At 42.1% G+C, this 121,896-nt stretch overlaps 4 protein-coding genes, 2 non-coding genes and 1 pseudogene across 12 annotated transcripts; 1 reads left to right on the forward strand and 6 right to left on the reverse strand.

Annotated features, from left to right (window-relative positions):
• Positions 1 to 3,374: 3,374 nt before the first annotated feature.
• On the forward strand, positions 3,375 to 10,328 carry LOC149278868 (xin actin-binding repeat-containing protein 1 pseudogene; annotated as a pseudogene).
• A 1,351-nt stretch (positions 10,329 to 11,679) lies between these two features.
• Positions 11,680 to 19,694, reverse strand: LOC149278869 (solute carrier family 22 member 13-like). Its single transcript, XM_089501674.1, has 10 exons — positions 19,320 to 19,694; positions 18,395 to 18,498; positions 17,795 to 17,949; positions 15,598 to 15,766; positions 15,273 to 15,403; positions 15,094 to 15,178; positions 14,546 to 14,760; positions 13,898 to 14,006; positions 12,250 to 12,459; positions 11,680 to 11,776 (listed from the first exon to the last, which is right to left on the reverse strand). Exons 1-10 carry the CDS (start codon positions 19,692 to 19,694, stop codon positions 11,680 to 11,682), a joined length of 1,650 nt encoding a protein of 549 aa, XP_089357800.1.
• Positions 19,695 to 20,720: 1,026 nt separating this feature from the next.
• Positions 20,721 to 20,791, reverse strand: TRNAG-GCC (transfer RNA glycine (anticodon GCC)). The gene has a single exon. It is a non-coding gene; the product is annotated as a tRNA-Gly (tRNA).
• Positions 20,792 to 21,375: 584 nt separating this feature from the next.
• On the reverse strand, positions 21,376 to 21,446 carry TRNAG-GCC (transfer RNA glycine (anticodon GCC)). Its single transcript has one exon. It is a non-coding gene; the product is annotated as a tRNA-Gly (tRNA).
• Positions 21,447 to 27,419: 5,973 nt separating this feature from the next.
• Positions 27,420 to 62,041, reverse strand: LOC149278872 (serine/threonine-protein kinase OSR1-like). Of its 4 annotated transcripts, none has more exons than XM_089501648.1 (18): positions 61,969 to 62,041; positions 48,782 to 48,894; positions 45,285 to 45,393; positions 41,887 to 42,028; positions 39,419 to 39,474; positions 37,541 to 37,650; positions 37,102 to 37,203; positions 36,374 to 36,507; positions 35,940 to 35,988; positions 35,370 to 35,435; positions 34,537 to 34,659; positions 33,732 to 33,767; positions 33,308 to 33,436; positions 32,840 to 32,904; positions 29,093 to 29,145; positions 28,593 to 28,661; positions 27,717 to 27,781; positions 27,420 to 27,494 (listed from the first exon to the last, which is right to left on the reverse strand). In XM_089501648.1, the coding sequence occupies exons 1-18, from the start codon at positions 62,039 to 62,041 to the stop codon at positions 27,420 to 27,422; spliced, it is 1,569 nt and encodes a 522-aa protein (XP_089357774.1). The 4 variants fall into 4 exon arrangements, with proteins under 4 accessions (XP_089357774.1, XP_089357773.1, XP_089357771.1 ...); XM_089501647.1 differs by having other exon boundaries at positions 33,302 to 33,436; XM_089501645.1 differs by having other exon boundaries at positions 33,272 to 33,436.
• A 13,709-nt stretch (positions 62,042 to 75,750) lies between these two features.
• On the reverse strand, positions 75,751 to 78,712 carry LOC149278873 (myeloid differentiation primary response protein MyD88-like). The gene is made up of 5 exons (XM_089501661.1): positions 78,397 to 78,712; positions 76,876 to 76,995; positions 76,526 to 76,706; positions 76,257 to 76,348; positions 75,751 to 75,902 (listed from the first exon to the last, which is right to left on the reverse strand). Exons 1-5 carry the CDS (start codon positions 78,710 to 78,712, stop codon positions 75,751 to 75,753), a joined length of 861 nt encoding a protein of 286 aa, XP_089357787.1.
• Positions 78,713 to 84,321: 5,609 nt separating this feature from the next.
• LOC149278874 (WD repeat-containing protein 48) lies at positions 84,322 to 104,879 on the reverse strand. Of its 4 annotated transcripts, none has more exons than XM_089501654.1 (19): positions 104,808 to 104,879; positions 101,226 to 101,366; positions 99,138 to 99,216; positions 98,443 to 98,525; positions 97,265 to 97,394; positions 97,038 to 97,126; positions 94,016 to 94,117; positions 93,225 to 93,449; positions 92,736 to 92,810; positions 92,295 to 92,397; positions 90,338 to 90,435; positions 89,830 to 89,937; positions 89,032 to 89,128; positions 88,072 to 88,167; positions 87,159 to 87,267; positions 86,440 to 86,527; positions 85,967 to 86,043; positions 85,418 to 85,610; positions 84,322 to 84,417 (listed from the first exon to the last, which is right to left on the reverse strand). In XM_089501654.1, the coding sequence occupies exons 1-19, from the start codon at positions 104,853 to 104,855 to the stop codon at positions 84,322 to 84,324; spliced, it is 2,037 nt and encodes a 678-aa protein (XP_089357780.1). In that variant the 5' UTR covers positions 104,856 to 104,879. The 4 variants fall into 4 exon arrangements, with proteins under 4 accessions (XP_089357780.1, XP_089357776.1, XP_089357778.1 ...); XM_089501650.1 differs by having other exon boundaries at positions 98,443 to 98,492; positions 99,126 to 99,216; positions 104,808 to 104,855; XM_089501652.1 differs by lacking the exon at positions 104,808 to 104,879 and having other exon boundaries at positions 99,138 to 99,212; positions 101,226 to 101,247.
• Between the last annotated feature and the right edge of the window lie 17,017 nt (positions 104,880 to 121,896).

Here is a 121,896-nt window from a genome sequence, read left to right on the forward strand (position 1 = left end):
CGGGTGAAATGCTCAAGAACGGAGTAGCTTAGGGAGTGTCACTTTGGGGCAATTCATGAGGGGCTTTTAGTGAGCCATCGGGAAAATTTTGGGGCAATTTAAATGCACTCTTTGTTATATAGTAACAATGACTGAAGGCAATGTTTCTCCTACGGAACTCGTGTTTGATGGTATAGATTATACTATAGGGGGTTACGTATATCAATGTCCGGCATGCCTTTAACATATGGACGTTGGATACAATGTATCACTGCCTTTAGCAACTCAATCCAGGCTCTAGCGTATAATAACTTCAAATAACATTTAAAACATTGTTACTATTTTAGGATATTTTATGATATTATTTTATGAATCATAATATTATGATAAAATCGACACTATTTTACTAAGAAACAACATCATCATCCCGGGGAGGAATCAATGGATTGGTTAGTTCTTATCTGCTGTCAAATTCTATGTTTCTTAAACAAATATCACAAAAAAAGCAAAATCACTTCTTTTTTTTTTTTTTTTTTTTTATTTTTTATGAATCACCTAGCAAATTCAGCACATCAGGAATATATTAACTGCAGATATCCAGCTATTGGCTGGCTGAGGGTGATGGTAGTGGTCCACCACAAACTCAAGAATCTTGACCTATTATCATTTTAATAACACAAAATTACATCTTGTACATCAAATATTAATGATTACCGGGGAATCATTCCAATTGGGAAGTTTAGTTAAGTTTAAATCCGTTTTTTAGTAAATTTGACATAGAATTTTTAAATGTTTTTAGTCGGGATTTAATATTCATTTTAATTCTGGGTAATACTAGTGATAATTTCCAGCAACAAATGAAAAATGTTTATAGCAAAATAATACATATATTTATTGAGCATTTTATTGTTAAACTGGATAAATGAATGCACGTGACGAGTATAATTATATTTACTAAATTAATTGCGTTTAAGGCAGATATTTATGGTGATTTTGGGTGAATTTTGGTCAACAAAACTGTAGATCATTTTGGGAGTAATGCTTGTTTAATATGAGGGTCTCGTCTTAGATTTCAGGAGCCGTATGCCTATCCCATGCATGTTTAAATTCCCTCACTGTATTACCCTCTACCACTTCTGCTCGGAGGCTCTTCCACTTATCTACTACCTTCTCAGTAAAACTTCCCTACAGTCCATCTCTGCCTCTGATTCTCTAGAGTTAGATTCCGGTCTCATGTTGTAACTTTTCTCCTCCTTTGAAACCAGTGTCCCTCCTGTCCTTCGTTAAATCCCTTTATGTATTTAAATGTCTCTCCCATCCTCATCTCTCTCTTCTCTCTCCTTCAAGCCGGACATATTGAGACCTTCCTTGTTATATTAATCCTGCAAATTCCTCATTTTAGTCTCATAAAAGTAAAATTCTTTATTTCCAGTTAAGACCCCCTCCAAAAAAAACAACTAAATAGATCTGTTCTACACCGCTGTGCATTATCTGAGTGGGGGGCTTTGTCCTGCCCCGATAAATACATACCTGGAATATTTGGGGGACGGGACTTGTTGCTTATTTTAGGAGAGCTTATCTAGAGACAAAGAATCCAAGTTCTAAATAGAACCCACCGGAATGTGGGCAGGAATCCCTGATTATATATATTGCTTTCGACAAGCAGTGAAGTATAACAGACTGGCGGTTAGATTAGCAACGTTACTTCCTTTTTGGTTAAATAATGCGATTTTACCTGGTATAAGGGCTGCTGCGCAAAGTTTGGGGTAAAACGTGCAAAGTTTACTTCTTTAGGTTTCTGGAATCACTCGAGGTCGTATACTTTGAACCTCATCCACAGACGCGTCATCGAAAGCCCAGACGAAGCAAAAAGAAAAGTGTCGCGGGGTATTATCTTGACTCTGTGGAATTGAAACATTACATAAAAGCGTTTAAGGGACATAATGAAGAAAGAGTGAAGCGCCATGATGTCGAAGCCCCCATTACAGAAAAAAAACATATAATGAAGCAAAACTACTGTATATAAACCCAACAAGTTTATCATTTCTGAATATTAAGCCAGTTCGCTTATATGTTGGGTGCCAAGGTGTTAAAAACAGGCAGTTTTACCCCAATAATTAGTAAACTGATTTCTGCTAAACGTATCATTCCATACAATAGTTTTCCAATACGTGATTTTCTGCTTATATATAATATATATATATATAAAATATATTTATATTTGATATAAAATATACATGTGTCTGGAAAAGGTGATGTGTAATTAGAGACAAGGTGGTCAGGTGGTAATGGAGGAGCCTCGATCGTTTCAGATGAGAGTACGTAATCGTTCGCATACCAGAGGACCACCATCAAAGGATATATTTGGAGAGGAGACCACTGGAGCTCTATCTATATTTTGTGAAGGAACGTTTGGCACTCAGACCCTTGAAGGCAGCTGCTACAGAAGACAACCCCAGACGGCCAAAACCAGTAAGTGCTTCATTCCCGGAATTCCTGGTAAAGTAATATCCGTTCAGGCCAACGACGTCCGTAGGCGATGATTGGAGAACTTGGTGACAATTGTGTAGAATGTTAGAAAATTATTATTCAGGATCTATTTTTTTTTTTTTTTTATACGACAGGGGAAAGAGTGACATAACATATAATATGGGGTCCATGTATAAATCCATACGTACGCCAAATAAACGCTTTGTCATAGTTACTCCCGAAAGTATGTTAATATGGCTTTATGCAATATAAAATATTATTTTATTATGTATTAGTGGAAATAATGGCTAATTGGTGTTTGCAGTGGGATATTATGCTAACAAAACTGGAAAAAGTGTCACAATAAAATATAATGTTATTTTATTCTTTAGATATTTAGGAGGAAGAGAAATTCTGTTGGTTATCCGTGATAGAAGGTAGGACATGCTCCTAATTTGATTCGCCGATCAGTCTGTTGCCAATTCAACATGTTTTTTAAATAAACAAAGCATAAAAGGGAACAGCAAAAATTAATTATATACCATGAAACAATGAAGAAATGGGGATTTTTTTTGGGGGGGGGTGCCCCTATAGCAGCATTCTATAATCCATACTGTGCAGTTTGTGCTACAAAGGAAAAAAATGGCCGCTGCTTTTAACTATTTGCACCCAGGACCAGTGGCCGCATTCATTTGAGCTTTGATAAACATAGAAACATAGAATTTTGCGGCAGATAAGAACTCATCATCCGGTCCACCTGGTCTTCCCATTTTTCCCGATGTAAGGGGTTCTGGAGATCATTTATCCAGATAACTCTAGAAAAGAGTGTGTGCTGTGAAGGGATAATATGTATGTACATGGTATTAACCATTTCCCGCTGTTAATCGAGCTTACCGTGGTGATAAAATGGATCTTTATTTCTTAAGATGGCCGACCACATGGAAAAGACGTCATCTGTCAACAAAGAAAGACCTGAAGCTGACCTTCCACCTCCACCGCCTCCAGACTCGACTGAAGCTTCCATAATAGTTTCTGGGAACCAAGACCACCCCGTACCTCCTCCAAAAGAATCTTTCTCCAAGTTTTACGAGCAGCGCCAAGTTAACGAGTTGAAAAGACTTTATCGTCACATGCATCCCGAGTTAAGGAAAAACTTAGAGAACACCGTGACCCATGACCTTTCTGAGTTGTTGAGCACAGATGAAGAAAACCAACAGGCGTTGGCGAATCTTGATGCCGGGCTGCCGGGTGAGGTGCAATCAATGCGTTGGATCTTCGAGAACTGGAAGCTAGACTCCATCGGGGATCATCAAGGTAGCAAGAGACTAACAGACGAGGAGGCCATACTTGGTGGAAATGTGAAGGACACGTCATTGAAGTTTCAAGGGGAAAGCTACCCCGATGGCAGGACGTCTGGTTGCGAAAAGACAGGGGGAGACCAAACCAAAGGGGACGTAAAGACAGCCTTGTGGTTATTTGAAACACAGCCTCTTGACTCGTTAAATAAGATCTATCCGGATGAGACCGACGTACAAGAAGCAGTTTTGAAAGACTCTTTTGTAAAGGGCGATGTGAAGGGAACGAAATTTCTCTTCGAAACCCATTCGTTAGATGAAGTAGGCCGTTGCAAATCAGTAGAAGAAAACAGTATCCTTCAACTGAAATCAGAAATAGAAGAGTTGAAAGGGGACGTGAAGAAGACGGTGAAGTTGTTCCAAACAGAACCTTTGTGTGCAATTAGAGACCAGATGGGGAATGTCCACGAAATTAAATCTATCTGCAGGGAAGAAACTCAAGGTAACAGTGTAAATACAGCCAGATGGCTCTTTGAGACTCAACCTTTGGACACCATCAATAAGGATACAGCCGGTGTCCGCATTATTCGAGGTATTTCTTTGGAAGAAATAGAGAAAGGAGGTGTTAACGCAACCAAATGGGTATTTGAAACTCAACCACTGGACACCATTAAAGAACATATTGAAGAAGGAGTCTTTCAGGCTTCAGTAGATGACGGTGAAGAAACCAACAAGGCCTTTCAGATAAAACCTCTTGATACGATAAAAGGTCATTCTACTGGTAAAACCGTGTGCACAGAAGATATACAGGCAGGCGATGTGAAGTCCACTTTGTGGCTATTTGAGACCCAACCAATGGAAACACTTAAGGGAAATTTTGAAGTTGGAGAGTTAAAAAGGGTCGACCTGATGAACGAGGAGAAAGGAGACGTTAAACAGCGAAAGCAGATGTTCGAAACGTGTTCATTGGACAAGATTTCCAACTTGAACGTTGAATGCACGAAAAATCAAGGTGAAGAAGAAATCAAAAAGGGAGATGTGAAAGTATTTAAGAATCTCTTTGAAACCATTCCCTTGGATAGCATTAAAAAGACCAGCGGTGTCCAAGTTTCCAATGAAGAAGACATCAAAGCAGGGAATGTGAAGGCAAACCAAGCTCTATTTGAAACAACACCCCTATATGCTATTGAGGATAGTCTGGGCAATTACCATGAACTCACATCCGTCAGCAGAGAAGAAGTTATGAGCGGGGATGTTAAAAACTACAAATGGATGTTTGAAACAAAGCAGTTAGATCAATTTCAAGAAAGCCCCCCAAAAGTCGATATCATTAAAGGCATCACAAAGCAGGAGATTGTTTCTGGCGATGTGAGGACGGCACGGTGGCTTTTCGAAACTCAACCAGTTGATGTGATTCATCAAGACAAAACCGCATCAGACAAACACCCATCGGTACAGACGGAAGTCGCAGAAAAGGGTGATGTTAAGAAATGTCGATGGTTGTTCGAAACCCAACCCATCGACAGATTGTATGATAAATCGGAGGAAAAAAAGGAAAACGAAGCAGTGCTCCAGGGGGACGTGAAATCCTGCACATGGATGTTTGAAACTCAACCATTAGATTCTTTGAAGGAAACGGGCGACCAGTACATAAAAGTCAGCACAGCTTTCCACGATGATAACTTCAAGGGAGTAAATGTGAAAACTACAAAACACTTGTTTGAGACAGAACCGCTAGGCAACGTCTCTTCCAAGAGTGAATTAAGAAATATCGTACGCTACTCAAGCAGAGTCGAGATACAGTCAGGGGAAGTTTCCAGGGTCAAGGAAATGTTTGAATCAAAGCCCAAGGAGATAACTAAAAAAGCGGACATCCCAAACGAAGAAAACATCCAGACTGGATCCGTCAATAAGTTCACTTGGCTTTTTGAAAACCGTCCGTTGGACTCCATGGAATCCGATAAATATGGCTTTAAAGAATTGCCACCTGAAAAAGATATCCAGGGTGGAGATGTTGGTGGGAAAAAGTTCATCTTTGAAACATGCTCATTAGACCAAATCCAAAAGGAATACGATGAAACGGAGATCCAGAAAGTACAAGAAGCAGTGAGCAAAGGAGATGTCCGGTCCTGCACTATGTTGTTTGAAAGCAAGCCTCTTTACGCTATTCAAGACAACGGCGGGGAGTTCCATGAAGTTACCTCTGTGAAGAAAGAGGAAATTTTGAAAGGCGACGTTAGAGGGGCAAAATGGTTGTTTGAAACCAAACCTCTTGACATGATCCACAAGGATGAAGAGGTCTTTGTGATCAGGGCGGTGACACAGGAAGATATTGAGAAGGGATGTGTCAAGTCTGCTCGATGGAGGTTTGAAACGGAACCTCTAGATTCCATCACAGAATACAAGAATCAGGCGAAAAGGACAGTGGACGATGTTCAAAGTGGGGATGTTGGACTCAACAAGCAGCTCTTTGAATCACAGCAGGTGGGCCAGAAGAAGTATGTTAGATTGGTCAGTGTCAGCGATGTCCAGAAAGGCAACGTGAGGACATCTACCTGGCTCTTTGAAAACCAACCTATTGATTCTTTGAAGGGTGAGTCTGATGAGCATCACGGAATCGTAACCGTACAAAGAGAAGATAATCAGAAAGGGGACGTGAAACGATGTACTTGGTTATTTGAAACACAACCATTAGACAGTCTTAAGGACACTGAAGTTCCTTTAGCTCCCCAGACTCAAGATGTGATTCCCCCGGCGAATGTGAAAAGCACAACGTGGTTGTTTGAAAGCACGCCGCTTGACAAATTTCAATTCAAGCCCTCAACTAGCGTGGAAGAAACAGAAAGAAACGTAAAGCATACATTAGATGCATTTCTTTCCAGCAAAATAATTCAGCAAAAAGGTATCGTTATTGAGTTTTTTGATCACGGGAATGTAAAAATGGCAAAGTATCAACTTAGTTCGCAAAGGGAAACAGAGATATTGAAGGAAGAAACACTTGGAGGGAACCTGCAAAGGATACTGTTACAGTTGCTTCATAGAACTGACTTAGAACCCCAGGGGTTGCTGGTGCAAGAGAGCAGTGATGGCGGACTGCAAACAACCAAGCTGAACCTACTAATTCCTGATGGGTCTCTAGAACAAGATGAAGGACGTGTCAAGGATGATGTTTCCAGAGCTCTTCAAGTCTTGGCAAATGAAGATCTTTCTATAAAAAATGGCATCATTATGGAGGAAAGTGAGAAGGGCTCGGTGAAAATCATTGTGTACTCTTTTTCATCACATTGTAACTTTAATGCTGCTGTGGAGGAAATAACCAAAGGAGATGTTAAGTCAACCATTGGAAACCTTATGGCCTGTGGTCAAGAGCAAAGATCGAAAGCCTCTGTCTTACGAGAAGAAAATGAAAAAGGAAATGTCGGTCTGTACAAAAGCTGCATCGAGAAGGGAGATTTGGCCTATTTAAAAAGCCTGCAGGAAGAATCTGAAATAGAAGCTCTTACACGTTCTCAGAGCGAGGCCACGCATCAGGATTTAAATGCCCCATTCGTGCAACCGGACGTAATAAAGGCTTCTAAATCTACTTGTCCCAAGGCAGAGCCAGAGGCAAGCAAGAGAGAAGGTGGAAGACAAGTCAGTGATACGTTGAAGGGTTTAACAGTGGCTGAAAGCATTACTGAAAAGGAAAGCCCTTCTGGGATTGAGAAGGAACGTTTGGTTGGTGGTCTCCAAAAAGATTCGACAAGTAATACTGATCTACAAGCTGCTCTTTTGGATCTCAGACAAGCCACAGCAGAAGCACAAAGCATTCAACAGCATGTCCAGAGCAAATCTCAGAAGAGTATCCAAAAGGTTCAGATGAGCAGCGAGCAGATAACAGGGAATACGACGAGTTCAGCTCAATCAAACCGAAAATGCGAGGAACGTGCCACCGCAAGGCACACGGCTAGCGCAACAGCCACAGTTCAAGAGTCACAGAAGTCCTTTGCAAGTCTTCAGAAGTCTACAGTGTCCACAAAAAAGGTCAGTGCTTCTGAAAAGGAAGAACAGGGACAGGAATTATTTGGAGCTGGCCAGGAATCTAGAATGGGCTCTAGCACAGAAAGTGTAATTGTTGATTCCCCCAAGCCAATGAAAAACTTTTTAAATCCTTTTATTGATTCTGACTATAAGATGCAACCAGAGGAAGAAGATCGTGAGCACGATGCTATCAGGGGAGATGTTAAGGCAGCTATCAGGGCTTTACAGAATGCTTCAACAGAACAGAAAGAAGTAGAAAAGGAGGAAGTGGTAAGAGGTAACTTAACATCTACCCTGCAGTCTCTGGAAAAGTCCAATATAAATGTGTCGAAAGGGGACTTTAAAGCAGCCATGATATACAGGAACGCAGGGCAGTCATATTCAGCTTGTAGAAGGAAAACCGATGCACAACAAATTAGTTGTGAGACTAAGGCTGAGGCTCCATTGAATTCAGGGCAACGGTCTGACCAACCCTTTCCTCCTCCTCCTTCAGCTGCTGTTACTGGACAAGAAAGCCACCAGTTACCAAAGGAATGTTACGCAGAAGAAATAAAAGAAGAGGTTTCAAAGATGAACGATTCTGTTCCAAAGACATCCGATTCTAATAAGGCAAGTGAAAAGACATTAGACGAGAACCAAAAAGCTTTAATTATACCCCAAAGAGAAAAGAGACAAAAGCCAGTTCCACCTCCTAAGCCAAAACATCTGCAAGCAAACTCGCACGGTGCTCCACATCAAAGATATAGACCTCAGAAGACGCAAAACACATCCTCTCCACATTCTGACCCTACAACCACGACAGATAAACCATTAGGTTCTCCAGCCTACCTGCAGAAGCAGGACCAGTGTCCAGAAGCCAAACAATGTAGTGCACATCCTTCAAAAGTCAACACAACAGCATCGATTCTTTCACACAATGAGGTTGAGGAAATTGATAGGATGGTTTCAAAAAAACAAGACGAAGCTGAAAGAAATGCTACAATCTCCATGGTGGAAACTTTACGCGATGACCAAGCCAGTGACGTACCTGCCCAATCAACAGATCTTCTCTTGAAACCTCTCTTGGACGAACGTCCATCGCACCTTAGTCAAGAAGTCAAGGGTGATGTCTGCCAAAACTGGGAAACACAAGGTATTGCAAGAAGGAAAAAGGGTGTTACGATAACCGAATCAAAAGATAATCTTAGTCAAGGGGAGAGTCATGGAGTGGTGATGAGGGTCAAACGTAAGCAGGAAACCGAAGATGAGAAACGCAAGAGGTTATCTGTGCACAAGGACGAAATAATGAAAGGGAATGTGAAGGCTGCTATGGATATTTTTGAAAATCTGAGAAAACAGGAAGAGTTACAGAGCATACTTAATAAGGTGAGAGAATTGGAGGAAGACACCTGCAAAGTGGACGTGCGGTCAATGAGAGGTTTATTTGAGAACGTTCAGGATTGGATCGAAAGCAGCGGTGATGAGAACAAGAGTCAACCGGAGCTACAGGAGACCGATAAACAAGGAAACATAGATCTAACGAAGGAAGACACAGAAAGTGTATCATCGGTGGAACTTGCTTTTGAGGATCTTGAAAAGGCAAGTACAGAAATCAAACTTCTGAAAGAGCAAACGTTGGCGAGACTTTTTGACATTGAAGAAACCATCCGAAAGGCCCTTTATACTGTTTCCAATTTAAAATCAGACTCCGATATCGCTGGGTTGTCAAGTCTTTTCCGCGAATCCCTTGGAACATCCACCAACGCAACTCCTGGCAATAACATCCGGAAAATAAGCATTGTTTCAAGCAAATCAAAACACGAGAAATCCGTCAACGTTTCCCAGCAGAAATCCGCTGAAGATGGATACGAAACGAAGAAAACAGAACTAGATGTCATCAACGTACCCAGCCGTACCATTTCTCCTACCTCCCCGTCATTCATTATAATCGAATCTGCTGCCCGGAAGCCGGTGCAAAACAGTGGGAGCCACGTACCGCCAGTGTCGGAACAAAATGGACAGTTGCCCGAACCATTACTTGGCACATTCAGGGCGGTCGATGGAAATGGGCAGTCTGAATTTTTCCAAGGGCAGAAAAGTTCACGCATTACACAAGAGTCTTCTGAATATAGTCAGTGGAGTGCTTTTTGTGATAGTGACAGATCTCCTCACAGTAATTTAATCAGCGTCCTCCCAGAAGGTTTGGGGCAAAATTCACATCCCAAACTCTGCTCAACGGCAAGTCCTCTAAACTCTCTCCGCCAAAAAAGTGTTCTAGAGTTAAAAACTGGGCCCGAGAGCCCCAAGCTGATCGGTACCACAGTCGTTACGGAAAAATATGAAGAATGTGATCAATTTGGCAACAAAATAATCAGATCCAAAACATCAACCACAGTCACAAAGCAATCAGACACTCAGAGTTCCTCAACGTATGAGGTGGTGTCGGCACCTCCTCGGTACGAAGTGACAGCATCTCCTGTTCTTAGAAGACACGCGATGAGCCCTTCAGAGACTTCCACCAGTAAAGCTGGTGAAACTGGCGTGGTGTTTGTTACGTTTGGCAATTCCAAATTAGGGAAAAAATGAGGATCTAACAACTAAACATCCAAACCATTTTATAGAGATATATATATATATTTAGACAATTTTAGATTCACTTTTTTTTATAGAAAAATTCTTCATTCTGAGTTTTTTTTATTGCCTAGTTTCCTGTAGGAACTTCCTAAAATATTGGAATAGTTTCCAAATCAATATCAAGTTAATAAAACAGCATAAACCAGTAAATCCAGCGGATAGCTTTAAATATTTCCCCCCAAAAATAAAAAAATCCAGGTTCACGGCTGGCTTGCTCTCCTAAAACAGAAGTAATTCCAAATAATATAGCAGTGAAGATTTTCAAGAACAGATAATATATTAAAGAGACGTTAGACCTAAAATAAGCAGCCCTTAATATTGTAGTATTTCCATATTTGGAGATAGACCGTTATAATTTTTATATAATTGGGAATAAAAAATAAGACGATGGAGGCAGTCATTTTAGTTTTATAAGAGAAAATGCTTAAATTCTGGCTCAAATAATGCAGAATCAGAAGACTGTATTGGTATGCATCAAAAATTGATATATTAGGATTATAAAGAAAATGACAAAGGTATAAATCCATTTAAAAAAAATAAAAAATATGAGGCAATCATAGAAGTAACGTTTTTAAGAACATCGCTGTATATGGAACTTTTTGTATTAATGGAGTGTGAATGATACTTTTTCATAAGACCAGAACAAAAATATTCTTATTATGTCAGAATCAAATTTACCCACTAAATGCTCTAAAGACAATTAGGATTTTTGATTTGATTTTGATTTGACTTGAATATAATACAAAAATAATTATTTAATTTTATTGTAGTTATTATGTTGTTTTTTTTCTAACAGAAATGCTTGTTAGAATATTTAACTATTTCCTACCATAATTTATTATTTTTCAGACCTAAAGAGAAAAAAAAAATTGGTTGTGTTTTATCTTTAAAATTTCTTTTTTAGACATTCGTATCTTTGTATACTTATTCTTTTGTGATACAATTGTTTTATATCTTTTCTGCGCAAACTTTGGAAATTCTTTTTATTCTTGCCTATTAAAGATGTCCATTTGCATTAAAAAGACGTCTCATGAGTCCGAATCGATAGCCAACAAAGGTGCGGACCTCCACAAGACCACCAGGAGAAGTCCCTCTTCTGCTACATAATAAAAAGTTAGCATATGGGGTGGGGGTTCTTATATGTTTACGTGTCATATATAATGCTAAATAGGGTCTATAGGCGCTGTGGCAGCCATACTGACCCTCACCGCAAGTTCCGTGTAAACGTGCCAAACCTTTTTGGCGAAAATCCATTAAAATGCCAGTTTAAACTTAATTTTATCTATAATAAAGGAGAAAGACGTTATAGTCGGGTGCTTTTCTGCTTCTTTGGTTCTGGTTCTTGTTCCAGTCCATGTTCCTTTTCATTAATCAGGTATTCCTTAGGGACGCCATTGGATCTGATGAAACAAAACAAAAAATAGAGAGGATTGGGGTTTTTATATAAAAATATAGCATTCTAGCATGGAGTGCGTTGGCATTTTGTATAACGTGTCAATGTTAAAGAATATACAAGTGCCGCTTATAAACGGAGCATGAAGAACGTAGAATAGAGGTCTTCTGTTTCCAGCGTCAGGCTCGTCTGCCATGTTTTCTGGTGGAGATCCAACTATAAACCAGTTTTATGGAAATGAAATCTGAGCAATCTGAACGTTCTGCAATATTCCAGTTCTATGCCTTCTAGCGGGGCATTTGCATGTGATCCCTCAAGGAAGATTACATCGGGATCCTACAATCAGCCAAATATGAAGGTTGAACCTGGTTCCCCGGACCCCCGGCATGAGCCTCTAGTGCTAGGGATGAGCCTGAAACGGAAAGGTTTTATTATGATGGACTGGGTTCCCTCCTTGGGTCTGGAGATAGACAGCTTTACCTCTCCATCGCTGCAGCTTCATTTGTGTGGTCTTGAAGATCCTTGTTGCGAGTTTCGGGGAGTAAGAAGCAGAGGAACCCGCTGATAACAGGGCCGCTGCCGTAAATAGCCATCGGTATCGCTGGATGATACTTCCCCAGCAAGCTAATAAGGGGCGCAATAATCCCAGCTACGCGGGCTGCCATTGAGCACAGCCCCACGCCGCTCTGTCTGTACGGGAACAAAATAAAATGGTGTTATTTATTGTAAATTAATCAGAAATAACTAGACTTGTGCATTCGTATTCAGGAGAACATGAAAACGAACACGAATGTTGCGTTTTCGTTGTTCAAACCAAATACCGAATTAACTAATATGGCGATGGGTAAACATACACGAAGATTCTATATGTTCATCTCCGTCTTCGTAAATATCTCCTATCCCATCTCCCTGCCCCCCCCCCCCATACAAGTCACTGCCTCTATCCTACCTTAAGTCTTTGTAGGTTCGGAGCTCCCCAGGCCGAAGGGGACGTCAGGAGCTAAATGTCCGTAAGTGTGACTTTATTGGTCACTGGCAGGGAGCCCCTCTGGCATCAACCAATGAAGGGCAGCCGGGTTATTATTACTGTATACAGTGCTGGGGGTTATATTACTGTATACAGCGCTGGGGGGTTATATTACTGTATACAGCGCTGGGGGTTATATTACTGTATACAGCACTGGGGGGTTATTTTACTGTATACAGCGCTGGGCGTTATATTACTGTATACAGTGCTGGGGGTTATATTACTGTATACAGCGCTGGGGGGTTATATTACTGTATACAGAGCTGGGGGGTTATATTACTGTATACAGCACTGGGGGTTATATTACTGTATACAGTGCTGGGGGGTTATATTACTGTATACAGCACTGGGGGTTATATTACTGTATACAGCGCTGGGGGTTTTATTACTGTATACAGCGCTGGGAGGTTATATTACTGTATACAGCGCTGAGGGTTATATTACTGTATACAGCGTGGGGGGGTTATATTACTGTATACAGCGCTGGAGGTTATATTACTGTATACAGCGCTGGGGGTTATATTACTGTATACAGCGCTGGAGGTTATATTACTGTATACAGCGTGGGGGGTTATATTACTGTATACAGCGCTGGAGGTTATATTACTGTATACAGCGCTGGGGGTTATATTACTGTATACAGCGCTGGGGGTTATATTACTGTATACAGCGCTGGGGGTTATATTACTGTATACAGCGCTGGGGGTTATATTACTGTATACAGCGCTGGGAGGTTATATTACTGTATACAGCGCTGAGGGTTATATTACTGTATACAGCGTGGGGGGGTTATATTACTGTATACAGCGCTGGAGGTTATATTACTGTATACAGCGCTGGGGGTTATATTACTGTATACAGCGTGGGGGGTTATATTACTGTATACAGCGCTGGAGGTTATATTACTGTATACAGCGCTGGGGGTTATATTACTGTATACAGCGCTGGGGGTTATTAGTGTATACAGCGCTGGGCTTTATGCTTCATTGGATTTCCCAAGTAAAAATATATTATATATTGTATATTTCATCATAAGATGGAATATCAGAATGACAGAAAATAGAATTTCTTATTTCTTATTTAAATCTGTTTACTGCTTACCGGATCACGGTGGGGAATAACTCTGCTGCGTAGATATAACAAACGGAAAAAGAAGAGGCAATCGAAAATTTTCCGACCACAGCGAGGACCGTGATAACAACCGGCAGGTCTACAGCACAGACATAGAATAATATTATTATGTGGCATTTCATTTAATATTATAAAATGTATTTTATTATTTTTTAAGGATATATTCTGCGCAGATACAACATATTATACGAACACTAAAAGCTTCAGGCGTAGAAAAAAATGAGGCGAGCGAATGAAACACCCCGTCCCGAGGAGTAGCTAATTCCCCTCATTCATTCCCTCATCTATGGCAACTTTTAATTTCATAATCTTTCTTTCATCTCTACAATTGTCCCCTTGCAAGGAAGTTTTACTTTACTGAGGGAGAAGTAAATAAATGGCACACCCCTCCAGTAGAGGGTAATACAGTGAGGGTATTAAACATGCATGGCATAGACATACGGCTCCTGAATCTAAGACGAGACCAATGACTGATTTCAGGGGCCGAACGGGGGCCGATCTTCCGGCAGATTCTACGTTTCTATTTTATATTGGCTCTTTTGCTTTGTATAAAAATGTAGGGTAAGAGAAACCTCCTTTATGTTCTATAAGTAATTATTTCCTGAATTGAAGGCTTACCCTTGGATATCGCTGTGATAACGAGACAAACCGTCCCACCCAGCAATAAATATAATGCTTGACTTGGTTTCCTTCCAAGTATCTGAACCATGAACATGGATCCAAGACGAGCAGGAATCTCCACAGCTCCAAAAACGAGCTGCGTCAGGTAAATGTCCAACCCGAAACTCCCCACGTTCAGACTCAAGCCGTAGTAGACCAGGCTGTTCACAAACCTGCAATACAAGATTTGTATAAACTGAGACAAAAAAAGGAGATTTTTTTTATTCCTAATATCAGATTAAAAATATTTTTTTTTTTAAAGTTGTCGCTCTGTTATCCGATCCCCGATCTACTAACCCCCCGACTCCTGTGGGGAACAATAGAATGGCTCGGTCTTAATCACCCGCAGACACTCTGACTAATGAAAGTCTATGGAGGAACAGACTTCATTACCATTGCCATAAAGCATCAGCTTAGTGTGGTGTTTGTGGAAAAATCACCCCGAAAAATCACATGGCGGCCATATTGATTTCTTGTTTTTCAGTTTCTTTAAAATGTCAATTTACCATATGGAGCACATGACAGCTGTTATTTTCCTGAGATTTGGGTCCTTCAGAAGGTCTACAATGTTGCCTGATTTTGACTTTTTTTCTTCACGTATCTTCAAGAAACAAACAAACAAAAAAAAAAGACCAATACATTGCGACTTTCCATTTCTGCTACTTTTGGCTAATTGTTAACCCACCCGGTGTCACCTGGTCAAAGAGCTCATCCGAGAAAGTCTGCTTGTTCATCGAAGCTGCTTTCTGGAGGAATTTTTTAGCTTTTTCATTCTTGCCTTTAGAAACGAGCCACCGGGCAGATTCTGGAAGGACCCTGTAATGAAAAAAAAACATAGCAATTCTATGAAACAGAGCAGGCAGCCAAACCTGGGACCCTAAATGGTCTCAATTGCGCCAGATTTTCATTACATAAATGTGTACGTTTGGCCTCCAAAGCTGAGTGCCCAAGCCCATGGAACTCCACTAGGAGTTATTGATAGGAAACAAGACAATCTAGGACTGACTCACCAAATGTAGAAGAACAATATGGCAGTCGGGGCAGACCCCACGATCTGCAGCAGCCGCCAGTTACGTATTCCATAGGATACGCCGGCCAAGGCCATTAAACCAATCGCAAAGCAGACATGGCCAGAGATGGTGGCAAAGGCTCGCTTGGACGATCCTACCCATTCAGCAACTAGAATGAGGAACAAAACAATGAAAAGAGTCATCATATGGATTGATAACACTGAGAGTAAAACGTTCCTCGATCATCTAGATCAGGGGCGTCCAACATGCGGCCCGCGGGCCAAATGCGGCCCACGTGACCTCGAGGTGCGTCCCGCGTGAGATCGGCAGCCAAGATCACAAGCCCTGCTGCTTACTTGTGGGAGGGGCTATTCTCTGCTCCAGTTCTGCTTCCTCTGTGAGGAGAAAGAGGGAGGCCGCGCCCCCTGCTGAAGGCTGTGAGCGGCATTGAGAGCTGTAGAGCAGGTAAGGGAGTGGGAGAGGTTGTTTGAATGAGTACGCCTGTGAGGGAATGAATCTGTGAATGAATGAGTTTGTGTGTATGTGATAGCATGGATGTGTAAGTGCTGGAACCTAGGCATGATGGGACTGTGATTGCTGTTAGCAATCACACTCCTATAATGCCAAGTCAGCCAGTACATGCTGAAACCTGGCTAGCTGCCCCCTTGTGTATTGATGCTGCCAGCAGTATGTGGTCTGCACTTACAGCCACCCTGTACCAGCATGTACTGGCTGACTTGGGATGATAGGAGTGTGATTGCTAACATCTAACAGCAATCTGCTAACAGCAATCACAGTCACATTATGCCTAGGTTCCAGCATTTACTGGTTGCCTGGGTATAAAAAGAGTTTGTTTGCTGTTAGCAATCACACTCCTATCATGCCAAGTCATATTGTTGTGTTACTTTTAATAAAAGTGTGGTTAACACTAAAATTGGACAAAAAATACTGGTACAGCCAACCAGTACATGCTGGAATCTGGGTATGCCTGAGATTGCTGTTAACAATCATAATATATATTTTTTTTGTACAATTTTGGTGTGTGACTTACTTTTATTAAAAGTGTGTGTGTGTGTGGGGGGTCACTTTCAGTTTCGGCTAAGTGAACCCTGAATTTTAGGTTTTGGTCCAGAATTTTCATTATAGTGCATCTCTAGAATAAATAGAAGTATTTCATTTTAACTTATCCAGAATCCTGAATTTGTAGTCACAAAACTTTCTAGGCCCAGAAATCAGTGAGAGGAAAAGTAAAGGTTTTGTGTCATTTACTTTCTTATCTTATTAAAGGCCATATTTTCTCACAGTGAGAAATGAGTGCGGCCCTCGCACGTATACAATTCTGATGAAGTGGCCCACTGCAGAAAAAACTTGGACGCCCCTGATCTAGATTGATGGATGACATGGATTAGTTTATCGCTTCGAACAGACCAAACATGAGTGATTGTCAATATACTCAACGTTTGTCCCAGGGTCCCACTGCTCGGTGCTCTGCTTCTTACTGTTCGAGGCATTATTAAATATAATAATAATTACTCCTTCCACGTCTCATTCTTAGAGATGGTTGAAACGTATCCGTATTCTAAAAAGGGTGGAAAATCCCACTGCCCTGCAGCCATTTTTCAGGTTACTTGTGTCCAAGGGAATCTGTACTCAGAGTTCACAATCCAGGAAACAAGTCATGGGTAATGTCTCCTCACCATGCATCTCGTATGCCATCTGTGACCATGTTTCTTACCATATGCCCCTATACCCGACCCCACAAATTTACCACCAGTATGTATCTGTGACTTTTGCCACTGACCTTTTGGAGCTGCCCAACTATTCGCTTGGACCCTGTGGGTCTTGGACCATAGCACTCTTCAAACATTACATCTTGGGCTCTAGGGCCTATAGCTAGAGCCTATGGAGCCGTTGCACGGATTGCGACTTCAGTGACTTTCACTGGCCTTGAGGTTCCCAAAAAGGAGTGAAATCTTATTTTCTCCCAGCTTTATGAATTATAAAGTATAATGGGTACCAATGGAGGTAGTTAGAGCTACTAGCAATAAAACCTAGAAGTAGTGTTACGCTTCAGGTAGCTCTCCAGAAACCCCCACGATCCCTAGGTCTCATCTTAAGTAAAAATGGAATAGCTGAGGATGATGGGAATTGTAGTTCCCGTTCTGCCTTACCTAAACGTACCTGTGTCGCATCTTACCTAACACAAGATTGTTTATTAGGAGTCCAGACACGGCCATCCCGACCACACATCGCAGGGCCGTGTAGATGTAAAAATGCGTAGAGAAAGCTGCTCCGACCCCAAAGGCCAACTGCAGTAACATGGATATTAATATCACTGAACGCCGGCCGATCCTTTAAAATATAAACTGTCTTAAGCTTCTGTTACATATACACAGAACCCCAAAAACCCATATATTAAACCATTCTGTGACCAAGACCAGCTTCATTAAGGAATCATCATGGGGCGTAATTCTAAAAAATGTAATGTTTTGCATTTTAACATCATACGCTACAGGGGTATATACATTTTAGCTGCAGTTTTGTTAATTTTTTAATTGAGTTTGATTGTCTGCTTGTACAGCGCCATCTTGTTTTTTAAGCTCCGCCCCTATCTGCCCGGTGTGTGTTCTCATCACGCCATGGCACTGCCAGGTGATATTCTTATATCAAAAGCCTTCAAAATAAGTGAGTTCATGCTTTATACTTTTAAATAAACATGTATCTATGGGGAAAAAATCCCCCAAAACAGCAAAATTGTATACATTTTTGTTTCAAGGTAAATAGCCTCATTTCGTACCTGTCTCCCAAAGGCCCAAAAATAATGGATCCTATAAGGAGACCCAACATGTATATGGACTGGGATATGTCATTCTCCTCTTTTCTGTGACAAACCAGATCGAACTAAAAGAAATGAAAGATCTGAATTATTTAGGAGTACATAGAGAGTGGAAATGTGGATTGGATTGTGCCATCAACTCTAAATAAATGATGGATGTGGCGTACGTCATTAATGATATAATTCTGCATCACGAAACAGATATGAAAACATATTCTCACCTTTCTGTATTTGGACATTTGGAATGCCAAAGGGGCAGCCATCTTTTTTTCCCATCACTCCCTTTTTTTTAATTACTGTATTATAATTGCTTGTCATTTAATTTACAACTTGAGAGATCATTGAGCCTTGTTTATGCAACACTTAACAACCTTATCTCATAAACAAGCATATCTACTCACAGGAACACAGAATCAGCCGTCAGGTCGGCCCTATTCGGCCCCCGTCTACTCTGCCCAGTTTCTCCTGCTGTAAAGACTGAAACCTTAATCAGTCGTTGGTCTCGTCTTAGATTCAGGATCCGTATGCCGATCCCATGCATGGGACTTAATGTCTAACACGAAATTATAGTAACACAGAGCACACAGCCTAAAATATGGGCGCACCTATATTTGGTGAGGACGTACATTAAAAAATAAAAAGAGAATATAACCTACCGAATTGGAAAAGTTGTAAAAAAGCTGTGACAAGACATGAAAATGCAACAAATATGAAGAAAAAAATAAATATTTGTAGGTCATAAAACGTTAAAAAAAAATGGAATTCTTTTAGTAACCCTGATCTGATCTAAAAAATGTTCAATGTTTATAATGCCCTTATGCTGCACTTGGCAGTTGATCAATGGAAGGTATTATTAGAGGAAATCCCCCGGCAAACGTTTACAAACCTCTGTAACCAGTGTTGATTTTTGCTCTGACGTGTCGTACACCCATCCACTCCGACACTTTTCCGTGTTGTTTAGTCCGTAACGCTCGATCCATTCGATATCCCAATCAACAGGGGTATACATGAGGCATTGCTCGTAAGATCCGTCGGCGGTTTTTGGAATAGTAAGGTTCAAATGCTGTTCTTCGGTCAAATTGGAGTTTTTCTCCAGGATCCAGGCGGTATCGCAGTGATGGGGCACCGAGATGCCCATAAAAACCTGCGCGAACATGTGGAAGGCATTGAAGAAGCTGAGGACGCACAGCATCAGCACCAAACTTATTTGGAACCGGCCAAATTCCCCCACATTTTTTAGGATCTCCCCGAAATCTGTCATTGCGACCCGGTTGAAAGTTGCCGTGGAAGAGCCGGCACAGACAGTGTGGAATTAATGTTTAAACTCAGTGCATGAACCAGTTCCGATGAGACAAAGTCTAATATTCCACTGTGTTCATTATGCTGGGAATGACTGTTCCTGCTTCACAACGTGAGACGTAGTCCCTGAATATATTAGGGCTGCTGCTTACTGGTTAACCTCATTGTACATTAACACCCCATATGGATCATGGCGGACGGTTGAGGGACCCCCATTACATTAGAGACGGGGCAGGTAGAATTGGGATGGACATTAAACCAAAAGCTCCAAAGGCACCAATGATGTCTTCGAGCCGTATCCCATCTTGGTGATAGTGGGGTCCACGCACAGACATTTTGGGGGTGAATCTAAGACGAGACCAAGGACTGATTGAGACAGGCAGACTAGATGGGGGCCGAATGGGGCCGATCTTCCTGCAAAATCTATGCTTCTAGTCTGAAGAGGGAGATGAGCTGCATCTTCAACTCACCCTAAACTATGAAGGGCCAACCATGGAAAGTTTCTTCTGAGCCGGACCTGTATAATGTATAATTCATAGACGGACGGGTTTTGGATGAATGAAACTATCATATGTTAGGACTCTTAAATGAATAGGCCTGACTTTAATGCAATACTATTTATGAGATGTTTAGAGCTTCCTTTCTAATTTATTGCTTCGTTGTCATGGATACTGACTTTTTCTCCTAAACGCGCCGGGAGGAGAGTATTTGTTCCAAATTTTTTGAGGTTCTCCTGTTTTTGATAATCAGGTCCCCAGTAATTTTAAATGAGAACTAAACTCTACCCCTGATGCCCAAGTAGCCCAGCTCACAGAAACCCTCCACGGGAGGTCAACCAAGGGACCTCAGTGACTTACCCCTACTTACCTACAATTTGGTTTTTAAAGCTCTGTTGATATGGTTTCTCTCTATTAGCGAATAAAAGTTTCCAGTTTGGCAAGAGATCCACTTCCAAAGTTAGTTTCAGAGACCAGCAGAAAAATAATCTTGCATTGGCCGGGAATCGAACCCGGGCCTCCCGCGTGGCAGGCGAGAATTCTACCACTGAACCACCAATGCGCAGATGTTGGAGGTTTTTGAACAGCTGACTGCGTTTCTGCCGGAGACCTCCGTTTCCACATCCGTGCACACGTGTTACAACTGCTGTCAGACATCTGTGAAGGGGGATAGTGTTACAGTCCCAAGAAGAGGCCATAATCTAAAACTAGAGAGTCAGTGGCTTAGAAGTAATGTGAGAAAGTGTTACTTTAATAAGACGGTGGTAGATACATGGAATAGCCCCCAGTAGAAGTGGTAGAGGTTAATATGGTGAGGGAATTTTAACATATATGGGATAGGCGTATGGCTCCTGAATCTAAGACGAGACCAACGACTGATTAAGGTTTGATTCTTTACAGCAGGAATTTGGTAGACTAGATGGGCTGAATTGGCCTTATCTGCTGGGAAACGGTTTCCACTTAAAAAGTTCATTTTAGGTTAATAGATGTAAAACAGGGGGTGTCAAACTGTGGCCCTCCAGCTGCTGCAGGACTACATCTCCCATACTCCTCAGCCAGCCCCTTAGCTGAAGGAGCATTATGGGAGATGTAGTCCTGCAGCAGCTGGAGGGCCGCAGTTTGAGAACCCCTGATGTAAAAGAATCCTGCATTGGCCGGGAATCGAACCCGGGCCTCCCGCGTGGCAGGCGAGAATTCTACCACTGAACCACCAATGCCCAGATGTTGAGTGCTTCTGAACAGCTGACCTTGTGTTTGCCAGAGGCATCGGCTGCCACACGTCACATCTGTGCACACGTGTTACAACTGCTGTCAGACATCTGTGAAGGGGGATAGTGTTACAGCCCCCATTCCGGCTCTTTACAAGCAAGATCACGACGAGAAGGGGTAGCTAGGAGATTCTCCCTCTTGCAGCTATGGGCTGCAACTCCTATCATACTAAGCCATGCCTGGCTGTGCATCATGTGAATTGTAGTCCTCAGCCCCTGAAATGCTGCAAGCGTTACCTGGTAGAAAACGAGGTGGGAAAAAGAACACGAAGCAGAGTGATGAGTGTTGCTGATGGACTCACAACTCCTACGATCCACAGCAGGTGACGTAGATACAGATAATGGATCAGGAGTTTCTCATTTTATGTCTGACTTTTGTATCAATAATTAGATTAATGAAAACACTTTTAATACCGAATACATCGCGCATGTAACCTGATACAGGAATCACGACAATGGGGGGGGTTGTCGAGAGAATATTTGGGGGATTTGAGGGACCGGTAAGAAAATTCATACAGACGCACACTCCCCCGTCACTACACCTCCATACCTAGGAGCTCTATGGCTCCGGCTACCCGGGACACTCCTTGCGGGATGCGGGCAGGAAGTCCCAATTACATCAGTGGGCAGTAACAATGACATCAGTGGGCGGTCCTACTGACATCAGTGGGACCTTCTACGTGCATCCCGCACTGGGGGGCTCCAAGTAGCACCAGAAGGTTCCCAGGTATGTAAAGCAGTGGAAAAAAAACCACACAAATTTGGCTACTCACATTACTATTAAATCAGATAAAAATATGGAGGAGTCGGCTCCAGACTGTGTGACCCTCAGAATCTACCCCCTGAGATTGGGGTTAAAAACCCCAAAACCCTTCAAGAAGACTCACCAGGTGTGAGAAGACCCCAGCAAGTTTCTCATCCATTTCCCACCCTTCCTTCTGCATAGTTAATAAACATTAACACCCGGCACTAACAGAACAGATGTCACTGAGTAATATTAGTTATTGATTGACTAACTGGCGGCTACCTGAACTCTGGAACGTAAAGGGCTGGCTGGGGCAGCGGGACGGGGTGTAGAGCCAGGTTTGCCGATGCCTAGCGCTGGGGTCAAACTCTAATTAATAGAAACGAACAAAAGCGACCTTTCTGTAACCCTCGGTAACACAACTGATCCCAACTATTCACAGAGCAGCAAATTCAGGGAAACGTAACACATTTTTGTGCTTTTTTTTTGGTGGGAAATCACTTCTTGTCACCAGCGGAGGGCCAGCAACCCCCAAGCCACCGGCCCTAAATAGACCATATTCTCACCAACATGTTTACCAAATTGGACAGCATTGAAAGTGCCGTTAAAGGCGCAGCGTCCAGCAGGGGTCTGCTTGTAATGTAAATTATTATTGTTTATTGTTTTATATAGCGCCATCATATTCCATAGCGCTGTAAATGTTGCCTAACCCGTACTCCCAACATTTAAAATGGGAAAAAGGCACTTTTAGGGGCCTAGGGGCAGGGCTCTGGGCCTGGGAAAAAAGGTCGGCCCTGACACTTTACGTCCGACAGCCACCTAATGACATAACCACAGCCGACGGCTGAATACGACCGGTTACCGTTACATTTCCATGAGCATGTAGGGTAACCGCATCGGCCATGTTTTCCAGGGCACGTATGTTTTTTTTACATATTGCTTACCAGCCCAGATAAAATGCTGCCCTGCAGTATGGGGGATGTATAGACTTATGCAATGAAACCAATTAATAAGTTATACATCCTCCATACTGCAGGGCAGCATTTTATCTTGGCCGTATCAGCAATATGTAAAAAGTACCATATTTGTTCTGGAAAACATGGCCGACGTGGTATTTGCCCGGCGTGCCAGATGGCCCGTCCGAGTCTGCTCTGGGAGCTAATTTCAACTATTTATTTAACTGATTAAGGCATTTTTAAATATAGTGTATTTTTATTACATTGTATTTTTCTGTTTCTATACTTATTTTTTATATATATTTCATTATAATTTATTGGTTTGATTATTTATATCACCATCACATTCCCCAGAGCTGCACAATTGTATTATGTATTACGTGTTATTTCACCCCATTCTCTTTTTTTTCTTATTGGACCCTCATTTCTGACAATTGCCCCCTGACTGGATTCTCACAAATTCCAAATGCCCCTTGAAGTTAAAATCCAAGTTTTCAGAGGAGGACTCGTACACCGTAAGCTTTGTGGCTTTTTTGGACAGGGTGGATTAACAATGGGGCATTTGTTCCAGGACCCCCGTCCCCCGATGGCAAGGGCCCCCACTTGTTGCAGTGCTACGTATTTGCCGGTGCTACACGGCAGAAAGACATTACCTGTTGCACTGGGTGATGTGGGAACACAGATTGGAGTCAAGATGGTGCTGTAAAGCCTCAAACCTTAATCAGTCGTTGGTCTCGTCTTCAAGAGCCATATGCCTATCCTATGCTAAAATTCCCTCACTGTATTCGCCTCTACCACTTCTGCTGGGAGCCCGCTCCACTTATCTACCACCCTCTCAGTAAAGATAAATCTCCTTACATGACATTTAAGCTTCTGATTCTCTAGTTTTAGGGCAAATGGCTACTCTGTTCCAGAGGCAATTAACAAAAGCTAACCTTTTTCTACAGTAACAAGGTCATTAGCCTACGACCCAAGTGCCCGTTTCGTTTGGTCAGTCCCTCCTTGGAACCCAAATACATCTGTAACTCTTTCCTCCCCGGATGTCGCTTCCCACTCAGCTTAACGTGTTTTTTTTTTTAATTGACAAAATTGTTTTTGTAAGAAGTAAATCCAAACAACTCGTTGTCTCCGGGCACAATGGACTCCGGTTTATTTCAGTGCACAGATAGCGCGAGCGCGTGGATGGTTATGCTTTCTGACAGGATGACAAGTAATATAATGCGGCGTCCGTCGCTCTAGGCCAACGTTAGTAAGTAAACCAGACAGCGAGCGGCGAAAGTCCAGAGCCAACAGAAATAATGGCTCATTCACTCAGGGAAAAGCGCTGACTCGGCAACGGCACAGACTCAGCCATTCAGTCCAAGGCCAACAATCCGTACCAACCCGATACATTCGGCTGAAAGTTACAATGTGTCGCTAACGGAACTCAGCTTGTGGGTTATTCAGGCGATCTCTGTAAGGGTGGTGGGGCAGGAGAAGACAGAAAACCTCAGATTGTGAATAGAGTGTAAGCTCTCAAGACCAGGACCCTCTTCTCCTGCTGTACCAGCAGTTCTTATGTGCCAAAGTTTATTGAATTTTGTAATTTTCAATGTTTTCATCCACGTTCACTGATTTTTTTTTTACCAGTCCTATGGGAAACCAATGGCACACATGCCGCAGCGGGCACACAGGGCCTATGTTGCGGCACGCGGGCAGGTCGCAGATTGACTTTTTTTTTTGTTTGTTTTTTTAAATCAGGCCAAAATAAATGGAATGCAAGGTCAGCACTGAAGCTGGAGAAGCTGTGATGAATCACTGAAACAGACCTCGCGCTCCCGCCACAGGAATTAAAAAAGGGGAGACATAGTAAGAAAATAGGGAGATAGAAAGATACGAGGCAGAGAGATAGATGGGGAGAGATAATTGGCGGCAGCAGACGGCTTCCACCCGAGCTACCAAACACCCAGCACCCATCCTGTTTAATTTAAACGTATGTAAATATATCTAAACAGGACAGGTGGAAGGTGTTTGGCGGCTTCCCAGATGGAGCCCATGTGCTGCTGCCACTGCTCTCTTCTTCCTGAAGATATGAGAAAAGGGCTAAACATAAGATTATTCATCAAATTGCTGCATTTATCCCCCAACAGTTTTATACGTCTGGCCTAAATAAACCGTGCTGTCAAGTTGTGTGATGTATGTGCGAGTGTAAGTATGAGTGCGAGTATATGCTTGTGTATGTGGGGTTTTTTTTTTTAAATGAAAGGTGAAAATAACGTTTTACACCAGGGGTCGGCGCCAACATGCAGTGTTGGTACTTTGAGGCCTGCAATAATATGAATATCTTGGCACTAGCTACAGTAAATCAATAAATCATAACCCCAGCACTGTATACAGAACTGACGGTCGGTGACAAAAACCTGGTTTTATCTCATTTTGCCCCAATAAACTCCCTTTATCTGCAGACCTGGAGGTCATGTGATGTTTTGGGTGACTTTCCTGCCTCAAACACCACACTGAGCTGATGCTTTATAGCAATGATAATGAAGTCAGTTTCTTCATAGACTTTCATTAGTCAGAGTGTCCAAATAGGTGATTAAGACTGAGCCCTTCTTGCATTTCCCACCGGGAGTGATATAATACATGCCAACAAATGTAAGGTCTTTACAATCAAAACTACTAAGTTCAGGAAAACATAGCAGAAGGTGGTTTGAAAGCTGAGTTTTTGGGTTTGAGTATAATCAAGGTCATGGTGGATTTTTGGGTCACTTGGGTCTTACCTGCTTAAGGTCTGCTTCAAGACGTCACACTGAACGAGTGCTTTTACCAGGTATCATGATACAGTTACAATTATACCGTCACATGCACTTGTGCATCCGGCTTCGTACAAATTTTAATGAAATGTCCAAAAATGAGCGCTCCGAACTTTAGTTTGAATTTTGTTTTTGTTTTTTCAATCTCATTCTCTCACCAAGCTTCCTTCTCCACCAGCCGATTCCCGAGAACGGGGGAACAGGCCGCCTCTGCCCTTTGCGGAAGTACTCCGTGAGAGAGAGCGAATGAATGAGAGTGTGAGAGCGACAACAAATTTCATTTCCAAATGAATTTCGTCTGAACGGAAAATGGCAGGAAACGAGTTTCGTTGCTCGAAAACAAAAAAAATTTGGTTTGATTCGTCTTTGGTCCAATTTCGCTAAATCTACTGTGACGTAGGAAGCTTTTCTTAAATGAACTTTCAGGGAAGAGACGGTTTTAGGAAATAGCCGTACAGCGAAACTTTGACACAGTCAACATCTGAGCTTTAATAGGTCATTAGCAATACTTATTCCATAAATACTATCAAATTTCAAGGTTTTTTTTTTTTTTTTGATCTTGCATAAAATAAAACTCTAAAAAGATAATCATAGGTTACAGTGTTCAAAAACCTTAAAAAAAAACAAAAAAAAACAAAAAACAGGTGGTGACCATGCACATTTAAAGACTGGACCGGAGCAAGATGGCTGCCAGTGACTTCATTTGACACCGCCAAACCAAATGCATATTTTGTTTTATTTTTTTTTTTTAAATTACACTGAATTTAAGGAGCTCATTCTCAGTTAATATTTAGTGTGAAAAAATTCTGCCAGAATACACTTTTCAAATCGTATCCCTTTTACAAATTCAGCCAGGATGACCGGATTAAATTAATGAGGTTTTTATTTAGAGAGACTTTTTTTTTGTTTTTTGTTAAATTAAAGCCAATAAAAATCTGAACTAATTTCACTTTGCCTTTTTTTTTTTTAGTGGTAGAAACCCATTTGTTTCCTACTCAGTAGTATTGTGACATAAGGCAAAAAAGCTTGTATGGTAAAAGGCGGCCCTTCGGTGACCGTTGGGAGCCCAACGCGTTTCGCCGCTGGCTCCAAAGCCATTGAAGCATTTACCCATGGGGGGGGGGATGGGGGGGGCGTTTCACATGAAAATAAAATCAAAATCCAAAAATTTGTCATGTGTAGAAATGCTTTTTGTTTACTGAATACAAAGCTCGGACCTCCCAGTGTTTCCCGTTACACTAAGTTAGCGACCTTTGTTAGACAAAAAAAAATAAAATAAAAATAAAATAATTATAATAATACGCGTTGTTACAGCTCCGAAAGAAGCCAGATTTTGATTCTTTGGCAGTAGTGGTTTCCTTAGGCCAAGAGAAGCATTAGAAAGATGCACATGGGGGTTTCTTAAGGAGCAGCTCGGGGTAACAGTAGCTTAGCTAATACTGAGCTGTGCGAATCCCACCAGTTTGCCGTCATCTGGGATATCAGAGGGGTCCACGCCGGAGGCCTAGAGAAGAAGGGGAGAGAAAGATTGAAATGAATCGCCCCGTGTAGGAACGGGTCTGAGTGATCTATGCACGGACCAGGGTCTTCTGACAGAAAAATGCCCCGTTAAAATCAAAGTTCAGGGATTTGAAACTCCAGCTCGTCTGCTGGCTCACGCTTTAGTGAATACCCCCCCCCCCCAAGCTGCATGTCTCTCAGGCATTAGGAGCAGAGTAACACATACCAGTTTGAAGGTCACCGATCTATTCGTCTGAGGCTCTTCTACAATCTTCTGCAAGTTGGCTGCAACTGAGAGAGAAAAGAAAAACCAGTTCGGTCACACGCTACCGACACGTCCGCGATTCAAACCGCATGTAACCCTGGAACATGGATTCTAAGAAGACACCGGGAGTAAGAATACCACGAACGACCTTTCCAGCATCACGGCGGTCTATACGACACCCCAAACAGGGAACTCTCACAAGCTTTACCCGTTATTTAGGACGGCAGATGCGACTAATCTGCACAAAATTAAAATAAATATAAAGCAACATTCTATAAGGGAAACATTTATTTTACATTACTGTTCATAAGTTTGGGGTCACTTAGCTGTTAGTTGCAAAAGGGTTTTCCAACGATCAATTGGCTTTTTAAACTTAAGCTTGGATCAGCAAACACAACGTGCCATTGGAACACAGGAGTGATGGGAGTGATAAAGGGCCAATGGAGCCCAGGAGTGATGGTAGTGATTAAGGGCCTCTGTACGCCTATGAAGAGATTCCATAAAAAATCCCGTCTGTCCTGGATTTCTGATCCATTTCATGTTATTTTAAAAGGATAGAATTTGGTTTTCTATCAAAAACAGGTGAATTATTAAGTAGCCCCAAACTTTTGAACGGTAGGGTATTTTATACAAGAAAAAGGCTGGGAAGCTCTACGAACTTCAGAGCAAGGAAGGGCTCCACAGCCAGAGCTCATCTCTGGCGCTAATCGTTCGGACGCGCCGCTTAGATAGAATTCCAGATCCTGACAAATAATTTTATGTAAAAAAACAAAAAAAATAAATTGATTTTTCCTCTAAAGAATTCATGCTGCAAGTAAAACATTTTCGTAAAGTTACCTATTACTACATCTCTTCCGTCCACGAGCCCGGCCGAGACAAGTTCTTGTGATACGCCGTCAGCTGTATCTGTGAAGGAGACGCAAAGAACGGCTTATCGGTAACGGTGGTCACAAGTCAGTCTTCCTAGACTTATTCTATAAGCCATTCCTCCCCAAACAAGTTTTTACCCCAGTCTCATGTAAACGGGCAGATTCTCAGCGTAACATGGTCTAGAGCCCGCTCCTTTATACTCTACCCTGATTTAATGATGTCTGAGCATCCCCCCCATTGGCGCTCTTATTACTGCTACAGCACAGCTGGAATCCCTGCTTGAATACAGGTGACTTAATTCATGGTTTCCATAAGGAACGATATTAGAACCCTATCAGCGGGTAGGATCTATAGGATCTTTGCAAGGGACTATTAAAGGGTATTAAAGGGTTAAGAGGTTCCGAGGGGGCAATAACGTAGGGTGCCACATGCTTAATTTTGTACCTACAAGTCTTAAGTTGACTCACCTCTTCCTGGAGTAAACTCGAATCGAATGTCATTCAATTCTTTTTTTGTATTCCTGGTGGGGAGAAAAAAGAAAAAAAATAATAGATTCTTTGCAAAAAAAAAAAAAACCAAACAAAAAAAAAAACACAAAAAGGCTGAGAGAACCCCGACAATATATTTATCCCGGCTCAGGGGCGAATGCCATTTAACGCACAGGCCACGTACACGAAGCGAGCGTCCTCCTGCCATCACGTCTCTACTCCGATTGCAGTAATAATGCATTTTAAGAGAGCGTTCCCTGGAATTAGAGCGCTCCTCGCTTCTCCCGCTCTACCGAACAACAACAGTATTATTAACCCCTTCATGACAATGGCTGATTTTACTTTTTGTACCCTTCGTGACAATGGCCGTTTTAACATTTCTGCGCTGCTCGTGTTTAGCTGTAATTTTCTTCTTTCCCGTTTACTGAACCCACACACATTAGATATTGTTTTTTTCAGGACAAGAAGGGCTTTCTTTAGATGACATTGTTTTGATTGTATCATATTATTTACTATTAAAAAAAGTATAAAATATGGTGAAAAATTTAGAAAAAAATGACTGTTTCTAACTTTTAGTTGAAAAATCTTTTACTCATCTATAAAAGGTAATAAAAAAAATGCTAAATGGATTCTACTATTTGTCCTGAGTTTAGAAATACCCAATGTTTTTATGTTTTTTTGCTTTTTTCTACATATTATGGGGCAAAAAGTACAGGTAGCGTTTTGCTATTTCAAAGCCTTTTTTTCCAAATCTGGTAATTCTTCCCCCCATGTGCCATTTCGGGTATCTTTGAAGCCGGCCAATGCAATTTACCCCATCAAGTCATATATTTTTGAAAACTAGACAGCCCAGGGTATTCCAAGTGCTAGTATTTTAACCCTTTCCAAGCACTAATTCTACCATCAGCCTTTGTCAAACTTTATGGTAGTCATTTTTTTGCATTTGTTTTTTCACACACTTTACTTTAGGTATAAATAAACAAGTTCTCGTATATGTCACTATCATAAAACACCCCAATATGTGTTTAGCAACATCTCCCGAGTACAGCGATACCTCACATGAATGATTTTGCCTGGCTGTTTGGGGGCAAAAGGGCATGCGCATTTTCAATGTTGAACTTTGGCATTTGGGGATCCACTGCCCATGCCCTATTTGGTACATCTTTGAGCCATTTCAGTGTGCCCAATAAAGCCATATATTTTTGAAAACTAGACACCCCAGGGTATTTCAAATGCTAGTATTTTAACTCTTTCCATGCACCATATCTACCACCAGTCTTTGTCAAACTTTGTGGTAGTCATTTTTTTGCATTTGTTTTGTCACACACATTTTACTTCAGGTATGAATTAAAAAGTTCTCGTATATGTCACTATCACAAAACACCCCAATATGTGTTCAGCAACATCTCCTGAGTACAGCGATACCCCACATGAATGATTTTGCCTGGCTGTTTGGGGGCAAAAGGGCCACATTTGGAGCGTGCACATTTTTCAATGTGGAACTTTGGCATTTGGGGATCCACTGCCCATGCCCTATTTGGTACATCTTTGAGCCGGGCCATTTCAGTGTGGCCAATAAAGCCATATATTTTTGAAAACTAGACACCCCAGGGTATTTTAAATGCTGGTATTTTAACTCTTTGCATGCACACATTTTACCACCAGCATTTTTTCAAAGTTTGCAGTAGTATTTTTGTGTGTGTATTTTTCCCACACACACCTACTTTATGTATGAATTTACAGCTCCTGGTACATGCCGCTGTCACACGACACCCCAATATGTGTTCAGCAACATCTCCTGAGTACAGTGATACCCCACACGCATGGGTTTGTCATTTTTGGGGGGAACTAAAAGGCCACATTTGGTACGTGTGCATTTTTCTAATTGGAAATTAGATGTGTGGCCATCCTCCCCCCCCCCGTGTTAATTGGGACCTTGTTGAATCCGGCCAATTCAATTTACCCCATCAAATCATAAATTTTTTAAAAGTAGACACCCCATGGGCATTTAATATGCCAGTATTTTAACTCTTTCCATGCGAGAATTGTTTTAAGCTAATGTGTTAATTTTAGGACTTGCTCACAAAAATATATTTTTTATATATATTTTAATTTTTTTTTGCCTTTTTTAAAACATTTTTAAGATTTTTTTTCAACTTGAAGGTTCCCCTGATAGTGACATCAGAGGGAAATTATTTTTACATTTTACTGGTTTTTTACTATTTTTTTTCTAATGATTATTAATTTTATTTTTAATTTATTTTTTTCTAATCACACTGTGATTAGAAAGCTGAGCTCCATTGACTTGCATGGTTGAATGCAGTACCTGTATTCAACCTGCAAGTGGAGCCAGAGTTCTCTAGAGGGTCAGGAGACCGTCTAGCGAACTTTTTCGTCTTTATTATTTTTTTTCCCGGGCCGCCGCCATCTTGCTGGTGGTGAAGATCACCGGAGCGGTCACAGTCCATCCCCAGGTAAGTGTTTGGTGTCGCTGGATGCCTCCTGATCGAGGCATTCCAGCGACACCATTTAAGTTTAGGAGGTGATCGTTGATCGCCTCCTAAACGCTTTTAAAAAGGGCGTCCGCCGCCATACATTGTATGGCGGATGTTGACGCCCCGGGGAGGGGCCAGACATGGCCCCTGATTCCGATCATGGCGTTGCTGAATGCCTCATTACCCTTTTGCCGCATTACAGCAACGCCGTTTGGGTAAAAAAAACAAACAAAAAAACCCAAAAACGATCACGGATCGATTTTTTTTACCCGTTTTAACAAATGACGGTCCTGACACGTCATTTGTCGTTAACGACATGATTTTCCGTGACGTGCCCGGACCGGCAATTGTCATCAAGGGGTTAAACACTTCAGCAGCAGGGGACACGGCCAATAACGTACGCTACGGACCGGACAAAAATCGCACAATTTAGATTTTCTTTCTATATTAAAAAATATTAACCCCTTCATGACAAAGCCCGTACATGTACAGGCTCACAATGCATCGTTTTTAATGGGTTTAATGACAACCCACTGTCCTTAAGGGGTTAATATATTAAAATCCAAACAGCTCCTCTGTATCTGTGAGAATATGTAATAAATACACAATAATATATATAATAAAGCTATAGATTTTCCAAAAGATACTCATTCCGGGCTATTTCTGCCCTTAATTCTTAAGCCCACATACAGGATATAAATCATGTCTTCCTTCTATGTATAAAATATATATATATTTTACTTTAAATTGCCCTAAAATACTAGTGATAATAGTTTTTGTCGAACCTCTAGCGCTGGGAGCTCATGTGCAGCCCGCTAACAAATTGCTGTGAGGTGACAGGAAGCTGCTTACAACTTCCTGCTAGGATTCCGATGCGATTTGCACTAAAGGATGATGGGAAACAAGGGGGAAATTTGCATATAACACTGCGGCTATGGTGCTTTAGACGTACGCAAGGGATGACAAATATACATATACAGCTAGTAACCGCGCAACGAGGGGTGGTGGTCACCGCGGGGTTAAGTTACGGTGTGACTGCAGCCGCGGCGGTCGGGACCTTTTTACCGTTAGCGTTGGCACCTTGGATCCTACGCTGGTGTGAATGACTCCTGACAAAATCCTTGTACCCCAAATCACAATACCTCCTGGCCCCACATTATAGAAATAACCCCCCCCCATACGACCCAATTGCCCCCACCCCGGACACAAAACCCGCCGCACAATAAATCACCTTAATCGTAAGACTAAACTGATGACTTGAGCTTCTTCTTGAGTTGGAGGCACGGCAGCCGGGGTCTACGGAACAAAAAGATATTTACTGCGATTACCAACAGTACAAGAAAAGGAGGACGCTCTGGGATAAGATTGCAGCCCCCCCCACACTTCTACTGGGAGGCTGCTCCACTTATCTACCACCCACTCAGTAAAGTGGAACTGCCTTACATTACACCTAATGATTCTCCAGTTTTAGGGCAATTGGCAGCTCTGTTTTAGAGATTAGAGGCCACTACAGTATCTACAGTAACAAAGCGTACATCCCAAGCACCCCAGTTTTGTTTGGCAAGTCCCTCTTTGGAACCCATTTGTTTAGCATACAGGTACTTTGTGAACACCTTAATACAAGTACAAGTTTTATATGAAATTGCCCCCCCCCCCCCCCCACATCCAGACACTGCCCCCTCTGCCTGTTGGCCCCTACCTGCCCGGACGCTGGGACAGGGACAGACACCTGGGAGGGAGCAGCTTGTCCCGCTGGTTGAGGTAGATTAGCTGAGGACTGTGCTGGAGCCTGGAGAAAGGTCCCTGTGGGCTCTCCGGCGGGAAACACCTAAAACAAAATAATATCAAAATGCTCAGATATTAAATATAATGGTAATAAAACGAAATTTTTAGATTTCTAGCCAAAAAAACTCTTATTAAAAGAAGGTTAAAAACATATACATTAGGGGACATAATTAGCTTTAAGCTCGTAATAAAGAAATAAAGAAGCTGAGCCGGGGATGAGCCCCTTGGGTTCTGCATACTCAATGTTACCGCACTGTGCATGCGCAGCCCCCGGTCACGACACTGAGGTCCCGCGGCAGACAGCCGACCCGTGAACGAGCAAAGCGCGGGCTGCTCACCTCTGAGTTTGGTAACGAATCTTTCACACGAGGAGACTGGGGGGGGAAAAAAAAAGTCATATCAGAAAACAGACGCCCCAATCAGCAACACCTCTGCAGCCTCCCGGAGCTTCACAGGACAGCTAAGGATGCAGCAGATCAAACATTAAAAAATAAATTACTTTTTTCAAGACTTAAAAATAAGAAAAAATAAAAACTATATTTTTTTCCTATTTTCTTAAAAGGTGCAGGAGGTCTGTCACATAAATAGCCGGAAGCGGTACCAGGACACACAGTCTAGTTTATCAACAGTACTGCTCAAAGGTTTGGGGTCACTTAGCTGTTACTTGCAAAAAGGAGTGATGGGAGTGATAAAGGGCCATTGGAACCCAGGAGTGATGGGAGTGATAAAGGGCCATTGGAACACAGGAGTGATGGGAGTGATAAAGGGCCATTGGAACACAGGAGTGATGGGAGTGATAAAGGGCCATTGGAACCCAGGAGTGATGGGAGTGATAAAGGGCCATTGGAACCCAGGAGTGATGGGAGTGATAAAGGGCCATTGGAACCCAGGAGTGATGGGAGTGATAAAGGGCCATTGGAACACAGGAGTGATGGGAGTGATAAATCATTCTGAGATAAATCTACATGGATTATAACTGCAACTTGGGTCTAGAAGCTGACTACAGGGGCTGATAGACCAGTCTGTGACTCTTCTGTACAGCGAATGATAAAGAAAAGGATTCCGTCTATTATCAGGAGACAACGGCCACCAGCTGTGGATGGAGACCGGCCCGCCGAACGTACAGAGACGATGCGGACTCACCCTAAGCTGCATCACGGCTGCTTTGCCCTCCTCGCTCTCTTCATCCAGTTCATCGTCGCTCCACTCCCAGCCGCCATCTTCCGTTTTATGAAGCCGACCGCTGGATCCTGGAACTCTCCTAACCTGCGACAAAACCGCACGGGGCTCGTGAAACACCAACAAGTAACACTAAAGGCTTCTAACACGCAATCCGTGAGCATTCTATACCTGAGAGAATTACATTTAACGAGCGCTGTTACAATTAAAGAAACCATTTGGGGGGGGGGGGATGTTCAATATTAAGATTATTATTTTTTTAGATGGCTTTGAGTTTGTTTTAAGGGTTAGCCTTCTTCCTTATCTGGAGTCATCCAGAAGTCCAGAGCCAACAGTAACTTCTGAAGACCCTTGATATATAATCTCAGAAAATTTATTTTGCCAGACAATGGAGAATTCATACGGAATGGTAGATATATATATATATATTACACACATACACATGGTATATAAGGTCATAGCCAACAATTAGAGGATCAGATTGTTGAGGCTTGATGATTAAACTAGGACTTTTCTTGTTATCTGGACCCACCAACTATCTGCCTTCTCTGCTTCACCTCGCTGATTAAACTATACATTATCCAGGGCCCGCGGCTGACAGATACCCCATAGGATCCGCTCCAGACAGGGATTCTCCGTCGCTCTGGGCCAATTCCGTCCATGGGTTCCAAATAGATTCTGAACCAGTAAATCAGCCTAAGCTATAAACAACCTATTAAATATTTAGCTGTGTAATTATTCTTCATTCCGCTGACGCGGCATCTAACCCGGAAAAGCGAATGAATAATCGCGGTTACCTTTCTGGCCCTCTCTTTGATGGTTGGAGCTTTTTGTAGTAATTTCTCTTGCAGGAATTCTTTGTTCTGAAAAAACATACAAATTTGGTTATTTCCGCAGTTGATGCTGTATTTCAAAAACACCAATTTTAGAATTTTTAACAGTGCAGTTTAACCCCTGAAATGCAATTTTTTTTTTTTTGCATCGTGATGTTAAGCTTAAACTTTCCTTGTAACGGGTCATACTTTTAGTGTTATATTTCGGCAAAACGTTTTTAATTAATAAAAACCCGAGGTCGATCACTGATCCAAAACTAAATGTTATCTGACGCTATTTTTAAAGCGATAATATATTTTTTTTTACCAATAATCGCTGCGTCGCGTATATACAGCGAACGCTACGGGCTTTACTCGTAAAGAATAAATCCTACGCGGTTTGAAAAAGATTGTGTTATCGCCACAGCAACCAACAGAGTGGCCGATTCGGCAGGAATGTTCCATTGGTTGCCTTGGTGATAAGACCACTTTTAAATAACACCCCTATAGGGTTTGATGCACAATCCCCCTTTGTTGTTAAAAATGACGACATACCTTAGCTTTCTGGAAAAACTTGTGTTTCAGAAGCTCCGCCGCTGTTGGCCTGCGGAGAACAAATAAGTAAGCGATCCATACATTAGCACATGGATTATATACGTCTGCGTACGGTTGCTAAAGTGCTCTGCGTCCCTAGATTTCATTTGGGAAATGGACATCAACCACCCTCCCCGTCTACTGCCAAAACTGGGGTAGAGGGTGGTGGAGGGGTCAAGGACAGCGTGGACTTGATGTTTATGGCTATTAGTTATATAAATGAAGCATTTAGGGGGAAAAAAAGGGTCCTTAACCCCCTAAGGACAATGGGCAGTCCCTAAACCCATTGAAAACAATGCATTTTGAGCCAGTACATGTACGGGCTCTGTCATTAAGGGGTTAATCTGGTAATGTAGACTTGACTGCATCTGATACCCGGCGGGCAGCAATCGTACCGCTTCTCCGGGTCTTTCTGAAGGCACGAAGAGATCATCTTCCTGAAGGACTTTCCATATTTTTTCAGCATCTCTTTATCTTGTACGCCCGTTTCCAGAGTTGGCGGGTCATTCTGGAGCGTTAACATTAAAACCTTAAATACATTAAAAAAAAAAAATGAATGAATGAATGAATGGAGCCAACACTCAAATCGGAAAATGACTTCAGAAGAGCCGAGGAACCAGGAAAAAATAATAAAAAAAATGATCGAATGTTCTCATCGCTAAAAAATAGAAAAGAAGCCAATTCTATATTTTCTGTGAAAAATAAAATGTTGGTTTTCATTTTTCTGTAGGTTACATTATTTCTACCCCAGTAGCCTTTGTAAGACAGGATAACTGAGAAAGGATAGAAACTTTCTGTTTATTCCTAGGATGAGCCGTGTCTTTGCCACGTTTTGCCACAGATTGAAGCTTTCCTTAAAGCAGAATAATAACCTTACTTTTAAGCTAAATCATCCCTTAAAAACGTATTTCTGATTAAAGTCTTTAAATACTAAATCCTGTAAAGTATCCTGCAATTTGTACTAAATGTAAACATAGTATCGCCATTGAAGAATCCATGAGATTAAAACCAATAATGAATAAGTAGTTCAGGGGCACTACGGCCCGGGGCAATTGTTTTTTGGCCATCACTATCTCGGTTTACAACCTGACCGTGATTCATTACCTTGCACTGTACAGCTTACCTTCATCGGAGGATATTTGTGGTAGGGGGCCGCGCCGGTGGCTAGTTCAATAGCCGTGATACCAAAACTCCAGATATCCGCCTTAAAATCATACCCTCTAACCTAAAATAGGAGCGTGAAAAATATTTGGTTTCAATGCATTTCCCCAATGGGCCGTACCCACAATAATTTATAATTATAAATTATATTTACTTTCTCATTATATCCTATATTATATTATTATTATTATACACACAAAAAAAAAACGTAACATTGTAGCTGAGCAAATTTACCAAATTTCAGAAATTTATTAAAGAAGAAGCAAAAAGGGTTAAAAAAAAAAAAAAAAAAAAAAGATAACCTTCAATAGTCAGTCAATAGCAGATGCAGATCACTACACAAGTTTATTTAAGAACAAGATATACGGATTGTTTGCTTTGTTATAAAAACGAAGCAATACCTGCTCCATGACCTCCGGCGCCATCCAGCATGGCGTGCCCACGAAGGTTTTACGCACTTTATTCCGGGTGATGTCGCCCCCTGTGGCCAGAAAAGCGCTGACTCCGAAATCTGCAGCAAAATAACAGAGGAAAAGGGAAACGTTTCACTTTGTCCGATGCATTACTCACATTTCATAAACGTGAAATAGGGAATTTAGACGGGAAGCTAAATTCCAAACTGTGGGGGTGTTTAGTTTTAGATTGTAAGCTCACGAGCGGGGCTCTCATAAGCCTACCGTTTCTGCCAGGAGGGTTGTATAAAAGGGTCATAAGGTTATTTGGCAGCTCTTGGGTCGGGTCCTCCTGTTGTATCTGTATGTTTAAATGTGTATTTAAGCTCATATTTACATTGTAAAGCATTGTGGAATAAGTTAACACCTATTATTATTAATAATAAAATTGGTTTAGGTGAATAGAGCGGTCTACCCTTGACTGTGCTTTTGAGTTGAAATTATATATATATTTGAAGCTCTGACTAGGCTTTTGGATCAGCTCCCCTCCCCACCACAGGTGCTCCATTTGTGAGGTCCGTGGAAACCTATACATTGCAGGAGTGTCTGTGTTTAGGAAGGCCTTTTGGCTCCTGGTAAGCAATGTACTTGCAAAGATTTAGCTCCATATAAGCAGCAGTATTTAGGTTAGGACCCACCTACATTGGAGTGCTTTGGCGTAGTGGTGGGCTTAGCATAATATGGCCATAGAATGTGACTAAAACTCCAATTTTGTCATCTTAGAAAGGTGTTTTTAAGTAGTTTTAACTACAGTCATGAGAGTTTATAATCTATTTGATGTGTGTGCGCTGATTTAGAGATTGTGTATATATACATATATATATATACACATATATATATACACACATATATATATATATATATATACACACACACACACACACACACTTCCTGAGAGGGTTCATTTTACATTTAATGTAAAAGACAAAAAATTAGAATTCTTTAAAGCCTAACGTTGCACTTAAAAGATCAGACCTGCAGTACCACTGTGAGTCTGTAGGTGGCAACGCTGATACCTTCTAGCAGAGCAGGGTGAAGACACAGGGACTTCATATAATAAATATATATATATATATATACACAGCTAATTTGAATAATAAAATTGTGACAATATAATGGGGAAGTACAACCTGCTAACCTTTCAAATATAGGTTTAACCTTTTCAAACATAAAAAATGCAGTATTGACTGTGCTGTCGTATTTACTGTTGTCAACATTTAAGGGACAGTGTATAATCCCAGCTGCCCCCTGGACACAGAATGCACACTAAAGTATTTTGTAAGAAAGGAGAAAAAAAAAAAATGATGCTTTTAGTAGAAGCTACAGGAGAAAACTTCTCCATCAATTTCAATGGAATCACTTTCTGCGAATGCACGTGTTGGGGTCTCGTGAGACTCCTGGAAGCATCATGTGAGCCAGGGGGAGAGTATCCGCTCATCCTCACAACTGTGCAGGAGAACTCAGTGAACACACAAGCCGTGGCGCTGGGGACAGGGCGGCCGTGCAAATGTACAGGTTAGGATCCTCACGAGTCCCTCCATGCATTTGCAAGGACGAGGGGTTAATGTAAAGGTGCATTTCTATGCATTAGAGTGCGCGTGATGGCTTGGGGCGTCCCTTTAACTTCCGTTGGACATCCTGGACACGCATATAAATCACGTCACACGAAAGCGTATAAAATACCCCATTGTGCCGGGCTAATCTGAATCATAATGGAATCGACCATCAGGTTTTTTTAGTATAATTGGAATGCGCTTTTCTGAAGATGCATGGAGGGGGGGTCATCATTTTAAAGGGTTAAGATCGGCCCTCCCGGAAACTTCTTACCTGCTATTTGTACCGAGCCGTCCTCGCCCAGCAAGATATTCCCGGCTTTAACATCCCTGAAAGAAAATAAAGATCCAAATGAAAAATGAATGAGATCATAGGCTGTATCGGTAGAAAGACAATTTGCAGCCGGGGAATTAGGGACGGCGCACAGAGAATACAATTTCCTACTGAAAGATCGGCAGCGGAAACGCGTTTTACAATCACAACTGAAGAAAGGAATTTTTACTTAAAGCATCAAGAAAAGGGTTCGTTGCAGCAAGCGCAGTAAAGATGTGGAATTCACTCCCCACAGACGCTGCGCTATCAGATCCAATAGAAGCCTTTAAATACGAGCTGGAGAGAACATAACATGAGGAATATACAGCGATTTAATGGGTTATAAGGACGGGATTAGCTATACTGGGGAGAGAGTATATAATATATAATACGAGGAATATACAGGGATATAACGGGTTATAAGGACGGGATTAGTTATATGGCCGGAGAGTATATAATATATAATATGAGGAATATACAGGGATATAACGGGTTATAAGGACGGGATTAGTTATACGGCCGGAGAGTATATAATATATAATATGAGGAATATACAGGATATAACGGGTTATAAGGACGGGATTAGTTATACGGGGAGGAGAGTATATAATATATAATATGAGGAATATACAGGATATAATGGGTTATAAGGACGGGATTAGTTATACGGCCGGAGAGTATATAATATATAATATGAGGAATATACAGGATATAACGGGTTATAAGGACGGGATTAGTTATACGGGGGAGAGTTTATAATATATAATATGAGGAATATACAGGGATATAACGTCTTATAAGGATGGGATTAGTTACACGGCCGGAGAGTATATAATATATATTACTGATTAGCTGCTTCAAGCAGTACCCTGCAGCTTGTAATGGATGTATATGAATATGCATTCTTTGCTCAGGAAGCTGCTTAGGACATTGGAGCATCTCTTTAAAAAAAAAAATAAAAAAAAAAATAGATCTCTATTTCGTTGGCATGTTTCTCGTTTCTCGTTTCTCCTTTAAGGTATAAAATAAACATGAGAGCGCAGGCTGGCTTCTCGGTAATGGAGTGTAAACGAGCGCACCGTCATGTTTCCATTTGGAGCCTTGCGTGCTCTCGGAACAGATTCCACCTGCCGGGCCGCGCACTTCGCCAGCAAATAGCTTCAGCTTTTATGGAACAGACCCGCTAACCGCCGCGCAACACCCTCTTTACACAAGCCAGACATCCGGCAAGCGGGTTCCTGGACCATTAACCTCATGAAGGTTCAGTACCAGCTCCACAAGCACAGTTACCCACCGGGGACCATGAAAACGGTGACGCTTCACCTTAAAGAGGAGCTCCTGCCAATTATTTATTACTAGTATCAAATAAAAAATATTTTCAAAAATATTTCTAGTTTTTTCCCCATAATATGTTTTCAGGCAGCTGCATATCAGCCGTTTTTATGATTCTCGCTCTGTTATCTGAGCCCCGATCTACTAAACACCCCGACTCCTTATCATACTGCCTGTGGGGAACAATAGAATGCCTCAGTCTTAATTGTCAAGCTGGACTCTCTCACTAATGAAAGTCTATGGAGGAACGGACTTCATTAGCATTGCCATAAAGCATCAGCTCAGTGTGGTGATTGAGCCAGGAAAGTCACCCAAAATATCACATGACTGACAGCAACGGCGGCTCCAGGTCTGCAGATAAAAGGGAGTTTATTGCAATAAATGAGATAAAACCAGGTTTTTAAATATCGCAACTCTCTCAAACTTGGGAGCGTCTCCTAAACGTCATCCTAATGATTTAAATATGCATCATACAGGGTCAGCTTGTATGTGCTTTTGGAAAATGAAAAAGTTCACCTCATCAAAGTCAAGTAAGACACCCACCTAACGTCTAAAAGAAAAAAGCAATAATTATAAAAATTAAAAGTAAAAAAAAAAAATGTAATTTATATATATAATTTACTTTAAATGAACACTGTCTGAAAATAAGACTTCTGTGTCATGTAGCTCCTCCCCCAGCTGCCTCACCTGAAACCACGAGGCATTCCCCTGTACACTTCCTGCACATGCTCAGTAGCGCTGCCACTGAAGCAACGGAAGCAGCAGCAAATAATATTCTGCTATCATAAATACTAACGTTCAGCAGCCGAAGCGATTGGCCGCCGTTACTCTCATTCACTTCAACGAGAACTCCGTGAATAACCGACTTAAAGAACTCTCATATGTTTTGTTTTTTTTAAAGTTCTTTTTATAATCAAACACGGACATTATCCGTCTGCCACTGCATCGGATATTTCTTTTATGATTTGCCCATAGTTCATATTTTTATAGGAAATTTTAGTATAATTTAGTAATTTTTTTTTTTATTTTTTTTTTTAAAGTTTGCCATATTGTCTGAAATCCAGGATTCTACAGCAGATATACACAGCGCTGACTACCTGTGGATTTGGCCGTTTTTATGCAGATACTCAAGCCCCTCCAGGACCTCCTTCAGCATGGTGGCGATACTCGGCTCGTCCAGGACGCCATTCCTGTGTTCTCCTTTCGCAATTATATGTTTGATGATATCCAAGACGGAGCCTGCGGAGTTCACAGAAACCAAGATTAACAAAAGTGCCTGAAAGTTACCCCAATTTAAGTCTTAAGCGCTGACAGATCTTCAGACTACCTAAAAACCATGGGAAAAATTAAATAAAAAACTGAAAAAACAGGGAAAATAATAATAATAATAATAATAAATAATAATAATAAGTGATTTTTGTGCAATATGGGAATTACTCTGGTAAGTAATCTTAATCTGGGTTATATCTAAAATAATAGGTTAAATATATATATATTTAAATCTAAAGAAAAAATTACAACTAAGAAGTGTTATATTAATCAAAAATGGTTTAATATAAAATTTAAATTTACAAATTAAATAAATATAAAATGAAATTACAGTGACCATCACCTATACAGATTTATTAAAACACCCTATAGCCAACGTTTGTTTTTGTGTGTAGTTGTTACAGGGATGGTTTTTCTTTACGTAATGTGTCGGCTCATCTTAGTCCATGAGTTCTATTTTGTCGGACCGTTTGAATGTATGGACCGTACAAAGCGCTGCGGGAATTGTTGGCCATATAAAAGATAATAATCACAATATTTGGTTTAAAAGCCATTTTGTGGGGCAAAACATACAACTCAATTTCCTCCCCAGCACTAAAACTTAGCTACCGAATCCTCGTGCGCACACATATACATTATATACGTATACGCACACATCCACACTACGGTGCCGAAATTTAGGTTCCTTTGTTTTTAAAACAAAAGCAGATTTTGTCCATTAAAACAACATGAAATGGATGAGAAATCCAGCGCAGACGGGGTTAATGTTGTAAATGACTATTGCGGCTGGAAACGGCCCTTTATCACTCCCATCACTCCTGTGTTCCAACGGCCCTTTATCACTCCCATCACTCCTGTGTTCCAAATTATAGCCCTTTATCACTCCCATCACTCCTGTGTTCCAACGGCCCTTCATCACTCCCATCACTCCTGTGTTCCAATGGCCCTTTATCACTCCCATCACTCCTGTGTTCCAATGGCACGTTGTGTTCGCTGATCCAAGTTTAAAAGGCTAATTGATGGTTAGAAAACCCTTTTGCAATTATTTTACAGCCAGAAATGTCCTCGTTTTCCATGAAAACAGCAAAAGTTTTATATAAAATAAAATAAAAATAATGTCAATATTATGATTATTATTGTTGATTATAATTATTGATTTATAGCATTATATTCTGCAGGATTATACAATGGAACTCGGAGACATACTGAGAAAAACGGCAATGGGGAGGATGACATGGGGGGGGCAGGTTTTGGTTTTTTTCAGTAGTGGAAATTTAGTGGCTCATTCAAAAACGTGTTTTTTTTTCTTTTTCTGCCTGATGCTCTATATTCCCCCTTTCTACCGCGCCATAAAAGTGATTCATTTACACTATTCCTGGACCCGCGGTAAGCGGGTAATTTACGGACGCGATCTGCCGGGGAACAGCAAATAATGCATCACAAAATAACCGGCAGCTTTCCGTCAATAGAGGCCTCATTAACTAAACGCCTGCGCTCGCCTACCGTGGGAAATCACGCTGATTTACGGATCCCTCCGTCAGTGCGTACTACTACTGCACGCGGCTCAATTATCTCCGCGTGCGCCTCATAAATCCTCGTTCACAGGAGTAGCTACGAAGAACACCCTTTTATACTTTATATGCTGAGTCTGCCCTTTTTCAAAACACTTTTTTTTTTAATTAATATTAACCGAATTATGTAAGATAACCGGTATGTTTTCAGGTTAAGACCGTCTTCTTCAAAGCAGTGACCTCCGCTTTAAACGTGATCTATAAAGCGGGATTAATACCGTATTTGCTCGATTATAAGACGACCCTGATTATAAGACGACCCCCCAAAATCTGAATATTAATTTAGGAAAAAAAGAAAAAGCCTGAATATAAGACGACCCTAAAGGGAAAAAGTTTTACCAGTAAATGCTAATTCATCTAAACTATTTTTTTTAAATAAAAGCTATGATTTTGTTTTTATTTCCTTGTATTTTCCAACCTGTCCCCCAGTTACGCACATCTGCCCCAGAAATGCCTTATACCCCCTATATGCCACTGTGCCCCATGATATGCCTTTTAACCCTCTATATGCCACTGTGCCCCATGATATGCCTTTTAACCCTCTATATGCCACTGTGCCCCATGGTATGCCTTTTAACCCTCTATATGCCACTGTGCCCCATGATATGCCTTTTGACCCCCTATGTGCCACTCTGCCTCCAGAAATGCCTTATACCCCTATATCCCATTCTGGCATTTAGGGGGTTAAAATGCATATTATTGGGCAGAGTGGCATATAGGGAGGTATAAGGCATTTCAGGAGGCAGAGTGCTCTATTAAATGCCCCTTTAACGCCACTCTGCCTCCTGAAATGCCTTATACCTCCCTATATGCCACTCTGCCCCATAATATGCCTTTTAACCCCCTAAGTGCCAGAGTGGCATATAGGGGTATAAGGCATTCCAGAAATGCCCTATGCCCCCATTTAACACACACACACACACACTTACCGGTGCTTCCAATTTCCTGCTGTATTGCCGGGGCAGCGGGTTGACGTCTCCTTCCGCTGCAGCCGGAAGGAGGTGGAGTTGGCAGCGGGGGTTTGTCTGCGCCCGTCGCGGATACCTTCCCCGGCTGTCAGAGATCAGAGGAACTCTGATCTCTGACAGCCGGGGAAGGTATCCGTGACGGACGCAGTCAACCCCCGCTGCTAGCCACACCTCCTTCCAGCTGCAGCGGACGTTGTCTACGCGGATCGCGTGGACGTCAACCCGCTGCCCCGGCAATACAGCAGGAAGCACCGGTAAGTGTGTGTGGGGGGGGGGGGTGTGGGGGGGAGACAGCAGGATCCAGGTCCCCTGCAGCGGTGCGGGGGATCTGGATCTTAGTCTCATAGTCAGACCTCTATTTGAGGTCTGATTATAAGACGACCCCGATTAGAAGATGAGGGGTATTTTTCAGAGTATTTGCTCTGAAAAAAACCTCGTCTTATAATCGAGCAAATACGGTATATCTTTTTTTCTTCCTTCCTGTAAAACCTTTTCTCCTGTTTTAAATAAGTGGAACAGCCTCCCAGTAGAAGTGGTAGAGGGTAATACAGCGAGGGTATTAAACATGCGCGGGATAGACATACGGCTCCTGAATCTAAGACGAGACTAACGACTGAATATGGTTTGAGTCTGCCCCCCGAACGAGCCAAACGCACCCCCCCCCGGCCCCCAAAAGCCCCCTCTTACCTCCGCTTAGCAGCTTCATTACCAGCCACAGCTCGTCTTTCACCACGAAGGAGGTGTAGTAGGAGACGATGTTGGGGTGATGACACTGACTCATTGCCTGGATCTCTTTCTGAGGAGACAGAGACAAGAAAATAAGCACCAGATGGACGCGCTTTCAAAATATTTCCCATATTCTGGGGATCTGCGTCTCGCGTGGCTGCGGGGGTTAAAGTTCTTATCTCATCCCCCCATAACTATGTATTTGTATAGCTCTTGGAAGGCGTGGTCTAGATGAGGCACGACTGACAGGAACCAATCAGCTCTCTGCTTACAAAGACTGCCTCGGCCAATCAGCAACAGCCTGCAACTTAACACCAAGAGAGAGATAACCGAGCGGCTTTTCACGCAGCGGCCTCTTTCTAGATTATTAATAAACGGGACCAGCTAAACGGGTAACTTACTTAGTAAAAAAAAAAACGTATTTAGCTCAGACAAAAGTATTAGGCAGGCAACATTTTTTTTCCACCTGGTGGTAGATAAATGGAACAGCCTCCCAGTAGAAGTGGTAGAGGGTAATACAGTGAGGGTATTAAACATGCATGGGATAGACATACGGCTCCTGAATCCAAGACGAGACCAACGACTGATTAAGGTTTGAGTCTTTACAGCAGGAGAAACGGGCGACTAGATGGGGGCCGAATGGGGCCGATCTGACGGCAGATTCTGTGTTTCTGATTCTGTAAAATCTCATGCGCGATGCAGTTTTTTGGGGGGATTTCTCCTGAAATTCTGAATTTATTACCTAGAAAGGACTCAATGTTTTTTTTAAAATCTTAGCAAATATGAATATATACATTTTTAGGACCCATAAGAAAAAAAAAAATATTTTCCGGTTTCCATGGCGGCGATTTCAGTATCACGCAGCGTTAAACACTCAGTTTATACGGCTAAAGCAGGATATTTGGTTGATCGGATGGCTGCGGGCTGCGCAGGTTCCCAGCACCGTGAGTGTTGATGGCGTCAGACCGGTCTCTGGTATTCTGCAGACGCTTGCCTTTATTAAATCAAAATCCGACTGTAGATCCGCAGACCATCTGCGCCCAAAGGCAGAAGTACTGGACGCTTCAACATCGAAAAACAGGTAAGAGGGGGGGGGGGGGGTTGTATCTTGCGTTGGTTTCCATCGTCGATAATAAAAGGAAAATATTTCTGGTATTTCACGCTCGTGGGCCAAAAATACCAACTCTCCAGAAACCAAAACTACCGGCTCCGAAGATTAAAATTATAACTTGGCTCTAAAAAAACACTATAGAAATATATTAAAAAAATTAATTCTTTTTTCCCCTCCTACAACCAAACATGCGGATTTTGAAACAAAAAGGAAGAATTTAGTTAAACATGAAAATGTATACGGGGTACTAATGGTGCCTGTATACTGTAATTACCCCCCCCCCCAGCACGGTCGGTCAGTGACAAAAACCTGGTTTTATCCCATTTTTTCCCCAATAAACCCCCTTTATCTGCAGACCTGGAGCCGCCGTTGCTGTCAGTCGTGTGATATTTTGGGTGACTTTCCCGGCTCAAACACCGCACTGAGCTGATGCTTTATGGCGATGCTAATGAAGTCTGCCTTACATAGACTTTCATTAATCAGAGAGTCCAGTTGGGTGATTAAGACTGAGCAATTCTATTGTTTCCCACAGGCAGTATGATAAGAAGTCGGGGTGTTTAGTAGATCGGGGGTCAGATAACAGAATGAGAATCATACAACCTACATATTATGGGGCAAAAACTACAACCGTTGGAATGTTTGTATGACGGGACGTTCTTTAAGGACATTTAATTTTAGTTTTTATGGAAAGATCTCTTCGCAGTCTTGGGTTTGGGGTGTCGATGAAGCCCTGGGTTTGGGGTGTCGATGAAGCCCTAGGTTTGGGGTGTCGATGAAGCCCTAGGTTTGGGGTGTCGATGAAGCCCTAGGTTTGGGGTGTCGATGAAGCCCTGGGTTTGGGGTGTCGATGAAGCCCTGGGTTTGGGGTGTCGATGAAGCCCTGGGTTTGGGGTGTCGATGAAGCCCTGGCAGTGATGGAGTTAATTGCCCAGCGCTCGTTGAAACACAAAGAAAATGAGGAATCAGCCGTTTGATGAATACTCGCACACGGTGGCTGCCAGCCAGGAATCGCCGGGCACCATGAATAATAAAACGTGATCCGGCTCCATTCTCTATAAGCCATCTGATGTACAGAGCGGGGAAAATAAAAGCGCAGAAGCCCCCGTCCTGCGCGGCCCCCGTGGAGAGCTCTACAGCCTCAGTACAAAGAAAGCCATTAATCTGGTTGGAGAGACTCACCAGAGCCCTCTACCAGCAGAGATCCGAGGTTCCCAGCACCAACCTAGCTGGGCGGCCGCTGCAGAACAATAAAGGTAGCCACATGAGGCCCCCATATCATGTACTGGGACCCCGTAAAAGGAACGATCCGCTTCATGGCTTTTATCGTAGCCACAATGCTTTTCGTCTGCCGGTGGAACCCTGTAAGAGGTATTTGGAAGCCGGAGGCGTTATCTGATCGAGTCCTTTCCATTTTTCTCGCTCCAAGATTTACAAAGATTGTCTGAACCAATGAACAATCAGCAGCTTAACAATAGCTTAATGGGGAGGAATAATCATGTAGAACCTCAGAACAAGAAGTAAAGATGGCTGACCACATCGCATACACACGTTTTTAAATCGGATGTCGGAGGTTTCCTTTTAACCCCCAGCATGCAGATACAAATCCCCCCTCCCCCCCCCCCGAAATGCATCTTTCCTACACTCACAGCCGACACGCACTCACGTGCGCAGACACGCTGTCCATTGACTTCAATGGGAGTCTTTTCCGGCCATTGATCAGAGGAGGCCTAGTGCTGCAGCTCTGGGGCTGCAGCTTCTCTTAAAAGCTAAGTACTTTTTTTTTTTGAAAGAAGAAAATAAAGAAAAAGGTTGAAGACACCGGAGTGTCTCTGTAACGCCGTCTGGTTTCTTGTCATCGCACAGATTTAACTATACATTACACAGGGCCAGCTCAGCCTTTGCTACGGCAGAAGCTCACTGGGGTTGGACTAAAAAAATAAAAATGCAGGGATTTGAAACGTTTGCCTGCCCTGCCGGTTAATGCCAACACCGTTAACGGTTTCCAAGCTAGATAAACCCTGAACGCGTCATAAAAGGTGAAGTCCCTTTATCCTTATCTGTTGTAGACATTTTTTTATGACTTTAGATGGTTTTTTTATTTCTAAATAAATTGCTTTTGTGTCACATGACAATTAAGTATTTCCCCCCCCCGCAGTGCCAAAAGTTTACACGGTTAAAGAATCACTTGTGGGAATTCAGCAGGACTAGGAACGATTTAGTTCCAAAAGTGTTGAATTTAGGAGAACAGGTGGGACAGCACCTTCAATAATGTACATTTTGTTATTTGAATGTGAATATTTGGGGGAAAGTGGTTCAAACCGGTCACACAGTCACATAGTGTTATTACCAGTAGTTCATCCATGCTGGTTTGGCATTTTTCTAGGTTAATCCTTTTGATGGCCACCTTCTCCTTCTTGGGGGAACAGTAAGCGGCTTGGACCACCGCCGTAGCTCCGCTTCCTAGGGAGCAAAAACAATATAAAATAAAAAAATAAAGATACACAGTTTCAACTAGATATAGTACCGCGACTTCCCATATGTTACACTTATTAACCAACACAGTGTAAAAAATAAATAAAATGCATTTTGTCATTAAGGGGTTAAATGTATTGTTTTCAATGGGTTTAGGGACCGCCCATTGTCCTTAAGGGGTTAAAAAAAAAACAAAAACCCCACAAATAACAAAAAAGTATTTTTCCCCCCATTTTTTTTTTTTTGTGGTTGAAGACCCGGGGGTTTCTCTGCGTTGCCGTCTCGTTTCTTGTTATCGCAAAAAAATGTAACTTAAAAATAATAATAATAATAAACACAAAATAGAAATGTGAGGGGAAATGAAAGAATAAAGTATAATAAAAACCCAAAGTACTTTTTCTAAGCGGAAACGTTTATTTTGAGAACGGGTTCTTCTTTCCCGGACGCCGTCCCTTTAATTGCGATCTGTTTTTAGAGCGCTAATCCCCTCGAGCGCTTTGATTTCGTCCCTCCCAGGAGACGCGGAGCCCGCGCTTTTATCAGGGGTCCCGCAAGCCGCTGCTTCTGGGAAGGGTGGGCAACGCAAACGCAAGGTGCGCTCCTTTGATAGGCATCATGTGACCCTGCGGTCGCAAACACACAACCGATCGCATCCTAAAACTCACCAAAAGTGCGGCTTTTCACGTCAGTTCAGCTGGTTGAAGGTAGCAAGAGTAATAATAATAATAATAATAATAATAATAATAATAATAATAACAACGACAGATAGCCAGAACGGGACAAACTTGTGATTCGGAATAATAATGCTTCGGATACCACACACACAAAAACATTGCATTTCTGTTTTCTTGTGACCCGGCGCATGGGCACCTCGACTGCAGTCCCACTGAGAAACCGTAAAAGAGGAAGCGTTTAAGGGACCACCAATAGAGTAAATATTAATAATTAAAAAAATTTATATTTGTTATTAAAAATAATAATAAATGAGGATCTGATCACACGGAGAAGCTGCAGAAGAAGAACACCTCCTCAGTGGTTTGGATCTTGCAGAAAAGCGCTGCGTAAATTGTAGGCGCTATATAAATAAAAGATAATAATAATAATAATAATAAATGATAATAATTCCCCTATCCATTAGCAAAGAGGGAAAAACGTAAAGGGAGCACACAGCGATCACACGCAATGAAGTGCATTTCTATATACGTTTTAATGCTGAAATAATATTGTGTTACAGTTACATTGAGACGCGGCTCAGGAGTAACCACCGGCAGCTCTCGGGATAATTAGCTAAAAAGTTCATATTTCCGTCCGAGCGAGAAGTCCTACAAACACGCAGCGGCCTGAAAACGGAATATTACGGGGCAAAAACTACCGTAAACCGGACAAGATTTTGGAAAATGTATTCTAAATCTGATATCAGTAATAAAATGATTGATGGGAGATCCCCTTTTAAAGAGCTCTCTGCAGCCGGCTGACAATACACAGAATCTGCCGGCAGATCGGCCCTATCCGGCCCCCGTCGAGTCGCCCGATTCTCCTGCTGTAAAGACTCAGACCTTAATCAGTCGTTGGTCTCGTCTTAGATTCAGGAGCCGTATGCCTATCCCATGCATGTTTAATACCCTCACTGTATTACCCTCTACCACCTCTGCCAAGAGGCTGTTCCATTCATCTACCACCCTTCAGTCCTTTGATCCGAATATCCCCAATTCAGTAATTATTCTACCTAAGCCGGCCGCAGACTGCCCCACGCCAAGCACAGCTTTCCGTTTATTGTTTTTTTTTTTTAAGAGATACATACTCATGTGTTAAACACAAAAACATACGTGAAGATATAAGCCCTATGTGTGTAACACGTGTAACCGGCACCGGCGAGACCATTTGGCCCCATCTGGTTAATGATCGACTTCCTACCAGGAACAGACTTTAACTCAAACCTGTAACAAATCTCTAAACTGGTGCTGCTGGTTCACGGAAACCACAGCGATCCCATCTTCAATGAAACGTTCATCCTTCAGGCCACCGATGGATGTGTTTAAGGTGCAGTTCCATCTACGTTACTGAATTTAACTTCCAGCATCATTAGAAATCTTTTTCCTAGCACTGCGGAACCCCAGATCTGCCCAGAAATGAATTATTAAATGGCGGAGACTCTGGCCTCATTCTTGATTGACCCGCAAAAAATTATAGAAGGACACAAAAGCAGGCACTGATAGGTTGTTGCCATAGGAGCAGAAAAAGTTGTTTTGTTTTATTTCTCTCCTTGGCCTGCAGGCGATGTGTCTAAGAAGACCCCCACAAGTGCAGAACGCACTCCCATTGAGTTCAATGAGCACACTTTCCTGCTAAGGGAGAGGCTGTGTGCTGCAGCTTCCGCTCATTTTTTCTTTTCTTTCAGCAAAAAATGCTTGTTTCCCCACTTACAAAATATTTAACATGCACTCTTAATTGGCGAGGGCGCATAAGGGCCACTGGAGCGCCCCTTTAATAATGTCACGGCCGCACCACGCACATTATAACTCCAAACAATGAGCATCATGGGAGCTGTAGTTCTTAACAAAGAGCTTCCAGCAGCCAAATTCACCATCGATGTAAAGAGACCCACGTTCCGTATATTTGTGGCGAGTCTCTGACACGTCGTCCGCTCTTTGCCCTTCAGCTAGAAACATTTTTATGAATTATTAATAAAAAATCTTGTTTATTGAGATTAGGATCCGATTTACGGGGGAAGGGGGATCTCCAGCTAAGACATGCTCATCGCCGAAAAACAAGCAGAGCCGTCACGCCTAAAAGGAACACGCTACTGATATATTAGAAGGAAAAAGCATACCAGAGTCTCTTTTGCAGCCGTGTGATTGGCTGGCGGTACTCCGATTGATGGGGGGGGGGGGGGGAGTACTTGGCTAATAAATCCGTCTCTTTAAGACACAAGCCTTTTTGTATCAATACTGTGTTTCATTGATGTTCCTCTGCACTAACATCCCAGGAAAAGTTACACGCAGATAAAAGCAAGACTACTGGTCGGAGAAGGTAAGATCCCCATGAATAGGGCTGCGGTTACTGATTATAGAAATTAACCCTTTGAAAGTCACAGGAGTCTAGAAAAGGTATAGCTCAATGGCTAGAGAGCCACAGAAACAGCTTTACAGATTCTTTAATCCTCATCACTAGATTGTCAGCCTGCGAGCAAGGTCGGCTTCACCCAAATGTATCAGATTGTCTTACCTGGTTCTAGTTTTGTCGGACCCTTTGAATGCAGGGACTGTAAGAAGCGCTGCTGGAATTGTTGGCGCTGTACAAATACAATTTAATATTAATAATCATGTGCGACGAAAAAAAAAAAAAGATTTTACATATATTTTTTTTCCCTTATAGGTCCCTGCTGACTGAATGCTGCAAAAATAAATAAATTATTATTAAAAAAAATAAAAAATCTACTGCATGGCTCTCAAGGGGTTAATGCAGCAGAGGCTCCAACCTCTCGGCATTAACTCAAAATTATCTCGAAATTCCTTGGATTCTATAGGGGTCTGACCTCTGAGGCTTATTCAGATTCCGCACTCAGTCGTGGCTTTCATGCGAACGGGATTCCCAATCCCCCTGAAGGAGGAGTACACCAGGAACTACCCGCAAACCCACACAAGGGGTTAAACAACCCTTCCAGGGCTTCCACACAAAAGTGTTAAAGCACAAAACACCAGAATGGTGCCTTACAATCCTCTGGCATGCAGAGAGTTAAATTCTGTAGAACCAGCCGCCGCTCCGTAAATCGAATTTAATTAACCGGCGAGAGCCAATCACAGCAAGGCGTCGTTATTCCACGAATCCGCAGGTTCCACGGGATTGAAAACGGCGCTTTGTCCTCCGTGTTTCATACATGAGCGCCAGCACCATGCGCAGCCCCGTATCAACGCGCAATATACGTTAACCCCTGCCGCTCCAAGTAATTTAATCACTACCAAGCCCCTGACTTTATTTAATTTTCATCATTGGATTTTTTTTATTTTTTTTTACTTTGGGCTCTCATTCATGAATAAAAAGACAAGATTAGCTTTAGGTTAAAACTTTTATATATAGTGGAGCACACTGTGACGCATGCAAACAACCATTCCCACAGCACTTCTTACAGTCCCTCTATTCAAAGGCTATAGCACTGACTAAGACAAACCTATACACTGGGTAACAAGGACCCGCTCGCAAACTTTTAGTATTCTGCCCCAAACACATATTAAAAGTATTTAATTAGAATAAGCATTTTTTACTATGGGGTAAAGTCATATATAAAAAACAAAAAAATCCAATAATTCTTAATCAAAAGGAGACATTGTTTTTAATAATAATAATAATAAAATTAAAAAAAATAAAAAAAAAAAACACATAAAAATCAACAATGTCTCCATCCATGTTTAAGGGATTTTGGTTGGAAATACAGCGAGCTACAAGCCATTCCGCGAAAGAAGAAATTCCAGCCAAATGATAAAATAGGATTTCCTCCCTTTGTATTTTGTTTATTGAATTCCCCGGTCAACTAATCAAAGCAATAAAAAAAAGGGATTTTTTTTTTACAGTTGAATATCATCATTTCAACAGAAAATAACGTCATCATGAAGCTAAAAATGTTTAAGATTTGGCAGCAAAATTTAACAATTCTATGCCAGAATGCATTAGAAAAATGAGAATAAAATAAATAAATGACAACATATACAAAAATGTTTCTTAATTTCATTTTTATATTTTATACAAATGACATTTTTAATATGTGTTTGTATGTAATCTTGTGACCTTAGCAATATAAAATATTAAACACTGCAGCCAGTTTTGCACGTCAATAATTAGTGAATTTTTTTTTATTTTTTATTATTAAATATTTACACGGATGTAGCCAAAAGTAGATACGTTGACTGCACGCTGCTTGGATAAATTCACTAATATTTTTCAACAGATAAATTAAATGTTCCGGGAAAATAGTAAAAGGACTTATTCTCTTGTAGCATTTGATTTGTATAGCGCTGTCATATATCGCAGCGCTGTACACTGACATTAAACAAAGATTTGCTGGATGATGATTTAACAGGTTGTAGAATATTCAGCAGTTTAAGATGTTTTAACAATACATGGCAGGGGCACAACAAAAAAAAATAAATATAATATATATATATATATATAAATAAAAAAAATCTCAGTGGCAAAATTCCCAGTGCCAGCTTTGCCCCCCAAACAGCTTGTCAGTGCTACCTTTGCCCCCCCAAACAGCTTGTCAGTGCCACCTTTGCTTCCAAACAACTGGTTAGTGCCCCCAAACAGCCTGGCTGCACTTGATCTCCTTTTTTTTGATTGGCTGTTCATTTCTTATTTAACTCTTTGTAACATGTTTCCTAGCAGGGAAGTTAGGAGGGTAACCTGAATGCTTCTAATGTAGTGAGCGCTGCGACAGCTTATATAAAGTTAGTAACTACAGGCAAACAATCTATCGTTTCCTTAAACCCCTTCTATCCATAGGTAGTTTTAATAAGTTAATTTAGTTAAAAGCAGTGAAGGCGGCCGGGCGGGTTTCAGGCTGTACGGTCCGCGTAGGGTCCGCGTTACATGTAATATACACCAGATATTTGTTCACTTAAGAGCGTTACGGGAAGACACAGAGTCAGCGTGAACTAATTATATATATTTATGCACAGAGTGCCGGCAACGCGCGTAACTACAACAAAGAGCGCTTATTGTGTGTAAAATAATGAAAGGAAGAGACGAGCCTCTTAGACCCTTCCCAGGAACCTCAGGGTGGATTCTTTGCACAAGGAGCTCAGGGCAGACGTTTTTTACCGTACTACTGAAATAATAGAAGCTTCTCTGCCTGTCTCATCCATTACAGACTCAAAATGTGCTTCCCCCACTGGAAACGGTTCAAACATTCCTTAAAGAGGCTTCTTTCTCTTATACATTATTCCTCAGTACATCTATACCCTAAATAAACAAGGGGTTTAAATACAAGCTCTGTATACAATGATAACCCCCCCAGCGCTGTATACAGTAATATAACCCCCAGCTCTGTATACAATGATAACCCCCCCAGCGCTGTATACAGTAATATAACCCCCCAGCGCTGTATACAGTAATATAACCCCCAGCGCTGTATACAGTAATATAACCCCCATTACTGTATACAGTAATATAACCCCCAGCGCTGTATACAGTAATATAACCCCCCAGCGCTGTATACAGTAATATAGCCCCCATTACTGTATACAGTAATATAGCCCCCCAGCGCTGTATGCAGTAATATAACCCCCCAGCGCTGTATACAGTAATATAACCCCCCAGCGCTGTATGCAGTAATATAACCCCCAGCGCTGTATACAGTAATATAACCCCCCAGCGCTGTATACAGTAATATAACCCCCCAGCACTGTATACAGTAATATAACCTCCCAGCGCTGTATACAGTAATATAAACCCCCCAGCGCTGTATACAGTAATATAACCTCCCAGCGCTGTATACATTTTGTCCCAATAAACTCCCTTTATCTGCAAACCTGGAGGCCGCCGTTGCTGTCAGTCATGTGATATTTTGGGTGACTTTCCCGGCTCAAACACCACACTGAGCTGATGCTTTTTGGCAATGATAATGAAGTCCGTCCCTCCATAAACTTCTATTGTATTCCATTCTATTGCTCCCCACGGGCAGTATGATAAGGAGTCGCAGTGTTTAGTAGATCGGGGATGAGATAACAGAGCGAGAAACTCATACAAATGGTTAATACGCAGCTGACAGAAAATGGGGCAAAACTTTTATTTTTTAATCTGATATTTTTTGGAAACTTTTTATACCAACTAAAAAGAAGAAGCGCAACTCATAGATGTATATAGATATATATAGTCATTTTTTTTTATGCGGAAAGCCACAAAAGCAGCAGTTCCCCTCCAAACACGTTACTATGCAATATTATGGTTATTTCTTTAAAAAAAAAAAAAAGCTATTTTTTTTTTTTTTTTTTTTTAAGTGTTTACGCCAGAGTGGTCATATAGTCAGACGAACTCAATGAAATCCCCGTGCCAGATCCGAGATGTGAATGAGGTCACCAGTGCCCCCCCAACTAGGAGAAGAGGCTTTGAATAAACTTTGGCCAAATACCAGACCGAGATGTGTGAGAAGCCAACAGAGAGGTGAATAAGGCCGCATTCATGGCCTGGGGGAGGAAGGGTGAGGTAGAGAGGGAGAGGAAAGATATGGGAGGGAGGGGAGACCAACAATAAGAAGGTTGGGTGTTTCTCCATTCCTGGATTATTTCTCCACCTCGCACAATTTAGCCAGACCACAAGCCCTGCTTCGGGGACCGTACGAGTCCCGTCCCACCGCGGGGTTTAAACGAGGAAACCTCAGACTCAATACACATAGGGGGCTTCAGATTCCTGGCAAGAAGAGATCGTGGTGAGCAATGTTCCCTCTAATTTTTCTTGGGTGGTGTGCGCAGAAAATTTCTGTTGTGCAAAATTTTCCCCAGAGCCAAAATGTTGTGCGCACAATATGCTTCTACAGTCCATATAAAGCCAAGTTGGTGGAGCTGAAAAAAAAACCCCTTTTGACTCCATGGTCTATTTTAAAGGTGAAATTCTCACCGCAAAAGTTAATTATGAGCAGGGGCTCCGGGCTGTATAAAGGATCAATATATATATAATTTTTTTATTGGGAAAAACCGCATAGCTTCTGTCGTTAGGCAACCATTGACAGGGGTACAGCATAACACCTATCACTATATACCGAGGCAGACATTGACGGTGTTGCAGCATAACTGTTATTATATACTGAGGCAAACATTGACGGTGGGGCAGCATAACACCTATCACTATATACTGAGGCACAGCACAACACCTATCACTATATACTGAGGCACAGCACAACACCTATCACTATACATTGAGCCAGACATTGCCAATAATGTAGCATAACCCCTATCACTTTATATTAAGCCAAACATTGATGCGGTGTAGGCCTACTGCTTCAGTGTCTGGCTTAGTATATAGGGATGCACCGAAATTAAAATTCTGCATTCACCGGACCGAAACTGAAAATGACCCCCCCCCCCTTTAAAAAACAAAAACAAAAAACCCCACTTTATTAAAAATAACACACCAAAATTGGACAAAAAACCCAACAACAATATTATATATATATACATATATAATTGCTAACAGCAATCACACTCCTATCATGCCCAGGCAGCCAGTACATGCTGGAACCTGGGCATCATATTAATGTGATTACAGCCTCCCTATGCCATGCTATCCCCCCCCCCACTTACACATCCATGCTATCACACACACACTTCACAAACATTCAGCATAAACTACAGCATAACACCCATCACTCTCACACACTTACTAATCCACTCTCACTTAATGTTTTCTTACCTTTCCTCTGTTAGTTACTTTTCCTCCTCCTCTTCATTCTTCCTCTTGCCTCTTCTTCTTCTGTGTCCTGTCCTTCCGGTGCAGTAAAGACGGTGGGCGTGGCTTCAGTGCTGTGCGCCGGGATCTGACATCAAATCCCGACGCACAGCATCAGTTGCCGCGCGCATCGCAAGGGAGCAGGATATTAACAGACCTCCCGCTCCCTTGATTGATTTTAAGCCGGTTGGGGTGAGATTTTTGATCTCCCTAACCGAGCTTTCTCCTCCAGCGGCGGACATTACTGTCCGTATCTGGAGGAGTGCCAGCGTCACCCTGGACGCAGAGGCGACTCTAGAAACAATATATAGGGGGGGCACACAAGATACCACAGTCAAACTGGGGGGGCATTCATAATTTCCAAAAGTAATGTGCTATGGAATTATACTTTTGCTATTGGGCTAAAATAATACTTGATCATTCAACATGGGAAGCCCGAAGCCACAATTGAGTGCGACTAATCCTTGAAATAAATATTATAACAAAATAAATAACTTTTCCACTAAATGATTCCAGGGCCTTGAATGTTTTGTCCACCGAAGTCACTACAACTTCAGGAGGGCATTTTATCTCAGGATAAATATAAATTAAATAATTCCTACTGTAAGTTAAGTCCCAGGAAACAGATGACCAAACACACACACACCAACACAGGCTCTGCCACACCAACACCCAGACACACACACCAGGACAAGCTCTGCCACACCAACACCCAAACACATACCAGGACAGGCTCTGCCACACCAACACCCAAACACACACCAGGACAGGCTCTGCCACACCAACACCTATACACACACACCCGGGGACAGGCTCTGCTACACGGATAACCAAAAATACACAAACAGCAGGACACAATCTACGTCACAGACGTCTACATCAGGATGGATTTTTCACACTGCATTGTCGTTTATACCCCCCTTAGTGTTTTTGCCCCTTGTGTATGGATGCCCCTGCTGCCCATATATAATATTAGCCCCAGTTGCCGATAGCAGGTATAGATCAACACATTAACACACAAACCAAGCTTTGCATGCAGAGATCAACTGAAATTCACTTGTGATCTCAGCACTGAAGGTATATATCAAATAAACAGAATCAGACATACAAATCCTGTATTTGCAGGTATACAATAATAATATATGAAACGTAGCATTGCAGGTATAGATCAAATAAATACATGGAAACAGCACTGCAGGTATTAATCAACAGAATAAGACATACAAACCCTCTATTTGCAGGTATACATGAATAATGTATGGAAATATATAGATATGGATCTACAGAATAACGCAAAAAATGCAGGTTTAGATCAATTGGAATTCACATAAAAACACGTCATTAAAAGGTATATTTAAAACCCCCTAAATTACAGGCATAGATCACAGGTTGCACACCCCAAAGCCAGCCCTGGTGTCCACACAGCAATCACACTCCTATCATACCCAGGCAACCAGTAAATGCTGGTACCTAGGCATGATGGGACTGTGCTTGCTGTTAGCAATCACACTCCTATCATGCCAGGTCAGCCAGTACATGCTGGTACAGGGTGGCTGTAAGTGATGTGTAGACCCCATACTGCTAGCAGCACCAATACACAAGGGGGGCAGCTAGCTAGGTTTCAGCATGTACTGGCTGACTTGGCATGATAGGAGTGTGATTGCTAACAGCAATCACAGTCCCATCATGCCTAGGTTCCAGCACATACACATCCATGCTATCACACACACGCTCATTCATTCATATACTCTTTCATTCACAGATTAATTCCCTCAATCACGCATACTCATTCAAACACCCTCCCCACCCCCTTACCTGCACTGCAGCTCCTCGATGCCGCTCACAGACTTCAGCAGAGGGCACGGCCTCCCTCTGCGTTCTCTGGTACTGCACAGAGGAAGCAGGACTGGAGCAGAGTAATGTGATGTCACATGAACTCTGCTAGGTTCCGCTTCCTCTGTGCAGTACAGAAGACCCTCCCACAGGTAAGTAGCAGGGTTTGAGGTGCGGCCCACGTAAGATCGGTTGCCCTGGCTGCCGATCTTACACGGGCCGCACCCTCTCTCTCCTCCGCATAAAAAAAAAAAAAAATAAAAAAAGACGGGATTTAAAGTCGCATTGCGACTTTATTCCAAATTCGGCAGGGGGGCAAGGATTAACCTTGGGGGGGCAATTGCCCCCCCTTGCCCCCCTGTAGCGACGCCACTGCCTGGACGGCACCCTGGACGGACTGCCCAACCCCCCAGCTCCCCGTTAGGTACTGTGCGCACAGTTTTACGATGTGTGCGCTCCCTCGAAAAGTTATGTGCGCGCGCACAAGCGCACAGCTTAGAGGGAACACTGGTGGTGAGTCTTTACTCAAAAAAGGGAAGGTGAACAGAACAAGAAGACAAAATCAAAGTGTTTGGGTTAAGAGTGCGTTACGGGGCGGAATAAATGAACGCGCCACCAGGGAGTAGATCTCTCTGGTAAGCAAGAACTGGAGTCTTTGAGTGGGAAGGTGGCCAAAAAGGTGAGCAAGCAGAGCAGCTGTGACAAGGACAAAAGGAGAAAGACAGATGAGATGAAGAATACATCGTGAAGACAGAACGAAAGAATGAAACAGAAAGAAAATGACAAAAAAGAGAGGAGCGTGAAACAGAAACCAGGAAGAGCAGGGGAAGACAAAACATAGAGAGCGCGAGGAGTGGGGACAGAGAGCACGAGAGCGCGAGGGAGCGGAAGAAAAAGGGGGGACAGAGAGCGAGAAGAAAAAGGGGGGACAGAGAGCGAGAAGAAAAAGGGGGGACAGAGAGCGAGAAGAAAAAGGGGGGCAGAGACCGCGTGAGGGAGAGGAAGAAAAAAGGGGGCAGAGACCGCGCGAGGGAGCGGAAGAAAAAAAGGGGAGACAGAGAGCGGAAGAAAAAAGGGGGGGGCAGAGAGCGCGAGGCGGGTGGAGCAAGAAACGCATGTTAGGATAGGGAAAGGAAATGTACAGAATAAAATCTATAGGTTCCAGACAGACACATATAAGAATGGAATGAGAGATAACGGAACAAAGACAGAGGATGGGAATATCGACTTCATATAGAAACAAGATAGAATAGCGGAGCAGACGGGCATCCGAACCGATGACTGGGGAGAAAAAAAAAAAATACAATGCAGATGAGAAATTGAGACAAAGTTAAATAAATAAACAGGACCCCCGGCTTCTGCGGGCATATGAGGGAAAATTGCCCCCCCCTGAGAGCGGGGTCTGCGTAAACAATCCGCAGGGAGAATTAATACACTAAACAACAACAACAACAGCCTGAACTATGTAACGGCACCGGCGGCAGGGAGAGGGGCACCGGCTCGTCATACCCCGGCCTCACCACCATCCCATGTCACAAGTACCACCTGCGCTACTGTCTATGTGTCAGATCCACATTATTAGTGCTGAGACATATGCGCCATCTCTGTATGCCAACACACGCCGTGCCAACACCGACACGCGAGTCCCAGCCAATGAAAACACAGCCGCGGCTCTGCAACACACGTAACGCACACTGAAAGGGAACAAATACATACACGAGTGTATCACATGATAAAAATACACACACAACACACGCCACCCCCTCCAGATCTCCTTCACGCCGGCCGTGGCACCGCACAGCCACGCAAAGCTTATTCTAGCAGCTTACACAACGGAGCGGCGCCATGTTACCCGACAACCACACACAAGAGACAAGACACGCAAAAAGACACGTACCTGCGGCTGGGCTTCCACAAACACAACACACACCACCAGCTGGCACTCAAATGGTGCCAACCCCAGGTGTTTAATCACTAGCCCCCCATCTGCATCAACTCACAATCCACACACACTCTACTGAACAGTCATTGTGTCTCTGACACACACACACACTTGTGTGCCACACACAATAAACCCACTAACACTCGGTTGGTGCCGCTCTGAGATTTGACACCTAATAACCCTCCGCTCCTTAAACGTTATTCTATCTCGCTATTAACTCCGACACCCCCGCTATTCCAACTTGCACAACCTGTATCACCTCCAACCGGTGCCACTCCCTGCATTGACTGCCAGATCACGGCGTGTGACACGTCCGGCGTGCCAGATCACACACGCAGCCCTCCGCCACATTATAAATACCCCCAACCCCGCCACGCACTCCCATTAACTGCCTCCGTCTCCAGGACCAGAGGGACCCCTAGGACGCGTCTCACAGCACCTGCGCCGACTCCCTGTGACACGGGTGCCACCAGACCAACAATGCATGAAAATCCCAATAAGGACCCCTTACAAGGGGGCGCAAGGAGGGGCCAAGGGCAGAGAATAATACAAGAGCCTATACATTAACATATATGTTACACGCTTTCCCTGACGGGAGTCTGACCCCTCCCTGTTTTCCTTGTAGGGGGTCTCTGGGACCCCTCTATGTGTCACAAATCCCACTATCCCTAAAAAGGAATAAGTGACAACCACAGATGGGTGGCACATTAACCCCGTGGTGTCCAGCTAGGCTCATCGCACACCCTCCAGGACACGAAAAGGGGGTTAATAAACCACTGGAAGCTTTCAGACGCCCCCCCCCCCATGCAGCCTGTGAGACCCCCTAATGAGCCACACGAGCCACTCACCGATAACCTCCTGTAGCTCGTAGTCATCCCTGTTGATGGACCAGGGCAGGGAGCTGGGGTCCTGCTCGGTCATGACTGTCTTGCCTCTGCAGAGGGGTATTTAACGAACCACAGGAAATATCAGCAACGATTGGCGGCGGTGGGTGGGGGTTAATCCACGTGTAGGTGGGATCCCCGTCCAGATGTGGATGGGGTGGGTTGCGGTGAAGGCAGCTCCTAGGGGTCGGGTGACACTTCCTGCACGGTGCTCGGCACTCTCCCCCTCCCCTGTGTCTCACTCTCACTTCTTCCCCTACACTTACATTGCCAAACTTTGCCTTTCCCCTAACCGGCCTGCCGTGCCCAGGGCCTCGTGACGTCACAGCGCGCCGGCGTCCGTCCCCGTCCGCCATCTTGAGTGTGGCGCGCACACGTACACAGAGCCTAACCTGCTCCCTGCCACATTCTTGCACTGAGCTTACACTTCGATGCTCCTTGGGAGGGGTTCCGTCTGTTACTCACTGGAGCTCTAGCTTTTCATTTAAATGTTTAGAATTGCCCCACTTAAAAAAGTTACAGTCTAAATATCATAAGGCACTTAACTGGTTAATATAAGCAATTTAGCCAAATACAGAGAAAAAAATTAAAAAATCATTATTTATTTTTGGCTTTATTTATTTCTTGATTTTTATTTACAAAATGTACTTAGCGCAGGGACTACAAAATACATGGCGTGTACATTAAGTGACCGGCCTGTTACTGATTACTATTATTTCAAAATATTTGTAAAATAAATAGGTAAATAATTAATTAATAAATAGGATTGTAATATATTCTCACGGTTTAGGAAATTATAACTTAAAAATGTTATGCTTTATTGTCTCTTTTCTGTATGCTTGTTGAACCCATACAATGTTATTAACAGATTAAAATCAGCAATATACCGGTATGTATATGAATACCTCCGAAGTGTCCAGATTTTGGGGAGTCGTGATTTTCCGGGATCGTAGACCAGTTTGGGAGATTTGGGTACCTGAAATGTTTGGGGAAGCATGTGTACATATAGACTACAGTTCAAAAGTTTGGGGTCACGCAGCTGTTTTCATGGAAAACAAGGACATTTCTGGCTGTAACATAATTACAAAAAAGGATTTCTAACCATCAATTATCCTTTTAAACTTAAACTTCAGCGAACACAACGTGCCATTGGAACACAGGAGTGATGGGAGTGATAAAGGGCCATTGGAACACAGGAGTGATAAAGGGCCATTGAAACACAGGAGTGATGGGAGTGATAAAGGGCCATTGGAACACAGGAGTGATGGGAGTGATAAAGGGCCATTGGAACCCAGGAGTGATAAAGGGCCATTGAAACACAGGAGTGATGGGAGTGATAAAGGGCCATTGGAACACAGGAGTGATGGGAGTGATAAAGGGCCATTGGAACACTGGAGTGATGGGAGTCATAAAGGGCCATTGAAACCCAGGAGTGATGGGAGTAATAAAGGGCCATTGGAACACAGGAGTGATGAGAGTGATAAAGGGTCATTGGAACACGGGAGTGATGGGAGTGATAATGGCCATTGGAACACGGGAGTGATGGGAGTGATAAAAAGCCATTGGAACACGGGAGTGATAAGGGCCATTGGAACACAGCAGTGATGGGAGTGATAAAGGGCCATTGGAACACAGGAGTGATGGGAGTGATAAAGGGCCATTGGAACACAGGAGTGATGGGAGTGATAAAGGGCCATTGGAACACAGGAGTGATGGGAGTGATAAAGGGCCATTTCTGATCCATTTCATGTTATTTCAATGGAGAAAATATGCTTTTCTTTTAAAAACAAGATTTCTCAGCGACCCCAAACTTTTGAACAGCGGTGTGTATATAAGAAACTCAACATATACGTATGACATAGGAGCAGCCTTTTTTAACTTCCTGTTTCCATTATCTACATGATTATTCTCCTTAGGTCTTACAAAGGGCTGGATCCTACCAATCTGATTTGGGGTCTGTTCGTCTGGCTGTGGTGGTCTGGCGTATGGTGGCACGCCATGGGGAGGTGGGTAGAGATGAGGGTCGGTTTTGATGAACCAAAGGCTTTCGTCTCTCTTTTCACCCTTCCACCATAAGCAGCTGCGGATATCTCGACTCGAGCCATGACGATTGTTTATTTTATTTGTTTGTTTTATTCATTTGTTTTGTTCAATGTTTATAATGCTGATTATCGCAAACTAACTGATTTTTTTTCCACAGAAGAACAAACACACAGATACTGAATACTTTTTATTTTAAATTCATAAAGTTCTACATTGTCAATTTAATAAGATTACAAGAAATCTGTATTACGGTGGACATTGACACCCAATTCTTGATCAATGCTCTTGCCGTTGCTTGAGAACATGTATGTATATTTATAACATGTATGTTCTGGTATCAGGCGGCACCAGGTACCAACCGGGTAAATGGTTTTAAGTTTTGGTGCAATGGTTACATTACATAGAAAGAAGGATTTTAAAGAAATGTTAAAAAAAAGACATCTGCTGAACAGTTGGTGACAATGTTATATTTGTTTTTTAAATGGAGCTCATTTGGATGACACGTGATTAGTTTATTTCAGCTAAAAATAAAATCCCAGCGTCTGAGCAAAGAGCGCAAGACACTGGCTTGAATATTCGTGTAATGGAAATTATCGAAACTGTATCAAAAATAACATTTTTAGATAGAATTTCGCATTCCAAACATAAATGTTATGGGTGTTACAAATGGAAAGGGAACTGTGGGTGGGGAGTGGGCGGGAACTCTGGGTAGGAGTAGGCGTGGCCAGACACCCCCTCCTATATCTGGAGAAAGTAGTAACTGAACCAGAGATCTTGGGAAGCAGAGCCTCACCGAGGAGACTCCAGGTCAAACCCATTTTGCATATTGTTAAAGTATTCCCAACTATGTGATACAACGAAACATCCATTTTTCAAGCTTTTACCATAATCCTCAGCGCCTCCAATTTCCAAAAATGCTCCATAACCTTTTCTAGAGAATGCTTCTAGTTTCTCTATTGCTTTTCTGGGTAATTGTCCCATTTAATATCCCACCAAATTTGCTCATTTAGAAGTTACGTGCCACCTGCAAAAAGACTGATTCAGTAAACATTGAGATGCACTCGTCAGGTCAAACCATTGTTTATTGGGAAAAGAATAAGCGTCGGGTTCTAATTTTTGTGGGTCATGGAACGTCAGTGTTGGAACGTCGGCGGATTAATGGTTGGTCGAAGTTATAGACCCGCGGCATGATATACTTTTTCCATCATTGTAGTAAAAAGCAAACTAATAAGGGGTTTCTCAATACTAAGATGGGCGGTAGGGAAGGAATGGTCCACCTTAAGAAGATGAGTATTCAGTAAAACAATGTAACTTTAAGAAATGTTATCTCAAGTTACTTACCCTTCTAACGACCTTGGAGTCCACTTCCTAAGGCTAAACAAGCAACCATATTTGCCTAGAAAGATAATTTTAACAATTGGCTGATAATATCTTCTTTAAAATTAAAGTTCTCCAGCCCAGACTGTATAAGTAGCATTAAAACGTTTATAGGGCTTAATAATGTCTTGGCCACTTCTGGCACCGAAAGAGGTTTTGGGTTTTCTGGAACCACCAGTGGAAAAATGATAGCTGATATCTTCACAAGTAAAAAAAAAACATGGAATGGCGAGCCAGCTCCTATCATGTTCAGGTTAATTCAAGAAACAACGTCGTGGCTGCTAACGTGTAATTCATTATGGCTCAGTCCTAATTAATGAATAATGGCCAGTGGCTGAGGAACCTCGGCTTGAGGTGCTGAGAGTTTGTGCATCAAAGAAGTTCAAGAAATGCTTGACCGTATATTTGTGAATGTGGTTGTTTTTAGAGTTTTTTTAGGATGGATAACCTGGGAATAAATTGCAAATGGACATCGGCACATTTAGTTATTTAAGACTTTTGAAGACCTGAAGGGTCGGTGTCTTCTTCTGCGGGCTTCGTCTCCCTTGCGATGCAAGCTGCCTTGTGATGTCAACGTCCAGGGTATTACATCAGCTCCGTAATAGTTATTCTCACTTGATAATAGTAAAAGAAATAATAATGTTATTATTCAGAAATTAATAGATGAATATATTTAATATAAAATCAGCCCAGATATGTAGTAGTCACGGTAACGGTATTATGTATGTGTTAACTGCCCCTATTTATATTGTACAGGGCTGCGTAATTTGTTGGTGCTTATTAAATAAAAGATAATAATAAAAATAATCATCATTATTATTATTATTAAAGCATATGTAACCAGAATGGAAAGTGCCTTTTCCGTTATTCCCATACCTACCAACGTTTCTAATATCCAATGCTTGGCTTGCTTAGCTGCTGACAGACCTGATATATTTTCGGGGACTACCAAGATACAAGCCCATTAGTCAGGACTGTCATAACAAACGCAAGTCTGTTGGCAGCTAGTTTTGGACAATCAGGTTGGTACAGCGTACGCTCCAGGTACAGTTGCTATATTTGTTGTGCACAAAATACACAATGATCACAACCGCAATAGGCTCCCTTCAGCAGAAGAGCACTGATTTGTATCCATTGTGTTGTTCTACAATATAAGCGACACAGATCGACGTCACAGGCGGCCATTTTTTCCGGGGAGAGTCCAAACCACTTCATGATTAGAGCTCGCAACTTTAGCGGAACGGAGGAGCTCCCTGTCGAGTTAATCAAAACCTGAATTAGAATGAAATCCGTTGACGGGGTACCCGGTGTTATTATTCTATAACTCGGCGGAACTTTTAACCTAATTCCATTGGTTTAGGAAAATCTGCCTATCACTCGAGTTTTTGTCTCCCAATTAGTTGAATTTGTTCGGCGATATTTATTTAATTTAACCTGATGGAATCCAGCATCATCTAATGGCTGCCTGAACCAATCAGAGAGAGCCTGCAACGTAACAATAGGGGAGAGATAACTTAATGGGGAGGAATAATCATACAGCTCCAGAAAGCATACATCCCAAGTGTCGCTATTGGGATCCCTTTTTGGTCCCCAAATCCCTGTGTCCCTCTTTCCTTCCCCGATGTCCCTCTTTTCCAGGAGCTCAGAATGTTTGCTGGATAAATCGCAATGATAGCTGTAGAAACAGCAGGAAATGGGGTTTTTCATTAAATTTAGTAAATAAAATGCATTGTTCTTCTTCTGAATGTCTTTGTTAATCAACATGGATGTCCATTGGCTTAATCTTTTGCTTACCCGGTTAACAGCTGAGCCATTCAAAAATGTTGTTAACTGTCGGGGAGAAAAAAATCTCTCCAGCGCACAATATCCAGCTGGCGGCCGCGCTGCCATCACCGTCGCCGCTCCGTTCCTGATGCTTTTCTAATGTTTACTGCAGAAGCACTTATGAAATACAGCCGCATAGGGCAGCCTAGGGTCATTTGTTTCCTTAAAGGAGCTTTGAAATATTATTATTACCGCACTTCCCGTACCTGTATGTTCCCACGTGGCCATCACATCTAAATAGGTTATATATTTATAGTCGGTAGGTACCTAGCATACACCACACGCTGACACACACACTAATACTAACACCAGATCTTACTTACATTCATGCTAATCCCATACAATAACACATACTCTAATACCATATGCAGACGCACAGACAGTCTAACACCATACACCAGCACACACACTAACCCTAACACCATATACCTACACATGCATTCTCCCCCTCTCCCAGGCACCACTAACCCTAGGCTCACCCCTGACACCATACACTAACACCCAGCCATAACACACACACACACACATACTAACACCAAATACTAACATACAATCATGCTAACACCATACACACACTCCAACACCATATAACACACTCATGATAGCATAATACACCAACACTCACTCTGCCAGCATATGCTGAAACACACACTCTGCCACCATATGCTGACTTACACAGCTGCTCTAACACCATACAGTAACACAATGCCGTACAGTAACACAACATTACCACATTTGCTCGCATACATGCTAACATCATAGACTAACACACTGGCACACACTCTCACTTTTACACCATTCGTTTACACCATTCATTTACATATACACTTTCCAAAATCATACACTAACACTCTCATTCAATCCTTGTCCCCCTCTCACAGCTCCCTCTCCCTCTTACATGTTTAGTTTTTTTTGCTGGGAACACTAAATTGTCATGTGACAATTAGGTAATTTTTAAACATTTCAAGATTCTTTTATGTAATTAGACCTTCAGGGGAATGCTTAGCATATTAGACATAGTGGAATTAATGCTTTGTGCAAGTGCCCCTTTAAAAGATGTTAAAGGTCTCCTTTGCCCTATTTCCCGTGTGCTCGTTACACAACAGACCCGAAATTAGGGCAACATCTTGTTGGGTTATGTATTTATTTGGCACGGGCGCTCTAACAACCGTTTTCTAACGTGCTTTTCTGGTGAATGTTTAACTAGCCCAAGCATGGCCATTTAAAACTCGTAGGCTTAATAAACTTTAAGGAATTCAAAGTCCACTCGTGGTCATCAATGAACGCTTCATCCCGTTTCAAATCACAGCACAGACCCTGCGGACAGCAGGGCTGTGGCCCCAGGCCTGGACATCTGGCACACAGGGCAAATACCTAGTGGCCCCATACTGGTTGGATACGTGCAAAACCATAACGTGTGGCCGCCTGGATCAAGCCCCATTACTAACATGCTAACATGCTTAACATACATACTCACACACACAGTTACATACACTAACATACTTATATACAGAAACTAACATATTTACACACATACTACACACTAACATACAGTACATACTCACACACACACTGACATACTTACACCCACTAACATACTTAGATGCACACACTAACATACTAACACACACTAACACACATATACTAACATACTTATACTTACACCATAACATATACACACACATACAAAAATACTTACAGACTACCATAACTCACTCACACTAACGCACTTATACACACACACTAACATACTTACACACGCTAACACACTTATACACACACACTAACATACTTACACACGCTAACACACTTATACACACACACTAACATACTTACACACGCTAACACACTTATACACACACACTAACATACTTACACACGCTAACATACCGTTTTATTCCCACACACCTACCTTTGTTGGCTCTGGAGGAATTAGGCCAAAGACAATTCTTCTGCTCTCCTCGCATGCTGTTTTGCCTGAGCTCCAAGAAAAGAAAGTCATATCCTGAAAGCCTAGGGGTATACCGGCCCCGGGAGGGGGTTAGAGGAGCAGGTGTTGGGGGCCCCATTGGACAGGTGGCTCCCGCCATGTAGGTGCTGCAGGAGTCTCAATTACACGTTTACACTGATTATAAAGGTTTATAATGGTCTTATTAACAGTTGGGACAGAGGCCGGCCCTCAGTCTGTATCTGCATTAAACATGTGGCCATGAGCCGCTTTCCGAGGAGGCCATTGGCCGTTAACGGACAGGTGAATAATGCGTTTATGTCTCAAAGAACGCTTTCTGTGTCAGAATTTATCTAGAAATCTGCCAACAGCCAGCGTAAGCAGTTTCCATTCAGAGAGTTATTATTTATATGTGATTTATCCTGGCCTAGGCTGACCAGGAATAGGGCAGCAGGTCCGGGGGGGAGGCGGCAGTCCCCTCGCTATAAGACCAGGGGAGGGCAGATCCCCCTCTATGGCGGTAAAGCCCCCCAGTGCCCCACTGCACAATAGGCCGGTTACAATGCGTAGCGGAATATGGGAGACGATGATATTTTTTATTGTTTTATTGCTTTTTTATTGGTCCAAAATAGAAACAAATGTAACATTACATAAGCTTTCGGGACCTCATATGCATACCGCTGACATCACGGGAAATGGGCGGGGAGTGGGACCCCGCTTCCGACCCAGAGAACCGGAGAAGCAGCGCTACTCCCGGAGTCTCCAGGCATACTCGGAGAGTTCCCAGGTATACTCATATGTCTCTTCTTCAGATGGAACGCAGTGTATTGTAACTGTAAGATAGATAGAAGGATCTTGCCCCACTGCACTAGGGGAAGTCTGGCAGTTACCCCCCTGGCTTCCATGTGGAAGGGTATCTTAACTTCCTCTTCCTGTTATGGTAACCGTTTTTGGACTTTTTCTGTATCTCTTCCACATTCTGTGGAAATCCTATACATTCTTTGATAGAAAAAAAATTAATTTGTCTGACCGGACAGCACTAAGGAACATCAAATCCTACGTTATCTTGAAATGTTGCTTGAGATACGCAAACATCCAGATCTGTGCTGTTAACACAGAAAGGTAATTACCAAGGTATTTCCAAGAGCTAACAATCTATATGATAAGAGAAAACAAAGGTTTTCATTACTTAGAAAGAGACTATTACACCAGCCACTTGAGTGATGTTAGGACACATCAACACCGACCTTAAACGTAAACATGTTAACATAACAAGTATGTACTAAGATCATAAAAATTCCTAGTCCTAACGCCATGGTAACAAAGCAAAGGCCGTCCGATTTGTAATCATGGCTTCCTCAGACCAAGTAGGGTTGCCACCTTTTGCCGAGACATTTAATGGCCCGTTTTTGCTCCTGGGGGGTGTGGCTGGGGGCGTGGTTTGCATTTCGTTCCTTAAAAAAGAAAAGGCAGACAGTAAAAAAGAAAGATGAGTGAAAGGAGAGGGGGAGAAGAGAAAATAAGAGATAAAAGAGAGAGAGGAGAGAAAGAAGATGAGAGGGATAAGAGAAAGATGGAGAAGAAATGGTAAAATGACAAGAAATGGATGTGTGACAAGAAATGGATGAGGATGGGGAAAGGAGAAAGGGGAAAAGAGAAAAGGAAAGTAGAGGGGTGGGATAGAGAAAATTGAGTGGAGAAGAGAGACAAATGACACACAAACACTCATACTAACACACACTCAGACACTAAGACACACTGACACTCATGCATACTCAGGAACTTATACTATCATACCTATACCCAGACACTAACGCACACACACACTAACACGCAAATACACCCAGACACTGACAGTAGCGCTCAATCTTTACTCCACTCACACGTTGATCCCTGCAGCCCACCAACGTTTGTGGGGCTGCCTACCCGCATGTTTAAAAAGGGAGGGCTCAGGGGGTTGCTGGAGCCTGGATGTTCCCAAGTATGGTGGTCACACACTTAATAATGGTGATTTGATGGTGATAATGGTGAGTGGGAATTTGCACGATTATAATTATTTGTTGATATATAAATAGTCACCATATTCCTCTGTGATTTACGATGGATCTTCAGCTGGATTGGAGCCTGATACAAAGTCTGTAAAGGAGCTACGTGGCGTGGGTGGTTGGTAATCCACGCTCCTAGCCGTGAAGCTCATCTTTGTGACACCCTGTGCTGAATGTGCAGATGTGATTTGTGGCTGAAGTGAGTAATTTGCCCCCCAGCTGCGTATATCACAAAGCTACAGTATCAAGATTCACTTCCCCATGGAATACGTGCATTCTTTGGGCAGATCCGTTACCGTGAATCTGAGACGACAGCTTAATATATCCTCATCAACGGGTCTGCCCAGTGCTGTCATCTCTATTATTTATTGATTTATAGCGCTGTCATATTCCACAGCGCTGTACAATGGGTAAACAGGACATAACAAGTAGAGCGTCACATAACAATTTGAAGTTACAGGAACAAGCGGTAAGGAGAGCTCAAAGGATCTTACAATCTAGAATGTCATGCAGACTGTATTGTTTAAGACATACATTAATTTAGAATAAGAAGGGTCCGGAATGATGCATAAGCATTAACAAAAACACATTCTGGAGGATCATGGGTAGGTGATAAAACATAAAGGTAAGCGGAGAAAGAGGACTTCCGCAAAAGGGCGGAGCCACGGTGCGCACCAACGGGAAAGACTCTCCCCTATGCCTCCAATGGAGGGATACGGTGTGGATGGAGGCTCCGCCCCTTTTGTGTGAGTAGCTGTATAACGGAGCTGATGAGAAGTGAATGAAGACAGAAGAACAAGAAGAGGCAAGAGAAGAAACAGAGCTGCAGGAGAGCAGACAGGGACATGGGAGTGGCTGGCCGTAGGGAGACTTTGAGAGAGAGTTTGAGTGCGTGACTGACAAGCCCCGAGTCTGAAATGGGCTCTGCGGCCTAAATAAAACACGGCCTCGTTTATAAGATGTGATAATTTTTTGAGAAAAAAACAAACTTATAATTAAACAAATATGGTATTTGCATGTCTTACTTCATAAACACTTGTTTCTGTTTCTATACAGATTTATTGTAAAAAACATTTGTTTAGAACCCTTCGATACCCTCATACGCGGCAAACATTATGAGCTCCTAGAAAAAAGGGGCATCGGGATGAGAGACACACAGAGAGGGAATGTCCATTGTAAAGAGGGACACTTGGCAGATATGGAAACAACAGCAGCTGATTTATACGAAAAACAAGAAACTAATAAAAAAAATCAAGAACACCTACTCGTTTTATAAGATTTAATGAGTAAAATGCAGGCATATGAGGGAAAAAACCCAAATATTCCATCTTTCCCATAATCCAGTTACCAGCTCAGTACAGAAAGATGAAAACTTTATTTTTTTTATAGTGGGAACTAAAGGCATGAGCCCCAATTATTGCTTTTCTATACCCAATATTAAAATCATATATAAATTATGGGTATTGAGCTTTACATTACTAAGATCTAGGAAAGCAAAGACAAAAATGGTAAATGAAATAATGTTCCTAAAGCATTGTTGCTGTTAAATCATTTCCTGGTGTGAGAATCTATTTCATGTAACACTTCCTGTGTAATCAATATAAAGCCATTCTCATGCTAAAACACAATACGCGCCTAGACCTTCTCTGCCTCACTCAATATGGCCGCCCCGGCCACATGGGTGGTGACGGCGTAGGACGCCAGGCGAAGACGTCAAAGCTGAAATAGCCCGCCTCTAGACACACCGGATTGGCTCGTTCAACTTCCTCCCTGGGCCTTGATTGGCTGCATGTGACCGAACGACATGTGCGGAATTAGCTGCAGTGGATAAGTTACTCAGTGCGTCATTTAGCGCCATATTTGATATGGGCTGGAGGCCTGGCGCGGGTTTCCGCTCTTGCTACGGTCAGTCTGGAGTATAATCCATACCGAGGCCGTGAGAGACTCCATGAATATAAAGAAAATTTAATACTAAATATACGTTTCGCTTACAAAGTAATATAGGAACCTCATCCTGCAATTACAGTTAGTTGGGCCCTATTTTTACCCCAATCTCCTTCCCATTCTATACCGCTGGTATCATATATAAGACTCCAGGCTGGTGCTTTTTATACTAGTATGGTATGGTCGACATCCCTGCTTGAATGCAGGTGACTCCATTTACAAATGACAACAAGTCAAGGCTTACCTGAGAAGGGGTATTAGAGCCATTTGGATAGCATGTTAGGTGGCTCGCTACAAAGTATCTTCACAATGGGCTATTAAAGGGTTAATGTCTCAGTGGACCAAAAACATTAGGAGGATTCTAATTATTCTATGAAAAACAAAATACAAGCACAGCACGAGATTTGTTGATGGGGTCTGCAGAGAACCCCCCCCCCTAAAAAAAACATTGGACCGAATGACGAATTGTTGATCGTTGTTGATTGTTGATTTAAGCGGGGAGCAGCGATGGAATTAAATATTCCAGTCCAGTCTTTGCCAGCTCCGGTCTTCCGGACAATGTTACCTGCAGGATCCCGTCATAGATGCCAACTGCCACGGGTGGATGCGAAAGCCGGGCAATTGAACCACCTGTGCTCATGAATATGTATGCTTAAGACTAAGCCGTATTATTTCAGCCATTTTTTCTTTTAAACATAGAAACACAGAACCTGCCGACAGATCGGCCCCCATCTAGTAGCCCGTTTCTCCTGCTGTAACGACTCAAACCGTCGTTGGTCTCGTCTTAGATCCAGGAACCGTATGCCGATCCCGTGCATGTTTAAATCCCCTCACTAGAGAGGCGATGTCTGAACATTTTTTTTTTAGGAAGGCTACATGAAGCTGCCCCCCTCCCACCAACCCCCCCCCCCCAAAAAAACATTTAAACATGCGCGGGATAGGCGTATGGAGTCTGAATCTAAGACGAGAGCAACGATCGATTGAGGTTTTGAGTCTTTACAGCGGATTCTCTTTCTCCGGATAACGAGACTATGATACTAGTGATGAAAGTGCGACACCTGCAGGTGACAGGAGGTATTACACCAACAGAACTGAAAACAGTCTCGACTAATCTTGTGCAAAACTTCTGTTTCAGGTCATTGTTTTGTATGTACAGAGATGGAATATTTAGGTGATACTTTATCAGGGCCCACATAGAAAAAAAATAAAAAATATGGCGTGTCATCTCCCAGGACCCTTCTTTATCCGAGAGCGTACAAAATACGGGGCAAAATTTAGAAAATAATTACTTTTTCAACATGAGCCACCAGCATGATTTAAAACAAGAAGTACTGTGAAGGTGTAATGTGGGGGGAAAAAGGAGACACTTAGTGGAAATATCAAAGTATATTAAAATCATTTTTTTTTTCTTACAAGAATATGGCACATATTTGGAAAATAAATTTAAATATACCTAAAACAATCACATACAGTATAATTCACAGACAAAAATCAAATTAATTCATCTAAACAAGGAAGTGATTAGATACTTTTAGAATCAGTTGACAAACTCCCCTCTGCTACCAAGAATATGAAATAAATAATTATATATATAAAAATATACTAAAAAGCACCAATTCTGTGTCGGTTGTGTGTACAAGGTGAAATTATATACGGATATATATATATATATATACACACACACACACACACACATATACACAGGTATATAAAAAAAAAAAACCAGCATAAAAAGAGCACCCATTTATGCATTAAAACTTGAAAGCATCATTTTTGACGTTGGTAAGGCGAGCCAAGCTAGTACCGAGGCAAGGTAACCCCTTGGAGTCCAGAGTGCTTGGCTTATTAAATAATATAATCCAAATTATATGCGTGTATGTGTAATATATATATATAATTTTTCATTGTTACACACAGTGGAATGTAAAGTTAAGAGTAAAAATCTCAATTTAAAATGAGCATTATATATCTCAAGAAGAATAGTAAATAAACTACAAAAGCAAATTAATCAAGTGATGTATCCATGCAAGGGAAGAGAGAATACATATATTGTTCTGGGCATTAAAGCAGGGGCTCATTGTAGTTTAACAAATGTGTGTTTCTCAACCGGTAGCTTTTGATATTTGGAACACGGGGGAAGCAGAATTCCATCGCACTCTTCCTGATCTGCTATACACAGACTTTCTCAGGAAGTGCTGAATAATATGTGCAACTGGAAATTGCTTCCTTAGGGGCTGGAAAGCCAAGCACAAATATCAAGGTATGCAAACCGTCACAACATATATTTTAGAGATTAAAAATAAACAGTAATAATGCATTTTCATATAGAAGACGCCTACTCAGCACTTCCATGATTCACCTTTACACTTTGAGAAATTAACATTTATCTGTTGCCTCGTACTTTACTTTTATTATAAACACTTTGTTTCCAGAGAACTATATAAAATATTTACAAGAACGTGTCCTGAGAGCGATGATTGTAAAATAACCTATTTTCTTTCCTATTCGTCAACAACGGCCAAAAAAAAAAAATAAGGATTCCTTCAAGACGAGCGTCGAGGAACGTTACTTCTTGAGAGCCTTGGCAAGCCTTTCCCAGAACCAGATCTTCGTGCAGGGGTTGGTGTAGTCACACACCGTGATGAAACTCAAAATACTCGGATACGGTCTCTTCATGGGCTTATATTTCACAGGAATCAAGCGTTTCTCGCTGGCACCTGTAGAGTCACAACGTTAAAGGCGTTTACGGAAAAACCTTCAGCAATAGAGAAAATTAGGTAAAAAAACTCTAATTTCTCCATTCTTTATTTTACCTTCCCATGGTGGGGAGCAGCAGAATTCAGTGGTGGGGGGGGATGGATCAGAGCAGAGGGGAGCAGGAAGGGGGTGGATCAGAGCAGAGGGGAGCAGGAGGGCCAGGTCAAACCCCTTGTCCATGCAGGAATGTCTGGGGAGGACATAGGCCCGAGTGCAGCACGTGCACTCTGATTCATCCTTATTTTAAGCGCCACCCGGCGTGACATATTACATTAGATCGCCGGGCGTTCTGCGTTAAAGCATTTTATACGTACTTGGGCCGAGGCTCAAAGCAAATTTGGTCTGAAAGCCGCATTCTCTGCTGTCCAAGTAATCGTCGGATATTATAACCACCATCTTCCTGCACCTGCAAACAGAGACATTAACGTTATCAGCATCAGTTATTAAAGCACTCGTCCGGTAACAGCTTAACGGCGGAGAGACAAATTAAACAGACTTTTTGGTCCGTTTTTGGAGATTAAACGGTGACCGGCACCTCGGAAGACGCGTGCGATGGGTAAGACAGGTAAGCGAAGTTCCGTACCTGTTTTCTATGAGCTCGCTGGTTATGGACCAGACACACGATCCCGGGAGGACGTCGCGGTCGAAAACGCACAGCTTCAGCTTATGGTCCGTCTGCTCCAAGCGGACGATCATTTCCTGGACGAACGAGATATCTTTGGCGCAGTAACATATGAAGGCGTCAAACAGCTCCGGGACGGCACCTGCCGGCCGACAGGGGAACCAAACGGCAAACCATTACCAACCGGGCAACCTCCGGACCGAGGCCGCATTGGCATCATTAGGAATGTTGGTATTTGGACCCAAGGGGGGGGGGCATGAGTGCAGGAAACAGGGATACCTGGGGGTGGGTGGGCTTAAGTAGCCACTTACCGGTGGGATCGTCACTTATGGTGATCCCGTGCGACACGCTGCTGTCCACGGTCTCGACCTGTAGGGGAGGACGCAGACGCATCTCCTGCTGCTTCCTCAGATACCTCTCGCAATCCGCCTCTGAAACACACGAGAGGATCTTCAACTTCCATCATTACAACAAATGAGATCTACACAGGAACACGAACTGAACCAACACGGGACGCACGCCGACAAATTAAGCCACAGGAGTGATGGGAGTGGTAAAGGGCCATTGGAGCACAGGAGTGATGGGAGTGATAAAGGGCCATTGGAACACAGGAGTGATAAAGGGCCATTGGAACACAGGAGTGATGGGAGTGATAAAGGGCCATTGGAACACAGGAGTGATGGGAGTGATAAAGGGCCATTGGAACACAGGAGTGATGGGAGTGATAAAGGGCCATTGGAACACAGGAGTGATGGGAGTGATAAAGGGCCATTGGAACACAGGAGTGATGGGAGTGATAAAGGGCCTCTGTATGCCTATGAAGAGATTCTATTCAAAATCAGCCGTTTCCAGCTACAATAGTCATTTACAACATTAACCCCGTCTGCGCTGGATTTCTGATCCATTTAATGTTATTTTAATGGACAAAGGACAGGAGGGAGGTTGTCTACACTAGAAGGTCAGATGCTGAGACGGAATTTAAAAGTAAAGTTTGAGTCTTTACAGCAGTAAAAATTGGCGGACTACACGATCTGCCATCAAATTCTGTGTTTCTACGTCTTCTCAGACATCGTGCAGGACGAGCAGAATTTAAACCTATTTAGAGAATCTGCTTTGGGCCGATCAGCAGCTTTAGGGAAGTCCGGAGTGAAACTCGGCCACCGTAGACGGAGAGCGTCTCCAACACGCCTCTGCCCCCGACGAGGAAACAAAAGCAGCCGGAAAGAGGAGGTCCGGCGGGTGTCAGAAAGCTCTAGAGCCGATCATTAGTCTGTACACGCCGACCGGCCGCCGGCTAAACCCTGTCTGAGGTACGGAGGGAGAATGTAAAGAAATCTCTTGGCGAGTTTAAGAAGCAATAGATATCCAAATACAGCAGCCCAATAAACGCCCTTTATCTGCAGACCTGGAGCCGCCGTTGCCGTCAGTCGTGTGATATTTTGGGTGACTTTCCCGGCTCAAACACCGCACTGAGCTGATGCTTTATGGCAGGGGTGTCCAACCTGCGGCCCTCCGGCTGCTGCAGGACTACATCTCCCTTACTCCTCAGCCAGCCCCTCAGCTGAAAGAGCATTATGGGAGATGTAGTCCTGCAGCAGCCGGAGGGCCACAGGTTGGACACCCCTGCATTATGGCAATGCTAATGAAGGGGTTTCCCTATCAGACTTTTATTAGTCAGAAGGTCCTGCTGGTTGATTAAGACCGAGTCATTCTATTGTTCCCCACAGGCAGAATGATAAGGAGTCGGGGGGTTGTCTAGTAGATTGGGGATCAGATAACAGAGCGAGAACTCTGTCAGAACAGTGGAAGTCCCCCCTTAAACATTTACTCACCTATGAGGGGTCCCAGGTCTGTAAGGATATCATTCCTTTCGATTTTCTTCAGGGTCTCCAGCAGTCCGCCCACCGTGGCTCGGTAGCACTTTCTCTCCCAGTCCTCCAGTAACGCCGTGGTGGGGTTGGCAGCTCTCTCTAAGTTCCGGATTTCCAGATACTCGTAACCCATTTCCTCGGCCAAGTGCGTCCAGTCGGAGGCGACCACCGCGCTCGGGTTCAGGTAGAGGGACAGACGCTGCCTTACGTTATAATTAAGGGCAACGAGCGGGATGGAGTTCATATCCACGCCGTCCAATCCGCCTCCACAGGCCATGGCTCCGCAGCTCGGACCGCGGCCACCTTCTCCCAACGCAAACACTTAAAACTTTATCGAGCAGAACGTCCGAGTCTTCATCACGTCGCCGGTCCTGCGCGATCTGCGAAACGACACGAGACGAGACGTTAATGCGACTTTATAAATCTGCCAAATAAAATAAAATGTATTTACGTTCATACCAGACACATGGAGAACCCAATGAAGGCCTCCCATCCCCCACACGCCTCCGCGCTGAAAGAGGATTATTATTAAAGGGTTAAGTTCAGCAGAGTAGATGAAATGGCAGCTTTAATATAAAAACCGGTCCAGCAGCCTGAAAAATCACTTAAAAACCAGGGCGCCGGCGGGCGGGAGACTCGGCATCACACACCGGAAACAAAAACACAAACTAAAGACTCATCTCCCGGAGGTCGCCGCACTTCTACAAATTCATGACTCTTACGCAATCCCCGGCGGCCGGAAACACCCCGTCACCAAGAACAGGAAGCCTGGGAAACCGCGACGGGCATCGGGGGGGAAGCACAGGACACACGTCACGCGTGATAAGAGAAGTTTACACAAACTGACATCTACGGCACGCAGCCTGCCCGCCAACAACAGTGCGTCAGTGTGTGTGTGTATTTGTCAGTGCGTGTGTGTGTATTTGTCAGTGCGTGTGTGTATATGTGTCAGTGTGTGTGCGTCACAGCAGTCTAGTGTCCCATAGAAAGCCCATTAACACGCTGCGTGAATACTTCAGTTCGCATTCGTCAACCAGGAGGAAGAAAAAAAATAAATAATAAATCACCTTAAGAGGAAGCTGCAGCTCCAGGGCTGCCTCTCCTATTTTTGCACCACTTGTGGCTGCTCAAAGCGCTCTCGCTGCAATCGATAGGAACGCTTTATGTGGGATCTGTGATATATACCGGCTACAGCAAAACATTTTAGATGGGTTGTAAGGAAGTTTTACCGAGAGGGTGGTAGATAAGTAGAACAGCCTCCCTGCAGATGTGGTAGAGGTTTTACAGCGAGGGTATTGAACATGCATGGGATGGGCATACGGCTCCGGAATCTAAGACGAGACCAACGACTGATTAAGGTCTGAGGCTTTACAGCAGGAGAAACGGACAGACTAGACGGGGGCCGGATGGGGCCGATCTGCAGGAACATTCTACGTCTTTATAATAATATATACATTAACTCTGTAGAGTGAGATCATAAAGTAAATAAAGGATCCTGGTGGTTAATTATTTTGCCCAAAAAACATTTTTTAAATAAACTTTATCGTCAGCATCCGACTCGCTGCACCCACCCGTCACATACGGACAACATATCTACGCCGGCCGGTAAACAATATATACGCATCACCATACGGCCCATCACCGGCATCTCATACAGAAGGAATTATTTCATCATCACCACTGCCGCAGGACGTTCCGCACCCTGATGACTTTACAACAAAATGTATCGATTGAAAGGGTAGTAGATACCAGGAACAGACTTCCAGCAGAAGTACCAAAGACAAAAGAGGTCAGACTAGAGGGGCCAGCTAGTTCTTTTCTGCCCCCACTACACCCCCCCAGCCCTAATACTAACCCGGCCACTTTCAGATGGAGAGATTACACCAGAACTCACTATAAACCCCACTCAGTGCAGTGTGTGCTCACACTCAGTCCCTCCCCCTCCCTTCCAATCGGTACAGTGCGCGCTCACCCCGCTCTCACTCACCTGCTCGCGGTGACTGGAGGAAGAAGCCTCGTCCCGCCCGTAACTCTCTAAACCGAAACTGAACCGACCCGGACTCTACCACCTCACTCGGGAAGGGTGTAACCAAACGCTCAAAGCTTTCCTTACAAAATACCCTCCCAAGGGCCACTCGCACAAGTATAATAACTGTATTTATTAATAACCGCCCCGCTGACAGGATACCCCGTGCTGAGGGGGGCGGGTTACTCGCCGTATACATTACATCACGCAGCGTCAGGACACCCCTGTGTCTGTGTAAATAGTCTGTTCCGGGTTCCAGGAAATAATGTTTGAGTTTGGGAAATGATGATGAGAGAAGACGGATCTCCCGACTACTGCAATTCTCAACATGCTTAGCCAGGGCAGTGCAGAGCCTCCCATTCATACAGCTGACACGGCACGGGAGATTTTAAAATAAAAAAATGTAAATCGATTAATAGCACCTGGGGGAAAAGCAAAACATAAACATTTGGCAAAATTATATATTTATTTATTTAAACATAAAAACATAGAAACCTGGAGCGTGTCGGCAGATCAAACCCGGTTTGGCCCCATTCAGTCGTCGGTTTTTCCCGCCATAAGACTATCCCATGTCTGTTTTAAGTTCCTTCGCTGTTTTACCCATCACCACTTCTGCTGAGAGTCTGTTCCACTTTTCTACCATCCTGTCAGTAGTAACTTCTCTCTTCTGCATTGATAAAACTCAGTAGGTTGTAGGTTATTGATAGCCCCCCCCATCAACTATTTTCAACCATGCCCAGTGCTGGTTATAATATCCTTAACGTTTTTGTAAATGTGTGTGTAAATAAAGTTTTTCATTTTATCCCCCCATTGTGATGTCATAACAGAAGGTGCACAGATCTCCACACAGGAGTGAAGCCGTCACTCTGGAGCAAATACAGCAGCAAGAACCATGTAAAAAATTGCTGGTCGCCTGATAAAGAGATCTGCGGAGTGTCGGCTCTCCGGCAAAGAGATTCGCAGAGTGTCAGGCTCCAGACAGAGATCCGAAGATTGTAACCTGCAGATCGACGTTTATGATCATGTATTTATATTTAATTTTGAATTGAATTTTGCCCCATCTACAAGATAGAATTAACCTCTTAATACCCAGAGGGAAGGGCAATTCTTCCAGACATGGTCCCTCATAGGTTTCCTCCAAAGATGGGGTTTTTCCTATCCTGCGGGCTGGAGAATGACTCTTTGTGAGTCCAGAGGTAGCCCCCTCTTCAACCTGCTTTAAGGTTGATGAAATAGAAAAAAATTTGATTATATAATAAAGTGTTATTAATCTCATAATCGGTGTCTGAATTTTTATTCGAAATAGTAAAAATGCTTATTTGCTTTTTTACTGTCATTTTCAAGGAGGAACACATTAATTTAACCTTTAAAGGGTCTTCTATAAGCAGCATTTTGCGTGTATCACGTTATCCATACATCTTCACAGGGCAGAGATACTTCACTATCAGACGATAACAACTGAAGTAACAGAGGAGTAAATGAAGGAGAAGATACATTTTATGTGGCAACAATTTCTGCGTCAAATTGTTTTCTCGCCCTTATGAACGCACGAATCCCCAAAACAGCTCAGAATGTGAACATTTGTGAATGTAAAGTGATAGTGTGTATGTAATTATTATTATTATTTTTTTTTTAATTTTTTTTTAACAAATTGTATTTCGCTTAAATAGTCAACAGGCATACAATTTTTAGAATTGATAAAGAATTTTTAATCAAATATTTTATTCTATACAACCATAAAATACACTTCATTTAACTAGTCTGCATGTTCCCCAATATTACACAGCATTTGAAGGAAATGGTGGAATAGACACATTTTGCATAAAACAAAACAAAATATATATATATATATATATATATATATATATATATATATATATATATATATATATATATATATATAAGATTTAATTACGGTAATTACCCAAAGGAATGGCCAAAAAAAAAAAAGGTTTTTTTAAACATACAGATCCAACAGGGCTGTAGAGATTCCTATATACTGAATAAGGCATAAACATTCTCCTCCGGTGATCAATATAACAGAATTTCTATACGTGCTATTTAATTAAGGTAATTTAATTTAAAAAAAAAAGAAAAGGCAATTTTCCCAAATAAAGAAAAAACAAAATACTACATGCCAAGTTATATTACAGGAATTAAACCCAGACTTTTCTATGATAACTAATCAGTTGGCGGCAGCTATCATTCGCAGGGAATTTACCGAAAGCCGTTACATTATCTGTACAGAATGAGGTTTCGGATCGGCCTCCTTGAAAGAGTTAAAGCCAGCCCTTGGTTAGGGAAACTAACAAAGAAGAGCATTTTGGAGACACACAGTTTATGGAAGCTATCAATAGGAGATCCGGTAAAATTCTTCATCGTGCTTAAGCTTTGTTTGCCTCGAAGAACACGGCTTGAAAGCCGGCTGTTTGAATTATACATTAGGCAGGGCTTAATCCTCAACTCTTCAGCAGGCTCTGTAAATTCACCCCACCGAATTAAAGAGGTTGTTCCACGTAGACAAGACATGAGTTGAGTTTTCTAGCGCAATAAGCAAATCATTTCTCTAAATGTCTAATGACAAAAAAAAAACCCACTTTTTAAAAGCTTTCTAATTGTGTCAACAACCTATCAGGGCCAGCATGTGTGTCACGTGATAATTATGCGTTCCCTGAAAAATTGTGAATGAGGTGAAATTTTACAATCAAAAAAAAAAAAATGCTTTCTGGAGAGGGGTTTGGGTCTTCAGCAGGGGAGGTGGAACAGCAGCTTTAACTTCTGGAAGGTTTCTCTCCTTAAAGTGAAGGTTTGTGAACTTTAAAGAGAATTCTTAGTGGACATTTGCCGGCAACGCAAGGTAACGCAGCCACGATCAAGAGATCCAAGTGGAATGAAGTGGAATTCATATCCGCGGAGTCTCGGAAACAGCACCTCGCATCCAATGAAGAAATAAACTTCATAAACACCTCCCACTGGCAAAAAATGTACTTCTTCCAAACACCAAAAAACAGCACAAATCATATACGAAATATAAGCGCTAATATAGATACGTAATATTAGATTTATTCGCTGCCTAGAGACAGTTCCACAAAGACATAATCTCTGCGCTGTTGTGCAGAAAACATCTATTTGTTAGATAATCAGTTTTAGAATTAAATAGAATTTTTAGCGACGCGCCATTCTAACACATTTTCTACGTGGCGAAGGGGGTTCAGCTTAATCAGATGCACAGCATCGGAGGGGGCACACAGATTTTGTCGTTCTTTTGCTTGGTTTGTTCCACAAGAACATTGAGCCGCTCTATCTGAACAAATTGAAACAATTTTACTACAACAAACAAACAAAAAAAAAAAAACAATTACGAAAGAAAACAGAAGACGCGCAGCTTTCATGGTGAAAAATGGTTTCTTCCACTACTGGCCTATCATGATTTTGAATGTCCTAGGAGAATGGAATGTACTTGCACATGGATGGGGGTGGGGTGGGGGTGTAGGTTGGCCAATGAAAAACGCTGAAGTTTTAAGGCCAAACCACTGAATCATAAAAAGATGGAAAACGTTCCATAGGGTAATAGAAGAGCGTAGTGACGGAAGCATCAGACAGTGCTTGTTTATCTAGGACTCTGTACATTACACAAAAAAAAACCCCCCCAACAGGCTCCATCTTAGTCATTCCATACGCACGCCAAAGTGACCGAAGCCAGGGCTATTGTGTTAATCGATTACAGTAAGCGTGGATAGACGTACACGTGGAGGTCCGTACTGGCTCGACGAACAAGTCTCTTCACGTAAGAGTTCAGCAGGTATCTATACAGTACTATTCTTTTACGCCGCAGCAGTAACGCGACTTCTCCGACGGCTTCACGTCGACTTCTGACGGTAATGGAGCGTGAGATCTCCGCCGCTCTTCCAAATGAAGTGTTTTACTGTTCGAAGGTCCATGTTGGGGTCCAGAATCTGCAGAAAACGAAGACATTTCCGTGTTTACGCGTATTATTATTATACGGATTTAAAACCAAATGAGCTGGATTTGGCAAACGACCAGAAGTGTAACAAAGAGGAAGCCAAGTCGGGCTGTTGGGTATACTGTGGAATTCTCAACAATGATGAAAAATTAAGAACTTAAGGACAATGGGTTGACCTTTAACCCATTAAAAACAATGCATTGTGAGCCTGTACCTCTACGGGGTTTGTCATGAGTTATAGAGCATAAGAGGTCAACAGAGATGATGCTATTTTATTTTAAGAAATGGTTGACAAGGTCTTGGGCAGAAAATTTGGAAGGCAGAATGGTGAGAAGCACCGATACAAGAACAGAACACGAATTAGCAGAGCATCTAAAGTCCTCGGATAAAGCATTTAAGCATATACAAGAATATGTACGCTATATAATGTTATTGTATTAGTTAATTAAAACAACTTTAATACGTTCTCCAGTCTGAGTGATTAACCTACTCAACTAAAATCACTTCCGATAGAGTTTTACTGATCTGACAGATTGTTATTTTAAAATATGAAATCTTCACCTGGTTGCAGATATTAAGATTGTAACAACCACCAGGAATGAGTCTTTACATTTAAAACTCATGATTTAAATTGAGTCTTAATGACGAGTGATTTAAGTCGACTTGATTTTAATCAAATCCACCCAGGGTGGCCCACAACGGCAGGAGCAGCTTCATCTGGAACTAGGGGTTGGCTGTGCCAGGGCAAAACTTTAGGGTTAGGGGGGTTAAAGACACTGAAGTTGCTGTAGGTTTGTGGAGGGGTAGTTGGAAGTGCAGGGGTGTAGGTCAGCAAGTGGTGGTCAGACATAGAAAAGCGAGTGTTTGAGAACGGAGGTGAGAGAAGACCAGGATGAGTTGGTGGCCATCATGGTCCATGGGGAGTGTGACCCGCTGTCAAAAGATGAATGAAGGAGTAGAACGGGGAATGAAGACAATGAAGCGCTACTTACCTGGTCCTGACATAACAGCTCAATCCTCTCTTCCGCCAACACAGCGATATCTTCCTCTTTTTCTTGTTCCCCTGGCTTTTCATTATTGGAGGAACTGGTTGTTTGAGATTCGGTGTCCACGTTGATAATTTTCTCATACACGTGTTCCATCACCTTCCTGACTTGTAGCATGTCGCTCGCCGACAGCCGGTCCCTGGATAAACGGCAACAAAATATCCACTGAGGGACGTTCTAGTAACAATACTGAGGTTTTATCGAGATATGGAAGAAGTGAGACAAAAACGTAAATATATATATTAAAAAAAACTACATGATAAAAGGAACTAAAGCTTATTGTCGTTGGCTTAAAAGAAGATTTTCTCTCGCATTTGTTGAGTCAGTTTCCGTAAAAATAACAAAACACGACTAACTACGATACCGGTAATATAAAGAGGCTGAATTCAATTCATCTACGGTTAACTCACTCACTCAGCTTCCCCAAAAAGGCTTCAAATACCACAAATTGGTCCACGTTAAGTTCTCCAAAGACCCTTCTTTCCAATGACTTACTTTTTTAGAGTTTTTGCACCGGATGACGAATGCGGTTGGAGGTAGAATGGAATTTTGTTGAATTTCGGCATATTTTTCTACAAAAATAAAAAATCACGCTAATGAAAAAGAAATGTCATAATACTTGAAATTGAAAGACACGACCTCACACGCCACTCACACACAGGCATTAACCAGTGGCATTCTAGACATAGTGTAAGGAAGTGAAACAGCCTCCCAGCAGAAGTGGTAGAGGGCAATACAGCGAGGGATTTAAACATGCATGGAATGGGCATACGGCTCCTGAGACCATAAGGAGAAAATGGCAGACTAGACCAAATATCTCCAGACGGCTTTAAAATGTTTTCGTTAATTTTGTTACTTTAAGTTTTAGGCTATATCATAATGCTCTGTCGGATCTATATGAGGGTTTTTGTTAAACGGCACCGCATCTGCTAAACATCAATATTCAGAGGAACGGAAAAGAAACATACATCCACAGTGATGTCTATCACCCACTGCGGTACGGTTTCATTGAGGAGCATAGACTCGGTCTCCCCCCCCGAATCTCTGCACAGCAACCTGAAACGACACAAGCAGAAGTAAATTTAGTGCATTAAAATAAAATGGGTCAGAAATCCAGCGCAGACGGGGTTAATGTAATAAATGATTATTGTAGCTGGAAACGGCTGATTTTTAATGGAATCTCTTCTAGTCGTACAGAGGCCTTGAGAAAAAAAACAAACTAATTTAAGTGTATAAATAGGGGAATGAAAACGGAGTAGACTGTGGTGCAGTTAAAGGTTGAAATGTAAAGTCCTCCATGACAGACACCATGCTGAGTGACTGATGAAGGCTGGTGTCAGTAAGCTGCCTGTAAAGCCACCGGACATCCCGCACCCTCTCACACCATTTCTAACTATGAAGAAAAAAAAAATATTGATCTATACAGCACCTTTATATTCTGTAGCATCGTACAAGAGGTAAACAGGACATAACAAGTAGTGCGTAACAAGTATAACAATTTGGACTGCTCAAAGGAGCTTACAATCTAGAACAATTACAACCAAGGCACCAGGCGCCCCTCCAGTCCAAGCACTAGGAGGCTCTTTAAGTTACAAAATAATAAAAAAAAATTCAACATGCTGATTGAAGAGTTTGAAAATTATACTGAATTATGCAAAAACAGACAAGCGTCATGTACTTCCGTTACCTGAACAGTGTGCGGCCCCCGGCTTCCCCAAAAATGACCGGTGTGTGCGGCGGCACTTGGAAATAGCCATTGCCTTTCTGTATCCTGGTTTCAGTTTCTCCATTGGCCACTGCATAATAAATTAGAAAAAAAGATTGTATTAAATGAAACCGTGGAGGTTACCATTTAGAATGGTGCTACATATAAGCATATCATCTGGTGTCACATAAAAACCATTCGGCCCCCGTCTAGTCGCCCGTTTCTCCTGCTGTAAAGACTCAAATCTTAATCAGTTGTTGGTCTCGTCTTAGATTCAGGAGCCGTATGCTGTATTGGCCCCTATGACCAGTTATCTACCACGCTGGAGTTCTACAAAATGTACCATTCTGTCCATGTCTTTGATCTTCATCTGCTGTTTAATATGAAAACCAGCCACTTTCTTAAATGGGAATGTATTTGCGTATGGGGAGGAAGGGTGTAAAGCAGACATATCCCACAAGTGTTGTATCTTCTGTTGCTCTATACATTTGCTTGATTTGTTTAAATGCATCTAGAACACAAAATCAGTGCAATGGTGGACCACGATACTACCTGCGTTTGTGGACCGTAAAAACAACTTATTTGATGAGCCATTTACCAAAAAAGGTAGAGAAATATACAAACCGCTTAAAGTACATATTGCCTGAAGCCACCAACTGGGTATTAAAGAGTCTTTTTTTAGGCAACAGGGGAGCAAACAGCTTCAGGACCAGAAAGAGGATGCTTTAGGCATTTAACTGTATCTAATGCTATTTCACTTAGTGATTTGGGGCCATTGCCATGGAAACCAGCCACAAACACCAGAAACACAATGTGTGTGTAAAGCCATCAGTGAAGAACAAGTAAAAAAAAAACAAACAAAAAAAAAACAAAACAAACCCACAAGAATTCTCACCGTGATTTACTTCGTTCTCCTCTTCTTCCATAGGATTTACGTGTGTTCTTGGCCAAAACTCAAGCAACGCTTGCAGTAAAAGACCCCCGAGGTTCACTGAGAAGACAATCGGTCAGATTATTATACAATTTCCATAAGGAAACATTCCCTGTAAGTTTCAGAAATCAGGCAGACGCGCACCTAAATTAAGGTTAAACGAAGGATTTTAGGGCCGTCTCCACTTACAAACCGGTCCCTAGAAACATCTTCATTGCCTTCACCTCTTTCGGAACATGCAAACTACTAGTATGTATTTTACCTGCAATTTCCCTCCTTAGTCGCTACATACAGTCACAAAACCCACAAGGATTGGCCAAAAGTACATGTTTTTGAGAAGCACACAACACAGTCTATTTTGCTACACTTTACAGACTTGGTGCTATTCAGGGTGACATAACATGAAGTCTTCCCATGCCGTGTTCGCATGTGATTGCGAGTGCGGACACAGGAATAGCATGTTATCTGTGTAAAGATTTAATAGGACCTCGGATAAAATAGAATTCTACCACGTTATTCACCTTATTACAGACTTCTCTTTTCAAGCAAATGCTAAGAAGTCTACTGCTCAATTATTGACTTAATGAATTCTGACTCTTTGGGGTCTATTGACTAAACGGAGAGTTTGCAGCAGAATTGTGCTTTTAAGCCTCTTATTTCACTATTTATTATGAACGGCCAACAGGTTTACCCTGCAAGAATGGTTGAGCTGGCCCTGTATAACACATCATTCAAAGGGCGAGGAGACTGAAGACTCTCACGGATCTAGCTATACATTAGCAGAAGCTCACTGGGGCTGTACCTTCATAACGTATAGTGAAGTTAAAAAGCTTGCAAACTGTCCCTTTAGTAAAGAGACCCCCCTCTATGTCCTATGAAGGCAGCTCCATCACCGGGACAATACGGCGGGACCTCAAACCTCACATTTTGGATCGGATCCATCGGGGCTGCTAAAGCCGGCGTCCTTCGCAGACACCCACGCTGCAAAGCAGTCACTTTCGTCCAAAGTAATCGTCAGCATCTGTTAATCAAAAGAGGGTATCGCCGTGAGCTTCAAATCCAGAACAGACGGGGCTTTAATGAATTCTAATCATTCAGAGTAGTGCTGCGAACGGAGACTGTGAAGCAACAGGTGAGGTTACTTTCCTCAGATTCCTATTCCGCTCAGTACAGATCCCTGCGGAGATCAATTAATTTCGAACAAACATTGCTTCCCAGTCATAGTATCTGCTCGATAAATATTAACTTTTGGCTTACAAATTACATTTAGCAACTGTTCCAAAGCCAGACCCCATACATGGAGCTTTTATACAATTATACGTTTTAAGTAAAATAAAAAAAAAATAAAAAAATAATGCAAAATGTAAAACGTGCAATTTTCTTCATATCCTTTTTTTTTTTTATTATTATTTTCTCCTGCCAATTCACATCGGATGTGTCTGTTCCCTTTTAGTTAAAGCCAAATATCATCTACGGTGGGATTTCTGCAGAGGCATTAAGCTGGGGGGGGTACGGGCCGGTATAAACACGGGAGAATTTTGCAGAATACGGATGAAAGGAACATTTAAAGGGACCGCGCTGCTATCACGTGAATTAACGTACATAGGATGGCTGGAGCGTCCCTTAAATTTGAGCTTTCAATAATCAAGTGCACCATAGAGCGATAGATCGTCAGCCAATCACACACGTTATTAATAATGAGGAAAATGTGATAACGCTTACCCCAGTCTTGAGGTCTACAGAAAACCAGTTTGGAACATAAACCATCTTAAACCTTTTCTTAATTTCTTCGTCAAAATCTACTTTGCCCAGATCTTCAACTTTGCACGCCTGCAAAAGAAAGACGTATGGGGATTAAACATTTGTTACGAGTGCGACCGGTCTTGGCACGGACTTTCGCAATTCATCGCTAGTCCGTACAGATAATAGGTAGGTGCAACATTTGCTACAAAGTAAGATATCTGAATGTAAAGATGTCCGTAACAAGGTATACTGTGTCCACGCGGGTATTCACACATTTGCCTAACCAGCAGGTACCACGAGCCACCAGATTCTAACTACTACGTAGTGTTTTTAGGTTCGGGGTTTATCCTTTCGTGCCCACCGCATTTGGAATACGTTCCATTAACACGCGATGAGGATACAGAACGTGAAACGTTATCATGGATCCTGCTTGGTTGTCGGGAATAACAGAGCGTCGGAAGCGGCCGCTGATCTTCTCGTAACTTACCTTCAGAACGTCCCAGTAAGCAACGTTATTGTTCGTGTCTTTGGTAAGGATGTGGCGCTTGTCATTAAGTATGCTGCACTGGATAATGCTAGCGCCCCCTAGAGGAAAGAGAAATGATGAACACTCACAATTGCAGGGCAACTCATGGCCTTTAAAAATGTTTGTTCAGCAATTTATTGTTGTGAAATAAAAACTACCCCAGGCATTTAGTTATTCCACCCCGATCGTGTGAAATAGTGCGACAGGCAGGGTGGGGGGCTGGCGGTGGCAGGTTTCGCACTTTCATATACATTCATAGTATCAGTGCCAGAGGGCTAAAGGGCAAACTGAAAAACAGTTTTATGACCAAAAGGCCGGTGCTTCTTTTTCCGCCATGTTTGTCCAACATTTATTAAATAGCTGTTTAAAATAAGGATTCCTTAACTGATTTATTAGTACACTAGTATACAAAACTATCACAATAACTATTTTCTTTAAAAAAAAATAAAAAAAATAAATCCCATATTTTACATGTATTACAGAAAAAAAAATCTGCGAGACTTTAAAGTACGAAAATCTCATGAATCACCCATAGAAGTATGTATTTCTGAAAGGGCAGACAACCCAAACGCAGCCAATCAATTGCTGCTAAATGTAGCCATAGCATTCATTTTCTGTGCTTTCGCCAAAGTTTCCCTGTTGCTTACGGTTAAAGGTTATGTACTACTGTACAGAACACATCGCGTCTTGCTCACCTAGATCTGCGGATTACGGGAATAGCCCACATATAAAATTATTCTTTTTAAAGTATCAGAGCACAAATTGGACATTTACTTAGGATTTTTGCAGTTTATATGTCAAGTTAACTAGGTTTATAAAATGCTCACTAAGCACACGGAAATAAACTTGAGTAATAGTGTGTGTTTAGCGGTCATGTAGTCCTCTGCAATTATACATAAGCAGGAAGGTTGGGAGGGAATTAAATCTAACATCAGCCCTGGAAATAACTGCATATAATGAGTCGTTAGGAGACAATAAGAGCCTTAAATTTTTGCCTTATGAGTTTTGATTCATTTCCAGAGAATTTCACAAATAATGTTTCACCGTTACTGCGGAGCAGTTAAAATGCATGGGCATCCATGGATAAGGGGCTGGGCATCCACGGATAAGGGGCTGGGCATCCACGGATAAGGGGCTGGGCATCCACGGATAAGGGGCTGAGCATCCACGGATAAGGGGCTGGGCATCCACGGATAAGGGGCTGGGCATCCACGGATAAGGGGCTGGGCATCCACGGATAAGGGGCTGGGCATCCACGGATAAGGGGCTGGGCATCCACGGATAAGGGGCTGGGCATCCACGGATAAGGGGCTGGGCATCCACGGATAAGGGGCTGGGCATCCACGGATAAGGGGCTGGGCATCCACGGATAAGGGGCTGGGCATCCACGGATAAGGGGCTGGGCATCCACGGATAAGGGGCTGGGCATCCACGGATAAGGGGCTGGGCATCCACGGATAAGGGGCTGGGCATCCACGGATAAGGGGCTGGGCATCCACGGATAAGGGGCTGGGCATCCACGGATAAGGGGCTGGGCATCCACGGATAAGGGGCTGGGCATCCACGGATAAGGGGCTGGGCATCCACGGATAAGGGGCTGGGCATCCACGGATAAGGGGCTGGGCATCCACGGATAAGGGGCTGGGCATCCACGGATAAGGGGCTGGGCATCCACGGATAAGGGGCTGGGCATCCACGGATAAGGGGCTGGGCATCCACGGATAGGGGCTGGGCATCCACGGATAGGGGCTGGGCATCCACGGATAGGGGCTGGGCATCCACGGATAAGGGGCTGGGCATCCACGGATAGGGGCTGGGCATCCACGGATAGGGGCTGGGCATCCATGGATAGCTTGCAATGACCAAAGATTTTAGCCATCCATGCTGTTTTCACACGCAAAACATTATTGGCAATCACCTTTGATGACTTGGTCCGGCTGTGAGCAGAGGGGACTCATCGGTGTGCTGCAGTCATTTTCATAGTCTCCAGATGTGCGATAGTTCAGAATACCTTTGATAGGCTACAAGAAAATCATGTCATGATTAATGTTTGATGAGGTCAATGGGAGCTCAAGTAAAGCATTGGAAGACATCAAAGACCAGCCTTGTCTCATAAGGGTAAAGCCTCATCCGTATAGTAAATAATGAAACAAACGGGTTTTCCTATTCTGCCTGTAGTGTAATTTTCAGTATCGAAACACAAAAAGGGTAAAACGTGCAGGACACACCGACAAACGCCTACGACCTGAAAGTTACTGCGGATTGAGAGTCACCGATCCAATCAATGATCCAAACACGTAAAGACGGAAGAGAAAAAGGAAAAAGACAAAAAGGTACATAAAGCAAAAAAGCCCCTTACCCATTTATTCACAGAAGATTTTGTTGTTGAAACCCACAAAGCCAAAGGAGGATCCACAGACCGGTCAAGTTCCATCTGAAATTAAACACAGGCAGTGGGGTTAGCTGTATGTAACCCAAATGTCATACAGCAGCAAGAGAGTTTGGTTGTTTAATATATGTTTTATCTGGAATATTTTCCATGTGAGGTATATATTATAGTATCCTTCCTAGAACATGCAGACATGATTTTTATTACATGCAGAGTGTATGCTATGTTATATTTTCTTTATTTCACTAACGTCCACGTGAAAGGATTTACAATAGGCAGCTAACAGCCCACATCATATTAGATTGATTTTTAAGAGAACGGTTTAGGTAGATTGTGTACAGGGGTAACTAAGGTGTTATCGGGTCCAATGTTTATTACATTAAACACAATGGTCTGTAAGCAGAGGAAATTTGGCATTCATAGCATAAAGGATTGAAAGAAACTGTAAATGAATCTCACTTTTAGAACTGGTGCTTTTTCTTCACAGATGAGCAATCGAATGTCAGGATTCCTCAGGTCCGTACAATATATTTTCCTGTCTCTTCCTCCCGAGTAGACGTGAGTAAAGCCCTCGTTGACCTGGAGAGCCCAAACACCTTCATCATGCACTCTGTAGGTCGCGATACACCTCTGCTGGCCCAGAGACCACAGACGGATTGTCCCGTCGGAGCTGCCTGAAAGACACTGAAAATGAGATTTGAGTTAAAAATGCAACAGGATAGATCCAACGCTGATAAACTATATATAGGGGGTTGCAAGGAGGACCGTATTCTTTGCTATTAGCATGAAATGTCACAATAAATTGATATCAAAAGAGACGGTCTCAATGTCTTGATTCCATTTGCAATTTGGTAAAAATAAATAATAAAAATATGCATTAAACCTGGGTAATATGGTGATATTTTGATGATTTCATTGTACAGAAAAGCTACAGACCCCAACTCTGGGTCTGGAACCAAGCCTATGTAACATGGAGTCGTCGTGTGTAAACGTTTATGATAGTTTAGAACAGGGGTTCTCAAACTGCGGCCCTCCAGCTGCTGCAGGACTACATCTCCCATAATGCTCCTTCAGCTAAGGGGCTGGCTGAGGAGTATGGGAGATGTAGTCCTGCAGCAGCTGGAGGGCCGCAGTTTGAGAACCCCTGCTTTAGAATGTAAGACTGGGGATAGATTGCTTTTTTTAGTAGTAATTTGCCTTTGTGTATTAACTTTTTAGGCTGGCTGGAAGCTCTGTCAGTGTCTCGTTACCTGAGTGCCGTCCCTGTTTAAAAGCAGAGCTTTCACGTTGTCGGTGTGGCCTTTGAGTTTCATCAGTTTAGCACAAGTCCTTGGATCCCAGACTCTTAAAACCTATAACACAAAAACAAAAAACATGTAGAGTGAGGAATCACTAAAAGAAGAGTTTAAATAAAACCAATCTGGGAAAAAACATGCCTTGTAAATAATGTCGCTGGTTTGACTTCCCAGATTACTTTGGAAGACAAAGGCCAAATAGAATTTGGTGAAAACCCAGATTTGAATAAATGTCCAGACATAAAACATGATTACCAGATCTGTACGATTTTTAAAACTGTGTAGGTAGGAGGTCCCCCTTCACGGACGGACACCTACGACTACTTTTGCCATTTCTGTTTGGGGGACACACACATTAACCCCTTCGAGACAAAGGCTGATTTTACTTTTTGTACCCTTTGTGACAATGGCCTTTTTAACATTTCTGCGCTGCTTGTGTTTAGCTGTAATTTTCTTCTTTCCCGTTTACTGAACCCACACACATTAGATATTGTTTTTTTCAGGACAAGAAGGGCTTTCTTTAGATGACATTGTTTTGATTGTATCATATTATTTACTATTAAAAAAATTATAAAATATGGTGAAAAATTTAGAAAAAAATGACTGTTTCTAACTTTTAGTTGAAAAATCTTTTACTCATCTATAAAAGGTAATGAAAAAACCTGCTAAATAGATTCTACTATTTGTCCTGAGTTTAGAAATACCCAATGTTTTTATGTTTTTTTGCTTTTTTCTACCCATTATGGGGCAATAAGTACAGGTAGCGTTTTGCTATTTCAAAGCCATTTTTTCCAAATCTGGTAATTCTTCCCCCCATGTGCCATTTCGGGTATCTTTGAACCCGGCCAATGCAATTTACCCCATCAAGTCATATATTTTTGAAAACTAGACAGCCCAGGGTATTCCAAATGCTAGTATTTTAACTCTTTCCATGCACCATATCTACCACCAGTCTTTGTCAAACTTTATGGTAGTAATTTTTTTGCATTTGTTTTGTCATACACATTTTACTTCAGGTATGAATTAAAATGTTCTAGTTTATGTCACTATCACAAAACACCCCAATATGTGTTCAGCAACATCTCCTGAGCGCAGCGATACCCCACATGAATGATTTTGCCTGGCTGTTTGGGGGCAAAAGGGCCACATTTGGGGCATGCGCATTTTTCAATGTTGAACTTTGGCATTTGGGGATCCACTGCCCATGCCCTATTTGGTACATCTTTGATGAGCCGGGCCATTTCAGTGTGCCCAATAAACCCATATATTTTTGAAAACTAGACACCCCAGGGTATTTCAAATGCTAGTATTTTAACTCTTTCCATGCACCATATCTACCACCAGTCTTTGTCAAACTTTGTGGTAGTCATTTTTTTGCATTTGGTTTTCCACACACATTTTAATTCAGGTATGAATTAAAATGTTCTCGTATATGTCACTATCACAAAACACCCCAATATGTGTTCAGCAACATCTCCTGAGTACAGCGATACCTCACATGAATGATTTTGCCTGGCTGTTTTGGGGCAAAAGGGCCACATTTGGGGCATGCGCTTTTTTCAATGTTGAACTTTGGCATTTGGGATCCACTGCCCATGCCCTATTTGGTACATCTTTGAGCCGGGCCATTTCAGTGTGCCCAACAAAACCATATATTTTTCAAAACTAGACACCACAGGGTATTTTAAATGCTGGTATTTTAACTCTTTGCATGCACATATTTTACCACCAGCATTTTTTCAAAGTTTGCAGTAATATTTTTGTGTGTGTATTTTTCCCCACACACACCTACTTTATGTATGAATTTACAGCTCCTGGTATATGCCGCTGTCACACGACACCCCAATATGTGTTCAGCAACATCTCCTGAGTGCAGTGATACCCCACATGCATGGGTGTGTCATTTTTTGGGGGAACTAAAAGGCCACATTTGGTACGTGTGCATTTTTCTAATTGGAAATTAGATGTGTGGCCATCCTTCCCCCCGTGTTAATTGGGACGTTGTTGAACCTGGCCCATTCAATTTACCCCATCAAATCATACATTTTTTAAAAGTAGACACCCCACGGGCATTTAATATGCCAGTATTTTAACTCTTTCCATGCGAGAATTGTTTTAAGCTAATATGCTAATTTTAGGACTTGCTCACAAAAATATATTTTTTATATATATATATATTTTTTTTTTATTATTTTTTTTAAAAAAAAATTTAACTTTTTTTTCAACTTGGAGGTTCCCCTGATAGTGACATCAGTGGGAAATGATTTTTACATTTTACTGTTTTTTTACTATTTTTTTCTAATTATTATTAATTTTATTTTATTTTTTAATTTATTTTTACTAATCACACTGTGATTAGAAAGCTGGGCTCCATTGACTTGCATGGTGAATGCAGTACCTGTATTCAACCTGCAAGTGGAGCCAAAGTTCTCTAGATGGTCTGGACCATCTAGCGAACTTTTAAAATTTGTGGTTCCTGTTACAGGACGGCGGCCATCTTCCTTGATGGCGAAGATTGCCGGCAGCTGCGGCTGTGACCGCTCTCCGGAGCGGTCACAGCCCATCAAAAGGTTAGTGTTTGGTGTCGCTGGATGCCTCCTGATCGAGGCATTCCAGCGACACCATTTAAGTTTAGGAGGCGATCGTCGATCGCCTCCTAAACGCTTTTAAAACGGGCGTCCGCCGCCATACAAAGTATGGCGGATGTTGACGCCCCGTGGAGGGGCCAGAGATGGCCCCTTCGTGCCGATCGCGGCGTTGCTGAATGCCTCGAGGTCGAGGCATTCAGCAACGCTTTTTGGGTGCAGAAAGCGATAGTAGATCGCTTTCTGCACCCGTTTAAAGACGTGCCGGTCCTGGCACGTCAATTGTCGTAAAGCACATGCTTTTCCGTGCCGTGCCAGGACCGGCAATTGTCATTAAGGGGTTAAAAAACAGCGGTCTCTGGTTACAGGATCCTACCTGTGTACTACGTTACCTTTTCTGTTGAGCCAGATACAATTACTGTCCCCATTTGATTCATGGCAAGACTGTAGATGGAATCTTTGTTTCCACTCAGAGAGGAAGCTAACAAAAAAAAACAAACAGCATTGAGACGATGTCAGGAAAATATAACCTTTAGCCAAAGACCAAGGACCCTAATGCAAGGTCCTGCGACCAAAGCACATCACACGCTGCGAACCGGCCGCCGAAGCCATTACATACTGGTCACCGTGTTGTTGGAAGCAGTCAGTGCGGTCAGGGTGTTCACATCCCACAGGAAGATCTGCCTGTCCAGCCCCGCGGATGCTACAAGCTCTTTATCCTTTGCATAGGCTAACGCTTTCACATAATCCTAGGGAACATAAAAAGAAGACAACGTGAGCGCTACAATCACGACCGAAAAATAAAGCGTAACGAGGTCTTCAAACGAATTATGTCTTCTTTTGCCTCTGCTAGAAGAACAGCAAGGTATCTGTGATTTGGAAGATCTTAATTATGATGACAGACTAAACAGGTCGCATCTATATATACGCTAGACACACGGCATCTCAGAGGGGATATTATGACGCTGTATAAATATGTGCGGGGCCGATAAAAAGAGCCACTCATTAACAAATGTACAAAGAACGAGAGGTCGTCCTCTGAGAAGGGAAGAGCGAAGATTTCATACACAACAAAGGAAGGGATTCTTTACAGTGAGGGCAGTAAAGGTATGGAATCCACTGCTGAGTGAGGGGGTTTTATCAGATACACCGGATGCCTTCAAAAAGGGTAAAAACAGAACACACAGGGCTATAAATTATAGAATAAACATTAATATTTGAGAGCTTCTTGATCCAAGGAGAAATCTGATCGCCTTTTGAAGTCAAGAAGGATTTAAATGGACACGCCAGCCATCATCTGCGCTTTAATGAATGTGATAGCTGCGTGGTCTGTGTTGGAGATGGATGGATGATTCCGTAGTTTCCCTTTCTCCACCACTCAGCTAAATACCTTGGACGTTATATAGTCGTCTCCAGCCAGCTCCAGTGAATACTGTGGTCAGGGGGTCTATTCAGACCCCAGGGCGCGTTTGGGGAAATTGCTGACGCTTTTCTGCCACTGATTGACAGCTTCAAGCAGCCAATCAATGGCAAGAACAGTCGGATTATTGAGTAAGACGGCAGCGGCTGCAGAAGGACTGCGACTTCTGTGTCACCTAAGAGCTTTATTTTTATCTTCTTATTTCTCTTTCGGAAGGTTTGGGGTTACTCACAGAATACTTTAATATACATTATTGCCTAGCGGGCTGCCGGGACATTAAACTGTCCCTTTAAGGAAAGATTATTTGAATCTCTTGCCCGTTCACAATCTAACGACCGACATCTGTTACCAACCTGGTTACAGGTAAACATTCTTACCTTGTGTGTTCTTAAGGTGGACATGCAAAATCCTTTGTGCGCGTTCCATACTTTAACGGTTGTATCAGAAGACGCAGATATTACTGCAAAAGGCATCAAGCAACATGTTAAGATAACTAAACATTTCTGAAACAAAAAAATAAAAAACAAGCATTTAATCCAAGGCAAAACTGTGGTCCCTACATACAATCTGAGGGTTACACTCTAACAGAAGTTGAACCACAACTCCCATGATCCTCAGCCACAACAGTAATAACATTATGATTTGGTTCTCTGAAGCACTGGATAACTGGAAATAAGGCACAAGATATCAATACAGACCAGAGACCCCAACACTAAAGCATTAGGTTAAATATATAAAATACCCCAGGGCAATACTTCATAGGTAACCCACACAGCGGGATGGTTTAATGTTACATTGGACAGGATTTCATATCTAAATCCCTTACAGAGAAGGCAGTTAAGATACGGAATCCACTGCCAAACGCGGATGCGTTGGCAGATCACGTTAAGAATATTCAAGAAAGTTAGAAGACTTTTCCATCCACGTATGTAAATAAATCCTACACAGAATTAAACTACATTTATAAATATGTCTATATGGCTTTTTAAAGAGATGTCTATTTCCTCCCCTAAATATGTGAAATAATAAATCAGTCTAAAAAAAAAACAAAAAACGAAACCGAAATACTTACAAGTTTTACCGTTGCAGCAGAGGACGATGTCGTTCACCCAGTCCGTGTGATGCTCCATAGACGCGATATACGGGTCTTGCTAAAACGAAAGATAAAAACAGACAATAAATCACACAAAGGCACGTAACGTCTCCAGATGCTCTTATAACGAACATGATTTAGCGTATACATTGCTTGTTATTGTTTGTTAAAAAGGAGAATTGTTTTGGAGACGCATACTTTCAAAGTTAGGGACTATTTTCCCTCGGGGAAGCCAAGATTTGGGTCTCAATATGGCATAAATAGCGTTATCTAAAGATCTCCGGTCCTAAAGTTCTCTCCGTTCTTCCCACCCTTACATTAGGCTGCTGGAAACGATCAGCAACTTAACAATATAAAAGAGATAACTCATTGGGGAGGAATAATTACAAGACTGCTTCCATGGTATACACGTGTGTATATCTTATTTTAACCTGTAAACGTCTGATATATTTCACGTGCAGGAGAGATCCGCTTTAAGGCTTCTGCGGAGTTACTAGCTGTTACGTTACGCATTAAATGTAAAGGATTACTTCCCAGAACGGCAGCTTTTAGCAAACATTTTGCTGACTGTTTTTTAAACGGAAAATGAAAGCAGATAAACACATTTACGGGATTCCTGCGCCATCAAAATGCTTTGGGTCGATTTATCGCTAAACGCAATGTTCACCTTTCATAAAAAAAAATTACAAAAAATGCGCTAAAGGAAATAAAGCAAATAACGAGGAATTGAGTTTTATATACTTTCTGCGTAGTGAGAACACAGAGCCATCGCATATTTATTTCCAAAAATATAACGTTATTCTGTAAAAGAAATCTTATTTATTCTATTTTCGGTAAATTAAGAATTTGCGGAAGACCCATGACGGAGAGTGTGGATTATTAGCACAGGGTCAAAGACCAGCTCCTCGTACCACGGACAAACGGACTGAATACGATGCTACCGGGTAGTCCATGCGGTGTGTCTCGCCTGTTATGAACCAGAACAAGTAGGAAGACTGTACTTGTTCCAATGTATAAATCGGACTGAAATTCTGGAGTTGAAATGTCATGGAAAAAATGATGTACAAAATCACGCCACACAGTTATAGCGTTATGCGGTAAGCACGGGGTGCGCATGCCCTCCACACCAAGCAATAGTCAAGCCTGGATCGGCGAACACAACGTGCCATTGGAACACAGGAGAGATGGGAATGATAAAGGGCCATTGCAACACAGGAGTGATGGGAGTGATAAAGGGCCATTGCAACACAGGAGTGATGGGAGTGATAAAGGGCCATTGCAACACAGGAGTGATGGGAGGGATAAAGGGCCATTGGAACACAGGAGTGATGGGAGGGATAAAGGGCCATTGGAACACAGGAGTGATGGGAGTGATAAAGGGCCATTGGAACACAGGAGTGATGGGAGTGATAAAGGGCCATTGCAACACAGGAGTGATGGGAGTGATAAAGGGCCATTGCAACACAGGAGTGATGGGAGTGATAAAGGGCCATTGGAACACAGGAGTGATGTGAGGGATAAAGGGCCATTGGAACACAGGAGTGATGGGAGTGATAAAGGGCCATTGGAACGCAGGAGTGATGGGAGTGATAAAGGGCCATTGGAACGCAGGAGTGATGGGAGTGATAAAGGGCCATTGGAACGCAGGAGTGATGGGAGTGATAAAGGGCCACTGGAACCCAGGAGTGATGGGAGTGATAAAGGGCCATTGGAACCCAGGAGTGATGGGAGTGATAAAGGGCCGTTGGAACCCAGGAGTGATGGGAGTGATAAAGGGTCTCTGTACGCCTATGAAGAGATTACATTAAAAAACCATTTCCAGCTACAACAGTCATTTACAACATTAACCCCGCCTGCGCTGGATCTTGGATCTACTTGAATGAATAAACCAAAATCTGCTTTTCTTCCAAAACCCCAGTGACCCCAAACTTTTGAGCAGCAGTATTTTTATATATATACAGCATTTACAGCTAGATCCTCTAACTGTAAGGCGCGCATCATTACAGGAGACACAAAAACAGAAATCCGAACGCAGCCCAGAGTTTTAGTCGGGTTTCAGAACCTTACCTTGTGTTGATTGACGCTCCATATCCGGATGATGGAGTCCCGTCCGGCCGTGAAGAGCCTGTTTAGCGCAGGATCAAGCTGCAGCGCATTCACGCCATTGCGGTTATACTTTTCCACCTCATCTCTAATCACATAAGAGACCTGCAAGACACGTACGGGAAGCCGACGAAGAAAGAATGTATAAAATGCCGTTTCGGTGCTAAAAAATACAAAAGAAAACTCTTAACTCCTGGAGCCGGACATTCCTCTGGTTTCCATGACGATAAGATCGCTATTAAAACATTGGTTTACGTGTTTGGAAGGAGATTCTGGTGCAGATAATACAAGTTTAAACATTGGTTAATCTACCCAAAACGCAAGAAAACATGCAGAGTCCGGACGCCGCGTGGCTCAGAATACGATTTGCGAAGATTATTACGCAGCATCGCCGCCGTATCACAGATCTGCCGGTCCCCAGGACTGTACAGCATCAGCCAATCATTACTTGTTTTCTTTGACGTTTGTCTTGAACTCACTTAATGCCTCTACAGATCTTTATCGTAATGCAGACCGGGGCTGGGGGCTGGGGGGGCAGTTGTTATCGGTAAGGCAGGGGCTCGGTGTCTCCGCACACCTGCTGCCTTGCACCGTCGGGGACTCACCGAAGAAACCGGGGAAAAAATAAACATGACCTGCTCTCCGGAAGCGCTATGCTCATCGCTTTAAAGGGGAGCTGCCATAACCACATTCATTTAACTAAAACCACCCTTTGCGTGTACAGGTGCCGGTACGGCCAGACACCGGCTAACGCATCGGCGGCGGCAGAGTCAAGTATCGGGGGGTAAATGGGCTTTTTTTTTTTCTAAGCAACTCCTGTCTTTTAAGGCAATGATTTCGGCAAACCTTGCTTTTAATAACGTTTACTTATAGGGACGCTCCAGCCGTCATATGCACTTTAATGCAAATGATAGCTGAGAGGTCCCTTTAAATTTATAAGGCGTCCCCCTCACAGACACATAGGGGGATTTGGCGGTAACCGGCGTATGTTTGCCCCCTTTGCTTTCCTGCGCAGACATTTCTTGGCACATAATGTACTTACCGCCAGGTGACTATTGACGAGGGTCTAACAAGACCCCGCTCCCATTGTGCGGAGAGCATGGATTCCAATGGAAGCGCTTTCCTGACAGCTGGGGGGGGGGGGGGTCCGCAGATAGCAAAAAAATGTACCCCTGGAGGGGGGTGTTGGGGGGGGGATAAAAAGCTCATCAAGTTAACTCTAACCACACCAGAGCTGTACAGAAAAGTTATGGAAAACATCAGATGATTCAAGATCTACAATTCTGTGAAACCTGTTTAGGGCATATAGAAGACTGCATAGACTTGCTGACATTGTGCTGTTTCTATGGCGACAATCTATAAAGGCCGTTTTCTGCTTCCCATTAAGAGTGTGAAGCAGTAAAAGAGAGGCACGTTTTTACTTTAAGAATTATTTCCGGGAAGGATTTGGCCGTTCAATAGGACCAGGAATGATGTCTCTAACGCTGACTTAGTGCTAGAAGTGTTTTACGAGTTGGTGTAACGGCAGCTGCTACCGAGAATAAATGCTGTAAAAGTCAATGTATTACCAGGAACTTGGTCTCAACCTGCTCCTCAACGTCAAGGCAGAGAAAGCAAGAACCGCAGGCAATCAGCCAACGTCAGCCCAAAACACACTGCAGGAAAACGTCCTTCCTACGCAGGGTGACCGCTCTCTGCCCGCGAGGCCAGTGCTTCTGGCACTGAAAGGGTCACGCGTAAGCAAGCCTACAGGGCCGAAACGTAAAAGTACAAACCGCAAATGAGCTGAGCAAAAAGCCGTAGCGTCCGATAGAAAGGATGATTTATGAAGACGTTTCACTTTACTTACACTACAGTAATGCATTAAGGTGTGAGGTTTCCCGGAGCACAGAGCTGATACTCAGCTCACAATACTACGCGTTCAACCTAATAATCGCACAGCGGCATTTACCGCTTTCGTGTCTCATAAATAAATCAGACTACAATCCAACACTGCGGGGGGGGGGGGGGGGGATGCAGGACTAGATCATGAAATTATTCGTTTTATGTTGGAAAGCCGTCTGCCGGGCAGAAACAGAACACAAAACGCGTGAAAAAAATAAATATATATATAAAATGAATCTAGAGAAATGTCAATATTTTTAATGGCCTTTGAAATTATATACCATCACAACATTATACAAGGCAAGCAATAAGAAATTTTTTATACATTTTTGCTGCCCGGTATACGCTTACATTTTTTTTTAGATTGAACGTTTGGTGATATTATTGTTAATTTTAATAATATCGTTACATTATTATTCTCCGATCGTCGTGTGAGACGTACGGAATCGGCTGGCACTCTAATACTTTTTTGTGATTTACGCAGCATGGAGGTGGCGCTATTATTGGTTCCTACAGATACAGGGGCTTTCTACGAAATACCTTGACTTGCAAGCGAGCAGATTGCCCCCCCCATATACAAATTAAGATTTTTTTTTTTTATTATTAATTTAATAAAAGTTATTTAGTTGATTATATTTCCTCCTTTATTGACTGCTCCTCTGAGCACATTTTCAAATAAAACGTAATAAACGGTAAGCAATAAAAATATTTTTTTTGCACAAAGCTATTTTGTGGCGTTGTGCAGGAGTTCATTAATAAAAATACGCACCCAAACACATAAACGCTGCTGCACAGCAAGGCAGGCGAATCAACAAAATCTATGGCTTTCAAATGTTTACGCGCTAAAAATCTACTTATATTTTCCTATAAACCAAACAGAATAGCTCAGAATAAATTCAGTTCCTATAAAATGATTGTCACCAGCAAGCAGGGGCCTCACAATACATTTTTATAACTCATTTTAATGTTTTCTCACAGTAGAGGGACAGCCTTAATGAGTAATTAAAAAAATATGAAATCCATTGGGTGGCGGAAATGCTGGAGCTCACAGGGTTATAAACAAAAAGTATCGCCTCTCTGAACTGATAATTGGGAGATTTGCTAGTAAAATAAAATCTTGGAAGGATCCACCTGCCAAAGTCTAACCAAAATGAGCCGGTTTAATGTAAATCCAATGCATCGATTCATACACATATACACCAGTATATATATATATATATATATGTATTATATATACACATGCACTCCAATGGTAACCCAGACTATGACTTGTGTCAATGCCCGACTGTATCCGGTGGCAGTAAGTGGGTGCAGGTTTCTGGGGTTCATACACCCCTCTCCTGTTTATGTATTAAGTACCCCACTCTTGTTTTGCCCCAGTGACAATTGGGTGAATAACAGGTGCCCGGGGTTCAGGGAATCCCTCGCTGCTTTACTGGCAGGCACAGGGGTCTCCCAGGAGACAGTGACATTGGGCATTAGCCCCAATCTGCCCTCACTACCATGTGCAGAAAGCCCCGGCCTCACACAGGAGTCTAAACCCCACCCCCCGACAGCCGGGCCCGGGAGGGCTTTGCGGTGATGCCCCCTCCTGCAGGCGCCGGTAACCCGCTCACCGCACATCCCGGCAGCAACCGCGGCTTCACCCGCCCTGCTCATCACCTGAACTTTCCTGCGCCCGGCCGTGTTCTGCCTGTGATGAGCTGCCATCTTGCATGTTGACACTCTGTCGTCATTTCCGCCACACAGAGCCCGAGCTGAGCACTTCCGCCCTTAGAGCCTGCACCGCCTCTTCCGCCTTCACGCTTCGTCTAGTAGTAAGCTGTGAGTGAAGTTAAAGGAGGGCTGCATGTTGCTTTCCTGTCAGATGCTGTCGCTTAGCAACCATTTCTTTCATAATGGCGCCAAAATAAATAAGACGGCTTTAGTGTAGCCTGAATATTGAATCAAAGGGCTGTGTCCTGATCCCACGGTGCAATTCCAAGCAACCCAAGTCTGGACAGTTCCTCTTGGGCCCCAGCCCCCTGTGGCCCTCTTTCCTCCCTCTTTTCTAGGAGCTCAGAATGTTTTCTGGGTATGAGGGTATTGCAGGGTGCTACTGCCCTAAAACCCCTGGTAATGTGTATTCTTACCAACGAGAACGATATTAAACATGTAATAATTACAGAAAAAATATGATTTACAAAGCGGATTATTAGCTTAATCTTTAATGCTGTTAGAGCAAACGTAATACAAGTAAAGTTAATAAACCGGTAGTCGTGAGCAGGAATTTACTTGCCCGTAATCCACTGATCCACTTACATGACGTCACAATGAATGTCAATTTATATTTGTTATCCGTGTTCAATTTGAACCATTTCTTAATATTCGTGCGGACTAGACTCTGTAGGGTTCGAAAATGATCATTAAAGAATCGAATACATTTGGAAAAAAAAAACCCAAAACAGATTTACTCTTAAATGATGAAAAATAAATAATAATATCAAACTGAGTAAAAAGAAGGCTCCAAATCTGTAATGTAGAAAAAAATATGTGAAAAAAGGCCATCACTGGCTAATTTCCCTGTAAGAAAGACTGAGCTGGCCCTGCCTAATGTATAGTTCAATCAGCGAGACACGCACTGATTTAAATATGCTTTATACAGGGTCGGCCAAGCTGATCATGTAGCAGAAGCTTACTGGGGTTGGGACTTCATAATGCCGCAGCGGAGAAGGTGGCCGGGGAAAGCTTTTGTAATAATAATGTTATTATATGTAAAAAAGTAAAAAAAAACTGCAACTCTCCTGCTAGCTTTTTAGTGAATAAGCACCAATTGGTAGTAAAGTTTGATCTATGCATTATGCTAGGAAGTTTGGTTGCAAATGTATATATATATATGGAATTATGGAAAAATAATGTTTTAAGTGCAAATTTGTGTTGTTTCGTATTCCAATACACCGGGAAAAAAAGTAAAAATAATAAAAGTTTTAGTAAAAAAAATTAAAATCCTTTGAGATTTTTTTTTTGAATGTATAAAAAAATATATTTTTATTACAGTATGCCGAGGAACAACCGTTAAAATCTATCTATTTAATAACCATTTATTAGCGTCATTTATTATGTGTCTCTAGCGCTGCGCTTTTTATAACATTTAACCAAAGCTTTTGTAGCAAATGAACTCTGTGTTCTTTTTTTTTTTCCGTTGTAATCAACTGACAAACTCTTAATGGATTTATTAATGAACCTGTTTCCGTGTCAATGCGTTACTTCGTTATGCTGCACAAGCAATGATTTTTTATTATTATTATTTAACGTTTTTACTTGTAAGACATTGGCGGTGAGTAATTTCTCGGCGGCAGTCATACCGCGGGATTCAATACAATGTTTTGTGTACTGATTGATTTCGTTATTATTATTATTATTATTCTATCTCTGGGAGACGTTTTCTATTGAGCTTCTCTATATCCTAATTAGCATTAATACAAGCAGAAGGAGATCCCGTTTCCTTGGAGCTTTCTGAAGTCGTTTGTCCGGTATTGGGCCATGACGCATCGAGGCAACTTTGTTTTTTTCATTGTGTGTCTATTGGTGGGGGGGCAGTATATTAATGCATCGTGGAAGGAGTGGGATGGGTATTCTGAAGACATAAGACAGGGAGAAACGGTTCCGCCTTGCGTTGCTTTTTGTCAAAATGTCGTGTATCAAACAGTTTGTAGAAGACCATTTCGTGGTGAGATCTAAGTTGGTGCTTGGGGTAAAGCTTCCCCCGGGCCATAGCAAACAGTAGCAGACTTATGTTTGGAGCAGTACAGCTGAGAACCTTGAAGCCACCAGCGAGAGTCTGTTCTAAGAATGGGGAGCGTGCCCCAAGAATTTTGGATGGGAAGGGTGTCCCAAGAATTTTGGATGGGAAGGGTGTCCCAAGAATTTGGGATGGGAACTTTAGGGGTTGAACCTGTAGACTACAAAGCCATCTGATGAATTTAAGAGACTGTGGTTCTTCTACAGATAGGATACCCCCTTTCCTCTCCCAAGTCCACCAACTTCCCTCTATAACCCCTCAATCCACATTGAAAATCTACCAGATCCCAGCCCTACTAAAATCCCCCAGGTCCCAGCCCTATTAAAATCTACCAGATCCCAGCCCTACTAAAATCCGCCAGATCCCAGCCCTACTAAAATCCCCCAGATCCCAGCCCTATTAAAATCTACCAGATCCCAGCCCTACTAAAATCCGCCAGATCCCAGCCCTACTAAAATCCGCCAGATCCCAGCCCTACTAAAATCCGCCAGATCCCAGCCCTATTAAAATCCACCAGATCCCAGCCCTACTAAAATCTACCAGATCCAACTAGAAAACGAATCTACACCATATCGTTCACCCACCAAGTTTATGCTCAATGTCTGTACCACAGCTTGTCGATCCATCGTCCTGACCATGGATTCCATCATCAAGATTCCAAAATCATTTTGATGATGTAAACCCTAAAAAGTCAGGAGCCAATAGAAACAGGTGTTACATAAGGGTGACTGTTTTTGTATCACATGACAATTAAGCGTTCCCTGAAAAATTGTGACGGTCTCAACATTTTACTTGATTATTTTCAACAAATATGGTGTACCTTTGCATAAAATATGTATACATGATACTTAATGCAGGGAAGTTAAACAGTCTGGTTGTATCTGGGGTAGAGGTCATACAACTACTGTCTCACCTTTAAAAGGAACTAGATCTGGCCTGAAAATTAGCACTACTTTTTTTTAAATCAGAGTGACAATGTAGTAAGATCTACAAAAAAAACCTTTTTTCAGTCCTTGGTTATTTTCCCGGACAGCCATATGCCTACCCCATCTCCCCTACCCCACTTGCTGCCTTGGTGTCACCCTTGACTCCAACCACTCATTTACCCCCACATACAATCTGTCTAAAAAAATTGCCGTCTCCATCTTAAAAACATTGCCTGCCTTCGTCCCTTCCTAACACAACATGCCACTACGGCCACACATGCCCTCATTATCTCCCGCTTTGACTATTGTAACCCTGTCATAGCTGGTCTCCCTGTTAGCCATCTCGCCCCTCTACAATCCACCATGAATGGTGCTGCCAGACTTTTCCTCTCCCATCGCTTTACTAACGTTTCCCTAATGACTTTTACCTCTTGTGTAACACACCCTAACTCCCTCTAGATTGTAAACTCCCTTGAGCAAGGTCCTCCTAATCTCTTGTATCTGTCCAATTGCTATGTTATTATTGCACAGTATTACAAAATATGATGGCGCTATACAAAACAATAAATAATAATAAATATAAATTAGGTTTATATAGTCAAGTTTAATTTATTTCGTCCTTATACAGCAATGTTCAACGTGACAGTGTCATCAGTTCTAAACTAATTCACACATATAATATTAGTATATAAAATATATATATAGTATATAAAATGAATTCAATTGCATTGAGTCTCCTGTTTGAGGCTCTGTCCAGGGTGCTGAATGAGCATTAACTGTACGGAGTTCAATACTGAGCTCTGAAACCCTTTTCCGTAGATTCTACCTTAATTATCAGGGAATATAAAGCATATAAATCTGGTAATAAGTGAAACGAGAAAGAAAACAAAAGAACTTGTTTGAAAAATGATCTTATTTTATAGCCAAGTGAATGTGGGTTTTATGAACCCTTGTTTCAAAACCTGTCTCGCCCACCAGAGGGCGCTGTTGTTTAGAGAAAAATATCTTAAGGACCCCCTGTGCTTTCTGGAGCTGGGAAAGTTAAGTATTTGAGGCATGCTGCTGTAGGATCAGCTGTTACATCCATACTGTTGCCAGGCTTCTCTGGTATTAGAATGCCAATGTGACCATTTAACCCCTTTTATCCTAGACATGTCTTGGCACATTTGCACAGTACTCATATCCACATTCTTTGTTACAAGTTAAAAGGGTCTTTACAAAGCTAGATTGCAAGCTTGCGAGACGGGTCCTCTTTACCTAATGTATCGGTTCCTCATAGTCCGTCAGCTCTAGTTTTGCTTGACCCCTTTGAATGTATGGACTGTAAGGAATTGCTGGCCCCATATAAATAAAAGATGGTGATAATAATAATAATAGTGCTACTAATAATAATAGTAATAAAGAAAGAAAGAAATAGAGGACTGAAATGTATGATTGCAACAGCCGGTCATATCAATCCCGGAGGACCTTGTTTATAGCGATTTGGCTTCATATTTATAAAAAATAAAAAATTTTACTATTTTAACCAATGCAATGTTTCTGTTCCTATGTATTTAGGATTTTGCAACTGGGTTTGCCATGATAAATAGGACTTACCGTATATATGAAATATTCGTGTTTTAAGGGTATAATGATTGCTCTTGGTAGTGTGTGTTTAGGAACTATTTTAAGCCCCCGCATAATGTTTTTCTTTGAACAGGGGCCGAGGCAGGATCGGGTCGCACGTGTTTTTAGAAAGGACACTTACAAAGTGACCTTTACCCACCCTGCGGGGTCATCCCTACGTGTCTGAGGTCATGGCAAACAGCAGGCTCTTCAAAACAATTATTTCTAGCATTTTTTTGTTGTTTTTTTTACCCTGACCATAATCAGGAAAAAAAGTCAAAATCACAGTAAAATATAAAAACTAAATATAAAATAAATAAAACAAACAAAACATTTATAACTCACACATTACTATATATGATGGTCGTAACCATAGGCCATGCACCAGTTTTGTGTGTCACACATTAAATGTGGCTGATTATAATGTGAGTTGTAGTCCACAAGAGGGCTGGAGGGTTTCTATTTTTGTGCCAATCGCCAAGAAGAAATTATGAAACAAATAACAGTATGAAAATTATTATTAATGGTATTTGTTTATAAAGAACCAGCCTAATGTAGTATAATTATATACATGTTTTGTAACGTTTAATGCTGCTATCAGTGTGATAGATAGATAGATAGATAGATAGATAGATAGATAGATAGATAGATAGATAGATAGATAGAAGACCATGGATGATAGATAAATGATAGGTAGATAATAGATGTGCAGTAATAGATACATCATAGATAGTAGATAATCAGTATATAGATTGATAGATAATAGATGATAGATAATATATACATTTTAGAGAAATTAATAATAGATGATGATAGATAATAGATTGACTGATAGATAATAGATGGTAACAGATGATATATAGTAGATAAATTAATGGATAAATAACTGACAGCTATTAAATAGATAATAGATGGTAATTGATAGATAATAGATGACAATACTTGGTGAAAGCTCATCTTTCTCATCTAGTTCATCCTGCCAATAAAAGAACAAGCTTGTACCAAAATCATGGCAGGTGTATTCTTGTGTGTATTCCTAGCACCTAATCCAGTCTTAATTAAGAGATGAAAATTCACTTGGTACATAAAAAGCAAAGCTCCTTAGATTGTAAGCTCTTGCGAGCCGAGACCACTTTCTCTAACGTATCGGCTCGCCTTAACCCGTCAGTTCCCTTTGTATAAATGGACTGTAAGAAGCACAGAAATTGTTGACGACAGATAAATAAAAGATAATAAAAGTAATAATAATTATCCAAGTAATATTGGAACAAGAGAAAAAATACTCTGGTGAGAATGAGAAGGCTGTTGTATTCCTGCAGCCACTAGGTGGCGATATAACTTCAGCGTTCAAAGGTCTATTATGCCTATTATGGGAGGTCCAGAGGATGGGAGTGACTGTCAGGGGAATCTTCCAGCTTGTCATTCCTGCTTGTGCTGAGGTCCCTGTTGTGCTTATTATAAAGATTACGTGTTTTAAGCTCACACCTGCCCTGGGTATTTATTGTCAGGTGGAGGATCGCTTCTGTTGAGAGCTGCAAGTCTTTTGAAGTCCTGTGATCCTTCATGTAGATAAAAAAAAAAGAAGATCAACCAGATCTCAAGGAGAGTTTGCAAAATACTTGTGGTTCGTTTTGGAAAGTTTGTACTTCCAGGGATGTTTAATGTTGGAGCTGCTGGCATCTTCCTGGGGACACAGTCTCTGATCACAGTACAGGATCGCTGTCACTCTGGATATGATGGTAATGCTCGCGTGTTGGGCTGTCTTTAGACACCAAACTCCCCACTAGGATACTTTGAAGTTCATCTATTTTTGGGGGAAACAATTGCAGATGTCAAAGGTACTGTGTGTGTGTGCATTTAAACAGCATTTGGCTTTTGCAACCATTTGAGTGGGCTTGGGGTTTGGTGCATCTTGTTGTTAACACCCAAGGAGGGTCAGAATCATTTGCAATTAGACAGACTCTAGAACACCAAACTCCTTGAGCTCCTGGCACTCTTTGGCCCCCATGCTGTTCTCATATATGTAGATGGAGAAGCTAATTGGTGTCCAGATAAAGGGGTTGGGCTTTAGGAGGGCTTGTGCTATCCTGAAGGTTACTTTATGGTGATTTAATAACCCCCACTTGACATTCTTGTCTTGGCAGTCCTATGACCTGGGGCATGAAAGGCATATGGGATTCCACCATAAAATGGATGTGATCTGAACCAGTTGGTGGACACAGATAAGATACTCTAGGAGGCAGCTTCTGCTTGAGGCTAGGTCTCAGGGAGTGGTTACCTTGAGACCAGTCCTAAGCAGCTCAACACAGAGGACACATCTGAAGGGGTTCAAGTCTCTGACTCTCCAGCAGGTAAATTTTTCAATCTTAATCCCTTTGTTCCAACATCTCTTTGGACCATCTAAGAATTCATCTTGCCTTCCATAAATGTTTCTTAATATTTTGGCCGTAAAAAGCAGCAGTTGGGGGGGTGGCCTCCCCACTATTTTGTGCCTCCCACCAAAAAAACCCATGAGATTGGCTTTTAATTGAACTCCAGGGTTAGATCAGAGCAGTTTGTGGAGTAACTGGAGATCTAGAACGCATTAGCTCCTCTGGATAGCTTTTCTTCAATGTAAGTATATCCTATCCTATGGAATACAATGTATCAAGGTGAAGGATTCTTATCTCTTCTAATTCTCTCATTCATTTTATACCGTTGGTTAAATCTGATTTGCCTTGACAGCTTATGCATAGATACAATTTGGACTTGGCTATGGTAGAGAACCTCATCATTAGGACCTTAGTAGAACCTGAGATCAATTTGAACATTTTGACGTTCTCCTAAAGCCTAATAAAACATACACCCGTCCGTCTTTTCTGCACCATAATTATTTTTCTGCGGTTAGGTGGAAAGTTAAGACAAGTATTTCTCCAAATTGAAAGATCTGTTGTCAGCACCTTTTAACATGTGGACTTGTGGTGAGATGTATTTTACCGAACAGATTTATAATATTTTGGTTGGAAATCGTCCCAGACTTTTTGACACTTTAATATATTGCTCGAGATCCATTCTGGAGGCCAGTCTCGTTGAACTCGTTAACCTTACAAGGAGTATTCAAAAGCATTATCACATCCCTTTGTGCTCTCTTCACTGTAATTGCAATTAAATTAGATTATATGGGCAAGTGCAGAAGACAGGGAAGCGGTGACGGACGAGCAATGTACGCCAAGGATCGTGAAAACACCAGTCTATGTGATTTATATATATGGCTGCACAAACAGTGTCAAGATATATATATATATATATGTATACATACACATATATATATATATATATATATATATATATAAATTGTGTGTGTGTATATATATATATATATATATATATAGTATTCATGCATGTGAAACATATATCTGTCTCCCAATATACATATAAAAAATTCTAGAAAATCCAAAATGTTGCAAGAAAGAGTTTTGAGTCCTGTGATATCATTTGGGAAATTGAATATTGTTAAATATTTTATATAATCAGAAATCGCAATTATTCTTTAACTTGGCACATGCGATAGACGTGCTTCTAATTCTCCAAAGGCTGGCACGAGCCTCGGTGTTGTTCTCGTACCGCTTTCATTTTCGTGAAGATACACTGAAGTTTGCATTGGCCAGATTTATAAATCTTACCTCCCCCCCCCCGCAGGATTCATTTTTATTGTTGGAGGAGATGAGGGATGAAGTGGTGAGATCTTAATCAGTGAAATTCTGGATTTCTGTGATTTTAGGGATTGAAGTTTAATATGTTGCGCCAAGACTGGGCTGTGAAAATGTTCTTGGGTTAAAATGAAGAAGTTTTAATATTTTTACTGTTGTATTTTTGAAATGTAACTTTTAATTATCTAAAAAAAAAATCAAAATTTGATATTAGAATTCGGATTTATATATGTGCATATGTGTATGTATATGGTTACCTTTATGTGTATATATATTTGTATGTATCAGTGTATTATTATTATATTTTTCATGCAATTATTCGCGTGCGGATACACGTTGATGCAAGTTTTATTGGTAACATTTTTTCATTTACGCCGAAATGTTAAATGTTAGATTTGGAAAATTTGGGCGAAATTATGGTTTTATGGCAAAAATAGACTTTAGTTTTTAAATCAAAGCACACAATTTGGATATACTGTGCTTTTCTGCATATGCCATTTAGGTGGATTGAGAAATTGAGTGTTTTTTGTTATCGCGGACAAATGCATTAAAAAAAAATAGCCTGGAGTGAGCATTTTTAACAAACACACTCGGTATCAGCCGTGAACAGGTGGGTGGAATGTTAATTGTCAGCTCCTTCCTGTTTTGTGTCCATCTTTTGTCTGCGGCAGCTCTTTGTGCTTTATTTAAGAATTAGTGCATGAAGACGGCTATTAATCCCTTTGGCTGGATCTTTTTAACTGCCCTGCCCTTAGAGCCACCAGGTCCTGTCCAGACAGGAGAGGGGCTATTAATGCTATCAGAGGTACATTCTTGTAGGTTTTTAGTTCTTTACCATATGTGAAAGATTTTCACTAAAAGTTTCACATACTGCATACCTCCTTATTTTTTTTTTTATTATTATTTATTTATTATTTTTTTATTTATTATTTATTAATTTTTTTTATAAAATAAATAAATAATAATAAAAAATGACTATACTATACTATAATTTTATTTTGGAGTTCAATTGATTTATTATTACTTTAAATGCTCACATTTAGGAATATTAGATAAATAATAGATTCCCCGGAGATTATGGGACTTTATCTTAAAAAAATTTCAGCAGAGTGACTAATTAAAAGCCGGGCCCAGTAACTGCGCAGATTATATATATATATATATATATATATATATATATATATATATATATATATATATATATATATATATATATATATATATATTGTGTTAAATTAAAATGCACAGTCAGCAACATTCTGCTAGTTCCAGCTCCGGTAAAAAGTTCTCTGTATTAAAATGTTTACCCCTCCAAGCTCCATCTAGATCCTTCTGGATCGATTATGTGCCTTGATGATGTCACAGCTCCCCCCGGATTAGGTAATATATCAATTCTTGGTCACGATTACTGAATCTGATTGGAATTTTTTTTTTAACTATTTAATTATCCATACATAGTTCGAAGAGATGGTTCTATACATGGGTTTGGGATACACAGCCTACAAAGTCCATACCTGGGAACCTCCGTGGACCCTCTAAATAGATGAGCTCTTAAATAATCAATACCAAACGCGACGCCGTCCCTAATCATGATTGAAAGGCAGAAATCTTTAGCGACTTGGTATATTAGGAAAAGTAGGGGTAGAATCATACGCAATCTCCCTGTAGTAAAAGCACCCAGAAAGCTGTTATATCTGACGGATATCCCAGGATAAGATGAAAAAGTGTCTGTTTTGTAAATACGGACGATTCTGTGGGTCAGTGGGGTCTGGGCATTAGCTTGGGGCGCTTTTGAGTATTTTGTCATAATAATTCTTCGAAAGCGGAAAGTTTGAAATTGTTACTAATTTCTGAATGTAGAATTCTGGAACATCCCGGCTTCCAGTAACTTTATTCCCCCCCGGAAGCTGCACCCAGGAGCTCGGCAGCGCTCTATCTGATGTCTCCTGCTCTAGATCCGCAGAATGTCTTTGCAAATGTCATTCTTGGATAAAATGCATATGCTAAAGTTACATTCTATTTATAAATGAATGGCTTCCTCCATACGATGGCCCGTCATGCCTACGCCGCGCATGTACACTGCCGGTTCTGCAATATGTCTTATTCTTCATTTTGTGACCTGTCATTCTCTAGGAATTTGTGTTTTACTAATACAGCATCATAAAAAGTTGGTGTGAGTTTGTGGGACGTCTGTTAACCAATCGTGGTCTGGCCTCCCAGCATTTTAATCAGGGTTTAAACCTGGAGGTTGGTAACAAAAGCTTTGGTAGTCTCAATTTAATTTACGGAGAGGGTGGTAGATAGGTGGCGTAGCCTCCCAGCAGAAGTGGTAGAGGGTAGGCTTATGGGATAGGCTTACGGCTTCTGAATCTAAGACGAGACCAACAACTGATTAAGGTTTTAGTCTTTACAGCAGGAGAAATAGATTGGATCCGATCTGTGTTTCTATTCCACTTAGTTAACACGCCTTAGTAAATCTTTATTCAAGTAATATTTTTCCTCATTCATAATTTCGCTGGGAAAATGTGTCACGTGATGCAAAAGCTTTTGTTTTGTGTTCCTGTGGTTAATATTATTAAGAATAATATAACAGATCTGCTGAGGGGTTGTTTGCTTAACATACTACAGAGTCAAGTGGAACAGCACCTTTACCAAGAGTTTCTAAAAGGGACAGGACTGTTGTGTATGAAGCTGGATTGTTTTCTCCTTGCAGCCGTCCACACACATGACATGACTACTCCAGGGGATAGAGTAACAATGGCCTTACATGATGTCTGGATCCTTTCTATGATCCTTTTATTGGTTTCCTATGCTTTCCTTTTGTAAATGTGCTTTGGGCTGGAATGGACAGTATATCTGGAGTTTGTAATCCATCACCCTCTGGCACCATCTGCTAATCAGTTATTCTCGATTGCATTATTTCATTTGCATATAGGGCCAAATGATGATGTCATTAACAGGGGTAAGTGCAAACAAATACAAAAAAACCCAACAAACCATTAACTCTTGATCTATACATTTAATTCTAAATCTAACGCAGCTTGTGGTGGTAAGTTTTGCTGCAATGGTGCATTTATCCTCCGGTGACTGTTAAGATAATAAGGCCCTAATGCTTCGTAACTGTTTGTAACCCTAGTATAGGTTGCTAGAATTACAGCAATTGCACGCATCGTTCCAGTGATTTAAAACATCCGCACATAGTTTTCTATAGAATCCCTTCCTGACTCTGATTGACGGCTCAGACACAGTGTCCTTTAACTTGGCAAGACTATCCCAAAAAGCTAAGAGCCGAGTGTCTTTAGAAAGGGAACTATTATTAACCTGCTCAGTTCTAGAAGGGCGACCAGTGCATTTTTAATAATTTTGCTAGAGCTGAAGGGGTTAACTGTGCATTCATACATCAGAACTAAGTACACATACAGTTAATACAGTTTACAAATAGGGTTCCAAAACCTGAACAGTACTGATAATTATTTTATTATTTATTATTTTCTCTTATTTTTATTAAATATATATATATATAAAATAAATAAATAAAAATAAGAGAAAATAATAATTACAGTACAGGAATTTATATCTATATATATATAAATAAATATATATATATACACACAGTATTACTTGGATTTCCATTATTATTTTTTTTCTTTTTTTTTTATTGGATTTCCATTATTATTATAAAACTAGAACTGACAGACCTGATACATTAGGTATGATAAAGAGGGCCCTGCTCACGAGAGCTTACAATCTAGAGGATTTAGAAGAGTTTCTTCAACAATTTAGTATCAAAAACACATTGACCTTGTGATAGACCCAGTTTGTAGATATTTGTGCATTTCCAGATATGACCAGAGGGGGCGCTTAGGATGTGAATGCAGCCGTTTCATTGGCTGGCTCATTTCTGGGCCTTGGGGCAGTTTATTGATCCGGTCATCATTTTCTTGTAGGTCCGTCAAAGCCAAATCTCTACACAGGGCTGGAAATAGAATTATTATTAGCTTTATTATTCATTATGATGGCTTCTTTAGGTCACCTCTCACCTGTGACCCGGATTGGAACATCTTCTGCCGTCCCGATAATAATAATAATAATAATAATACTAAGAGACCAATCTGCATTCCGCTTCAATTTCTACAAGCACATTTTGTTTTTTTATTATTATTATGGATTTCTTATAACTCTTTTTACCCGTTTTCTCTAAAACCCAGGAATTCTTACAGCGATAAAGGTTCATTTCAGAACTTTTGCCAACTTGTTAGAACTTCTTAAAAAGTGCTTTTTTGTGTGCAATTATTATTATTATTATTATTTTTTAATTAAAATGGGGGGTTTCTGCGTTTTCTTACATGAGCACAGGTGTATCTGTCAGGCCACCTTGACAGGCAAAGCCTGCGAACGTGTAAGGAGATCCTGAGATCGTTGACTTTGAGATGCTCATCCAAATGGCCGCACGGTTTTAGGATGTAACTTGAAGCCGAGACCAGACCAACGCGTGTTGAACGGCCCTTATCGGCCCCGCTGGTGGAATTCGGCGTGCCACCGGGAGCTTTCGGCATTTCCGTTTCATTTTTTTCTCTCTCTCTCGGATTCGGAGAAGGGGAGACCGCATGCTTGCGTGTCAGACGTCTCGGTGGCAGCTGCCGCGGGCCGCGTGCATGCGCAGCAGGAATCAATCAGTGCAGAGCGGAGGGACTTGTAAGGCCGGGGAGCTCGCTGGCTTGTTGTCTCGTGTCAATGTCGTCGCGGTTTTCGAATTGTTCTGCTTCCTTTGCCACACGGCAGCAGCTGTTAATATTATCCATCAGGCTGTCAAACAGAAAGCCCTGGATGTCTAAACGAGAAGAGTCTGTAACGCCGGGAGAAGGGGGACGCGCAAACCAGTGAAATCCTTCCTAACCACCTGCGGAACCCACGGACTTCTAAAATATATTTATCAATATTATAATCCATATATTTTATCAACGCATGAAAATCAATATACAATCTATATATCTATCAATACTTTCCGATTTTTCTCTTCTGAGCTGACACTCACGCTCAGTTTTAGTAGATTTTAAAGGAATGTCCGAAATGTACGAAGCAATAGGCAGGAAAAAACATTCGAAATATCTTACTTTACTGAGAGGGTGGCAGATAAGTGGAGCAGCCTCCCGGCAGAAGTGGTAGAGGTGAATACAGGGAGGGAATTTAAACATATATGGAATAGGCATATGGCTCCTGAATCCCTTTGCCCTTATAAACCCACTCTTCTTTTAGGTAGATTGTAAGCTCATGGGTCGAGTTCTCAAATGCTGTATCTGTTCTGTACGCCTGTTTTAGTTTGGGGTTTTTTTTTTGTACCCCATATTTAATTTGTACAGCACTGCAGAATATATTAGCGCTTAATAAATAAAAGTTAATGAAAAGTAATAATAATTATTAATTTCTTAAAATGTCTTAAAAAAATTATATATTTATACAATTAGTAATAATAAAAAAAAAAATAATATTTAAAAAAAAAATAACAAAAACTAAATTAATTGCACTTTACCTGCCACATATGAGTTAAAAACATGGCTTTATTCACTTCTCGTGGGATCTTTATGTGGATATATGAAGTCCGTCCTGGAGATATAACCCACGGTGCTATGCAAAACTAAAAAAAACAACTAAAACAGGCGTACAAACAGATACAACATTTGAGATTTCTACCCATGAGCTTACAATCTACATTTCCAGGAAGAATAGTCTGCCATTTGGTGGCCACTATGATTCCATTACGCCATATTGGACATATTGGCCATGTGAAGTCGGGATAGGCTCGTGCCCCCCCCCCCCCCCGTGACAGATACTTTGTAACACGCGGCATGTATTGCATTCCACAGATTGGTTCAGCGAGTTCTGTGCCGTAAATCCAGCTTGACCGGTCAAAATGTGTATTTTAGTTCCATGACCACATGAGAGGGCTGGCCACTTTCAGCCAAGTTCTAAAGTGGTCCATAGTCAGGCCCGGAGTGGCCATCTGGTGACGCCTGGTCGACCGGTGGCTTTTAGGGCTACATACTAACTGAACTGAAGCTCCAAGTTAGGCCCTGCAGTGGCCACACGTATGTCATTTGGTGGCCACTGACCTTTAAGAGCCAGGGCCGCCTAGCCATTCCCAGTCTGGGCTTGAACAAACTGCATAGACCCCCATAGAAGAAGAATAGAAAGAATACCGCAAGGGTGTAAATACTGCTTACATTTACCATGGTGGCCGTACTTTGAACCACAGGGCCCTTAAAAAATGGCCCAAGATCTCCAATTCGGAGCGGTGAAGGACGCAGTGGCCACTGTGGGAACGCACAGGGAGAATCAAGAGGTGGCACTTTGGCAAAGAGACAGTGTCCACATCAGGCCCCTATGAGATAATGGGCGCCTGATCACCCTACTCCGAGAGTGCCTGGAGCCTCAGGCAGCTGCCCCCCCTTGGCCTCTCGTTAGGGATCCCCCCGGGTCTGGATCTCCAGGTGCTCGCATGCTTTGCCGTTGCGTACTCGCTTTACATCACCGTTCCCACCGCCGGCGCATCTCTTCGCCGAGCAAAAGAACAATAAACACAGCTCTAAAAAAAGAACGCAGGTTAATCGAACACGATCCAGCGCACGTGGGGGGAGGGATTACACAGGAAAAAAAGCACAGGGGAATTTGGCACATTTGACGCATGTGGGAATTAGCAGCAGAAGTGTGATGCATATATATATATTTATATAATATATATAATATATAAGGATATATACACATATACATACATATATATAGTATATGCTTCACCTGGCTGGGTTACTGTAGATGTTTGTATCATCAGAATATCTAAGCGTCTCTGCACCCAACATAATCCGAGCTTCTATTTGTTTTATTTTAAGGTTTATTTCTTCTAGAAATCGGAATATATACATCACTAATTGGTGAGCGATTGTATCAACAGGAAGCTGAAGCTTGGGCGCTGCAGACTCTTTAAAAAGAAGGAGAAAGAGACATGACCTTTCCAGCTATGAGCTTTTATACCTCTTTATAATATCACTTATTTATTATAAAGGGGTAATATTGGAAATTTGGAATATTAATATTAATATTGGATTATTCATTTAACGGACTAACGTTCCATAAAGACCCTCTAAGAGTGATCAGAAATACATGTTCCTGGCACTCGTGTTTTACACATACGTGATGTGAATCTATGTGTAGGGAACAAAGGAAACATGGATTTCTTGCAGTTGCACTTAATGTACTTTTCTCTCCCCAATGTAAGGAAGATATATCTGTACCGGCCTAGGAGAAGATGTCTTTAGTCGGGGGTGAGACCTTTTTATTGGACCATAAAAACAAGATGTGGCGTCACGTAAGCTTTCGAGATCTCAGAGGCCTCCTCTTCAGGTGGAATCTCATCTGAAGAAACCTATGAGGTCCTGAATCTGGATTTTTTTCCCGCAGGACAGAACATAGTCCTGTCCACAGAGGAAATTGTGAATTTATGTGTATTATTTAACATGAAAAACATTTTCTTCGGGGCTAATAACAATCCCAGAGAAACAATATACAGTCTCGACACAAAGGGGCTGGACTCAAACACCTGGAATAAATTTGCCGAATTCAGCTTTTAATCGGGGAAGCAATTTCAGGTGCACTTACTCCACTGAGCACTTCCTGTAGTGTTTTCCAGCTTGTAGGGGGGGGGGGGGCAGCACACAGTAAAATGGCTCCTCACTCCACGCCGTAAAGCAGCTTTACAAAGTTTCACAATTCCAGTTCAGTTTAAGAACAAAATTGCTGTTTAAAGGAGACTCCAGTGTCCAGATACAGCCTCATCAGCAAATAATGTATATTCAATTATTTTTAAATGTGCTAAAAAATGTGCTATCTTAAGGAGAAGCTGCAGAACTGGAGCACACCACGCCCTCCGGGGTCAGACAATCACAGTGGCAAAACCACGCTCCCGCTGAACTTTTAGCGCATACACACAGGGGGTCTCATTGGACCCCCCAAAACTCTTACTAAGGCAGTGCTGGAGTTGACCGTCAGTATATTCAGAGGGGATATTATTACGCTGTATAAATATGTGCGGGGCTGACATAAAGTCGTCCTCTGAGAGGGGAAGAGCGGAGATTTCATACACAACAAAGGAAGGGATTCTTTACAGTGAGGGCAGTAAAGGTACGGAATCCACCGCTGAGAGAGGGGGTTCTATCAATGATAGAATAAACAGTAATATTTTAGAGCCCAATAAGTCAAGAAGGAATTTTAAAAAATAGCTTAATTGGGGTTTTTTGTTTGCCTTCTTTTGGATGAAAAACGAGAAGGATCGGTAGAAGAGTTGAACTTGATGGACTTTGGTCTTTTTTCAACCCAAATTACTATGTTACTTTGTTACTAAGTAAATCATATTGCGGGACAGCGAAACAATGGGGGGGGGGGTGTTTGGGAAAGCGGCAAATGCTTTTGGGGAAGATTCTGCAATAAATATAAATATTAAAGGGACCGCCCAGGTATTTAGGCATTAAAGTGCGTGCGAGGATTGGAGTGTCCCTTTAAATACGTGCAGATTTAGCAATAGTTTGGGTCGGCTGCATTATGTCACTTTTGTCATCCGTTGTCGTCTGTCCCTATTGCACAATAACCTAATATTCTTCCAGTGTTACTCCCAATAAATTTGGTTAGCCTGACATGCATGCGCAGCGTTCATTTCTTTTTCAGCATTTTATTAATGGTCTTGGCTAATTACGCTGCTGTGT

The sequence above is a fragment of the Sceloporus occidentalis genome, unplaced genomic scaffold (genome assembly GCF_023333645.1).
Source record: "Sceloporus occidentalis isolate IW3139 unplaced genomic scaffold, rSceOcc1.0.p SCAF_178, whole genome shotgun sequence".
Classification (NCBI taxonomy): domain Eukaryota; kingdom Metazoa; phylum Chordata; class Lepidosauria; order Squamata; family Phrynosomatidae; genus Sceloporus; species Sceloporus occidentalis.

Bases quoted from the DNA above. Each gene is read 5' to 3' on its own strand.
- LOC149278874 (XM_089501654.1), bottom strand. From the start codon at position 104,855: ATGGCAGCTCATCACAGGCAGAACACGGCCGGGCGCAGGAAAGTTCAG. The intron at 92,811-93,224 runs GTGAGATTCATT...GTTTAATTTCAG, and splicing joins AAAAAGCACCAGTTCTAAAA to ATGGAACTTGACCGGTCTGT. The intron at 89,129-89,829 runs GTAAGCGTTATC...TTTGATTAACAG, and splicing joins CTGTAGACCTCAAGACTGGG to ATGCTGACGATTACTTTGGA.
- LOC149278872 (XM_089501645.1), bottom strand. From the start codon at position 62,041: ATGACCGAGCAGGACCCCAGCTCCCTGCCCTGGTCCATCAACAGGGAT. The intron at 32,905-33,271 runs GTGGGGGGGGGG...TTTGTTCCGTAG, and splicing joins AGAGGGGGCAGTGTCTGGAT to ACCCCGGCTGCCGTGCCTCC. The intron at 28,662-29,092 runs GTGAGTCAACTT...TCTCCTTCACAG, and splicing joins CGAGTTTACTCCAGGAAGAG to ATACAGCTGACGGCGTATCA.
- LOC149278873 (XM_089501661.1), bottom strand. From the start codon at position 78,712: ATGGCCTGTGGAGGCGGATTGGACGGCGTGGATATGAACTCCATCCCG. The intron at 76,996-78,396 runs GTGAGTAAATGT...CGTGTGTTTCAG, and splicing joins AGACCTGGGACCCCTCATAG to AGGCGGATTGCGAGAGGTAT. The intron at 76,707-76,875 runs GTAAGTGGCTAC...GTCGGCCGGCAG, and splicing joins CATAAGTGACGATCCCACCG to GTGCCGTCCCGGAGCTGTTT.
- LOC149278869 (XM_089501674.1), bottom strand. From the start codon at position 19,694: ATGACAGATTTCGGGGAGATCCTAAAAAATGTGGGGGAATTTGGCCGG. The intron at 18,499-19,319 runs GTTTGTAAACGT...CATTTCTTTTAG, and splicing joins AATCAACACTGGTTACAGAG to TTCGATCTGGTTTGTCACAG. The intron at 15,767-17,794 runs GTAAGATGCGAC...TCCTCATTCTAG, and splicing joins AATAAACAATCTTGTGTTAG to TTGCTGAATGGGTAGGATCG.